Source organism: Sinohyriopsis cumingii, unplaced genomic scaffold (assembly GCF_028554795.1).
Source record: "Sinohyriopsis cumingii isolate HCF-2022 unplaced genomic scaffold, ASM2855479v2 utg000160l, whole genome shotgun sequence".
Taxonomy (NCBI): Eukaryota; Metazoa; Mollusca; class Bivalvia; order Unionida; family Unionidae; genus Sinohyriopsis; species Sinohyriopsis cumingii.
The window spans coordinates 3,913,082-4,057,260 of NW_028315873.1; the positions used below are offsets into that span (position 1 = coordinate 3,913,082).

The 144,179-nt window shown below is 38.1% G+C and overlaps 3 protein-coding genes across 4 annotated transcripts; all 3 read left to right on the forward strand.

The window, feature by feature from the left end:
• The first annotated feature begins 650 nt into the window (after window positions 1-650).
• LOC149774649 (PAS domain-containing serine/threonine-protein kinase-like) lies at window positions 651-89,608 on the forward strand. Of its 2 annotated transcripts, none has more exons than XR_016416780.1 (19): window positions 651-724; window positions 21,981-22,110; window positions 28,472-28,742; window positions 29,872-30,077; window positions 34,879-35,046; window positions 35,973-36,122; window positions 41,670-41,804; window positions 44,063-44,332; window positions 45,024-45,159; window positions 47,117-47,303; window positions 53,495-54,648; window positions 57,415-57,590; window positions 59,043-59,240; window positions 63,694-63,819; window positions 66,959-67,093; window positions 68,325-68,524; window positions 71,712-71,845; window positions 73,879-74,028; window positions 77,131-77,269. XR_016416780.1 is itself a non-coding variant. In XM_089945010.1 (19 exons), the coding sequence occupies exons 1-19, from the start codon at window positions 705-707 to the stop codon at window positions 83,914-83,916; spliced, it is 4,110 nt and encodes a 1,369-aa protein (XP_089801136.1). In that variant the 5' UTR covers window positions 651-704; the 3' UTR covers window positions 83,917-89,608. The 2 variants fall into 2 exon arrangements, 1 of the variants encoding a protein (XP_089801136.1); XM_089945010.1 differs by lacking the exon at window positions 73,879-74,028 and adding an exon at window positions 83,744-89,608 and having other exon boundaries at window positions 77,131-77,271.
• A 28,850-nt stretch (window positions 89,609-118,458) lies between these two features.
• Window positions 118,459-119,857, forward strand: LOC149774650 (uncharacterized). The gene has a single exon (XM_089944750.1). It carries the CDS (start codon window positions 118,559-118,561, stop codon window positions 119,603-119,605), a length of 1,047 nt encoding a protein of 348 aa, XP_089800876.1. The 5' UTR covers window positions 118,459-118,558; the 3' UTR covers window positions 119,606-119,857.
• Window positions 119,858-125,397: 5,540 nt separating this feature from the next.
• LOC149774651 (uncharacterized) lies at window positions 125,398-128,831 on the forward strand. The gene has a single exon (XM_089944768.1). It carries the CDS (start codon window positions 125,428-125,430, stop codon window positions 127,462-127,464), a length of 2,037 nt encoding a protein of 678 aa, XP_089800894.1. The 5' UTR covers window positions 125,398-125,427; the 3' UTR covers window positions 127,465-128,831.
• The last annotated feature ends 15,348 nt before the right edge of the window (window positions 128,832-144,179 follow it).

The following is a 144,179-nucleotide window of genomic DNA, read 5'->3' on the forward strand; positions in this document are numbered from 1 at the left end:
AACGTCAGTGGGTAGCTATGTTAGCTGTACGCTGGCGGAGTTAAAACTGGTTTCGTACGGTGATTGGAAATTAAAATGAATGATCTGGAGCTCAGTAAATTATATGAAAACACATAAATAAAGAACACGACACAAACGTACTGTCATTATCTTTCTGCGTGTTAGCAAACCCCCCCCCCCCCATTTGATGTGCTAATTCTTTCTCATTATGTCTTGTTGAAGAGGTATGTTTTGTAAGCCTAATACATGAATGTAGGTGCAATCATTAACCTACAATTGCTGATAGTATCGATTATTTACCACCCAAGGTTTATTCATTTTCATATGATAGGTGTGCACATACATTTGTTCAGATATGCCGTTTATTTTTCATTTAGTAAATCATTATGAGCATTCTTACAATAGTCAAATATAGGTTTTGTATCTTGCTCTATTGTTGGTCAAATATACATTTTGTTCCTTGCTCTATTGTTAGTCAAACGTTACGTTTTATTCATCGATCGTGCTGAGAAGATAACACAACACGATAAGAATAAATAGACCCAAAACTTCAATCGTGTTGTTTTGGAAAATGAACTAGCAAAGAATATAAAATGATTGCTCCCTTTATACTTGGTATACTTCTATCTTTTTCGATGCTGCAGGTTATGATTGGTCGGCGTTTACCAAAGGTCACAGCTATTTGAAACTTACGTTGCTCGGGAATGGCGGATGAATTGAACAGGTGATTAACGTACCTAGGATTTAAAATTCAAACGATGAGCAATTTAAAATAGATATATTTTTTTGTGGATTGCGTAAACTTACAGTGCTTCTGAACAGACATTGTCGAGACACATTTTACTTTTGAGTTCTCACTTTCGATCCGGTGATTTTTAATATTTATAAGCGTGGAAAAGATGCAGATACAACACTCCGGGTGGGCAACGCTGACATTTCTGGACACTTAAAACTTAAGCGATAGCATTTTAAGTTTTAAGTATACGGTATTTAATTTTCATATCTGTTAAAATTTCTCGACGATTTTCTTATACGTAATACATCAAAGGAGCATCCACAACAGCTCCCCATTTTCGATCATATGATGTATAGGACAGGTTGGTTATGAAGTTTTTGTTCTACACCCTTGACACCGGTTTGATGCATTTAAAAATGTAGTTTTGAATTGACTCTTATTATTGTTTGTCGAACTCTACCATAGTTCCGCCACAAGGGGTTGTATCGTTGCTTACAATTAAGCTGTCATACAGGGGCCCTGAGTGGCCGAGTGGTATAAAGCGCTTTCCGTTACGGATCACTGCCATCAAACGTCTGTCTGCGTGGGTTCGAGTCTAGGATTCAGCCAATATGGGTATGTGAGAAAGATAGCCAGTAACTTCTCGTGGGTCGGTGGTTCTTCCTGGGGTTTTTCCGGGTTCTTTCTCCACCATTAATACTGGCCGCCATGCATAGCCTATCATGTGCTGAAAAATGGCGTTAAACCCCCACAGCAACAACAACAACCTGTCATACATGTACTATATAATAGCTACAAAGGAGGACACTCGTCCCCTTGCTTGGGCGACCTCTTTAAGAATAAACGCTGATATTTCAAGCTATGCTTTTGCATAGCTTAATAAATTTGGTACCGATATTTCGTTCAGTCATTCATCTGTATCCCTATCAAAAGTTTGACTTAATATCATACCTTTAAGGAATGCCAAATTATTTTCCCATGCTACCGCTCAACATGGCCCTGATCGCGCACACTTACCATGCAAGTGAAATCCTGCTGAATGGAATACTGTCCTGTTATTGGTTAAACGGAAATGGCGTCCTGTCTTTATTTATAACTTATTTTCATTTGGCCAATGAGAAGGTAGTATTCCATTCAGCGCGTTGTTTCTTGCGTATTAAGCGGGCATGATCAGGGCCATTTCGAGTGATAGTGTGGGAAAATGATTTGGCATTTCTTAAAGGTATGATATTAAATCAAACGTTTGATAGGGATACACAGTCGTATGCCGGAGCTAAATATCAGCGTTTATTCTTAAATAGGTCATGTGAGCAAGGAGACATGTGTCCTTCTTGTAGTTATTGTATAGTACGTGTATGACAGGTCAGTTGTAAGTAACGATGCGAGAAACATTTTTAATTTGGAGCATTTAATTATGTCAGCATATTTCTGGTACCTATTAAGTTACATATTATAAACTAAGCTCTCAGGACAAGTAATGGATGTTGCATGAAATAATAATCTTTGCTGAATGTGAGAACATTTTTATAAATGGTTCTGACCTGACTTTAGATCAGTGACTTTGTTATTTGAGCTATGGTTTAAGGCATGATAGCATACTTGCATGTGAGGACTCAACCTACCATCTTCTGTGTGTCTGTTGTAGCAGCAGGAAATAGTAAACATTAAAAATGCAACGTATCTCCAAAGATATGAATGAAATTTCCAGTTCATTAAAATTGTACTCTGATTCCTGTTTTGTGCAAAAAGTTCAGATAACTGTTCGATTCCCTTCTGCTCGTTAATGAATACATAAATGAAGAAAAAATATAGATTCAGAATATGAGTGTATATAATCATTTGTATCAGAATATACATAAATGAAACAGTCATTGGTCACCATGTTAAATGACTAAGATATACAAAAGTACATCCAAATTCTTTTGTTTTTGGTCTTTCACTGATCACTAAGGATGTGTGATGTATCATAACACTAAATTTAGATGAAGCAGTTTTGATTCATTATATATATATATCACATGTTCACATGCAATATATATCACATGTTCACATGCAATATTTACATGAGTAAAGATGCCAGCGGTTTTTTGGGTACCCGCCTGTTTATAAGCCTGGTAATAAAATGAACAACCGGGTACCAGTTAAAAAATGTATTCCAAGTTAAGATTGAGACACAGACTAACGATTAGAGTTTGAGGCACATGGTGTGTTCGCATTTATTCATCATCACAAGAGCTCGTATGGCTGCTTACAATTTACTTATCATACATGTACTACATAACAATATGGGGGTTACCTCTCTCCTTTCTCGCTCGACCTTTTTAAGAATCAACGCTGATGCGAGAAACATTTTTAATTTGGAGCATTTAATTATGTCAGCATATTTCTGGTACCTATTAAGTTACATATTATAAACTAAGCTCTCAGGACAAGTAATGGATGTTGCATGAAATCATAATCTTTGCTGAATGTGAGAACATTTTTATAAATGGTTCTGACCTGACTTTAGATCAGTGACTTTGTTATTTGAGCTATGGTTTAAGGCATGATAGCATACTTGCATGTGAGGACTCAACCTACCATCTTCTGTGTGTCTGTTGTAGCAGCAGGAAATAGTAAACATTAAAAATGCAACGTATCTCCAAAGATATGAATGAAATATCCAGTTCATTAAAATTGTACTCTGATTCCTGTTTTCTCGCTCGACCTTTTTAAGAATCAACGCTGATATTTAAAGCTAGACTGTCCTAACTTTGTGCCTGTCCATGGTTCGTGCGCCATTTATCTCATGGCTTAATTACGCTTGTTTTGAGATACTGATGACATTAAGCAGCAGAGGGGGCGAACAGACCAAAAGCTTTTTGCACAATAAGCCCTCCCCACGGAAACTATTCGATAGAGGGCTTATTTCGACGAAATAACCCTTCTATTCAGAATACAGGACAAAAAAAAATGTGTATTTCCGCTGATATAACGCGAGTTACTTCAATAAATCCGACTCGTATCCGACATAATTTCCACGGTGAGGTATCATCGAAAAATCAGGTGTAGTTTGCGCCCCCTCTGCTGCTCTACGAAATGAGTTTCCAAGAAAACATTTTTATGTCGCAAATAGTGTATCAAGGCCGACGCGGTATCGTGTCCGCGGGTCGTGTAAATTTATTGTCACAAATCCGTGCTGGTTTCTTTGAGCGCGACTAAAGAAATTCTTAAACTTATTAATATCCATATCGCCGCTACACCAGGTTTGATGAATATTTCTCAGCGTGTGAACATCAACTCCATTAAACACCGCAAGAAGATTACAGTTATCCCTGATTACTTTTGGTATTTGTGTGTAACGTTGAGTAACATAAATCACATCGGTGTTTTTATGACGACCCCGGGAAAATATTCTTGCAGGATTTTTTTGCTTGTCCAGCATCACATCATCATACACTACTAGGTTATTTTTTTCACCGTCGAGGTCTTCAACGGATGGCGCTTCTTCGATATCAGTGATAAATTCAACTACATCCTCGTCACTCAGCGCTTTTGCACTCTCATTAAAATCTTTTATAACATTATAGCATCGCTGATCGTCTACAGATGGTGCTACCAAATATAGCTTATCCCACTTCATCCACTTCATAATCAGGTTCAGCAACAACTGCGTTTTACCCGATCCTGACGGTCCAATGATAATCATTCTGATAGAATTTGGCAACACCGAATTATGCTTGATTGGCTCCCTTCGCCGCGTCGCAGAAAAGTCTGTAATTTCCATTTGTATACAAAGAATAATAATTATGGATCTATATTGTGTGAAGTGTCGGGCACGAACCCCTACGAATGATCTAACAACGGTTACAACAAAAAATAACAGACTAGCAACTTCAGGTACGTGTACGCGATGTGGCACAAAAAAATTTAAATTTCAAAAAAAAAACAAGGTGGTGACATTGCAGCCGCCCTCGGACGACTTCCAGGTACCCCTTGGGGAAAGTATCCCGGAGAAAAACATCTCCCAGGATACAATTACTGCGGTCCGGGAACACGACTAGATATCAGGCTTGACAGCAACGATCAGCCCAAACCCGGCGAGTATCCGATAAACGCTATCGACGCAGCGTGTCACATACATGATATTGCTTATCGAAGTAAAGATCTACAAGACAGGCATATCGCGGATGTGAAATTAATTCATGCCCTAAGCGCCATAAAAAATAAATCACTTAAAGAGTCGCTCGCTAATTGGTTAATAAGATCAGCGATGAAATCTAAATTAGTAATCGGGGCTGGATAATTAATAACCATGGAAGCGATTTATTATTCCCCAATCGGATATTGGAGAGGTAACTCAGCAATTAATAAACTCGCCAACGCGGCATCAGTAACACGCGAGGCTGCCAAAAATTGGCTATCAAAACAAGCAATATGGCAAATCTACTTACCGCCGCCGAGACAAATCAACTTTGCACATTTTGATGTTAGTATCCCCAATGAAGTTCATCAGGCTGACATACTATTCCTGCCTCATGATACTGTCCGTAGAAAAACGTACAAATACGCGCTAACAGTAGTTGATGTTGCTAGTAGATACAAAGAAGCAGAACCATTAATGACAAAAACAGCGTCCGAAGTCGCCTTTGCGTTTTCGCGAATTTATCAGCGAGGGCCTCTAAACTGGCCACGATTATTACAAGTTGATCCTGGCAAGGAATTTCAGGGCGCGGTGTCATCGTTGACAAAGCAGCATAACGTTACCATACGACGAGGACATACTGAAATTCATCGCGATCAGGCAATTGTTGAGCGATTTAATAGAACACTCGCTGAGAGATTATTCGGATACCAGTACGCGAGGGAATTTATTTACGATACACGATCTCGTGAATGGGTTGCAAGACTGCCAAACGTGATCCACGCACTGAATAATGAAATTACCAGAACAACAAACATGAAACCTGTAAATGCAATCACAAAAAAATATATACCCCCGATCACTAAAGTGATTCACGGACATGTTTCAACGCTAGCGTCCCCGTTGCTGGGTAATGTCACCGTTAGGTATTTATACGAACCCGGCGAACTCGAAGGAGGAAAAAAAAGGGCAACTGATCCTATATGGAGTGTTACCACACACAAGATATCCAGCATAACCAGATCAACTGGGAGAAACGCAATCTACAGATTAGATTCGACTGCTCCTCAACGCGGATTTAAACGCGAGCAACTTCAGGTGATTCCCACGGATACACAATTACCGCCTCGATCACTAAAGTGATTCGCACTAAAGTGATCCGCACCCTCTGCGTCGGTTACACTCAAGACAGGTCAACATCACATTTTCACGCGTATGACCGCGACTGCTATCTATTCTATCTACGGTGAATTGCCTTGGGTCGTTTTTCGAATACTGCCACAGCAATAAACAATTACAACTCGCACAGTGATTATTCTGCTGTTGTTGTAATTGTATTACAAATTCAACATCCAAACTTGGATCAAACTCTCTACCATTTTTTTTGTCGCTCTGTTTGTAACCGGCTAATTTCTTTCTTATTGTATCATCAGCGATTGAGCTGTCGTTGATAGCACTACCTAATACAATTCTTCGTAACTGACCCATCCTTGTTACTCTAGACACGGCCAAATAAACTAAATTTGACCACTCGATGCGATCATCAACAATCCAAACTGTTGTATCTGAAATGGTTAATCCTTGCGAACTGTGGATGGTCATAGCGTATCCTAGCGTCCACGGGGATTTGCTCATTTTCAGTGCCTGTTCAACAACATCGATGTCAACTGTGATAATATCATTTAATACTAAATTCTGTTTTTCTGATGTTCCAGGTATATCAACGTCGGTGTTCTGCAATCGTGTATCAGCTGGTCTATAACACAATGGCACTTTCACCATTGGAAATTTCTTCTGATGTAACTGAAATAACCGCTGCTGAAGTGTGTCCCTGACTATTTTTCTACTTACCACTATGAGATCATTCGGGTTCCACATTTCTTCGAAGTCACTCATGATCGTCTCTGGAATTATTTCGCGCATTATCTCACACTGAACTTTATCAGGTTGTAGTCTGATCAGCGCCTTAAACGTTCTTAGTGTTTCATCACGTGCTCGTATATCAGTGGTTATCTCCTCGTAATAGTCTACAAAAGTTTTCAGCCATGTGTGTGGTGATTCACCGACAAACGGTGGTGGTTGACCATGATCGCCGCACATAACAACTGCGGTATTTTTCTTTAACAACCAGTCCAAGAACTGTTTTAATGTTTCCAACGGGACAGTGTCTATCTCATCCCAGATGATTACCACAGGGATATACTTCGTTCCCATTCGTTCAGGTGTCCATGTGCCACCGCTGTATTTGAAAAAACTATGATACGTACACGCGTTAACACCCCGTTGTCGCATCTCCCTGGCAAGTCTATGTGTGGGAGTCAACACAATCATGTCAGAGTTTCTAAATAATTCTATAGCGCGAGTTGTTTTACCGGAACCACCAGCCCCGTTGAGATAAACTGTTCTATGTCGTACAACAGGATCGTACACAGACGGGAGCAACTTTGTTGCCGACGAAGTTGTCGTAGAAATTGAAAATTTCCCAGATATTTCTGCACCGCGATACTCATCCTCGATTTCAACATCAGCTGATTCACAATATCCATGCAACATTTCATTTTTTATTCTCCATGAACCCCATGATGAATTACCCGGTATAACTTTATTCAGCTCCGCTAAGTGTTTTTTGTCGATGTAGAATGAATCCGTTGCAACTCTCACTGCCGCAGTGGGGAATCTATTAATCATCGACAACAAATTTATGCTCACATAAGCGAGCATCGAAGATCTCAAATGTGTATACTGAGATGATTCTCCGTCGATGTAACTAACAACAGTTCCTAATTTTTTCCCGTTTGACAGAAACACGTCTTCGCGGGTACAAAACGTATTATTCGTGGCGGCATCAGCGACAATAAGATCCAATTCGGCCTCGTCCATGATTAATCGACTATGATGTAGTTTATGATCATACGCTCCACCTTGAGTAAATTTTCCTATTATTCTTCGTCCTAGATCTTTTGCGGCGCTTTCATCAGTTTGGGAAATTTTATTTCCAGGAGCTCTTTCGATGATAGTGTCGATAAACGATTCTGGATATTCTCGGAAATTTTCAATTTCTGGTGCGCTAGCGCACTCAACGGTGACTTGCGGAGTTGGCAACCAAACTTCGGTTTGACGATCATAACATATAATCGCGTTACTAACCGTCAACGACAGAAGTATTTGACTGTCAAGCATGTATCGTAATAACACTATCGGTGCCCATCGCTTCTCAACGAAATGTTTACCAAACCAAGCATAACACACAGGATGTAAACCTGTAGCGAATTTAAACGATGATACACAAGCAACCCCGGTCAGGTCAAAATCAGGTAATGGTCCGTTCACGGATACTCTTGTCATCGAGCTTGTAGGATGACCAAACCGCGCAAAATACTCACTGCATTCTCCACGCCCAAGAAAACTTCCTGGATAACATGCCGTCATATCCACGGATATCATATCGCGGTGATCATACTTGGTATTCCACAAACCACCGTGTCCGTATTCGACACAACTCTGCTGAATATCCTCGAGAAAACTTTTCGGAGTTGGTTTCCATGAATTTCGTTCTCGGGCTATATGAGTGACAACACCTGGAACAGTAAAACACTTTGTCAGTAGCGTATCAGTGTCCCGCGCATGATATTTTTCTGCGAGTTTTTTCATTTTGTAATGTAATTCCGCTGTTCTGAATACCTCCCCGCTGGGTCTCACAAACTGATCATACTCACCTTCGAGGTCACTTCGGAATAACCACAACGACACTGGATCGGTTTTACTTATCTGATAAATAAAATCAAACATAGAAATCCGAGGACTTTCACTTCGAGTTTCACCATTATCGACTTCCAACTCGGAAACTCTTTGAGTTTCATAATACCTTACAACACGGTCTCGAGGAAATATCCTAACCGAATCAGTCCAGGCGTGACTGTTATGATCGATAATAGTTATTGGTGCTCCACGTGACTCGTATTTACTCTTGTATAATACCTCACCGGTCAATGATAAAACCGTTATAGGAAATTTTAGTGATCGTTCGAGATCGGCAACATCACTTATTGACGCTCCATCGCGTGCTACTTTTGCCGCCCATGCTGCTATTTTAGCCTGTCTTAGCGGTGTTAGGCCATTCCCTCGTGCTGCATTTTTAAAATGTTCCGTTACTCGCTCGGCTACACAATTCAACCCTGAGGATTTTATCCCGGGAAACGCAAGCGTTTCTGACTCTGTCAGCGACGATGCCAACTCTGACATTTTCATCGGCGAGAGTTTATCAACACGTGGTTTCTTCATCGAATAAATTCCATAAACGACTGCCGTCACAGGATACGCTCTAGCATAATACGGTGCATCAACACCAACAAGTACTCCCGGGTTTGAGTCTTTGGTTAACAGAATGGTTTTCCTACGGGAATCAAGAACAGGGTCTAGTTTGTCTTTGATAATCCACGTTATTTCATCTGTTTCATCGTCTTCGACACCAACGATAAATTTTATCTGAATGAAATATTTTTTATCATCGAGATAACCAATTATGTTACGCGCGATTGTGTCGTTGATGGTACCATCAATGATTGTGTTTTCAGAACCGTCGTCGTTTTCAGAAATGATTTTATATGTCGACCACACATGTGCGGCACCATCACGACGAAATTCTTCCTTGGCGTTCTTGATAACACCAAGTACTGCTCCGAGTTTTCGTCGTCGTCGATCAAAAGTTAACCGGTCAAGATCGAATCGACCCCGACCGAATTGGAAACTTCTAGGTTTTATCCTAGATAGTTTTGAGAAGCTCATTATTATAATTAAGACAAGTATTTAAATAGGCAAAAGTGTTATATATAATGAACCAGTGCAAATGGATCAGACTAAAATCGACCACACCGTGTAACAAATCATGTAGAGGTGAATACTGCGGAATACATGCTCAGCAAGTTCGTCGTGGAAGTTCAGGACCAACTCCGTGTATTCGATGTGGTGCTGGAACACGAGGAAAAACACAATTGTGTTCACCATGTGGTGGAAAACGCTATCGAGAACTAAAACGTTATTACGATAAAAAAAACTGTGATAACTCACTGAATTTTTCCGAGCATGATTACATAAATAAGTTTTCAGACAAATTATGAATTAGACAAATGATTTGCTTGTAATATAATGAATCAAGAATTCGTCGCACAACAAAAATTTGTTGCACAACAGGAATTTGTTGCACATCCAACTATTAAAAATTATGAAGCATCACGCGATGGCACGGTACGACACCGCCGACTAAAGAAACCAGTCGGTTATGTAACCAATACTGGTTATCGTCTATTTACTGGCCCCGCAAAAGAGAAGTATTTATGTCACCGTTTCATCTATGAATGTTTCCATGGACTGATCAAGGATGGTTTTGTCATTGATCACATTAACGGTAACCCTCTTGATAACTCCGTAGACAATCTTCGCATGGTCACCCAGAGCAAGAACTGCTTGCTGGGTAAAACAGGGCGTTGTAAAAAAACTGTAAGACCGGTCCGGGGTCGTAATACACAGACCGGTGACGAAATAGTATTCCGGTCGACATGCGCCGCCGCGAAGTATTACGATATTTGTTCACCTTCTGTACAGAATGTCGCAGCTGGGATTAGCAAAACAGCATTTTCAAAACGACTAAAACAGAAGATCACATTTTGTTACGTCGACAACTCGGAAGTCAAAGAAGTAGAAAGTTAATGACTTCCATGGCAATCTTCGATTGCTCAGAAATGTGAAACATTTCCATATTAGATAAAAAAAATAGTATAATATATATGAATTACGAAAACATAAGAATCGTAATTGATGAAATTCAAAAATTGAAACAGCGGGGTTTTAATATTTTAACAGACCCGGCCACAGTTATGTCGGATTTTGAATCCTTGAATGAGCTATCAACGAAGAAGAATACTCTTCCTTCCCGATACAGGTTCATTAAAATGCTGCAAAATTGCATTTATAGATCACTTGCCGAGATCACCAATGAACAAATATCCGAATTTATTCCACTGACGCGTGCAGTTGAAAGTATTCGTCGCACACTATCACACGAGTATGAGACTCGAAAATTAATTAATTCCCGAGTACGACTGCTAAAAAATCAAATAAAGAATTCCGACGCGGCAATCTCAGAAATCAGAGATTTCCACGATTGCTCTGAAATGCAAGCATTTCCAGAAATGCAAGGACTTCTGGATACATTAAGCATTTCTGGAAATGCTTGCATTTCTGAGAAGTCAGAGACTTCCCTGGAAGTCTAACGTGAAACGCTAGCGTGAGAAATGTTTCACATTTCCGCGGAAACACCATTGTGAGTTTACAAGGGTAAAAAAAAAGTATTATTTTTTTTTGTCTTTGAAATTCTACTATGGAAATGCAAGCATTTCTGGAAATGTGAAACATTTCTCACGCTAGCGTTTCTGGGGAACCCCATTGGGGTTCTCATGCAAGCATTTCTCAGGAAGTCCAAGGGACTTCTCAAGTCCTTAGATTTCTCAGAACTCTTTGAGTTCCCGAAAACGCTAGCGTTTCAGGATTTGCTTGAGTGTTTCTGCGGAAATACATGAATGAGAATAGTTCATGATGTGTTCTTGGTCACAAAAAACTGTGATCGTGTGATACTTCTGTAACTGTTCCTGTTGCGGCCGTGTCAACAAGAAGTCTTCGTTGCCGTGGTCGTCAACGACTTGGTCGTCAACGACTATTTCGACATCCGAGTACTGTTCCGGGAAATCAAATGCGGTCCTGATTGCCGCGTTGAGAATTTGTTTGTCATGTATGCGAACTCGGACATGGATATACTCGCGCATTATACACAACTGCAATTTTTTTAAATGAGAAGTCTTAAGACGAAAATCCATTAGGATTTCACCAGCAGGTTTATACTCACAGTCTCGCCACGCAGGTCCAGCAGATTCCCGCGTTGGTCGACGAGTTTGAAATTTATCGTTGACAACCACGGATTGGCACACCGCAGATAGACCACATTGATTGGTTCTTGCACAATCAGAAAACCAGGAGGGTCTCTTGGTGTGAACGTATACAGGATAAACCCCTGCGTGGCCGTCGTTGTGTCAGCGCTAGCGCTGCCAGCGCTGTAGCTACCGTCGATGACGTCACATACAAGATTGACCGCGACCACATCTGTGATCGAAACGATCCCGGGTGAGATGTGTCTGCCATCGGATGCTGTACTGTTGTCGTGTCTTAAAATAACAGGTTGTGGTTTTGTTCGCGCGTACGCGTCAGTGATATCCTTGTAGGATTCCTCGATGAGATCTTGGACTGATTTTCGTAGCGCAGGTGCGTTATATCCCGGAAAATTAAAAGTTGGAATATCCTCCACGCGGATATTATGCAACGTCGCAAATTGTAATCTGGCATCGCCCCCCTCCACATCCAGTAAAACCTGAATTATTCTTATTCTTATAATTTCCATCGCGGATGCAAGTTTGTTTAGTTTTTCTATGGTGGTGATAATTTTATCGCGAGAACTGCTTGTGGAAACGCTAGCGTTTCTAGTTCCAGGACTTGTTAAATCATGAGTATAATCTTGGAAATATCCTCGCAGCAGCTGTAGGTGTTGTTGGTGTGCTAGTTTGATCGGAGTAAATAAATGAGATTCTATATAATCTAGATTGTGACCGCGGGTACCCCCATCACGGGTAGGTACTTCTATCCACCTCCCCCCCCTTAAATAAAGATTCTTTCCTGCCAGTAACTGATCTGCAAGGAATAAATAATCGCCGTACTCGAGGTCGTGTAGTGCTTCTTTGTCTGTCATAAAATCCGATTTTTTAGGCTGACGTGGAGGCGTTTTAACCTCGACAACGGGTCGTTCTTGTGGCCATCCTAATACTGTTCGAAGAGAGCTGTTATAAATATCCACGGCGTATCCCGGTGTTGAGATTTCAATGACCGCAGACAGCGTTGGTTCGTGCGCGGCTATAGATATTTTGGCTTCCTTGCCGGTGATTCGTTTTATTTGGCGTTGTATCTCATTGTTGATTTCTTCGATCTGATAACTCCCAGTGGGTAGCGTAATTGTATCCCATTCAAGTTCACGTTGTTGTGGGTCCGCGCTGGGTCTCCCGAACACAAACGAATTATTCGGCTGCTGACCGGAAAATGATTCCGACCTGACATTAGGCCAGCTGTGATACACACTGAGCTTTGCTAATGCGATTTCGTTCACGGCAATTGGAGTTCGAAAATTAATGCTGAATTCTGGTGTCGTCGAGGACACTGAGATCATTGTGGTCCTTACCGGTGTTGTGTTTGTGACTATTTGCTGAAGCAGTTCCTGTGGCGTTGCCGTTGACATTATTTATTTGTTTAGTTTTCAAATAGTCATTGTACACATCTGACATTAGTTTGAATTCAGAATCTGATATCGACGTAGCGTCGCTGGATTGCACGTCTAACGATGATGATATCAGCGATGATAATTTCTGATATGCTGTCGTGGCTGTATTTAATTTTGTCGTGTAATCGTGTAATTTTGTGACCGCGCACGAGGATATTTTTTTTGCTATGATGCCGAAAACTCCTGCTGTTGCTGTAGCAGCGGAAACAGAAATCGTGGCAGCGACTACTGCAGTCACTGGAGTGACCGCTGATAGTATTACTCCCGCGGATGCAACAACGGCGGATACTGAATAAACCATAACGTCTAACACTGTTATGCGTCTGCGGTATTTTTTTACTTTTTGACTGGTTACTTCGATGACAGTTTTTAACTCAGATTGCCACTCACGGACTTGATTATATCGATATTGTTGAGCATCTGGAAATGTTTCGGATTTCAACGTTGACATTATTATTTAAAAATCGCTGCCGATTTTCAATTACGCGGTGACCAATTGAGGCGTTTCTGCGACGAATTCCAAACACCACCAGTAAGATGTTGCGGTTAATTTCTTGTCTGCGGCTTCAAGTATAAATATTTCTTCGGTTCCGCTGTTTAGTATTATAGTTACAACCCCGGAATACTTATCGGTGGAATGTCTCCAAGGATATGTTGTGAAGATTTCAAATTTAGCGGCTGAAAACACAGACAACCTGTACACGCCAGTGACCGTTGCTGTGTATTTGATAGTGTTGTTTTGTTGTGACCATGTTGCGAATCCCGATGATACCGTGAATACGATGTTGGTGATATGCCCGGGAGTAACTCCAGTGGGAACTTTAATCAAACTGGTTTTGTTAACGATCTCAGGAATACCCAATACGATATCCTGCTGTGTTTGTTTGATCGTGTTAATGTTATTTTCTATTATCTGAATTTGATCTGAAAAACTTTTTTCCGTTCTGACTACACCTAACCGGGTATTAATCTTATTGATATCGTTGGCGTTATTAGTAACATTTGGTATGATTTCAGAAAGTTTTACGTCGACGACTGGAGGATCCCCAAAGAACTTATCCACGGTCTCATCAGTTTTTGAGAAGTTTCTTCGAAGTCTTGTAAACGCGCCCACGTGAACATCATACTCTGCACGCAGCGTATTTAGTTTACCGTTGACGATGTCCACGTATTGTTTGTTTGACGCATCCTGGTCGGATTCGGGATTCGCTAACGCGGTTATTTTGTTGCCGCTCATGCTGAGTTCACCGGTCATTACGTCGCCGGATTTTGTTACTTTGTCGCTGACTAGGTCAACAACGAGTTTGTACTGCGCGTCGACGTATTGTTTGTTTGCTGCATCGTCGTTCGAGGCTGGATCTCTGAGTACGGTTATTTTGTTTCCATTCATGCTGAGTTCGCCTGTCATCGTGTCACCGGCTTTTTTCACACATTTATCAACGCCGCTATCAATACTGTCTTTGATGCTTGCGATTGATATGTTCGAGTCCTTGATCCGGCCGCCATCACTAAATGCAACGAAGTTATCCTTGGTAGCTCCAAGAACTCTGCGAATTATATCATTCCACTTAATGTTGCTCGTTCTTAGTTTTCCCTGCTTGTCCTGAAAAATAGCAACTTCATCTGGGTCAACTCCAGCTATATTCAAAAGATTATCGACTTCATCTCGGGTCGCATATTTTGAGAGATCAACACCTGTGCTTGGTTTACCTCCTCGTGTGAAAGGTCTTCCGTAAATATCCACCATTATTCTTATTGCTGTTTTTCAAATGCGTGAGAAGTCCTCAGAAATCGGAGATTTCCAGGGACTTCCGGAAATGCTAAGCATTTCTCGATGCGGTATATTCATACACTACTCGATGCGGAGACGTTGCTGGATTTCTTGAGATTGCATCAAGAACATTTAAAACCTCGTTCCCACAAATGGGCGGATCAATTAGTGTTTGCGTTGGTAACGTCGACTGCCACACTGGAATTGAAAATCCTTTGGATTTCTTAGAAAATCTGCTGACATACTTGAGAAACTCAACTGGCGGTGCTAATCCGTACGAATCAAAATAGATAATTCCACGAGGATCGATCGCGTAAGCAACCCAGTGAGTTCCCGGACCATCTTTGTTGTCGAGATTAATAATTCCAGTTTCCGGATTCCGCGGCCGCGTCGGTAATTGATCTCGCATAAATACACCCCGGAAATGTTTTATACGCAATTTTTTAACAGCATCGAGTAAATCAAAATTGGACGCTGGGCGCGTCAACGCTGGAAGCGTTTTTAAACCCGTTTTGGATACCATGATGCGGGAGTTCCTGGTAGTCTTAGTCCGCGTCCCTTTTTTTTCTTGTATCCGCTCCCGGTTGACTTCTTTAGTGCCGCCATTCCCAGAGCTAACATAGGCAATTTTGCCATATTGGGGATAGGTAAAGACATAATCCTCTTCATGCTGGGAGATGATGCAGAGAACAGCGCTGGAAGGCCCTCAAGTGGGATATTACCACCCGTGGTGCCCCGGTTGCGGTATCCATTTCCAGTTGCTTTCTTTAGTGCGAGTCCAGCTGCGGTTCCAACTGCACCTAACGCTGCTGCCTTTGCCGCTGCGCCAAGTAATCCTGGAATTGCAGCGGCGAGTATTGGGATAAGCGGAAATATTCCACCGGTTTTAGTCATGTCTTTGATAGCCGCAACAGAAAAATCGAGTCGTACACCGGTTTTTGCTGCTAACGCCTTATTAAAATGTTTAAGCTGAGTGGCCGTCAATGACAATTTGTTTGGACCACTACCGAGTTGATCTCGTTTCAGTGTTATTGATGTCCCGCACGTGATTGCGTGTTTCGATTGCAATTTCTTTGTCTGACCGGAAGTCAAGGTGACGTTAACGTGGCTGTATGACATTATATTTCAAAGACTGAATTTAATTAGGTTACATATTCTCGACTGGAGCGTCAATGACCCTCATTCGTCCGCCAACACCTTCAAGCAGCATTGCTTTATCGGAGAGTATAACCGCGACAGCTCTAAAACCACCAGGAATTGCAGGTGGACCAGCAACTGCAGCGGGAAACTCACCAACGTTAGCCTTGAAGTGTATATCAACGACAGATTGTTTTGTTAGATCAAGATGTTCCAACGAAAAGTAATAAATCGGATACAGCGTTGTAAAATCCAACTGTGATATCTGCAAACCCGTGTCAATATTTTGATCGCGTCCCATAAATGTCATTAGACGATGATACGCACACGCAACTTGATTATTTTCAAAATTTATCACTATATCCTCGGATGGTTCTTGATGTCCGTTTATTCGCAGCGAAACCTCAGAAACAGCGAGTTTATCAAATATCATATGCGATCGGGTTTGATTATTTACTCTCGAGTTAGCCTGAAGTGCTATGAAAATATGTCGCGGTGCTGACACACCCTGCTGTGATGAGATATGCCACGTGAATTGTCCAACACCAGCACCTTGAATAGAATCTGTTGTTGTTGTTAACCATGATATCAGTGATTTACCGCCTGTGTCCATAAAAGAGAGTAACCGTTGCTCTTCAGCGAGTGATGGAGACATTACTGGCATCCACAACGCAAGCTTTGATAATATTACTTTACCGGCAGCGACAGCGGGATCATCGTCTCGCCAGATAGCGTCGTTGTCGTCACCTTTTCGCACAAATACAACTGTGTGCTTGGCTCCAAAAATAACCTTTCTGACATTTCTGCAGAACCCAAAGATGTGAGACAATGGAATTGCGCATGAGAATCTCCTACGTACATCCAATAACATTAATTGACGTGTTTTAAATCCTAAATTATAATTATGGTTGGGAAATGGTAAATCTTCAACAGCAGCAGCAACAGGAGGAACAGCACGGTCAACTGGTGTTCTCACAATGCTAGGTCTACCATCTGGTTCATCGTAATTATCCTTAGCAAACATCATAGTCGGACCAGCCGATCTGGTGTAATCATCTGAGTATCGTGCTAATCCGACGATTGTTGTGGCAACGTCAACATTATCCTGAATCGTTTCAATTTCCTTTCCATCGATGCTATATGAAGCACTTCTGAATAGCGCCATGATGCCGTTATTAACAAAACCAACTTGGATATTAGCGTCGTATGGTGTATCAATAGGGACATCTGTTACAATTTCCCCCGTGACTTCAAGAAATGCTTCAGCGGGCAAGAAATATCTACTTGTATCATGTACTTGTAATTCAATTCGCCCCCGTTGATTGGCTGATCTTGCTTCGTAAGAATAATACTGATAATCGCGAACAGATTCATCTTTGAGCGTTGGTGCTTCCATATCAAATGCTGGATCAGATACGCGTTTAAACATTTTATATAAAATTATTGTCGTCTAAAACGAAGACCACTTCGGGAAATTCCACTTCCTGATATCAGGCTCGTATTTATTTGTTCGGGTATTTGGGTTACAAGCTCTGCAAGCTTTTGATTGGCAGCCTGATTTATTACTTTACTGACGTCCGCGGGCATAAGTTCAGTACTGGCCAGTTTCACCGGTGGTGGTTTTTTTGATCTGCGAATTAACCGTGACAGTCTGTCCTTGATTGACGCGAATGCTTTCCCGGCGAGATCACCAACAGATCCAAGGGCTTTATCCTTGATAACATCAATAGCTTTCATCGACAATTGTTTTGCAATCGGTAATGCCTTAGGGGCTATTCTTGAAAACAAACCAGTAATTGTATCACCGAGACCATCTCCGTAGGTTGCTCTGTAGACTGGTAATCGCGAGTTCACTACGCGGACTTGTAACACACGAGCGTGTCCGGGTTGAGAATTGTGCACGATCATTTTATTTAATTATTGTTTCTCTAACTAAATTTACTAGTCGCTGTGGTAACCGTCTGCGAGTTCATCAATGAGTCCCCGGTAAGTACCAATATCCATAATTTTGCGCTGAAATAATCTTTGACAGATATTCGCGGCTTCGTTTATGATTTCGCGAGAGTTGTTTCCGGCACGTCTCCCCCCGATGAGAACTTCCAATCGTGATACATCATCGATGATATTATTAGGGCAGGCAATAAAACCGGATCCTAAACCGGACCCGGATATTTCTCCAGGGTCAGAATAAAATTCCTCCTGAGTGTCTCCCTCATCGGGGGATAATTGTGGTTGTGGTTTTTGTTGTCGTTCCTTTATTAACTCTGTCACTTTCTCATTAAATTTTATATAATCAGGATTGTCTGCATCAATGGGTAAATCATGGCTACCGAAATATACCGCTTCTGCCCAATCATCGAAGGTGTCAATTTTTTGTTTACGTTTTTTTCTTAAAAAGTCTTCTCTGTTATTAAAATTATTTAAAACAAAAGTGGGAAGATCCCACTTCCTTACTTCTATTTTATCAAGACCGATTTTCGTAAACAACCCCCGAGGAGTTTCTTGTTGAGTCTGCTGCAACGGAGGAGGAAGTTGATACTCTCTCTCTGGTTCCTTTGTTGTTGTCGTTGTGCCGGCTTGTGGTTTAGCCACCTTTTTCAGCGTTGGTTTCTTATGCCGTTTTGTCTGTCGCATTTGGATATCATATCGATCTGTTCCTGACATGTACTCTCGATAAAATGCATCACTGGTATCTAACCGTTCGACGTTCCGTTTTATTTTATAAATCCCATCGAGAAATTGTTGTTTAGATACCTTTTGATTAGGATCTTTTATAAACTTTTCTCGAGAGTGATAAGCCCTAGCAGCGTCAGTGCCAAAAGCAATTACTTCATCTCTATTTCTGACTGGACGATTTTTAATTTCATCCACAAACTCTTCAACGAAATCCGTTTTATAATTAAATCCCTTGATCGGTTTCGGTTGAGCCTTCTTAAGTTCTTCTATTGCCTGAAGAAGACTTTGTTGCGGTTTATCAGGATCAGGTTTTCCTACGATAGCTGTTGTAACCGCCTTGGTAGCTGCTGTCACAGGTTTGAATAATTCCTCCGCGGATTCTGCAAAGCCTTCCCGGGTTTGCTGTCTTAGTTGTAATTTTTGTCTGACACTATCACGAACAGGGAGAAATTTCTGAATTGCTTCGAGGCGTTCTCGAGCTAATCTAGTCGTACGTGCTTCTCCGATATTTGCCATTATTTATCTGTCAATGATTTAATTTCCCGTGTGACAATAAACCTACATGATCCGCGAACACGATATCGCGTCGGCCTCGACACAATTTTTGCAGCATAAAAATAATTTCGATGTGTTTTATGTAGGGCCACGTTGGGAATCTCCGATTCCTTGAAGTAGTTTATTTCATCAAAATAGGGTTCTATCGAGGAATAATTCCCGTGGAATAGTTATTTTTAAATTTAGTTTCGGTCTGTTCCCCCCCTCTGCTGCTCATTAACTAGGTCAGTACCTTTCGTTGACAGCGTCAGTAAATACTGATTAAGAAATATTCAACGAAATAAAATTTACATGTGTACTACAATTGAAATAAAAGAAAGCACACTATAAATGTCCAGTTTAACTAATGCCATTCTTGCCTCAAGCTTGTGGCCATGGAGCAAGGATTAGCTGTTCAAGTCAGTGCCGCTGTTCACATGTTTGTTTACTGGATTTTTTTCATTAGCAGGAAACCCAAGACATATTTTTGTCACACCAAAGGCAGCACAAAAAGCTTGGTTCCCATAACATTTACTTATTTTTATCATGTTAGGAAAAAATGAATGAAATGGACAACTATACAGAATGAAATTTTTCACTAAAATATTTAAATATTAGGGAAATCTTTGTTATTTAATAACACTGAATAAAATCTAATAAAAATTGACCACATGTGTAAATATGGTAATTTTTGCGTTAATTTTACATGGAACAGTTTCAAGAGATCAGATGGAATTCTTGAATGTGAAACCACTTGTCACAGATTTATTCTATTTTGATACTACATACTTATTGGACCAGTCTAAATTGAAAATAAATGGCGCCAGATATCATTTGAAAAAAGAACACCAAAAAAGGGCTGTATCGATGTAACTGTTGGATATATATGACTGAAAAATGTTAGATGAGAGAGATTTTGTTAAACTTAAAAACATGTTGCACCAGATCATCATTAAGGGATGAATCAAGTCAGGTTGAGGATAATACAACAGTCATCATTTGTGGATTTTATGACTATTCACGAAAGTTACTGTAGACATGTAGCCTAGTTAAAATGAGTGTTATACAAAAATAATTTATCAGTTTCTTTTGTGTCTGTACTCTTGTATTAACTACTAATCCACATGGATTTTGCTGATTTGTGGCAAAAAATTTAAATGTAGATCCAGGAAAGTAGCAAAAACAAATGCATGTTAAATAAAATAAATTCGTACATTTTTCTAACATTTTCTGTAATTATGGCTCTTTATGCTCAGATAATGCATTTTTGCCACTTATATTAGTAATAAATTAGGCTTATACCTCTCTTGTGAGTTGGAATGTGTAAACCTACAACAAAGCAGTTCAGGTTGACATTTAATAGTTTCCCTTGATCGGGTACCCAGGTACAGATCATTAGGATTGACGGGTACCCAGTAGAAATTTCCCAATATTTTGACATGTACCATTAAGTATAATCACATAATCTGGAAAATAATGCTAATATGACCCATTTTTACATCAGTGTTTAATTATGGTGACAGGTGATTATTGTAACAACATAAAAATTGGTGATTACCTTCAAGATCAAATATTACTAATTGTCATTTAAGAAAAGCTTTTATAGTTACATGCTAGAGTTAATGCTTAGGGCAGATATTAACATATGGAGGGATTCAGACCTGCCAACCCTTATGATCTTGCTGTAAGTCTTATACAAAATTCTCTTAAACATGGTCTTACAGAATAAAAAACAAATTACAGATAAGCACCACATTCCACACAGAAATTATTTAGCATAAATTCGTTATTTTTAGGTACATTTAATGATGCTGACCTAAAAATTTACTGAGTTACAGATGGGATAAAATTTTAGATGTTGTGTGGAACACTGTAATATAATCCCATTCCATTCTTGGCCACCAGTTTAATTCGTACACATGAATCATTTATAAAGTAAATAGTTAAAGTATTTCAATGCTTGGTGTGAATTAATGCATTCAACGTAAGCATGGCTAGATCACATGACTTACAGTCATCTATAAATAGAAACTGGCAAAATCTGGACCAAGCCGGTTCTCCAGCAAAGAAACACTTGGTTATTAGTTTCTTTTGAACAAGAGTAAATAAAAGCAGCAATGGTGTGCACAAAAATAAATTCCATAATGCCCAGTACTTTTAAATGATTACAGATTCTTCAACACAAACGGAATGAAGCAGAAAGTGACTGCTTGGATTAATGTATTTGAAACAGAAAGAGGATTACTTTAATTGGTATTGATTCATCTTGAATTTTGTATTAAACCCATGTAATCCATCAAAGAGGTACGCCTACTCTTCTGGTGCTGTGTTCTTGCCAATGATCACTAATCAAAGTCGGCACAGATGTGGGACTATAACTGTATGAATTGAATAAGTCAGCTTCTTATAGACTTTGACGATAAGACATGTAACTTTTAATTTTTAATACTTAAAACACATTTTAGTTTGATGGTACACAAATATTGACAGCCACATATTTTTTCAGTACAGGGGCAAATTTTATTGGTAAAAATGGCACATACCAGTGTAATGGAATCTTTGATCAGAATTCTTGTTTGCAGACTTTATCAGTGATATTTAATGAGGAAATTTGTTAAATTTTTTGTAGATGCCGACATGCCAGAGTTGGCGTGTCCCCAATGATGCATGACAGACGAAGCTTTCCCATGGAATCCTCACGATGGTCACCAGTCATATCTCATTATCCAAGTCAGCATTCAACACCAAATCTCAAGTGGGTAAGTAGGAATAGAATTGGTCCCTTGCTGTAATACAAATTTGTCAAACAGGGAAAATAGTTATCTTTTATAAAAGTGACTGGGAATGCAACCAGGAGCTTTTTTGTTTTTTGAGGAGATAAAATAGTGATGTAATGTGAGCACAATGGTTTAGAGTACTTCAGAATACTCCAAACTTGTGAAACTATGACTTTGAAATATTTCTCCTTATCATCCGCAGAAACATCTTACTTCCACTACCACCACCACCTAAAAAAATTACAAAAACAGGATTCAGAGTTACTGTTAGAGAGCGTTGGCCCTAGTGACTCCCGTAACAGGACTGCTATTGATTGATAGTCCTTACAGGACTGCTATTGATTGATGGTCCTTACTGGACTGCTATTGATTGATGGTCCTTACAGGACTGCTATTGATTGATGGTCCTTACAGGACTGCTATTGATTGATGGTCCTTACCGGACTGCTATTGATTGATGGTCCTTACAGGACTACTCCGATTTATGGTCCTTACTGGACTGCTATTGATTGATGGTCCTTACAGGACTGCTATTGATTGATAGTCCTTACAGGACTGCTATTGATTGATGGTCCTTACTGGACTGCTATTGATTGGTGGTCCTTACATGACTACTATTGATTGATGGTCCTTACTGGACTGCTAATGATTGATGGTCCTTACTGGACTGCTATTGATTGATGGTCCTTACAGGACTACTATTGATTTATGGTCCTTACTGGACTGCTATTGATTGATGGTCCTTACAGGACTGCTACTGAGTTATGGTCCTTACAGGACTACTATTGATTTATTATCTGACGCTAGTTCCTAAAGGCAGATCTAGTCCTAATAAAAGAAGCCTTTCAAGGTAATTATGAAGATGGCATTAATTATTTATGTCGTATAAAATGGCTGAGTAGCAGCAATTGATTGTTAAGGTTTTTTTTTACATGGACACGATAAATTTCCTCAGAATGTTTCACTTAGGACCTGAGAGTAAAAATAGCACTCTTGTCTTTGCTGTGAGTTATGATGCTTGGTCTAGACCTCTAGATATTGTTGCTATATATGAGAAAAAAGATCAATACAAAGATCTCAACTTTTTGAATTAGACGTGAAGTCTGGTTAATTACTTAAGGTGGCAAAACTGTCAAAGTAAATTATTATCTTTGCCCCTTTAAAACTTTTGTGTATCCCTCAAATTATAAGGACAGGAGGATATAGATCCATGTCTTTGAGATCATATGTAAAGCACGATGGTATCCTGCAAAGGCCTTGCATCCATGATAGGAGTAGGTAATATATATTGGTATCATGTAAAGGGCATTTGACCAATTATTTGAGTAGATGATATCCAATTATCAGGGCTTGAGTTTTGTAAATGCAGGAAAGCTGCCAACATCTCCCCTGGTAGTGTTGAGGAGAGGTATTCATTTACCTCAAATATTGACGATATCGTTTGTGGCACATCACATTACATCATACATAAAAATGATGGAACCTGCAGAAATGGCACTAGCTTTAAATAAGTTGTTGCCCAAAAAATTGCCAACCTCAATATTTTGTCCCCAATTTTCAAATTAAATGTTGCATTTTCATAATACAGTTTTGTCTGTTTATCTCAACATCCTAGAAACCAAGGTAATATTGTTGTCATCAGCGAATGTTTAGGTTGGTGGTGGGGGGGCTGAAAACAAATTGAAATTTCACATACAAGTGAAAATTTTTAAGAGATGACTAGGATTTACATAGAGAAATTAAATGGAAATTTTGATTAAATGAAGACAACTAGTGTAAAATACACTTGTATATTGACAACTTATATTTGTGTAGTACACTTTCCACAATATGTTTAATATACATGTATATGAAAATCCATGAATTCGAGATCATATGTTAGAAAGTTCATGTATCAGTCAAATCCCGTTAGAAAACACCACTAAAATGTATATATTTAAAAAACAGTAGTCCTCCTTTGATCAAGATCCCATTGTCAACAAACACTTGTCCTGAAACAATTCACACGGATATTTATTATCCTAGCACCATGTGGCTGTATAGTTCTTTATATTCTACATGTACTTGTACAGTGGAACCCCGATATAACATGATATAAAGGTATGATATTAAATCAAACTTTTGATAGGGATACACAGTCGTATGCCGGAGCTAAATATCAGCGTTTATTCTTAAATAGGTCATGCTAGCAAGGAGACGTGTCCTCCTTGTAGTTATTATATAGTATGTGTATGACAGGTCAGTTGTAAGTAACGATGCGAGCCCCTGTGAGTTCAGCAGCCTATTTTACCTATCTATTTTGACCAAAAATGCATCATACGTTCTCTGAATGCAATCACGCTGCAAAAAACATTTTTAATTTGGAGCATTTAATTTTGTCAGCATATTTCTGGTGCCTATTAAGTTACATATTATAAACTAAGCTCTCAGGACAAGTACTGGATGTTGCATGAAATCATAATCTTTGCTGAATGTGAGAACATTTTTATAAATGGTTCTGACCTGACTTTAGATCAGTCACTTTGTTATTTGAGCTATGGTTTAAGGCATGATAGCATACTTGCATGTGAGGACTCAACCTGCCATTTTGGGTCCAAAAAATTAGATTGCGTTAATAGTGGGGTCACATTAATGCAGGATTTTACAGTATTTTACTTTTTTTCAGAGAACAATTCATTGGCACATACACATGTATTCATGTCTAATGTATATGCTGAACAGGGCATAAACACCGTTTACTATTGTGCCATTGTGGCATGAAGTTCATCCACAATGCATGTAATTTCATTGAAAAATTGCACACAGATTTACAGTATTCAGTAACTTTGTCCCAGATTATTGCGTCTGAATTCAACCTCTAATATATAGCATGAACAGAGTATTAACACCATTTGATATAGTACTGTTGGGGCTTGCAGTTAATCCATAATACATGTGATTCCATTGCAAAAATTGCATACATATTTAAACTATTCAATAATTTTGTCACAGATAATTATGTGTCTGAATTCAGTGGGGAAAAATTAACAGCAGAATTAAGTTAAGAAAGACGAAGCACATGTACGGTTCATTATGTTCCAGCGACCATGAACGGTGTCTGTACAAATTTCATACTGCTAAAATTTTCTCATGTGTTTCCGTGTACATTTATCCATTGTAAATTTCCAAGAATTAACTCTTGTATACCTATTCATTTGAACGACTACAGCAAAAATAATTAACAATCAGCACGTGCTTTCAGCGTGCATATAACTTTTGCTTCAGATTTTGGGAATATCGAAAGAAACGTGTGAAAACTAATATTAAAGTAATCATTGCGCAAAGTGCAGACCTCTCTGGTGGCCTAGTGGTTAGAGCGTCCGCCTCAGATGCGGGAGGTCGTGGGTTCGATCCCTGGCCGAGTCATACCAGAGACTTAAAAAATGGTACTAACAGCTGCCTCACTTGGCGTTCAGCATTAAGAGGTTAGTGTTAGGACTGGTCGGCCTGGTGTCAGGATAATGTGACTGGGTAGGACATCATGCTACATGTCTGCATCATGATGCCCCAGTGCTAGACATCACTATAAACTGCCACATTGCAGACATCGTAGCGATATGACTGAAAAATTGTTAAAGCTGCGTTAAAAATCCAAATCACATCACATCACATCGCAAAGTGCAGAGAATGACTTGCATTTATGAACTTGCTTTTTCATAACAGTAAAATATTTTTATAACAAATAGGAAATTAATAACAAGTTTATAAGCAAACACTGTACACATATAAAACGCGAGAATTAAGTGCAGTAGGCCAGCAATGGTCACGAGTCACTTCTGTTAATTTTTTTAAGCTGAACAATTTCATACCCTTTTATTCTCCAGTAATTAAAGCGGACATTATTTACTGGTCAACTGATTGCATCTTAAAAACACCACCAAGCCCAGTAAACATGCTGGCATCTTTCGTTTTTTGACGTTTATTAAATTGTGAGAATCTTTTATCAACCACCGCATCCTCTGCTGCTTGGTTGTGTATGCAGTTAAAGAAGAAACACATGTCGGCTATTGTGTGAGCAATGATTGTATACAGAATTAATTGAAAACAATCACAAAGACGACTTACTGGCTTTACTCATGGATCAGTAATAAGTAACATTTCCAATGTTTATTTTAGCACAACACTTCAAACACCTGGTGAAATTGTTAAATTTCAGAAGATATGCCGTGATTGTATTATATTCTAATTCATACGTGAACTCTTCCCCAAAATGATAATAAATATTTTGCACACTATTTCTCATACTTTAAAAAAAAAAATTTCTCCAGGTACGAGAAAAATACATGTACATGTATTTAAAATTTCAGGAACCACACCATGATCATATTATTTTTTAATTCATATGAGATCTCTTCCCTATAATACATTTTTTATACACTATTTCATGTAATTTGAACAAAAATATATTTTTTCAAGTGTGAATGAATATACGAAATTTTGTGCGCCATGCCACGACTGCATTATATCTGAATTTGCATTATCACAGATTGTATTATGGCGGGGTCGCATTGTACTTAAATTGGCCTATATTTAGGTCAGAGAGAGACAACTACCATGATGCTGAGGCTACCAAGGGGATGAGGCTATTCATAGGGAAATGAAAAAATGAATAAATTAAAAAGTTTCACATTCTTGCGAGATGTCTCATCTTCAGTTAACTCAATGGTCAGATATCTGTTGTTTCAAAATATCGGAACTTTAATTGAAATTTTAAATTGTCTTTGGTAGCGATCTTAAGCATACACTTTTTTTGTTGCAAACAGGAAACTTTCATGGCACAATAAATATGTTCCAATCATTATAAAAGAAACAAAAAAAATGCTTTTATTTAGGTTTGTTGCCAACTTTCTTTGATCAAAGGTCTTTGGCTTGCACTGATGATGGTTCATGTGTTATTGTCGGCACCAGTAATGGTGCACTTTGAAGGACTAAACAAATGCCCGTTTGTTATTGCTGCAGCAAAATCAAATGTAAAACATTGATGGAGACATTTGTTTTCTTCATTTGCTTAGTATATATATATATATATATATATATATATATATATATATATATACAGAACGATCAATGCTTCAGAGGTAATCTTTTTTTTTTTAAGTTTCAGCAAAACTATTTTTTTCTGGTACATTTTGCAAAAAGGAAAAAAATTGACATCGTCTCGTAGATTGTAGTAATTCCCTTTCCCAATTTCAGAGGTGGTTGACTGTAGCTAGTCAAGTAGCATGACTATTTATGTGATATTGCAGCTCAGAGTACTAAGTCCAGAGATCAACATAAGTGGATTATGATATAACAAAGCCATGTTTGAATGGTTTGTCAGTATGAACAAAGGATTTGTTTATATAGTAATAGATTCCAGTGCAATTTTATATCAAGGTTTGCAGCTTCCTGTCACAGTGCCTTTGAATTTCTACAAACCCAAGACTTTTACAATTTTAGCAGCCAAAAATGTTGTCACCAAAAAGATCACCAGATGTTATATTTTGTCGCCAATAGGTGAAAAAAGTCACAATTTATGACATTGGCAAAGCCCAGCACAATCCCTGAACCTGCAAAATGTACCAGTATTTGTGAAAGGCAACTTCCATTAAATCTGGGAATAAAAATTGAGAAGTAACTCAGAAAACATCTGGAAATCTTTGTGCTTGTAATCATATTAATGCGATGTTTTGATTAAGCATGTTTATTGAAACTATTGAAATCATTTAGGTTCCCTTGTAAACTGTGATGTACCTATAATCTTGTGTGTAATCTTGTATGCAGAAAATTCTTTCCTACCAGTCAGCATGGTCTGTAAAATTGAATGTAGTGGGTTAAGATTTTAAACTGAAGTTCAGGGGTATAGGGCGATTAGTTTGTTTGTTGTTTTGGGGTTTAACACCATTCTTTAGCACATGATAGTCTATACATGGTGCCAGTACAACTGGTGGAGGAACAACTCAAAACCCAGAACCACAGACCCAAGGGCAGCTACTGGCAAGTTTTTCTCATGCCTACATGTCATGGGTGGAGGGGGGGGGCATCAAAAAATGACCAGTTTATCTGACAGATATTGGCTAATAAATTACTAAACTTCATGAGCTTAAGGAATACTCTGAGTATTAATAGATTATACTGTGCCCTCACTTAAACTCATATGTCTAGTTTTAGACCATGAGTTGGTCCTAAAATTGTACCATGTCCTGTTCCTGGTTGTTCATAAGAGCATGTCTCTTGTTTTAAAAGTCAGGATTGCATGTGCTGATTTTTTTTTTTTTAAAATAAGTCATTTCTAAATAATTATTCTAAAAATATTATATTTTAGAAGACAGATACCTTCCAAGAACAAAATCGCCATAGCTCACCGATAACTAGATCATACCATCTGCCAAGCCATGTAGGAATGGCATTTGGAACTCCCTCATACCCATCCCCTCTGGATCGGATCAGGCTGGGATTCCAGGACCTTTCCATTCAGCTAGAACACAGCCCCACAGGAGAGGCATCATTTGAAACAAATCAGTCTTTTCCAAAAGTCTCTAAGTCAAGGCAGGACGATAAAGCTAATCCAAAGACCAGTCTTCAAAATTTTAGAGGTTAGTCGATTAGAAAATCTGCAAAGTTCTAGTGAATCAAATATTTTGGATCCACAATGCTTGTGGTTATAACGATGTTTGTTATGTCTGTGCTGGAATTGTTCAATGAAGATTATTACAGGGGTCTTATTTGTAGTCCTCCGATTTCTATTGGAATAGTTTCAAGTATAGGGTACTTGAATTAAAACAAGAAAATCTTTGGTAAAATAGTTTAGTGGCAAATATATGTTTCATTATCTCACAGATTGTTTGAAAAGAACTTATTTTCTTCCATAATCAGACTAGGTATCATCTTGTTAAGACAGATATATATTTTGTTCTCGTTAAAAATATATCCATATATTCTAAAATACATGTGAAATTATACACGATCTCATGTCATTCCATGCAACACTTGAATATAAGTTCATACAGGAGTTATCATGCAGCATTGAGCTTTTTGTGACCTAGATATCTACATCGTTCTTAAAACTAAACCTAGTAAAAACCTTGATTTTTGGGAAAAACTGAAGTCTGATCAAAACTCATTGAATATAACCGAGGGAATACCAATTTTTAAAACAACCAAATATGTTACTTTTCAAATATCACATTTCACCAAAATAAATGAAATGGGATCAAATGACACAAGACACCATTAGCTACTTGGCAACAGTCTAAATATTTTTTCATAATTAGAAAGGTTTCTGCATGGTAGATTTTAAAAGTAAAAGATTTTTGCATCCTTTATAATTTCTCTGCCTGTGTCAGGAATATTGATAATATCTGAAGTAATTTGAGGACAAGTTTTTCAGAATTTTGGTGGAAGTGTGTCCAGATGGGATAGTGTCTGTTCTTGTAGCTGCATTTAAATCGCACTTGCAGATGGATGACTAATTCAGAAAGGAACATCACCTGACTAGGAATGGGCTGTAATAATGATTTCAGGGCAAGGTGTGGCAGTTCATACATTTGCATAAATGCATCCAAGGGAGACAAACACAAAGTGATGTCCAAGAGTTATGATAAAGTTATTATATGTTTTGCATGTTTATAATGAGAAGGCTGTTACCAATACATGAATTTGGTATAAACATTTATGTTCTGTTATATCTCATATTTACATAATTTGTTGATCTTCATAATGCAGGTACTGGACTAAATGATGTCAGCTTTAGCCCAGGCCATAGTAAAGGGTCTTTTGCTCCTTCTGCCGAGACCAGCCTTAACAAATCCCTTGCAGACAGCTGGTCCTTCTACAACTATATTGGGGGAGGAGATACAGGAATGGTTTTTCCTTCTACAGTCAGGAACCCTAACAAAGCCATTTGTACTATTAATAGCAGGACTTCAGAGGTAATGGGCAAATGGCATCCACTGGGATATCTTGTGCAAGTCTAAACACTAATTATTTTATCTCATACATATATCCTAATTGTACAAATAATATGAAGTACTTCTGTTGTACTTCTGCCTCTCCATTGTATCCATTTATGTTTATATTTTGCTTCAAGAAATAGATATAAAAAAATGTTACTTTTGTTTGAACTTTTAAGGAACTTGAGAGCAAAGATGGTGTTTTTTATTTCGACTTGTTTTTCTTGTCTGAGTGATTTCGATTATTTTGACTTGTTTTTCTTCTCTGAGTGACTTCAATTATTTCGACTTGTTTTTCTTCTCTGAGTGACTTTGATTACTTCATTACTTTGAACAAGGATGGATGTTTATACAGAAATCTGATGTGTGTATTGCATAATGATGAGATTGATTAACATAGAGGTACCTCAGATTATATTTGCAGATTTGACCAGAAAAAGAGAAAAATAAAAAAATAAAATGGATTTGTAACATGTAATTGGCTATGTCTAATCACATACCATTAAGCATACAATTAATTGTAATTGGATATGTCTAATCACTTACCATTAAGCATGCAATTAGTTGTAACTTTCTATGTCTAATCACTTACCATTAATCATACAGTTAGTTAATTGGCTATGTCTAATCACTTACCATGAAGCATACAGTTAGTTGTAATTGCACTAGGGCATAATCGATTAGCATTTTTCTACTGATTTCCGATTCCGGATTTTGGGCATGAAATTTTTCCGATTCCGGATACGATTCAATTAATCAGAAATGCTAAATTAAAAGGTTTTTCAAATTAACTTTTTAAACCGTGTTACACACGTTTTGCATATCACACCGATGTCACAAGGGGAAGGATATGGCAGGACTATAGCAAAATGCAACGAAGTTCAAAGCCACAAAGAATCCATGAAATTTTTTATTTTTGTAAAATGCACTGAAACATTATAAACGTTTTTTCTACGATCACATTGTTATACATAATAATTATAAAAACTTACGATTTTACAAATAAAACTCGCAAACTGAAATCCACGTGTTATGGCGCCCTAAGTATTTATTTTCCTGTGATATTGTTCTTGTTTTTTGGCAAAGATATTATAATATAATAAATTTAGAAATGCGAGTTAAAGAGTCTTGAATATTGATATATTTATGTAGCGCATAATATAATATAATATAACATAACATAACATTAAAGTTAAGCAGTTTAATTCTGCCATGTTTCATCTACCTAAGTAAAAACACGCAGTTTAATAGATAATAAAGAAATTTAATAATCAAAATTTATAACTTCCAAGTTCTTTGCAAGAAATAGTAGCATCTCCGTTTTTTCAGCGGACATGCTCGATCGTTTGTCGCTGCAAATAACACCTGCGGTGCTAAAACTTCTTTCACTATCGACGCTAGAGGGCGGTAATGAACAAAAACGTTTAGCGACAGCTGCCAGAAGCTGGAACGTTTTTTCCCGGGATTTCCAGTATATAACTGGGTCTGTTGGTGGTGAAGTCCTCGGCTGATTTTTCTCAGCTAGATACGAATCCAGTTCGCGCTGGCACGTGAATTCAGATGACAGGGATGCAGAGGCGAGATTTTGGTCGGATGTGCTAGAGGCAAATAACTCCTGGTAGTAGGAATCTAGTCCAGTCGAAGTTGAAGGTCCTGGATCCACTTCTGTTGAGGCTGGAATGTTGACAGCGGTGATTGTTTTTTCATACTCGATCTGTAGTTCGTCCATTAACATGCGCTTTACAGCATCATGCCCATGCGCATTAAAAACCAACAATTTGTAAGTGGGATCCAAAACCGTTGCAAGTGCACACAACTTGTTTGTCTCCACTTCCTCATAACGTGTACGCAAATCTTTCAGCATGTCAGCCCGCATGGTCTGTATTCCGATGTCATCTCCGACTCTTGCAGGTTTTGTTAAAGTTGCCATGAGAACGCGAACACTGGGGATGATCATGCTTGCTGTTGCAGTAGACATACTGGCATTCCTGGTTTCCTGTTCGAATGGTCGAAGCGTAATCAAAACCTGTTCCATCAAATTCCACTCATGTGCCGTTAGATTTGTAACCCCATCATTTTCCTGACAATAGAGGGCAATAGCTTTCTTTTGTTCTATGAGGCGCTCAAGCATGTAGAACGTAGAATTCCAGCGGGTTGTAACATCCTGGATAAGACGGTGTGTCGGGTATGGCGTGCCGTCCTCGCATGTCAAAGACTTCTGGATTCTGAGCAATTGTTCTGTGGCTTGAGTTGAATGCCGAAAACGCCCAACGATTGCACGAGCAGTGACAATAGCATCCATAACGGATCTTTGACTTAAAAGTCCAACCTTGACAACTAGCTGGATCGTGTGGGTGAAACATTCCAAGTGATCCAATCCAGATAACTCTGCCGCTTTTTTCATGCTCGCACCATTATCCTGCACGAGAACTCCATGTTTTTCATCTGGAATAGACCATGCTGCCAACATTGCAAGGATGTTATCTGAAATAACTTGGCCCGTGTGTCGGTCTTCAAGATTTCGTAGTGACAGAACAATGGACATCCTGTTCCACTTGCTGTCAATCCAATGAGCGGTAAATGAAATGAAAGCATTCAAATTATTTGTGCTCGTCCACACGTCACTTGTAAAACTTATGTAGGCTGCTGGTTCTAGTAAAATAACAATTTTACTCTTCACAGCAGAATATAAGTCCGGAATAAGCGTTCTTGACAAATGGACTTCGGATGGAATAACGTAACGAGGTTCAAGTTCATTCAGAAAGCGAGTGAAGCCTACGTTATTAATCATGCTGAAAGGCATAGCATCAGCCGCAATCATTTCTATGATCTTCTTAGTTATGATTAACTGGCATGGGTTGTTAGCCTCAAACGGTTTTTTCTTTTCTAGCAGGAACTCTATTGTCTGTACTCTGTGTTTCTTTCCAGGCTGCATTACTTCTTCGGCTTTTCGTTTCTTTTCGATGTCACAGATTCCGGTATACTTTTTATATTCATCCGGATGTTTTGCACGCAGGTGATTGATAAGTCCACTGGTTCCATATGAACGTGGATCATTACCTCCTCGTTTTAATTTATCCTTGCACTGTGGAACCAAACAATCTGCCTTTGACTCATCTATGGCATTTATCTCAAAATAATCCCATATTTTGCTTCGTTGTTTTTGCGACATTTTAAAATAAAATTATTTGTTTTACTTTTATCAGATTTTCATTTAATTTTATTGTCTGTAAAGGCTTAGAAATATTTTGTTATTGTGGCCAATACAACAAATTCTGTATCTAAATAGTGCATGAGAGGGATGTATGTCTAGAAACAAAGTGACAGTTTATGGAAAGTCGTATATCAAAACTCAAGATTATCTACAACATAGCATCGCAGTATCTGTCAGAACTGTAATGTGAGATTAATGATGGATGCAGCCGTAGAGTCTCAACAGTTCAGCACAATTTTTTCACACTGTATGCTAATATAAATTTCATTTACATTATCATACAGTTCCAATGCATCCACGCAGAATATACGCTTTAATTTTCCCGCCTAATCATTTATGTCGACCAGCTGCCAGTTCCGACCCATTCTTTGTTCAACAATTAGTTGATCTTGCCACCAGGCTTTAATTTTCCCGCCTTAATCATTTATGTCGGCAAGCGGCCAGTTCCATCCTGTACTTTATTCAACAATTAGTTGATCTTGCCGCCATGCTTTAATGTCGCGGTCAAATAAAAATAAAACAGGCTTTTGTTTGGTCCTATAAAGTTGGCCTCTTGCGGCGACTTAAATAAAAGCAATGAAATCTGATCGATTCTTGCATTTTCCAAAGTGATCGGTGATTGAAACAAGTTTATTGTGCTGTTAAAGTTTCCTTATTAACTTTATTTATATTTACGATTGTAAGAATCATTTTCTTTTAATACCTCATTAGCATGTGTCAATGTATTTAATATTATGCCTTCATTATTGAGGATGTTGACATAAACGGGTAGGACTGTATTATATATTTTAATAAATTTAAATCTTTCGGTCTAACTCAAGTATTATCGTTTCACCCCGTTGTGTTGACCATATTGGACTTTTCTGACTTCTTATTTAACTTTATTAACGCACTATCGAATGACACGCAGTGTTAGACACGGTGCTATAGAAATTCAACTTTATTATTTTTATTATCCGAATCAGTCATTCCTGCCTTGTCCGACTCCGATTAATCGGAAGTTCATACTATCCGGTGGAATCCGATTTCCGGATCAAAAGTCGGTTATGCCCTAAATTGCACTAACTGTATATTCCCGTGATATCTTTTTGCAGATCCTTGTGGCTAATTAGTTGTAATTGGCTATGTCAAATCACTCACCATTAAGTATACAATTAATTGTAACTGGATATGTCTAATCACTTACCATTAAGCATACAATTAATTGTAACTGGCTGTGTCTAATCGCTTACCATTAAGCATACAATTAATTGTAACTGGCTATGTCTAATCACTTACCATTAAGCATACAATTAATTGTAACTGGCTATGTCTAATCGCTTACCATTAAGCATACAATTAATTGTAACTAGATATGTCTAATCGCTTACCATTAAGCATACAGTTAATTGTAACTGGATGTGTCTAACCACTTACCATAAAGCATACAATTAATTGTAATTGGATATGTCTAATCGCTTACCATTAAGCATACAATTAATTGTAACTAGATATGTCTAATCGCTTACCATTAAGCATACAGTTGTAATTGCACTAACTGTATATTCCCGTGATATCTTTTTGCAGATCCTTGTGGCTAATGATATGGCATGTGAGCTGTTTGGGTATGAGGAGTTTGAACTTATTGGAATGGAGCTGCGAAAGCTGATCAAACTCAAGCCCAAAAAACAGGCTACTATCTGTGAGACTCACTTGGAACCCAGTGGTGATTTGGTAGAGATAGCAGGGAAAGTGGTCAGTAATTAATTGTTCAACTTCATGCACATAGTTATCATTCATTGTTCTCTCTTGCAATAATTCATTATAACATAGAAGCTTGTTAAACCTCTGTTCTCCAAAACTTAGAGACAACCCCATCTCCAACAAGGAGGCTCAGTGTTGTGTTTTTTTTGTCCATTTAAAAGTTTATATGCAGATATTCCAGTAGTTGATAGGTATTGTTATAATCACAATTTTTCTCTCTTTCTCACTGATGGTTGTAGCTATTTCAAACATGCCAACCATTACGCTTTAGGCATAAATCATTATGCTTTTTTTCTCACTAAATTATGGCTTATGCATAACCATACATGGATTATGCGGTTTCAGTATATCCCCCTTAAAAAGAATCAATAATTTGTTTTCTCGTTTTTATTAACATCCCATTAATCCCACAGAGCGTATTCTAGAAAAGACAGTTTTTACATAACTATGATATAGGAGTACGCTTGTGCGTAATTTGCATACATTTTCCTAACAGTATTATATTCTATTTATTGCAGCTGAAAAAAATCATTTTGTACATATGCTTTTTGAATTTCACTCATGTTATATGTAGATTACTCTTTTTCTTCTCAGATTACACTTTTTGTCCACTTGGATTACACATTTTTCTTCACCATGGGTTGGCATATATGCTGTTCACAGAAATTAAGTATATTTATTTGTAAATAAATACACAGAGTGCTTCTGAGCTTTTGTAATATGTAGAGAACCAGAATGCTAGGCAACCTAATACTGTCTTAATAATGACACGATTGTCTTTTTCATTTGAAGTTTGAACATTTTTCAGATCTTGATATAAAAAACACAGTTGGAGGGATTAACTTTGATTAAAAATCAGTTTAAAATGTTGCCGGATGCTGTTAATTTTGGATAATAGAACAGATATTTTATTCTAGGTGGATGCCATAGACAAAAATGGACTGGCCTTGCCAGTGTCCGTATGGGTAAAGAGGTTAGACTATGAAATACATGTAAACCAGCCTAGATGTCTGGTTGTCATGGAACCAGTTGAAAGGACTGTTGCTCTTGTTAAATTTGACTCAAAGGTATGTATCCAAAATGTCAGCTAATATATACATAGTAGTAAGCTTTCTCTAGTGTCAAACCTATACAGACTTTTGCTGGCATCAGATTTAGGAGAAAACTTGACCCCAGGGCTTGTGTTTTGTAAAAAGGAGGATAGCTGCGAACAGCTCTCCTTATAGCATTGAGAGTTATTCACTCTTCGCAAATATTGACTTTATCATTATGGTGCATCATTGTTTACAGCACATGATGTCATATATCACAATGGTGGAAAGCATACCAGTATTTGTGAAAGACAACTGCCATGAAATCTGGGACAGAAATTGAGAAGTTTGTTCAGAAATCATCTGGAAATGTCATTTTTCAGCATGAGATAGGCTATATATTGCAGCCAGTATAAATCATGGAGGAAGAACCTGGGGAAAACCCTGGAAAGAACCAGTGACCCACGAGAAGATACTGGCAAGCTTTCTCACATACCCAGATTGGCCAACCCAAGACTCAAATCCATGCAGACAGAGGTGAGATGGCAGTGATCCGTAATGGTGAGCGTTTTAGACCACTCAGCCACTTGGGGCACCATATGGAAATGTTTGTTTTGAACAGTAAGATTGGGGAGAGCGAAGGTACACACTTCTTGGAAGAAAATTAATTAGTGCAATGGCATGTGAGAGTGATCGTGATCCTCAAAACACAAGCTCTGTGACCCCTACATCTACTTTAGCAAGCACTGGAATACATCTATAAATCTCAATTTTAAAAAATTTCTATACCTTTATATCTACTCATGATCACCTCTGATAATTATTTTAATATACACTAGACAGGGTATATTGCTACCAGTTTTGTACTGCCAGGTTTACTTCACTTAAATTACTTTCCCCGACACCCATGATGGGTTTCTTTTGCACAGTCCTAAAACCAGAGTGGGCCAGGTGACTTGGGCTTTATAGTCTCTAAATTGGTGGATCATTTTTAATTTATTAAAGCACTACTCTAAGAAGCTGACCAAGCCCTATAATAATGGTGTTGAGAATATGTCTGGCTATCCTTCTCTACCTCATTTCATCTGTTAAAAGTTGTTTCTGAAATATAACTTTACTGGGAATTATTGGACTTGTACCAAATTTAACATTCAAGTTAGTATTAAAGAGACTTAGAAAGAGTTCAGTTTTCAGTTTAAAGCATGTAGCTTTATTGACCAGACCTTGAATGAATTTAATTACAAGCATTCCACAACATCATCTCCAGGAGTTATGCCCCCTGATTGTTTGTACTGCTGACTTGGTTGCATAACCTTATTAAAGCTTGTTGAATTTCAACCAGGTTTGGCTTGCAGCTTTAGAGTACAAGACATTTAATGTATTTGGACAGTAATTTCATTTACAGCAGTTATACCGCCTGATTGACAATTCTCTTGATTTATAGTGATTATACCTTAAAAGAGTTTTGAGTGTTTCCATGATAACATTTACAGGAGTATGCTCCCTCATTGCCCATCATCGTGTCATTAGTTTCCATTGATTTACTTTACCAATGACAGTTGGATTTTCAGTTACTTAGCTTTGATTTATCAAAATATATATATTAAATTCTACTGTATGTTTTGAAAACTAAGAATGATTTCTTTTCTACTGAGTTGCCAAATGTCCATTAGACATTTGTATTTCATGCTTTGGTTCATCTTGCTAGAAGAAAAGACTGAAGTCAGAAGATTGAATCCTCGATATAGGTCCCTCTGATTTTAGGGAACTTTTTTTAATTGTTAGCTCTAGCACATTTTGCAAGAACATCTACATACATCATCATTTGCATTTTTATTTTTCTATGCCAGTAAAATTAACAAGTTAATTGTAGAAAAAGAATATAAATCAAATAATCAATTTGACACATTGTTCTTCACCTATGTATTCCTTACTGATATCACCTAGCTCTGTATGCAGGGACCAAATAATTATGGTCAATTGGAACCTCTATGTGCAGGGACCATATAATTTTGGTCAGTTGGAACCTCTGTATGCAGGGACCATATAATTATGGTCAGTTGGAACCTCTGTATGCAGGGACCATAAAAATTTGGACTAGATCAATGACATCTATTGGTGTCAGATCACTGCTAACCAATAAGCATTTGTTAATATTGGGGATTTACTGTTCGTCTGGTCCAATTGATTGCTGTCTACTAGTACAAATAATGCTTATTTTGGAAAGATGATCATCATGTGTATGAATGGGATAGTCATTGCTGGAATAAAGTTGATTAGGGCTTTGATTGGAAATTTGGAGATATCAGTGTTGGGATGAATTTTGCCAACTCTGAACAGATACTTTGCAGTATTTTGTTGTTTGCTTTTCATGTGGGTTGTTATTCAAGTGCTGTCACAGACATTCCCTCAAGTAAAGAAATTGTACTGATTAATGAGTCTTTCCTATGTACAGATTAATGAGCCTGTCCTGTGTACAGATTATGAGTCTGTCCTATGTTCGGATTGTAAGTATGTCCTATGTACAGATTATGAGTCTGTGCTATGTAGTTTAATAAGTCTCCTGTGTACAGACTAATGAGTCTGCCCTATGTACAGATTAATGAGTCTTTCCATTGTACATGGGCCCCAAGTGTCCGAGTGGTCTAAAGTACTTTCCTTTACGGATCACTGCCATCTCACCTCTGTCTGCGTGCAATGTGGGTATGTGAGAAAGCTTGCCAGTAGCTTCTCGAGGGTCAGTGGTTCTTTCCGGGGATTTTCTGAGTTCTTCCTCCACCATTATTACTGGCCTCCATGTATATCCTATGGCGTGCAACCCTACAACAGCTCCTATGTACAGATTAATGAGTCTGTTCTATATTCAGATTACTGAGTCTTATGTAAAGATTGAGTCTGTCATATGTACAGATTAATGAGTCTGTCCTGTGTATAGATTAAGGAGTCCATCCTATGTACAGATTAATAAGTCTGTCCTATGTACAGATTAATGAGTTAGTCATATGTACAGATTAAAGAGTCTGTCAGTACAGAGCTTTTTCTTATATTAGAAGATACTGTACCACCAAAATTCAGAATTTTGTGATGGATTTTGAAGGAAACAGTTTAACGTTTGGGGTTCATAGAATGATTACTTTGATGTACTCATTACCATTGAAGGGAGAAAAAAATAATGACAGAGAACTAGAGTCTTGTCCTATAAAATTGGTTTTGTGCTACTTGACACATTTAGTCCATTTACTTCTGTTATAAAGGAGATTTACCACCAGTTAACCTATCCATTTTATTGACAGCAACAGGAAAATTGATTTTTGGTCACAGATCTTATTAATCCTGTAATCCTTTGTTTAACTATTTGTGGTCGCCATGGCAATTAAAGTAATTGGTAGAAATGCAGGTTCACAGTCTCACCCAAAGTACTAGTTTTGCAGAATTTATATGGATTTGGCCAGAAAAGTCCATGTTCTGAAATGTACATCTAGGGCAGTTAGAAATAAATTTGCACATGTTGCAAGGTCTTGCAAACACAACTCAGGAACCCAGAACTATCAGGGTTAACATGTAAATTATTTGCTTCTCTAATTTGAGAGCAAGCATAATATTTGTTAAGCTTACATTAGTGTGAAGTGAAGCAGTCCATTTTGTGTCATCATTATTGGCAACAGTTACTGTTTCAGTTTTTCCTAAACCTTTGATAGATCTCAGTATACTTGGCATGAATGATTATGAAGTTAAGTTTATTCCACAAGACACTTGCCCCTATGACTATTAGCTTAGGGTCACAGTGACAGAACATTTCTTAAGGCTAGTATTAAAAGTGTATTCATTGATTTATATTTCTGAAACACATTTGATTCATACATGGGATACCATATTATTAAGCAGAGGTCATTCATTCTGTTACATGTGATTATGCCTTGTTAATTGTGGAGTCAAGGTCACAGTCCTAGAAAATTTACTTACATATTTTATCATTTCCAATTATTTTCTAAACTTGGTGCTGCCTTGTGTTAATATGTTGCAGGAATCATTATTAGGTCATGACAATTCATACTGAGATGTGCTATCTCTTCCATTTTGATTTTGGTTCCTTCTTGTTTCATCAGTTTTTTTACAGTCAATCTTTAAAGTATAAATATGAAATCACAGAGCAAATAAATAAATGGTTGTATCAGCTTATGTGTGCAATAGGGAATTAGGGATACAGATGTTTACGACAATGTTTCATGTTTCTGGTCCATATTATTTGTGTGATACAGAATTAGGGATACAAATAAATATTTATGGCAATGTATCATGTATCTGGTACATATTATGTGTGATACAGAATTAGGGATACAAATAAATGTTTATGGCAATGTATCATGTATCTGGTACATATTGTGTGTGATACAGAATTAGGGATACAAATAAATGTTTATGGCAATGTATCATGAATCTGGTACATATTATGTGTGATACAGAATTAGGGATACAAATGTGTATGGCAATGTATCATGTATCTGGTGCATATTATTTGTGTGATACAGAATTAGGGATACAAATAAATGTTTATGACTGTATCATGTTTCTGGTCCATATTATTTGTGTGATACAGAATTAGGGATACAAATAAATGTTTAGGACTGTATCATGTTTCTGGTCCATATTATTTGTGTGATACAGAATTAGGGATACAAATAAATGTTTATGACTATCATGTTTCTGGTCCATATTATTTGTGTGATACAGAATTAGGGATACAAATAAATGTTTATGAGTATCATGTTTCTGGTCCATATTATTTGTGTGATACAGAATTAGGGATACAAATAAATATTTATGGCAATGTATCGTGTATCTGGTACATATTATGTGTGATACAGAATTAGGGATACAAATAAATGTTTATCATGTTTCTGGTCCATGTAATGGATCTCTTTTTTTAATTGATAAATTGCAATGACCTTCAGTTCTAAATTTTTAAAACAAAATTGCTGTATGGGGGTTGTAATATTTTATTAAAAGGACAATGTCCTCTGTTTTGGACCAAGCAGGCTGTATGGAAAACTATCCTCTGTTTTGAACAAAGCCAGTTGTATGGAAAAATTTGCTCTGTTTTGGACAAAGCAGGTTGTATGGAAAAATGTCCTCTGTTTTGGACCAAGCAGGCTATATGGAAAACTATCCTCGTTTTTGAACAAAGCCGGTTGATTGGGAAAATTTTCTCTGTTTCGGGCAAAGTGGGTTGTATGGAAAAATGTCCTCTTTTTTGAACTAAGCTGGTTGTATGGAAAATGTCATCTGTTTTGAATGAAGCAGGTTGTATAGGAAAATCTCCTTTGTTTTGAACAAAGCAGGTTGTATAGGAAAAATGTCATCTGTTTTGAATGAAGCAGGTTGTATAGGAAAATCTCCTTTGTTTTGAACAAAGCAGGTTGTATGGGAAAATGTCCTATCTTTTGAACAAAGCAGGTTGTATGGAAAATGTTCTCTCTTTTGAACAAAGCAGGTTGTATGGAAAATGTCCTCTCTTTTGAACAAAGCAGGTTGTCACTCTGATTCATGGTTTAATGACTATCAGTACATTTTTTCAACGTATAGGGGACCATTTTATCATGTGATGAGAAGATGGCATATCTCCATGGATACCTGACTCCTGCAGAACTTAAGGGTACAGATATTAAACAGCTCATTCCAGCTTTTAGATTACCTGAGAGGGGAAAGTCACTTACAAAAGTAAGTATGGGTTGATCACTAGTCAATTACATATTACCTGAGAGGGGAAAGTCACTTACAAAAGTAAGTATGGGTTGATCACTAGTCAATTACATATTAGCTGAGAGGGGAAAGTCAATTACAAAAGTAAGTATGGGTTGATCACTAGTCAATTACGTATTAGCTGAGAGGGGAAAGTCAATTACAAAAGTAAGTATGGGTTGATCACTAGTCAATTACATATTACCTGAGAGGGGAAAGTCACTTGCAAAAGTAAGTATGGGTTGATCACTAGTCAGTTACATATTAGCTGAGAGGGGAAAGTCACTTACAAAAGTAAGTATGGGTTGATCACTAGTCAATTACATATTAGCTGAGAGGGGAAAGTCAATTACAAAAGTAAGTATGGGTTGATCACTAGTCAATTACATATTAGCTGAGAGGGGAAAGTCACTTACAAAAGTAAGTATGGGTTGATCACTAGTCAATTGCATATTACCTGAGAGGGAAAGGTCACTTACAGAGAGGGAACATTAACTTGGAAAAGTAATCATGGGTAGGTCGCTAGTAAATAATAGAAGATTATTATTTAAGTTGAGTTTCAGTGGGAGATTTGGGTATCCTTTAGATTCAGTTAATCGTAACAAGCCTTAAGCTTATGTTTAAGTGTAACAGTTCAAATTATTACTCTGTATTATAGAACTATTACAAGGTATATATTAAACTACTACCTAATACAAATAGAACTATTACAAGGTATATATTAAACTACTACCTAATACAAATAGAACTATTACAAGGTATATATTAAACTACTACCTAATACAAATAGAACTATTACAAGGTATATATTAAACTACTACCTAATACAAATAGAACTATTACAAGGTATATATTAAACTACTACAAAATAGGTATAAAACTATTACAAGGTATATATTAAACTACTACCTAATACAAATAGAACTATTACAAGGTATATATTAAACTACTACCTAATACAAATAGAACTATTACAAGGTATATATTAAACTACTACCTAATACAAATAGAACTATTACAAGGTATATATATTAAACTACTACAAAATAGGTATAAAACTATTACAAGGTATATATTAAACTACTACCTAATACAAATAGAACTATTACAAGGTATATATTAAACTACTACCTAATACAAATAGAACTATTACAAGGTATATATATTAAACTACTACAAAATAGGTATAAAACTATTACAAGGTATATATTAAACTACTACCTAATACAAATAGAACTATTACAAGGTATATATTAAACTACTACAAAATAGGTATAAAACTATTACAAGGTATATATATTAAACTACTACAAAATAGGTATAAAACTATTACAAGGTATATATTAAACTACTACCTAATACAAATAGAACTATTACAATGTATATATATTAAACTACTACCTAATACAAATAGAACTATTACAAGGTATATATTAAACTATTACAAAATAGGTATAAAACTATTACAAGGTATATATATTAAACTACTACAAAATAGGTATAAAACTATTACAAGGTATATATTAAACTACTACCTAATACAAATAGAACTATTACAAGGTATATATTAAACTACTACAAAATAGGTATAAAACTATTACAAGGTATATATATTAAACTACTACAAAATAGGTATAAAACTATTACAAGGTATATATTAAACTACTACCTAATACAAATAGAACTATTACAATGTATATATATTAAACTACTACCTAATACAAATAGAACTATTACAAGGTATATATTAAACTACTACAAAATAGGTATAAAACTATTACAGGGTATGTGTTAAACTATGATTTGGATAATTACAGCTTGTACTATTGATTTATATTTGGCAATACAGAATATGGTCCCAGATTACAGATTTTTGGATTGGTGATAATTTTTTCATGATTGAAGGTTGGCATCTGTAAGTTTTCTGCAGTGATACATTCAATGTCTGTTTTGTGAAGTGTTGCATACCAAATATGCAGAAGGATAGCACTTGTCATTATTGCATTTATTATTGTATTGTTGTTAGTTTATTTATGCAAACAATGCTGTCTTGATACATATTGTTATTGAAGACAATTATTGATACATACATTACCAATTCTGATTAAATGCCAAGTATTTCACAAGATTAAACAATATTTGAAATGTAACTTGTATTTTGTTCTGCTGAAAATAACATCATTTGGTATTACTGGTGCATTGTGTTCTTGAAATAAAATGTGGCTGTCTTCCTACAGGATATACGCAAGCAACGTGCCACTGGCCGGACAAGAGATGGTGCAACTTTCCCTCTCAGTATAGCAGTTAAACTCGATGAGGATGATGAGGATGATTCACGACTTGTTCCACCGTCATTTGAAGACAGTACTGTATACTTTGGTGTTATCTGGGTCTTTGCTAACATCAGTGGCATGATCACGTTTTTACCTGATGGATGTATTCACAGTATTAATGACAATTTTGCACTAATGCTTTTTGGATATGCCGCAGTGGAGGTCATTGGTAAGGTATGTAAATTGAAGCATCTCCTCCATTTGTTATTTTCTCCTTTCTTTAAATCAAATGTGTAGAGCTTGATTTATCTAGAATGAAAATGGGCTGTTAATTAAATTTGTGTAGGTTGTAGTACTTAAGAATTATCGTATAACATATGTACCACTTCTCTGGTAATAGTGGCAGTATCAGCATCAGAGCTGAAATTTTGTGTTAATGTCTCTGCATGTGAGGTACAGGGAGACACTCTGGAATAAAGCACTACCTCATTATAAGGCCAGTTATACCTCATTATAAGGCAAGTTATTCGGTGGGTAAGGTCATGTATCATGTTTCATTATGTAGTGAAATTATACGTGTGTATGTGTGTGTGTGTATATATATATATATTCATTAAACTTAAACGGCAGTCTCACTAATGGGCAGTATACCCTTTGACTTCCATGAATAGCATTGCAAACAGGGAATAATGTCCTTGTTTGTATTTTTGTTTTATTGATGGAAGTAAGACCCAAACTGGTCTCTTGAATGAACTAAGAACTAAACCATCACAGGATGGCATGTATACACATTTATTAAGGCATAACTGTTGGGTATATGTCCTGGTTTTCACATTAAATTAATATCGGCTTTAAATGCTGCCCAGCTTTATAGATCAAGGAAATGCTTCTTGAATTGTTATATTTCTTATTCTGTGAATTTTAGAATATCACGTCCCTGATCCCTGATTTTTATGACATTCTGGACACAACAGAAGACAGTTACTGCTTGCCATCCCATGATGAGGAGGGAGACCGTAGGGATTGTAAAAGTGAGGACTCTGGGAGACATTCTGGAAGAGGTGAGAAGTAACTTGGGGATTTTAATTTGAAGAATATTGTTTTACAAAGTACTTGATCCTTTTTAGAAATAAAGATGCTCTCACCTGTTTTCATCCCTTGCCAGACATTTTAAATGTATTACACTTATGTGAACTTACTGTTATTTGTGTTATTAATGCTATCCTTTTTGGTTGAAAACAAGTAATTGGAAAATTGAAAATGGCAGTCACCTTTTCTACTAGCATCACTAGTAGCAACAACTAATAATATTCATGTCTAATATTCACAAAAGACCATGTGACTAAGGCTAGCTATAACCGAGATGCTAACTCCTCCAATTTGGTAAGAGCAATTCCGATAATTAGGCCATCCTTCTTAGAAAAATCAGAGCTCCGAACAAAACAAGAAAAGCTCCTGAAGCAGACGTCTTTTCTTCGTAACGAGTTCATCGATTAAGGAAACATCAGTCATGGACCAAACAGAAAGCTTTCGTTTCTCTTTGTTCATTATTAATTAATGCATTTTCATTTGCCAAATGTAAATCTTGGTTTTAGCTTGTATTGTTTTGTTCAGTTCTTTGTTTGAGTAAAGTAGTTGTCTTTTGACCGTTAACTCTTGGGTTTTCTCAAAATGCCATGTCTTGAGTTGGATCAGCATCAGAATGAAAAAAGAAAAAGCACTAATAAGATTCTGACAAGTATGCTGAAGATTTTCCTGGAATTGCAAAATGTAGACAGGTGATATTTGTGCATTTTGCAAATAGGGTAGGACTGATGTTAAGATAGCTTGGGATGGACAAACAAATTTTGAGAGACACACTAGAACGTCAAGCACAAGAACTGTACACTTTCTCAAGAGAGTCATGGATGTATTTGGAAGCTCAAAAGTTATTTTCATCTGAAAACAACCTATAAGTTGTAAATGCAAAAACAGTTTTTACAAACTTTTTTCTCAAAAAAATCTATCACTTGCCATTTCTGACAAAGTCTGCCTGTGTTTTGCGTGATGGTTCCATATTTGGCTATTGACAAGAAATACAGTTGTGCCAGAATAAAAACCAGTATAATTATTAAAGTATTGGCAAATGGAAGAATTGTCTCGCATGGCCAGATATCATTGTTATGACCCTTTTTTGGAGTCCGGCTCCATCACACAGCTGTCTGGTGCAGTGCTAATGAAAGCCAGAAGTGCCACATACCAAGCACTAAATGCATTGCCATAAAGATTAATATATGAAGGACAAAGACGTTGATGGGATTTCTAGTGTTTTATTTAGTGGACAGTATATTTATTTTATTCTTCATGGATGTGCTTTAGTATTATAATAAAGGTAGATATTTCCTTGTATTTTGAGAGTTTATTTATTTTTATTTTTTTTTTTAATTTTTATAAAGCTCAGTTGTTAAACAAAAGTGTTTGAGGGTAAGTAAAAATAAAATGTCTAAAACATGCATTTGCATTAAGGACTTTCATATCCCTAAATATAAGCAAATACAACAGGTTGCACTATTTTCTGACCCACCCAGCTTGAGTACCGTTGCACTTGTGTTGCTTAGCTATGCTCCAATTTGATATTCTCAGATGTTAGCATTGCTGCTAAAAGCACTGTTTATGTCAAATACGAGGCATCATAAGTATCGCCAACAGTGTATGTCACTGACAGCAGTGTATGTCAATATTCACTGATCCAACTAAAGTAACATTGATTCCATTGTAATATACATGGTACCAAGGGAAAGCGTGTAAAAAAATGTATGCCAGGGTACTTTTATTCATTGCAGAGTTCATATATAAAAAGTTTTTAAGAAACCTAAATGGCATCATGACTAATCCACATTGAAAGTGCCTTTCCAGGGTCCCAGCTATGTTTTGCTTTAACAGCCCAATGCACTGAAAACTATACAACTAGGGTAGGCAAGACTTGTTTCAGTAAAAGACTAAATATAACCAATAACAACTACTGTCGGATATTTTCAGGCCCGAGTTCATTAAGTTCGGAAGACCATGCGACTAAAACAGGCAAGAACATGGTTTCTGTTAAACACCAGTCATCAGCAGTATTGACAACTAACAGTGTTGAGTGTAGACTAGAGGAGTTTAAACCCACATATCAGGGGCTGACCTCAACACCAAATAAACAAGCTAGTGAAGGATTACTTAGCAGGTTTGTTTAATTGTACATCACTTTAACTGGGTCAGTTTGTCAGTGTCTGTTTTAATCAGTGTTAGTTATACAGCAAAGGTCTCACTAGGATTTTAAAACTAGGAGTCCAGGACTCCCATTTTGGCAAAAATAGGAGTGCCACCAACAAAAGGTGCAGTGTATTCTGTCATGCAGAATCAACTAAGACCTGAGCGCATCTATTTTTAGATGGAGAGGTTTTCATAATGTAATCACATCAGTCCATTGACGGGATTGCAAATTTATGGTGTATTTATTTGTCTACCAACTTGTAGTAATTTTAGGCAATGGTTAAATAGTATATGAGTTGCTATTTCTTGTGAATTCCACAACATAGTATTGTCCCAATATGTTTCTGACCTATATAATTTGCATTTTAAAGTTAAATCTTTAATAAAATAATACCTAGGCTTTGCTTTCAATGATTTGTATATTTTTCTGAATATATTTGCCTGATGATTTATGAAAATTGACAATCTAATAAATTGGTGCATCCCAGACTTAGCGAAGTCTGCCATTATTTCTTGTTAGGCCTACTGGTTAACTTACAGTTTCTAATTTTTTGACGAAATAGTGTACAAGAGGCAGTTAATGTATATCCAGATAACCGATTCTGATCTTAAAACACAAGTTTGTATGTTTTATCATCAAAGGATATCATGCAGGAAATTGAGAGTTTCTACCTTACTCAGAAAAGGGTCAGTCAGCTATCAAAACATATGCTTGTGAATGTGCAAGAGTTTGTTTGTCAATGTAATTGATATCAAAACTAGGCTTAGCTACTGATGCTTTGATGAATACATTTCGCTACAACACTAGAACTAACCGGACTAAGGCGAGGGGCATTTAATAAAAAGTATGATCAATGTACCTCTTAAATAATCACAGGGCGAAGTTGTTTTCACTTTCCTAACAGAAGAAGGTGAAGTTTACATTTTTAGGCAACTTAGTCACCCACCTCACCTGGTAGTGTGACCCCTGGCCCTCCCCCAAAAAACTATGAAACATAGCAAAACTTTTGGTTGCTACTGAGTTTAATTTCGACGTTCTTTATAACAGAAGGCGTAGCTCTTGTTCATCCGTCAGAGTGCGACTGAATTTTGTCAATCAAAGTAAGGAGTTTTTCCAAACACTAAGCTCGGCATGTGTCAAATATAAAACAGAGCTCAGAATATTGCCAGTTCTATAGGGACCTGGGTAGCATAGCATTAAGAGGTTAATGTTATAACTAGAAATAATGTGACTGTGTGGGACATTATGCCTTAATGCTTGACATCACTATAAACTGCCACACTGGTAAAATAGTTTCAAAGTTTGAGGCTCATCTAGGTGTATTAGACTGGTTGTAGCATCTTATTGCAACACCTGAGTGATTAAGAGTATGACAGAAACACCTACATCATTATGAGTATCACCCAAACACCGCCTTCATTGAGAGTATGACAGAAGCACCTCAGTCATTAGGAGTTTCACCCAAACACCATTATTGAGAGTATGACCCCAACCCCAATGTCATTGAGAGTGTGACAGAAACACCTCAGTCATTAGGAGTATCACCCAAACACCTCCATCATTAAGAGTATGACAGAAACACCTCCATCATTAAGAGTATCACCCAAACACCTCCGTCATTGAGAGTATGACCCCAACCCCTTTGTCATTGAGAGTGTGACAGAAACACCTGTCATTAGGAGTATCACCCAAACACCTCCATCATTGAGAGTATGACAGAAACACCGCCGTCATTAAGAGTATGACAGAAACACCTCCGTCATTAAGAGTATCACCCAAACACCTCCGTCATTAAGAGTATGACAGAAACACTTCCGTCATTAAGAGTATCACCCAAACACTGCTGTCATTGAGAGTATGACCCCAACCCCTTCGTCATTGAGAGTGTGACAGAAACACCTCAGTCATTAGGAGTATCACCCAAACACCTCCATCATTGAGAGTATGACAGAAACACCTACACCTCCGTCATTGAGAGTATGACAGAAACACATGTCATTAAGAGTGTGATAGAAACACCTCCGTCATTAAGAGTATCACCCAAACACCTCCATCATTAAGAGTATGACAGAAACACCTCCGTCATTAAGAGTATCACCCAAACACTGCTGTCATTGAGAATATGACCCCAACCCCTCCGTCAGTGAGTGTGACAGAAACACCTCAGTCATAAGGAGTATCACCCAAACACCTCCGTCATTGAGAGTGTGACAGAAACATCTCCGTCATTAAGAGTATGACAGAAACACCTCCATCATTAAGAGTATGACAGAAACACCTCAGTCATTAGGAGTATCACCCAAACACCTCCATAATTGAGAGTATGACAGAACCACCTCCGCCATTAAGAGTATCACTCAAACAACTGTCATTGAGAGTATGACAGAAACACCTCCATCATTAAGAGTATCACCCAAACACCTCCGTCATTGAGAGTATGACAGAAACACCTCCGTCATTAAGAGTATGACAGGAACACCTCCGTCCTTAAGAGTATCACCCAAACACTGCTGTCATTGAGAGTATGACCCCAACCCCTCCGTCAATGAGTGTGACAGAAACACCTCAGTCATTAGGAGTATCACCCAAACACCTCCGTCATTGAGAATATGACAGAAACATCTCCGTCATTAGGAGTATGACAGAAACACCTCAGTCATTAAGACAGAAACTCCAGTCACTGAGAGTGTGACAGAAACACCTCAGTCATTAAGAGTATCACCCAAACACCTCAGTCTTTAAGAGTATCACCCAAACACCTCAGCCATTAACCCTTTACCTCATACAAGCGTCTTTGGACGCCTCTACTCCATTCGCATGGAAGCGCCTTTTGATGCCTCTACAAGATTCGCATGGAAGAGTCTTTTGACGCCTGCTGTAAACATCAGCCATTTTGAACTACTTTTCGTAGCGCCACCTTCGGGGGAAAACCCACCTATTAGATACTACATTCATTTCTGCGAATGACAATTACGTCAGATCACGTGGTCGCTATTCATGCACTGGTCGATATCAGCTATTTAAAGTAACTGGGTCGTAATCTCCAGTCTCCAAAATGGCAGCTGTGGATTTCATTCAGTACGTATGAAGTTTTCACGATTAGGTAAAGTCTCTGATATTGATGTAGACAGTAATTAGTTTTTATAAATTATCAAATTCAGATGACTTAGTGATGTAGACGCACATGAAAACCTTGTAAATTCCGAGTATCGGAAATGGCAGCTACGGTTGGTCACGCAGCCTCACTGACATGACGGTGAATGAGTTCTCTCTCGATTTTGAAGCACATAAAAAAATTATTCTGTGAAAAATAATTACAGAGCTATAACAATCGGACTTTACTCTTAAATTTTTCCACATATATATGTGTACGAAAAATGTAAAATACTTCAAATTGATGTTAAACGTAACATACACTACATTGCTTAACAGTTCACAGGCAGGATTTCATTCAGTACTTACTAAGTTTTCATGATTAGAATCACAACCACGAAAGATTCAATAACTTTGGTAAAGGCTCTGATATTTGTGTAAGCAGCAATTAGTTTTTATTGATTATCAAATTCAGATGACTTAGTGATGTAGACGCAGACGAAAAACATGTAAATTTTGAGTATGGGAAATGGCAATTATGGTCGGTCACGTGGCCTCACTGACATTACGGTGAACGAGTTCTCTCTCGATTTTAAAGCACATAAAATATTCTCCCATGAAAAATAATTACACAGCTATAACAATCAGACTTTACTCTTAAATTTTTCCACATATAATAGCTGTCTCTAAAACGTAAAATGGTTAAAACTGCTGTTAAATGTAACACCACTACATTGCTTAACAAATCACAGGCATGCCTATGAGTATGCGGTCGGCTAGGTAACAGGTGTTCTATTTATAGCGTGCTGCACTTTGTCACTATGCTTTATGAGGTAAAGGGTTAAGAGTGTTAACCCAACATCATTCATTACAAATATGACCCCAACACAGGGCTTGAATTTAACACAAATTTCTTTTTTGTATCCAGAAGGCCTAGTATATTGAGAAATTTACTAGTCCTGCTAAATCTTTACTAGTCCTGTTCACGAAACAATGTCACACAGCTTTCATGTACGTCTACTGATTCAAATTTAAAGTTCTAACAACCCGCAACAAAACTGGATGTTTTCTGTGTGTTTGTTTTTTGTGAATTGCTTACACCAGTTACACCACATAATGTTCCTTTCCTTGTCATAATCCATCCATCCCCCGTCTTTTGTCCATTTCTTCTGAAATTTTCCATTATGCTTTTCCCATCATAAGAATTATTCCTCATCATTCTCATTCAACTTTTGCTTTTTTCTGGTGGCTGAACACCTTCTATCAAATGCCACAATTTGCCGGTCTTTTAAGGAGGGAATTGTGCCTTGTTTTGAAATAGAACATGTTATAGTATAGCTGAAGCGAATTATTTAAAGCAAGAAAAGGAATGGCACAGTCTTTTATAAGAAAGTCAGAGCATGAAACACGCTTCAAAACACATGCCTTTGCCCCCCTCCCACAATTAAATGGCTTCTCCCTAACAAAGACTTAACTTCAGCGGATGTTCTGCATGATCAAAGCTGTGGCTATTGTAAACACTGTTATAAAATATTAGCATCAGAAGATAGTGTTAGTTTCAGCTTGGAAAAGGTGTGTTCCCATCAAACGAAGCCATCTGACACTCAACGTGTTGTATTTAACAGCTCCAATTACAGTATCATAAGTCGTAAGTTTGGTAACTGTTTCTAATTAATCGAACATCAATGTGTTGTTGAAATTAATAAGGCGGAAAATTTTCAGATCTTAGATGCCTATGCTCAGAAATTTTAATTGCCAACAAATGTACAGCATTCTGCTTGGATATCTCCACGAGTATTTAATTGTTTGTTCATTCTTGTAAGGGAAAAATATAAAAACTATTCTTATCATCATATAAAAAGTAGTTGTATGGAATAACGTAATTTAATCATAATAAATTGATCTAATTCTTACAGTTATTTCAATGGAAATGTGCATATGCTGTTTCCTGTTTGTGACTTGGAGCGTTTGGGTTGTGAGCTAAAAAAAAAGAAAAGGACTTTGAACAAAAAAACGTGCTAACTAATTTCTTAGAACAGTTTTTGCCGTGTCCTTTTGTGTGGTATGCAGCTTTGTTGTTTGTTACTGTGGTCGAGTGAATAAAGTGTGATACCACATCATTTTTTCATTTAATTTGTTATCAGATTAATAAGGATCAATTCCAAACTTCCATTGTTAATGATGGGACCAGAATTTGCGCTATTAAGTGATATGCACAAAATCGGATGGATCCTTTTTTATAGAAACCCACCTTTCCAAGGCAGACTTCATCTTCTCATGCTAATATTTTATGACTGTGTTTGCAATGGCCAATACTTTAATTCTACAGAACATCTGCTAAGTCAAGTCTTTATTAGGGAATGGCGTAAAAAAAACCCACTCACTATTGATAAGTGAAACTTACTAGCCCATCAGACTATTAACATTATGAAAGTTACTAGTCCAACAGAAAATCTGCTAGCCTCAGGCTAACAGACTACCGCTAATTTCGAGCCCTGCCCCAACACCTGAGACGTTGAATAACACTGGAGTTATTAAGAATGTAATTCCAACACCTAAATTGTTAAGACTATGACCCCAATACTGTAGATAATAAGGATACACCCCCAGCATTAGAGTCATTAATAACGCCTGCAATTCCTATGTCTTTGGGTGTGCGACCATAATCATTATGTGTATGACCCCAATGGTATGTTAGAAATGTTAGAACTTATGCAGTTGATGTGAAGTATAAAAAAAGCATAAACTTAAAACATATTTTGATCAGATTTTTGAAATCGTTCTATGTACAGTTATGCATTATTGTATTCTATCACCAAATGTCAAAATATGAGATGCACTGGTTGGATATCTCAATGAGTTGTTGCATTTGCCAGTGACAAATTTGGTTTGCATAAATTTCACAACTCTACAAAGATTAATAAAGTAAAGTTAGGAAAGAAAAGTAAAGGTAGGAAAGAATCAAGTTAAAGATTTGTTGGCAAGATTAATGCAGTTATGTCATCAGTAATTCATTTATTGAATGAATAAATTTCTGCTCATTCAAGGTTTACATCTTCCTGTTTCAGATTGTCAGCTGTTAGTAAACTTTATGAAGACTTGGAGATTGATGAGGGTATTGAGGCAGTGGAGGAGTTTTTACCTCCTTTCCAGCCTAATCTAAAACTAGACCTCCTCATGTTAGAAGAAGAGTTGCCTCACCTTGATACTCCCGCCAGCAATACATCACTAGAAACAATCCCAACAGCCATAAAAGTGGAAAAACAAGTGAAAAATGAGGATTTCGCAGGAAAGGAGAACAGTTGTAAAACAGACTTAAAGATGAAAAATGCCGGAAGTACTAAAGCCAGTTATGGTGAAAACTCCAGAAACAGTCAGAAAGTGAAATTACCAGAACAAAATACAGAAACAAAAAGTTCTGGAAATGCTGAAATTCTTAAAAGTGAGTTGAAGATTTTTGTGAACAGTGGTCCGAATATTCAAGAGAGTTCAGCAGCAGATGGAGACGATGAACAAGAAAGTGATCCTTGTGATATCTCATCAGAGCTTAATACAACTGATGATTTGCTGGCAGCCAGTGTCATTGTAACAAGCATGGAGACATCAAAATATGACCAGCTAGATAGTTCAGGCCAAGGTCATGTTGCTGATATTAGCTCCAATGGAGAGGCAGTGCCAGATTGTGTTCCAAGTCAGAAAAATAAGCGAAAAAGTCATTCACGGTATGATGCAGGCTCAAAGATTGTGCCAAGAGATTACATACCCAGAAATTCTCCACATTCTGAAAACACGGAGAGTTCAACCTCGACAGACTATGTCACACACAATTCAGACTACCATAGGACCAGTATTCAACAGTTTCTTAGTTTTCATAATAATGATGGTCATGCAAAGTCGCACAATACAATCCCGTTTCCGGATAGTTCAGTCCGTTTGTCTTCCAGTACTAAAAGTAATAGGAACAGAAATCTTAATAAAATTGGCAGTGATTTATTGATCGCTGGAGTGGATTCTAATCAGATGCATGAAAACGTCCCCAGCAGTTTTGAGGCCAGCCTGAGAAGTTTTGAGATGCATGAGAGAGAAAACTACAGTTCTGTAATAGGTCTTGATAAGTCAAGAAATGGTTCAAAATCTTCGGATTACAGTTCACAGGGGTCAACAATATTTCCAGAGGGAAATTTCACTGGTCAGTGCAGGCACAAAGATGAGTCAAAATTAGGTGAGTCACGCGGATTGTGCTTATCGATAGAGTTTAATGATGTGACAGGGTGTGTATGGTCTTTGAAGGTCTTTAACAGTTTGGGAAAAATTAGGTAGCATTTTCAAGGCTTTGAAGGTTTGAGAAAATCAAGCAGTTTGCCCTGAGGTTTTTAAAAGTCTTTGAAAATTGAAATAAACCCAAACATTTTAATTTCTTTCCATAATCACAAATAAAATTGTCCAAAGTTGTTAGATTAGGATGTAGTCGAATTTTCCTGGATTCTTTCTTTTGATAACTCATTCAGTCATATTCCTGCCGCAATAACAAATGAGCATTTGTTTGACCATCCAAAGATGGCCTTAGCGGCGACTTCAGTAATACATGCACTTTTCAGAGCAAGCCGGCTACAATCTTCAATAAAAGTAATGCACCCTTCATCAAAGGAAGTCAGCACCATATCTATTTTCAGCACGTTTTATATTGTTTTCTAATTTCTTGGTGTTTGTTTTTTGTAATCATATCATATGTTTTTAGGTGTTATCTAATGTTGTAAAACTCTTAGAGCTTCTAAAGATTAGGCGCGATACAAAGTCCTCATTTTTATTCTTATCTTTCTTATTATTGTTATTATTAATATTATAATCACAAATAAAATTGCCTAAGGTCTTTACATTTGGATGTAGTCGGTATTCCTGGCTTTTTTTTTGTTGATGAATTGTTTAATTTGATTGGATGAGTCCATCAGCTTTGGCCAATCGAAATGTTCATTACACTAATTCACAATTTTTATTTAACAAGACTGTTCAGCCAATTGAATTTTGGTTACATTGAACAAGCGCTCTCTATATATAGAAAGTTTGTGAAAGTAATACATGTTTGAGGATTCAACATTTGTTCAGTCGATTTATGTCTTCAGTTTTTTTCCACCTCATGTTTAAAAATGCCAGGTCTTTGTTCTTTCAACAATATCTGGCTTGAAAAAGAGAAATACAAGGAATGGCTGAAAAAGGAAAAAACATGTAAATGAGAGGCATTTTTTACATTGTGTAAAAGGACGATTGAATTATTCGGTTTCTCTGGGTAATTAAATATAGTTTGAATTTCAACATTAAACAATATTGTAGTATTTTGTTTTGGTTGTTTTCTCATATAACATAACTTGTATCCAAAATGTTTGGTCTTGGAAATCTATGTTTATGGTCTTTGAAAGTTTGGGAAAAGTCTTTGAATTTATCATTCAGAATTCTTTATGAACCCTGTGTAATTTGAAAAGACAGAGACAACTTGTCACATTGTGTGCTGTCTTGCATGAAAGTCCAGAATGTAAAAAATAAAAAGAATGGCTGCATTACAATGATATTCCTATCAGCTTTTGTGTCCAGTTTCATGCATGATGTCATTTTTTTTTTAACTTGGATCTCTTACATGGCAAAGTGGTTTAACATTGAATCAATCAATATAATTCTGTCTGAAAAAGCCCTAAACTAGTCATTGATTTTTATTTTGTTTGCTTTTAAGTAATTTACTTATGGTAACTAATATGATGCTAGTATTTTTCACTGCCATACTTATTTCCAGAATATGAAAGATTGATACTCACAGAAGTAGATGAGTTAATAGAGCATTAAATGAAAATTCAGAGCAAAGTTCTCAGATTTTAACTGCCTTTGTATCGATTGGTTAATAACAGATTTTGATTGCCTTAGTATTAGTTGATTTATAACAGGAATAAAGTTTGTTTAAAATAAATTATTAAACTTCGTCTAATGTTATTAATCATGTCAATTTGTGATTGTTTTGAAAACAACCATCTATGAACGAATGCAGTAACCAGGCTGCTGCAGAGAGTAGAAATACATTAATTTTAATTCTTACAGACAAATCACAGTAGTTGTTAGCAAAAGTAACATGTAAGACTTTATTTTTAACCGGCTTGGCAAGTTTTGTATTTATCTTAATCCCTGGTTCCTGGACTTTTTAACCAAATTTAGGCTGGGTCTGGTCATATGGTACTTGGGTGCCAATATTCACTGGCATCAAACAAGGCGTATAATAAATAAATATAGTACATATTGTTCTATCCAATACTTGGTTACAAAAGTAAATATATCTTTATCTTGGACTCCATGGTTTAATTTCTCCTTTATGCTTACATCTTTAATTACATAACTCAATATGGTTGTTATGATTTAAATGAAACAGTGTCTGCTGGACTTGTTTGGGGTAATAATAGCTGGATCCAAAGATAACAACGTAGGTCCCAGCCATCAGGTTTAAAGATTGTTTTGGCACTTGCCATACAGACAAGGGTAGGGGCACAGGAAAACTGAAATCCACGGATGAGAGATTTTCAGAGATTAGTTACTCAGTATTTGTATAGACTCTCCCCTGCACATATGCACACAACATTTTTATCGGTGGTTGAGCCACTCTTGTTTCATGAAATTCATTGATATTACATGCCTACTGGGGCTTTTGGTGACTGTGTGGTTTAAAGCCGTCATCTTCACTGACCACTTCCATCTCACCTCTGTCTATGTGGGTTCAAGTCTTTGGCTTGGCCATTGTGGACATTTAAGAAAGTTTGGCAGTATCTTCATGTGGCATGTTGGTTCTTACTGGGGTTCTCCTATGTTCTTCATCCATTAGTTCTACTAGCCAACATATTTAGCCCACCATGTACTGAAAAATGGCATTAAAGCCACATCAATATCAACAACAACATCAAGCCCACTACATAGTTCCTGGTTAGTGTACTATACTAATTTTATTTTCATCCTGCAGGAATTATCTTCCAAATCAAACGGGTGGAGCTGGAATGTGGCAGTCACATTTACTGTATGTGGGTTTCCCGTGACCCAGAGGATCCCGGTGAGGGAACACGATCCTATGCAAACTTGACTCTGGCTTCCAGTCTTAACAGCACCAAGGATTGCTCCATGAATTTTAGTCTTGGAGAAGTAAAGTTACCTCCTATCTGTTCTCTGTAGGACAAATCAATTTTTATTGTTAATTACCATCTCCTAGAACACAGAATTGCATAATTTAATGCAGTACTGACCATTAAAGTGGATGGAGTTAGTATCATGGTATAATTTTTCACTACTTGCATTCAGAATTCACTAATTTTTATCTCACGTTTCTCTAATTGCGAGTCTGGAGGGTTGGCAGCTCTGGAGCTCCATACATGAGTGGAGTTATACCCATGCACCAGTTGATCTCTTGAAAAAATTAATATGTGAAAAGTTTCCCATTATTTGTTTGTATACAATACATTTTAAAGCCATTCACACTCCTTCCTGGTGATAGTCATTGCATTATCTTCCTGTATCAATGTCAACTTAAGATTGACAAGCGTTACTGTTGTCAAAATGATGGTCAAATAGAATATTAACCACACCTGCACACCAAAACAGCTTTTTTTGTCTTTTTGCTGGATCTCTCTCTCTGTCTCTTTCTGTCTCACACACACCACACACACATGCATTAGTAATGGAATAGTGTTTTAATTTTTTAATATGTGGAAGTTTGAAATAAAATCAAAATGACATGCAAAAAAATCAAGCAAAACTTTTAAAAAGGGATGTGTATAAATCCATCGCGTGAAAAATGATAGTGTATCAGTTACATAAATCTGTTTACTTTAAAAGCATATAATTGCAATGCCAGTAGCTGGTACAGGAAAGTAACATTTCCATTGGTCAGAATGTTATCATGTGATCAAAACGAATTGCGTTCATTTCTGTATGAACAGTAAGGAGAACTACTTTTCCACTTCTATAAATAGAGTCACGTGTACAGCATAAGATAAACACCGCCAGTTAAGGCAGACATGAAGTAAGCATTAATGAAAAACAACATTCTAACAAACAAGCAAAAAATAATTGATAAAAATTGGCTTCCATTGGTTGAAGGACTGGTATTATGATGACCTTATTGCGATCAAGCTGGACATCCCAAGTGCTATAAATAGCTACGTAACAGAAAAACCACAAACATGTATTACTATGCTCAATTAAGATTTCTGTTTTTTAATGATGCAAACAAAATAACATAACAAATAATTTAAATTTCAATTATAAGAGTTTAACGTTGTTTTTTCTGAGTTCATCGTGGTATAAACTGTCAGTTGCCGACTCACACAGCTTACATAACGCCCTTCGGGCGTTATTTGCCATGTGAGTCGGCAACTGACAGTTTATACCACGATGAACTCAGAAAAAACAACATTAAACTCTTACATAAACGGTACAAGTAAATAGTGTCATACATGTACATGGAACATTTTAGGTAACATAAAAAATTTACAAAAAGAATAATAATAATGTTGATGATGATAATGACAATAATGATTAAGAAATGGTAATAATGATTAAGAAATGACAATAATGACTGCAGAAATAATTTTTCAGGTCCTTATGGAGAGAGCCCAGTCAGATTCTAAAGACCCCCTTAAGGACCCCCAAGAACCTCTGGACCCTGAGGAGACTGAGGAAGAGAGGATTGCCAGTGAGGGTCCGTACAGGGAGTATTACAGGACCCTACATTCCATAGGAAAAGGGGCCTTTGGGTTTGTCAAGTTAGCATTGAGGAAGACAGATGGTCAGGAGGTACTATTCATAGAGACATTTTGCTAATATAGCCCAAACGGTGGGCACAGGAGTAGAAAAGAATGTTCACATACTTGAATGTGTTTTGAAAAGAAGCAGGAATGGCTACAGTTAAATTTATTGAACATAATGTGATGTCAATGTGAGTAATGGCCACAACAGTTAAATTTATTGAACATAATGTGATGTCAATGTGAGTAATGGCCACAACAGTTAAATTTATTGAATGTAATGTGATGTCAGTGTGAGTAATGGCCACAACAGAAGAGATGATTGATACTGCCAAAATGAATTAAGTCGAGAGACATATTAAAAGTCTTTGACTTTTTTAAACTTAACTTGTTGAAACCTTAGATGACTTGTTAAGACATTAGATGACTTGTTAAGACATTAGATGACTTGTTAAGACTTCGATGACTTGTTAAGACATTAGATGACATGTTAAGACCTTAGATGACTTGTTAAGACAGACATTAGATGACTTGTTAAGACCTTAGATGACTTGTTAAGACCTTAGATGGCTCATATTTATGTCAAGAGACTATTAATTATGACTATACCTTTGGAAGAAATTTTTATCAGATGTAGTAAAATAGGTCAAATCAAGTAGACACTGAGCTCAGGAGATGGTTTGCATTTGTTGTGTTCTTACAGTACTTCTTAAGACTACTTAGTGAAATGGTCAACTAAGGTATGAAAACTAGGTTATTAATGAAATGGTCAACTAATGTATGCCAACTAGGTTATTAGTGAAATGGTCAACAAGGTATGTAAACTAGGTTATTATTGAAATAGTCAACAAGGTATGTAAACTAGGTTGTTAGTGAAATGGTCAACAAGGTATGTAAACTAGGTTATTATTGAAATAGTCAACAAGGTATGTAAACTAGGTTATTAGTGAAATGGTCAACAAGGTATGTAAACTAGGTTATTATTGAAATAGTCAACAAGATATGTAAACTAGGTTGTTAGTGAAATGCTCAACAAGGTATGTAAACTAGGTTATTATTGAAATAGTCAACAAGGTATATAAACTAGGTTATTAGTGAAATGGTCAACAAGGTATGTAAACTAGGTTATTATTGAAATAGTCAACAAAGTATGTAAACTAGGTTATTAGTGAAATGGTCAACAAGGTATGTAAACTAGGTTATTATTGAAATAGTCAACAAGGTATGTAAACTAGGTTGTTAGTGAAATGCTCAACAAGGTATGTAAACTAGGTTATTATTGAAATAGTCAACAAGGTATGTAAACTAGGTTATTAGTGAAATGGTCAACAAGATATGTAAACTAGGTTATTATTGAAATAGTCAACCAGGTATGTAAACTAAGTTATTAGTGAAATGGTCAACAAGGTATGTAAACTAGGTTGTTATTGAAATAGTCAACAAGGTATGTAAACTAGATTAGTGAAATGGTCAACAAGGTATGTAAACTAGGTTATTAGTGAAATGGTCAACAAGGTATGTAAACTAAGTTATTAGTGAAATGGTCAACAAGGTATGTAAACTAGGTTGTTATTGAAATAGTCAACAAGGTATGTAAACTAGATTAGTGAAATGGTCAACAAGGTATGTAAACTAGGTTATTATTGAAATAGTCAACAAGGTATGTAAACTAGGTTATTAGTGAAATGGTCAACAAGATATGTAAACTAGGTTTTTATTGAAATAGTCAACCAGGTATGTAAACTAGGTTATTAGTGAAATGGTCAACAAGGTATGTAAACTAGGTTGTTATTGAAATAGTCAACAAGGTATGTAAACTAGATTAGTGAAATGGTCAACAAGATATGTAAACTCGGTTATTAGTGAAATAGTCAACAAGGTATGTAAACTAGGTTATTATTGAAATAATCAACAAGGTATGTAAACTAGGTTATTAGTGAAATGGTCAACAAAGGATGCAAACTAGGTTATTAGTGAAATGGTCAGCTGAGATATGTAAACTTGCCTGCCAAGTCATGTGGTCAACTAAGGTCACATGCGGTATGTAAACTTGGTGTACTATATCAGGCTTGACTATGCCTTGTTTTGTTTTTCTGTCATGTAGCATTGTTAATCTTGTGGTTATAATGCCATTTTGAGCACATGCCAGACTATACAAAGTACATCTAATAGAGGAGCAGCCTGGAATGAATTACACTGCAGCACTAAGCTGTTACATTATTTGGAATTCCTTTCAGTTCTTGCAGTATCTTTTCCCTTGATCCCTTAATTTATAGATACATCAAGGCTGAGCAAATCCCATAGCCCGACATCCCAGACTAGTCATTTTTGAAGTCGGGCATGTCCGGGACAAGTGCTTTTTAAAAAAGTCGGGCTAGTCCTTATTTTCGGCCTTAAATCACTATATCTATCTTTATTTGGCCAATCATGCCATCCGGGCATACTGAATACTTGAATCTACCCCTCTTCGTTATACATTTACATCATGTTACAGCTTGACTGCATATTGGGCTAAGCGACCAAATTATCGGCAAATCAAAACACTTTGAACAAAAGAAAGCCAGTATGATCAGTTAGCAGTGTTGTAAGCGGTTTGTTGCAATGAGTTCACTCAATCTAGATCATAACGAGCGGCTCACTATGATTTTAATCCAGCGAGTAAGTTTAATTAAATTAATGAAAGGTACTTTACCAACATCAGTGTTGGTTTTTTTATGAACTGATTAAATGACAGTAATGATTCTTTAATTTATAATTGATTATACAGATGATTAACTTCCACGTGCGATATTGTATTTGAACCGAAACAATTATGCTAATTAATGAGCTGTTTCATTTCGTATTTAAGAGAGAAAATTGATGTTAGGATCACTTTAGAAGTAGTTGTCAAGCAAGCTGGTAGTTTACTCTGTGGATAAAATGAGTTTGCTAAATTGTTTTCACAAGGAAGATAATATCGGCTGTTTGGAGAAGGTAAATTTGTTTGAAAATGGAGGGATAAAATGTATACTGAGTGTTCGGTAGCTATTTCTCCAAAGAGTCATAAGCAACAATCCGTGATGGAAAAAATGTCAAATATGACACTACTAAGAGACAGAGAAATTTGCAGCTGCATTGGGTTGATTATGATCCCTGGCTTGAATATATTGACTCGGAAGGAAAGATGTTTTGCATTTACTGCAGACAATATCCCAAACTGGCACACTCTTAGTAAATACTCCTGCCTAGCCTCAGTCAATTATGCAAACTATTAGAAATCAGGTTTGTAATAAGCCCATCCACTGCTGAGTGTGAACGAGGATTTAGTTAAATGAACTTAATCAAGACTTCTTTAAGGAATTCCTTAAACCAAGAGAGTTTACAAATGCTAATGAACATTTCTGCAAATGGAACAGAGTTTGAAGACTTTAACCCAGATACAGCTGTCAACTGCTGGCTTAGTGCTGGTGCATGTGGCAGACATATACATGGACATATTTTCAAATCCATCAGCTAAAAACATATATACATGAACCTGAAGAGGCCAAATGTATAACAACCAATGTTTTGGAAAAATTAAATTCTTTTAAGAAATAATTATGTTGTATATTATTTTTTTTTTTCTTCTATGGATTAAGTACATATGTCTCATCAAATCTCAACAAGTGATTACCATTTTGGGAGCTGTGAAAAGTAAGGTGGAACTAGTGAAGAGTAAGGTGGGACTAGTGAAGAGAAAGATGGGACTAGTGAATTTTCTGAAACCACTTGTCCTGGACTAGTGGTTAAAAGAAAAATTTGCTCAGCCCTGTACATCCTCAGCTTTCCCATTATCTTTTGATGTAACTGGCACAATATTCAAAGTACAGGGTCAAGTCAGTGCTACAGTACAACAATGTACAGGATCAAGTCACTGCTACAGTACAACAATGTACAGGGTCAAGTCACTGCTATAGTACAACAATGTACAGGGTCAAGTCAGTGCTATAGTACAACAATGTTCAGGGTCAAGTCAGTGCTACAGTACAACAATATACAGGGTCAGGTCAGTGCTACAGTACAACAATGTACAGGGTCAAGTCAGTGCTACAGTACAACAATGTACAGGGTCAAGTCAGTGCTACAGTACAACAATGTACAGGGTCAAGTCACTGCTATAGTACAACAATGTACAGGATCAAGTCACTGCTACAGTACAACAATGTACAGGGTCAAGTCAGTGCTATGGTACAACAATGTACAGGGTCAAGTCAGTGCTACAGTACAACAATGTACAGGGTCAAGTCAGTGCTACAGTACAACAATGTACAGGGTCAAGTCAGTGCTACAGTACAACAATGTACAGGGTCAAGTCATTGCTATAGTACAACAAAATTGATACAGTTTTGTAAAAAAGATGGTTAGATAGTAAAATACTAAAAAGGTTTAAAAGGACAAGGTGTTAGAGCTGTCATCTAATGAGGAGGTTGCATATGTACATAATACATATATAAGATTTTATATAAATACATTTTTTGCTGTAGGTTGTGGTAAAATTTATAAAGCGTGCAAAAGTGTTAAAGGAGTGCTGGGTTCGTGATCCTGACTATGGAAAGACACCATTAGAGGTCAGCCTTCTGACCATGTTGGACCATACCAATATTGTCAAGGTAGGAATGCTATCTTGCTCTACTCTCTGCAGAACTTCTTAAATGTAAAATTTCTTTCTTTTTTGTATTCATACAATCATTCCTGATTTTCTTTAGCACCATTTTCTGTATTTCCAATGAAATACTTTCATCAACAAGAAAAAAATGATTTGCAGGTCTCACATTTTTAGCAATTTATCATTTCACCTTTCTCAACAATGGTATTAGCCATTCTCGAGATTCTTGATGTCTGCTTGAGAATAGAAATCATTCATCTGCTTCATCATTTCGTAAAGCTTTCAGCACATATATGATAAGAATTGATTATGCTTTGTTTTAGTCAGAAATCGTTTTTCTCTTTCTTTTACTTCTAAATATCGTTTTACACACAAAAACTGTCATGTGGTTGTGATATGTGAAAAGCATGGATTAGTCATCAGACCAATTTGATTGCCTTTCATTGCTGAATTTTAATGTTGGAATCTTGTGTTTTAACTCATGGCCCATATACATATATTTTCATTTTTTACAAATTGTATTTTAAATATCATGGTCTTTTTGTTCTGCGTTTTTGGATTTTTCATTGATGCCACAGTTTATTTTGGGTACTGATCCAGTGTACTAGTATGGCATTTAGAAGGCACTTCAGTCATTGCCTAAAAATTGAACAGAATAGCAGTCTAAAAGCCTGGATCTATTTCAGTCATTTGCCTAAAAATTGAACAGTGTTGCAGTCTGAAAGCTGGATCTATTTCAATCATTGCCTAAAAATTGAACAGAGTAGCAGTCTAAAAGCCTGGATCAACAGGTGTAATGTGATACCTGTCTGGTCAGTTTTATGCCAAAGATTTGCTTTTAATTAGTGGAAGGCATTTTTCTCACAATACACAATTGCCCTGATTTTATTTTGCAACTGGCATTGACATTTGAATATGACATGATTGCATGAGTTGGAATATTCAATAGCCAGTGTTAAAAAAGGACTGGAATGGATGACTTGGAATATGAGTACATGTATTTGTCAGTAGCCAGTGTTAGAAAAGAACTCAAATGGATGACTTGGAATATGAGTACATGTATTTGTCAATAGCCAGTGTTAAAAAAGAACTCGAATGGATGACTTGGAATATGAATACATGTATTTGTCAATAGTCAAATTAGAAAAGGACTCGAATGGATGACTTGGAATATGAGTACATGTATTTGTCAGTAGCCAGTGTTAGAAAAGAACTCGAATGGATGACTTGGAATATGAGTACATGTATTTGTCAATAGCCAGTGTTAGAAAAGAACTCGAATGGATGACTTGGAATATGAATACATGTATTTGTCAATAGTCAAATTAGAAAAGGACTCGAATGGATCACTTGGAATATGAATGCATGTATTTGTCAATAGTCAAGTTAGAAAAGAGCTCGATTGGATGACTTGGAATATGAGTACATGTATTTCTCAGTAGTCAGATTAGAAAAGGATTTGATTGGATGACTTGGAATATGAGTACATGTATTTCTCAATAGTCAGATTAGAAAAGGATTCGATTGGATGACTTGGAATATGAGTACATGTATTTCTCAATAGTCAAATTAGAAAAGGACTGGAATGGATGACTTGGAATATGAGTACATGTATTTGTCAATAGCCAGTGTTAGAAAAAGACTCAAATGGATGACTTGGAATATGAGTACATGTATTTGTCAATAGCCAGTGTTAGAAAAGGACTTGACTGGATGACTAGGAATATGAATACATTTATTTGTCAATAGTCAAATTAGAAAAGAACTCGAATGGATGACTTTGAATATGAGTACATGTATTTGTCAATAGTCAAATTAGAAAAGGACTCGAATGGATGACTTTGAATATGAGTACATGTATTTGTCAATAGTCAAATTAGAAAAGGACTTGAACAGATGACTTGAACTATGAGTATATGTATTTGTCAGTTGTCAAGTGTCAAGTTAGAAAAAGACTTGTATGAAAGGACTTAAATGCACGAGTTGGAATATGAGTACATGTATTTGTCAGTAGTCAAATTAGAAAAGTACTTGTATGAATGACTTCAAAAATGAAAAATATATTTGTCAATTGTCAAGTTAGAAAAGGACTTGTATGGATGACTTGGAATATGAGTACATGTATTTGTCAAGTGTCAAGTTAGAAAAGGACTTGTTAGGATGACTTGGAATATGAGTACATGTATTTGTCAATTGTCAAGTTAGATAAGGACTTGTATAAAAAATGTGAAATATGAGTACATGCATTTGTCAGTAACCAGTTGAGAATCATGTCATAAAACAGTGTTTCATTTAATTCTAATATTTGAAAGTATTATACTCTCCAGATGTAATCTTGTTCTAGTGATCATTGTAGATGTCACTGCAGGCAGGTATTTTCTGTGGTTGTAGTGACCACTGTAGATGTCACTGCAGGCAGGTATTTTCTGTGGTTGTAGTGACCATTGTAGATGTCACTGCAGGCAGGTACTTTCTGTGGTTCTAGTGACCATTGTAGATGTCACTGCAGGCAGGTATTTTCTGTGGTTGTAGTGACCATTGTAGATGTCACTGCAGGCAGGTATTTTCTGTGGTTCTAGTGACCATTGTAGATGTCACTGCAGGCAGGTACTTTCTGTGGTTCTAGTGACCATTGTAGATGTCACTGCAGGCAGGTATTTTCTGTGGTTTTAGTGACCATTGTAGATGTCACTGCAGGCAGGTGTTTTCTGTGGTTCTAGTGACCATTGTAGATGTCACTGCAGGCAGGTATTTTCTGTGGTTTTAGTGACCATTGTAGATGTCACTGCAGGCAGGTATTTTCTTTGGTTCTAGTGACCATTGTAGATGTCACTGCAGGTAGGTATTTTCTGTGGTTCTAGTGACCATTGTAGATGTCACTGCAGGCAGGTATTTTCTGTGGTTTTAGTGACCATTGTAGATGTCACTGCAGGCAGGTATTGTCTCTGGTTCTAGTGATTATGTAGATGTCACTGCATGCAGGTATTGTCTATGTTGAATATAGTGGTAATGATGCAGAGAACAATAATAGTTACAGTGGTGATGATAATGATGAATGTAATAATGACAGTGATGATTATGATGAATTAATGAGTTTGGTTTATTTGTATATATTTAAGATATGAATAAATTATGTTTGGCAGGTGCTGGATGTTTATGAAAATGACCACTTCCTGCAGATGGTGATGGAAAAACATGGCAGTGGTATGGATCTATTTGAATTCATTGACCGCAGTCCAAACTTGGATGAACCACTAACCAGCCATATATTTAGACAGGTATTATGTACATCAACAAATTGCAGCTTCTTTTGCATTCTATCAGTGTATCTCCTCGGGTGCAAGACTGAGAGTCAAAACTCTCCTTGGTGTCAAAACTGGGGGTCAGACTGAGTAAAAAATGAACTTTGGTATCACAACTGAGGGTATAAATTCTACAGTACAATGCTACAGTACAATCCTAAGTACAATCCTACAGTACAATTCTACAGTACAATGCTACAGTACAATCCTAAGTACAGTCCTACAGTACAATCATACAGTACAATGCTACAGTACAATTCTACAGTACAATCCTAAGTACAATCCTACAGTACAATGCTACAGTACAATCCTAAGTACAATCCTACAGTACAATGCTACAGTACAATCCTAAGTACAATCCTACAGTACAATCCTACAGTACAATGCTACAGTACAATTCTACAGTACAATCCTAAGTACAATCCTACAGTACAATCCTACAGTACAATGCTACAGTACAATCCTAAGTACAATCCTACAGTACAATGCTACAGTACAATCCTAAGTACAATCCTACAGTACAATCCTACAGTACAATGCTACAGTACAATTCTACAGTACAATCCTAAGTACAATCCTAAGTACAATCCTACAGTACAATGCTACAGTACAATCCTAAGTACAATCCTACAGTACAATCCTACAGTACAATGCTACAGTACAATTCTACAGTACAGTGCTACAGTAACTGTAACTAACCCTGCTGATTGTTAAATTGTTTCAAGGTCATTGATATTCTTTATCATTTAAAATAATTGATATAAGTGTCTGACGTTTCCTGACAGGTCTAGTTTCACCCCAAACTGTCCAATGTGAGAAGAGTGATGAAAAATCACATTTTTAATGCTGATAACCATTTCAAATGATTTCGAGTACAAGTGGAACATCCAGCAGGTGCTTCAAAAATTGTTACTAGTGTATCACAAGCATGTGCCAAAAAAGCATAAATATTGCTTAGGTTTCTTCATTCCCCCAACCCTGCTTTAAAATGGCTTAGATGTCCGAATGCCCCCAAACCCACTCTAAAAGAAATACTTAGATTCAAATTTTTTCAGTCAGGTTCCAAGAAAATCTTCCATGTATGCTTTATATCAGATAATTGTTTCTGGTTTTTTTTTTTTTACATTCAGAAGTCTGTGCCATGCGGGTCGGAAAGATGGTAGTGTTGATAATCTTAACTGATTTTTGTGGTTGTGTTGTTTTACAGATGGTTTCAGCAGTGTCCTATCTACATAAGAAGAACATCTTGCATCGAGACATTAAGGATGAGAATGTGATCCTCAATGAACAGTTCCAGATTAAACTCATTGACTTTGGTGCTGCTGCCTTCATGGAGCCTGGGAAGATGTTTGGGACATTCTGTGGGACATTGGAGTATTGCAGTCCAGAAGTGCTGAAGGGAAACAAGTAAATACACAAGCATATATCCGTTTAGAGGAAACAAACAAATAGACATGCATATTTTGGTTGAGGGGAAACAAGTACATAGAAAGGTGTATTTCAGTTGAAAAAAGGTTTCTTACAAGAGGCATGTTTAGATGAGAAATGAGTATGTTTTTAAAGTATAATTTATAAATATGAACAGATTTTTAAGGAGATAAACATTTAGAAAGATGGAGTAAAGAGTGAACAGTTGACAGGTAAACATTTAGGGAAATGGGGTAACGAGTGAATGGACAAATAAACATTTAGAGAAGAGGGGGTTATGAGTGAATGGACAGATAAACATTTAGAAATTAAGGAGATGGGGTAATGAATATATGAACAGAGGAAGGGTCTAAGTAATGCTGTTTCTTTAAAGCATGGGTAACGAATACTTGTGCAAATAATGTTAGCAAAGGAAAATAAGCAAATGTAGATGGAAAACATCTGACTGATAGTCAGTATATGGTTGTACGTGACTTTCCAGGCCTTATCCACACCCCTATCCACATCATTGACTAATTATGGATGATTTTCCGGGCCTCATTCACACCCTTATGCATATGATTGGTCTAATTATATCTGATCTTTCAGGCCTCTTTCAAACCCCTATCCACATTATTGTCTAATTATACCTGACCTTTCAGGCCTCTTTCAAACCCCTATCCACATTATTGTCTAATTATAGCTGACCTTTCAGGCCTCTTTCAAACCCTGTCCACATTATTGTCTAATTATATCTGACCTTTCAGGCCTCTTTCAAACCACTATCCACATTATTGTCTAATTATAGCTGACATTTCAGGCCTCTTTCAAACCCCTATCCACATTATTGTCTAATTATAGCTGACCTTTCAGGCCTCTTTCAAACCCCTATCCACATTATTGTCTAATTATAGCTGACCTTTCAGGCCTCTTTCAAACCCTATCCACATTATTGTCGAATTATAGCTGACCTTTCAGGCCTCTTTAAAAACCCTATCCACATCCGTATTTAGTTATACTTGGCTTTCCAGGCTTTTTTCACACCCCTATCCTCATTGTTACCTAATTATAGCTGAATTTCCAGGTTGCAGTCACTGCAACCTATGCGCAATCAGTATTACAATGTGCATGACTTGAAAGAACTTTCTGATACAATAAACGTCACTTGTATTATAGAATTCCTGAAAGCAGTGAATATGTACTGTAACTTTTATGGCATCACATGGAGCAGTTTTATGTAATATATGCCGTCCCTTTTTTCAATACATTTTCATTTGTCTTCATTAACACACACCATTTACATCCCCCGTTGATCGGGAAGTTTATTTTTCACCGCTACCATCCTATCATTTTAATTTCAACTATTTGGTTTTGATATCGCTGGTTGATATGAGACTTTGTATAATTTTTAAACGATTACATAAAACATTTTGTATGGTGCTAAATAGCTTAATCATGCTGGTGTACCGTTAAAATACAATCAGTCAGTCAATCAATCAAGATTGCATTCACATCCATATCCACATTATTGTCTAATTATAGCTGATTTTTCAGATCTTTCACACTCCTATCCACATTAGTATCTAGTTATACTTGGGTTTCCAGGCTTTTCACACCCCCAAAAATCAAATCACACACACACACACACTTTTCACACTCCTATCCACACCACTGTCTAAGTATACGTGACTTTCCAGGCCTTTTTCACATTCCTATCCACAAGACTTCATGCCTAAAATAAAGCCAGTAATGTAGACAGCAATGACAGTCCAAACTGAAGTCTTTAGTGTAGATAGTGATGACAGCCCAAAATGAAGTCAGTAATGTAGATAGTGATGACAGTCCAAAATGAAGCCAGTAATGTAGATAGTGATGACAGCCCAAAATGAAGCCAGTAATATAGATAGTGATGACAGCCCAAAATGAAGCCAGTAATGTAGATAGTGATGAGAGTCCAAAATGAAGCCTGTAATGTAGATAGTGGTGACAGTCCAAAATGAAGCCTGTAATGTAGAAAGTGATGACAGCCCAAATTGAAGCCACTAATGAGACAGCAATGACAGTCCAAACTGAAGTCTTTAATGTAGATAGAGATGACAGCCCAAAATGAAGCCAGTAATGTAGATAGTGATGACAGCCCAAAATGAAGCCAGTAATGTAGATAGTAATGACAGTCCAGAACGCAATCAATAATGTAGACAACATTGAATGTTCAGAGACAGATTAAATGTAATGTATTTATGATGGAGTTAATTATCCCTTATGAAGAATATTTTAAGCAAATCGTGGGTAAATTTTACATTTTCTAAACATTTTACATTTAGTTAAAACGGTTTATCAAAAGCAGTTTGCTTTCCTTTACAAACAGGTTTGTAAGAAATATTGGTTTTTGTTGTTTCACTTTGTGTCATCAACATGGTGAGATGTAGGTATCACTTTTCCTGAAGCAATTAAAGTGATGGTGTATGCATTATGAATCATTCTACAAGATGCATACATTTTACTTTATTGTATCAATTCATGATAAACGTGTAAGACATCATGGTGAGGAACCCTTGATATATTCAGGTAAGACACCATGGTATGGGATCATTGTTATATTCAAATAAGACACCATTGTACGGAACCCTTTGTTATATTCAGGTGCCTTGCTAACAATCAGTGGACATTGATGATATATCTAATTGTATTCAATATTTCTAGGTACCATGGTCCAGAGCTAGATGTGTAGCCAATGGGAGTGACATTATGTACATTGTATTCAACATTTATAGGCACCATGGTCCAGTGACCTTATATACATTGTATTCAGTATTTCTAGGTACCATTGTCCACAGCTAGAAGTGTGGTCAGTGGGAGTGACATATGTATTATATTCAGTATATTTAGGTACCATGGTCCAGAGCTAGAAGTGTGGTCAGTGGGAGGGACATTATATGCATTGTATTCAGTATTTCTTGGTACCATGGTCCAGTGACTTTATATACATTTTATTCAGTATTTCTAGATACCATTGTCCACAGCTAGAAGTGTGGTCAGTGGGAATAACATGTGTACAATAGATAGCTTGGACCATGGTACCTAAAAATACTGAATACAATATTCAGTATTTTTAGGTACCATGGTCCAGAGCTAGAAGTGTGGTCAATGACAGTGACATTATATACATTGTATTCAATATTTCTAGGTACCGTGGTCCAGAGCTAGAAGTGTGGTCAATGGGAGTGACATTATATACATTGGTGTTTGGAGAAAATCCTTTCTTTGATGTGGATGAAACCATCAAGTGTGAATTGAAGCCTCCATTTGAAGTTTCCAGCGGTAAATTTTAACATGAAATGCATTAGTGAAGACCTTTAAAAAAAACTTATTTAGCATTGAAACTTGCAAAAATGTTTGTTGATATTGTTGTTGTGTTAGGGTGTAATGACATTTTTCAGCACATGATAGGCTATGCATGGTGGCCAGTATTAATGGTGGAGGAAGAACCCGGGAAGAACCACCGACCCATGAGAAGCTACTGGCAAGCTTTCTCACATACCCACATTATCCGAATCCTAGACTTGAACCCACACAGACAGAGGTGAGATGGCAGTGATCCGTAACAGGGAGCGCTTTAGACCACTCGGGCACGTGGGGACCATCTGCAGTGTGGTGTGGGCCCCCGCACAAATGTATGTTAAAGATAAATCTATTCTTAATAGATCATTAGATTCTTGAGAAAGTGAAAAAACCCACCTTGTATTTCTAAGGTGAAAAAAAACCACCTTGTATTTCTAAGGTGAAAAAACACATTGTATTTCTTAGGTAAAAAAACCCACCTTGTATTTCTAAGGTAAAATCACCTTGTATTTCTAAGGTGAAAAAAACCACCTTGTATTTCTAAGGTCAAATAAACACCTTGTATTTCTGAGGTAAAAAACACCTTGTATTTCTAAGGTGAAAAAAGCACCTTGTATTTCTAAGGTGAAAAAACCCACCTTGTATTTCTAAGGTGAAAATCCACCTTGTGTTGCTAAGGTGAAAAACCACCTTGAATTTCTAAGGTAAAAAACACCTTGTATTTCTAAGGTAAAAAAACACCTTGCATTTCTGAGGTGAACAAACACCTTGTATTTCTAAGGTGAAAAAAACCACCTTGTATTTCTAAGGTGAAAAAACATCTTGTATTTCTAAGGTAAAAAACACCTTGTATTTCTAAGATTAAAAAAAAACCTTGTATTTCTAAGGTGAGAAAACCCACCTTGTATTTCTAAGGTAAAAAAACACCTTGTATTTCTAAGGTAAAAAACATCTTGTACTTCTAAGGTAAAAAAACATCTTGTATTTCTAAGGTGAAAAAAACACCTTGTATTTCTAAGGTGAAAAAACCCACCTTGTAATTCTAAGGTAAAAAACCACCTTGTATTTCTAAGGTGAAAAAAACACCTTGTATTTCTAAGGTGAAAAAACACCTTGTATTTCTAAGGTGAAAAAACCCACCTTGTATTTCTAAGGTGAAAAACCACCTTGTATTTCTAAGGTTAAAAACACCTTGTATTTCTAAGGTGAAAAACCACCTTGTATTTCTAAGGTAAAAAACACCTTGTATTTCTAAGGTGAAAAAAAACACCTTGTATTTCTAAGGTGAAAAATACCACCTTGTATTTCTAAGGTAAAAAACACCTTGTATTTCTAAGGTGAAAAAACACCTTGTATTTCAAAGGTGAAAACAAACCACCTTGTATTTCTAAGGTGAAAAAACCACCTTGTATTTCAAAGGCTTTCTCATTTAAGTCCACCTTATCTGTGGACAGAGGATATACTGGGAGGTGAACTAATTTTTAACTTGACTTAGTATAAAATATTTTGAATTTGATATTTTGTTTTGTTTTTTTCTCATGTTGCACATAAAATCTTAAACATCTTACCTCCATCTGAATCCTCCACTCAATAGTTAATTATGCAGAAAAGCCCTTTATTCAGAATTTGTGTTGGTTTTCACATCACATACAAAACACTGACTATACAATAAACCTGTCTTGTGAGACCACTGTTAACAAAGAGCTGTCTCTCAAGACAGGTAGTCTGTCAAAGCAGGTTTTTGCAATATTACCAGCTTACAATGTCAAAATGCAGCAGGCTTAAGAAGGAAAAATATCCAACATTGATGTACATGCATTTTATTCATTTCGCATAGTTCCTGTCAAAATATTGCAATAATTTCAGGTCAAAAATAATTTTGTGTAGCAGTAAGAAGCATTTTAGTTATATTTGAAGAGCTTGTGTACATGTAGGTTATGAATTGCCAAATTAGTAAATTAATAAATATTTATGTTGTCCATAAGTTACCCTGACATGTCCTTAAATTTCAGATACACTCATAATGTAGCATAAGAACTGCACAGTTACCTGTGATAACACTTACGGCATCCTGTGATAACACTTACGACATCCTGTGATAACACTTACGGCATCCTGTGATAACACTTACGGCATCCTGTGCGTGAAGTAGGAAATTTGATGTAAATATTGAATATATGAACCAGTGATTGAAATCAAAAGGCCTAATTAACCCATCTGGAAAAAAAATAACTTTATTTAAAGACAAAACCAAAATGCCAGATTTCTTTGATGACACAAAGAGATAAAGAAAGGGTGTAAAAAGCCTGTGACAGCTGACGACTTGGAGTGAGTTTTGATAGCAGTAGCTTCACACAATTAACAAACAGCATGAACTTTTTATAATGAAAATCAAATCTGGATAATGATAATCGCTTAGGCATCGACTATTGACCTATTGTACTACCACAATAAGGACTATTGACCTATTGTACTACTACAATGAAGACTATTGACCTATTGTACCTCCAAAATGAAGACTATTGACCTATTGTACTACTACAATGAAGACTATTGACCTATTGTACTACTACAATGAAGACTATTGACCTATTGTACCTCCAAAATGAAGACTATTGACCTATTGTACTACTACAATGAAGACTACTGACTTATTGTACCTCCAAAATGAAGACTATTGACCTATTGTGCTACTACAATGAAGACTACTGACTTATTGTACCTCCAAAATGAAGACTATTGACCTATTGTACTACTACAATGAAGACTACTGACTTATTGTACCTCCAAAATGAAGACTATTGACCTATTGTACTACTACAATGAAGACTACTGACTTATTGTACCTCCAAAATGAAGACTATTGACCTATTGTACTACTACAATGAAGACTACTGACTTATTGTACCTCCAAAGTGAAGACTATTGACCTATTGTACTACCAGTTTTCACAAAAGGTAAATGAACATGGACATGTATACTAGTGATGGATCCATTTAAAGACACAATGGTTAATCATAATTGGGATTTACTGGACTTTGGCACTACAGTGGCAGTTAATGACATGGTCTTTAGTCTGGATTATGGCCTGTAGCAAATACCAGCCAGTCCAGGCAATTCTTTTGTTGTTTTGTTTGTTTGTTTTTTTTTTGTTTTATTAGCACAAATATTATTATAAATGGTCATGATTTCAAAGGATTAATGAAAGATCATTGGTATTTATCTGTTATTGCAATGCGGGTATGCACGGCAGTCCTGTTTGTACCAGTCTGAACTTTACATATACACCTAAGCAGTTAAATAATAGATTAAATAAATATTAGCAGTGTTCATTTGTTTTTGCAAAACGGTTGTTCATAGCAGTGTTCATAGCAGTGTCAAAATACATTTTTTGCCAGAAAATCATGGTCACTGGTTGCATTCTGTGTGCAGGTGTTGGCTTACTACAGTGCTTTTAGATAATAAAAATGATTCCTGCATGACAGTTGTAGTCATAATGTATGGTTCTTGCGGTTTTTGAAGGTCAGTTTGGGGAAAAAATGAGGTAGCATTTTCAAGGTCTTGAAAGTTTGGGAAAATTGAGCAGATTACCCCGAGGTCTTTAAAATTCTTTGAAAATTGAAATAAACCCAAAAATTTAAAAACAGCAATTATAATAATGCATTTACAGCAGTACTTATGTCTGTTAAGAGAATAGTTTATTTTGTTTTAAATTTGATACATATGTTAGATATTTCTGAAATAACAATGAATGTTAACGTATCTTTCAGATCATTATAAAGCAATTTTATGAAACTAATTATAGTTTGAATTTCATCATTAAACAGTATTTTAGTATTTTGCTTTGGTTGTTTTCTCATATAACATAACTTTTATATAGAAAATGTTAGATCTTAGAAATTTACGTTTGTGGTCTTTGAAAGTTTGGGAAAAGCCTTTGAATTTATCATTCAGAATTCTCTATGAACCCTGTATTGACAGGTGGTTGCTCATGGCATGTTTTATTGTATCATGCTGTGGAAATGACAGCCATGTGCCTTTTCTAAAGGACACACCAAGGCAGTCGGCCTGAATTAGCCTGGGCATATTACGAGTCAATTATTCTGGGCATATTACGAGTCCAATTAGCCTGGGCATATTATGAGTCCAACAAGTCTGGGCATATTACGAGTCCAACAAGTCTGGGCATATTACGAGTCCAACAAGTCTGGGCATATTGCAAGTGCAATGCTAGATGAACTACTGCTACTCTTTTTATTGAGAATAAAACCCGATAGCTGTCATATTTATAGTGTAATGAAGCAATGGACAATATAATAAGAGTGAGTAGGAGACAATACTTGTATCACTATTGCAAGTTAACCATGGGGTAGGCAGTTTCCTGCAAATTTTGCCCACATGTCTTGACCCCTGTCCACTTTTTTTACCATTACAGGATGCAACACCAGTGAGTAAAATCTGATAGTTTCAATAGAATCGCCATTTTCATAAGAAATATAATTTGGAAGTTTTTAAAAAAAATTAGATTTGTAAGATTTCAAAAGTGAACTTTTGATTAAAAAGTAATGAGAGGACATGGTTCAGAAAACAAATGTCCCTACAACTTATAATAAATATCCATTGTATTGGTAAAGAAGTAAAGTTTAAAACAATTTGAATTTCTTTGAAGATTTGGTTTTCATTTGGATAAGAATTTCATGATTATGGTTTCTGCTTTAGGATTAAATACTTTTAAAAGATGCTGCTCTTGGAGGATACATCAAAATCCTTAGTCTGAAGCAAGAAATATTTTTATTAAAATCGAAATGGCCCTTAGGAGAAACGAGAAATACATTATTGAAAATCAGGATGGTCCTTAGGGGAAGCTAAAAATTTTTTTATGAAAAGCAAGATGATAATTAGTGGAATCTAGAGATGTTTTTTATGAAAACGAAAGGGTCAGCAGTGACCTGAAGGCAAAGCCTTACAGGACGTCATATTGAAGGATATACAGGGTTAACATTATTTCACTTCCACAATTGTGGCATCAAACTTACTCTTTATACATCTGGTTGAGCGCTAAACAACATCTGAGATTGTAAATGACACAATCATATTAAAAATAATGAACAAAGTTCTCCATTCAGTACAAGATCTCATTTGACCAGTACTAAAGGAAACAAATTATTTTACATTAAGTAGGAAATTTAGAATATTCTGAACGATTCTTTCATTTGCCTTATACAATTTAATGATTTCAAATTGTTATTATTGTTTCTTTGCAGAGTTGATGTTGTTACTTCTTTGGTTGCTTCATGAGGACCCCAAGAAGAGGGCAACAATATCGGGGCTTGAGAGAAACCCATGGGTAAAGCAGCCTGTGGATATTTCCCAGTACAAGTGGTCTGAAGTCCTGCCTAACTCAGGTCTAGAAACATACTTCTTCTCATCAAGTCTCACTTCTTCTACTTTAGCCTCAGCATGATTGTATCCAAGATTTAGAAAGTTACTGCTGATAATTATATTATATTATATTATTGGTACTAATTCAAGTTCCTGTATAATCTTTCATGGTTAATCTTTATGACCTGTGAAATTTGTTAATTTAAAACTAAACTTCATTAGAACCTTTCATCAATATATTGGAACTTTACAGTAAATCACCTGTTCCATCTGTCTACCAGGCAGTGTCCATAAATCCATGTCTATCAGTCTGTCCTTCTGTCTACCAGTCTGTCTCCATCTGTATGCCTGTCCATCTACCTACCAGTCTGCCTTCATCTGTCCATCTGTCTACCAGTCTGCCTTCATCTGTCCATCTATCTATCAGTCTGCCTTCATCTGTCCATGTATGTCCATCTGTCTACCAGTCTGTGTCCATCAGTCCATATGTATATCAGTATGTCTGTCCATCTGTCTTCCAGTCTGTGTCCATCTGTATGCCTGTGCATCTATGTACCAGTCTGCCTTCATCTGTCCAACAGTCTGTGTCCATCAGTCCATATGTAAATCAGTACATCTGTCCATCTGTCTTCCAATCTGTGTCCATCAGTTCATGTGTCTGTCAGTGTCTGAGTCCATCTGTCTACCAGTCAGTCTGTTCATCAGTTACTCTTCTTGTAACCAGTACAGTTCTGCAACCCTTACACATAATAGGATAATGTTTGGTAGGTGAAATACCCATTACTATTAAGGTGTCCTTTAGGGTGTCATTTTTTAGGTCTAATTTTGGTGTAGTTATTTTCCTTTCTCCATAATGTTACATGCCCACTGAATCAAATGCATGCCCACTGTATCAGATACATGCCCACTGTATCAAATACATGCCCACTGTATCAAATACATGCCCACTGAATCAAATACATGCCCACTGTATCAAATACATGCCCACTGAATCAGATACATGCCCACTGTATGAAATGCATGCCCACTGTATCAAATACATGCCCACTGTATCAAATATGTGCCCACTGAATCAAATGCATGCCCACTGTATCAAATACACGCCCACTGTATCAAATACACGCCCACTGAATCAAATGCATGCCCACTGTATCAAATATGTGCCAACTGTATCAAATACATGCCCATTATAGCAGATTCTTGTGACCAACATAGTTCAGGAATATTCTGCATAATTTGACGCAATTTAGTATGCCATTTTCTCAGACACAGGTGTGCCATTTATGGACTTTGTCATTGCCATGTTTTCATAAATATTACATTACCTCTGCATTTGATCTTTGTAACCAGTATAGCCCAGGAACTTGCAGCATGTTTTGGCATACAATTGTTTTTATTTATAGATTGGCACTTAGCCCTTGATATAGCTTCCATCATCATGTCTGGTCAGCTCTGTTTTGAATAGTTTTGGGTCTTGATAATTTACTTCATATCTTCCCATGTGACATTGTTTATATCTCAGAAACCATACAGCAAATGCAGTCATGTATTAACTTTGTTTCATAGAGTTAGATTAGCCTTTTAGATGGCATTATTCTTGTGTTGAAGAGTTATGGCCCCTTAATGGTCTCCTGACAATGATTTCCACAAAATGACTTCACCAAAAATTGTTACATTTCGTTCAGATTTTTTATGTGGTTTCAGATAGAGTAAAAAGTATTGAGTGGTTTCCAGCATACCATGAGATCACTACAAGAGTTGTAGCCTCTGCTTGATTATTGGCAATGTTTTAAATCTGGCATGCAGCATACCATGACATAATTACAAGAGTTGTAGCCCCTGATTGAATATATGGCACCATTTTATTTGAAACAGATCTAGCATGCATCATAGCATGGCATCATTACAAGAATTGAAGCCCCTGATTGACTATTGGCAGCTTTATTTCAACCAAATCTGGCATGCAGCATTCCATGGCATCATTACAAGAGTTATAGCCCCTGATTGAATAGTGGCAGTTTTATTTCAACCAAATCAGGCATGCGGCTTTATACTGATGCAACCTTGAATGAGTGTAATTTTAAATATTCCTAAGTTTTGCTTGGTAGAGTTATGTCCCCCTAAATGCCTTCTTTTAACTTTTTTATTGCAGGATTGCTTTACCATGGACTATTACTTGAGCCATATTTTGTTACCTTTTCTTTCATGAGACACTGAGTGAGTTAGATTTTCAGCATTCCATGTCATCAGTTGGAATAGTTGTGGCCCCTGATTACTCATGGCTAGTCTTAATGCCATCATATGAAGTACAGTAAAGCTATCTTCAGTCAGCACTGATGGAGGAATTGGAGGCCAGATTTTCAAGAACATCTCACTAGTTGGTGGCCCATATTAACATTGTTGCACTGTTTGATTTATTTGTATTTGTACTATATGTTGATGCCCTTATCCTAATTAAAGTAAATCCAGGCAGAATCGAGTGGGTGCAATTTTCAACGTTGTTGACCACCATTTCATATTGATGAAGGGCAGTGGAATTTGGACCGTACCACCTGGTTGAAATAGCAGTTGAATTTCTTTAGCAAAACATATATATACAGTGGTGTCCCTCTAGAATGTACATCTTCCAATCTATTTTAGATAGCTAGAATCCCACGTAACTGACAAGTATATTTTCAAAAGTACCACTCATTGAGAGCCAACCCTGGTAATATGGCCAGGACCTGGTATATTAATAGTCAAAAATCTCTTAATTTTACCTATCATGAGTGGTTGTTTACTGCTAGAAATCTTGCTAATATTTGTTAATTTCCTAACACATTGAGTTTGTTTCAATATGCCAATAAAGAATCTTAAAGACATAGAAAGAGGTAAATAATCAGATTATTCTTATTCCTTTTAGATTTTGTCACTATGATAATTACTGGCTATTACTGATAATTACTGGCTATTACCGATAATTACTGGCTATTACTGATAATTAATGACTATTACTGATAATTACTGGCTATTACCAATAATTACTGGCTATTACTGATAATTACTGGCTATTACCGATAATTACTGGCTATTACCGATAATTACTGGCTATTACTGATAATTACTGGCTATTACTGATAATTACTGGCTATTACTGATAATTACTGACTTACTGATAATTACTGGCTATTACCAATAATTACTGGCTATTACTGATAATTACTGACTATTACCGATAATTACTGGCTATTACCAATAATTACTGGCTATTACTGATAATTACTGGCTATTACTGATAATTACTGACTATTACTGATAATTACTGGCTATTACCAATAATTACTGGCTATTACTGATAATTACTGGCTATTACTGATAATTACTGGCTATTACCAATAATTACTGGCTATTACTGATAATTACTGATAATTACTGGCTATTACTGATAATTACTGGCTATTACTGATAATTACTGGCTATTAATGATAATTATCATGATGACAAAAGCTAACTACTCCAAAGAACGATTCAGTTTAAATCATTGTGACATCAAGTTGTGACATCAAGTTATGACATCAAGTCACCTGATAGTAAAGTGATATGTGAACTTTGGTGGTTCTCCCTCATAGATTACATAAATGAGTACCAGAAAAACGGGTTTGATCACCTGATAAGCTGACTTTGTAAACACTGAGCATCATGTACAATAACTACAAATTGCCATTGAAGAAATTATTTGCTGCAAGAAGTGCAAAATGTTTTCAGACATATTTGAGTTTAGAATGAAATGTGACAGTAATATTCAACCACATGAAATGAGGTAGATTTTTTGTATCACTACCGAAAATATCAAATGCATTCAACTGCAGTGAACAGAAAATCAGAATTGTGGGACAGGGATAGTTTCAGCACAGATTTTACTGATGAGGGTTTTGTCTGCACCACAATTGATAATTATTTGAAATACAATTGGTACAAGTTTTATCATATTAAGTCCATAACTTGATGTCATTCCTATCATTTTTAAATGAAAATATTAAATACTTAAAAATTAGTTCCACCATTCATACTTAGTTATTACTTATAGCCATATAATCCATTCATTCACCATGCCAGCTACAAGATCATGTTCCTGCTGTAGAAGCTTTGAAGATGAGTTTTTAAGTGAAAACAATGCATCTAACCAAATCTGGTATTCATCTGCTATCATTGCTCTTCGACCAAGATAGGAATCAAATAGTGTTTGTTTCTGTTGAAGAACTTGTGAAGGACTTAAGTGATTGAAATCAGATTTCATATGAAAGTTTTCATTAAAAAGCAAGCAACTTTTTGATATGATGCTTGATTTTAATAACACATAGGTCAACAAATTGTTTGATATGATGCCTTATTTTAATAACACATAGGTCAACAAACTGTTTGATATGATGCCTTATTTTAATAACGCATAGGTCAACTAATTGTTTGATATGATGCCTTATTTTAATAACACATAGGTCAACAAACTGTTTGATATGATGCCTTATTTTAATAACGCATAGGTCAACTAATTGTTTGATATGATGCCTTATTTTAATAACACATAGGTCAACAAACTGTTTGATATGATGCCTTATTTTAATAACGCATAGGTCAACTAATTGTTTGATATGATGCCTTATTTTAATAACACATAGGTCAACTAATTGATTGATATGATGCCTTATTTTAATAACACATAGGTCAACAAACTGTTTGATATGATGCCTTATTTTAATAACACATAGGTCAACAAACTGTTTGATATGATGCCTTATTTTAATAACACATAGGTCAACTAATTGTTTGATATGATGCCTTATTTTTATAACACATAGGTCAACAAACTGTTTGATATGATGCCTTATTTTAATAACACATAGGTCAACAAACTGTTTGATATGATGCCTTATTTTAATAACGCATAGGTCAACTAATTGTTTGATATGATGCCTTATTTTAATAACGCATAGGTCAACTAATTGTTTGATATGATGCCTTATTTTAATAACACATAGGTCAACTAATTGTTTGATATGATGCCTTATTTTAATAACACATAGGTCAACTAATTGTTTGATATGATGCCTTATTTTAATAACACATAGGTCAACTAATTGTTTGATATGATGCCTTATTTTAATAACACATAGGTCAACTAATTGTTTGATATGATGCCTTATTTTAATAACACATAGGTCAACTAATTGTTTGATATGATGCCTTATTTTAATAACACATAGGTCAACTAATTGTTTGATATGATGCCTTATTTTAATAACACATAGGTCAACTAATTGTTTGATATGATGCCTTATTTTAATAACACATAGGTCAACTAATTGTTTGATATGATGCCTTATTTTAATAACACATAGGTCAACTAATTGTTTGATATGATGCCTTATTTTAATAACACATAGGTCAACAAATTGTTTGATATGATGCCTTATTTTAATAACACATAGGTCAACTAATTGTTTGATATGATGCCTTATTTTAATAACGCATAGGTCAACTAATTGTTTGATATGATGCCTTATTTTAATAACACATAGGTCAACTAATTGTTTGATATGATGCCTTATTTTAATAACGCATAGGTCAACTAACTGTTTGATATGATGCCTTATTTTAATAACGCATAGGTCAACTAATTGTTTGATATGATGCCTTATTTTAATAACACATAGGTCAACAAATTGATTGATATGAGACTTGAACTCAAGGACACAAAGGTCAACTGATATAATGCTTTATCTTAAGAACACATAGCTCATGTAACTTTAATTTTTTGATGTCTTGATGGTGTTATGGTCCCTTTTTGACTTGAGGTTGGTGTGAGTGTGTGATTTGGATTTTTAATGTAACTTTAACAATTTTTCAGTCATATCGCTATGATGTCATCAGTGTGACAGTTTATTGTGATGTATAGCACTGGGGCATCATGCTGCTGACATGTAGCATGATGTCCCACCCAGTCACATTATCCTGAAACCAGGCCGACCAGTCCTAACACTAACCTCTTAGTGCTGAGCGCCAAGCGAGGTAGCTGTTAATACCCTTTTTATAAGTCTTTGGCACGGATCAAACCCACAACCTCCCTTCTTGACTTGAAATGAGACCAATTTATTGCATCACATTGGTCGGGGCATACATTTTATGTAGATAAGGAAATTTAGAAGATAGTGTTGCATGTACATTTAGATGACCCAATCAATGTTACTGTTACAGATATATGGTCAGGGTTTGAACACAGCTTTTTACTCTATAAATTTAGAGCATTTTGACAGATGTGACCACGATTAAGCTAAAACATTAGATAGACAAATGTGACTATGATTATGCTAAAACAACACGATGTAGACAAAAGTGACTACTATTAAGCTAAAGCAACACGAGGTAGACAAATGAAATTTGGTAAGCATGAAAGTTTACATATGTAGATAACCTGATTAGATTTTCAGTTGTTCATGTTGCTTCAATTTATATCTATAGAGTTTCATGGAAACACAGCATCTGACAACCGAGCAGATACCCCAGATGATCATGACGAGGATGTTAAAGTCAAGTCATACACAGGCCTGGAGGCAGAGTTAGACCAGCTGAAATCTGATCTTCTACACCAACTGAAAATTTCTGCAGACATAAAGAAGTCCACAGCTTATTGACTTTAATTAGATCTTGTTTAACTACAACGAATCTCAAACATGTATTAAGTTATGTTTTTAAGCTACTTTAACAGAATCCCAAAATCAAGTCTGTGATCTTCTGTACTTGTTAAGAAACTTTTGACAGACACAAAACAATCAAATAAATATATTTGTCTGACTGTATATTTAAAATGATGTGATTTTAATTACAACTGAAACAGATGTATTAAGCCAGGAGCTGTAAATTATCAAATGGATTTATCAAGACAAGTATGTGAGAGTTAGTGGATTCATCAAGACAAGTATGTGAGAGTTAGTGGATTCATCAAGACAAGTATGTGAGAGTTAGTAGATTTAACAAGACAAGTATGTGAGAGTTAGTGGATTCATCAAGACAAGTATGTGAGAGTTAGTGAATTTAACAAGACAAGTATGTGAGAGTTAGTGGATTTATCAAGACAAGTATGTGAGAGTTAGTGGATTTATCAAGACAAGTATGTGAGAGTTAGTGGATTTAACAAGTATGTGAGAGTGGATTTATCAAGACAAGTATGTGAGAGTGGATTTATCAAGACAAGTATGTGAGAGTTAGTGGATTTAACAAGACAAGTATGTGAGAGTTAGTGGATTCATCAAGACAAGTATGTGAGAGTTAGTGAATTTAACAAGACAAGTATGTGAGAGTTAGTGAATTTAACAAGACAAGTATGTGAGAGTTAGTGGATTTATCAAGACAAGTATGTGAGAGTTGGTGGATTCATCGAGACAAGTATGTGAGAGTTAGTGGATTTAACAAGACAAGTATGTGAGAGTTGGTGGATTCTTCAAGACAAGTATGTGAGAGTTAGTGGATTTATCAAGACAAGTATGTGAGAGTTAGTGGGTTTAACAAGACAAGTATGTGAGAGTTAGTGGATTTAACAAGACAAGTATGTGAGAGTTAGTGGATTTATCAAGACCGGTATGTGAGAGTGGATTTATCAAGACAAGTATGTGAGAGTTAGTGGATTCATCAAGACAAGTATGTGAGAGTTAGTGGGTTTAACAAGACAAGTATGTGAGAGTTAGTGGGTTTAACAAGACAAGTATGTGAGAGTTAGTGGATTTATCAAGACAAGTATGTGAGAGTTGGTGGATTCATCAAGACAAGTATGTGAGAGTTAGTGGATTTAACAAGACAAGTATGTGAGAGTTAGTGGATTTATCAAGACCGGTATGTGAGAGTGGATTTATCAAGACAAGTATGTGAGAGTTAGTAGATTCATCAAGACAAGTATGTGAGAGTTAGTGGGTTTAACAAGACAAGTATGTGAGAGTTAGTGGGTTTAACAAGACAAGTATGTGAGAGTTAGTGGATTTATCAAGACAAGTATGTGAGAGTTGGTGGATTCATCAAGACAAGTATGTGAGAGTGGATTCATCAAGACAAGTATGTGAGAGTTAGTGGATTTAACAAGACAAGTATGTGAGAGTGGATTTATCAAGACAAGTATGTGAGAGTTAGTGGATTTAACAAGTATGTGAGAGTGGATTTATCAAGACAAGTATGTGAGAGTGGATTTATCAAGACAAGTATGTGAGAGTTAGTGGATTTAACAAGACAAGTATGTGAGAGTTAGTGGATTCATCAAGACAAGTATGTGAGAGTTAGTGAATTTAACAAGACAAGTATGTGAGAGTTAGTGAATTTAACAAGACAAGTATGTGAGAGTTAGTGGATTTATCAAGACAAGTATGTGAGAGTTAGTGGATTCATCAAGACGAGTATGTGAGAGTTAGTGGATTTATCAAGACAAGTATGTGAGAGTTAATGGATTTATCAAGACAAGTGTGTTAGAATTAGTGGTACTGAATCCACAGTCAGAAAAGCCAAACTTGAATCAGCCCTGGGGTCAAATTTGTATACTCACTTGAGTGGAAAACTGAGATGACTGTGTAGTGAAGAGGTATATTTACTGTGCAATTTTACATAGTCAAGATTACATAAAATATATTCACATTATGTTGCATGATTGCTTATAGTTTAAAGAAAGACATTGTCAATCTTCCGGAAACAATTCGTGGTGACTGGATAAATAAATTGTAGTCAGACTCGATAAATAGATTGCAGTCAGACTCAATATATATCTTGTAATCAGGCTGGATGAATAAATTTAGTCAGACTAGATAGACTGTAGACAGACTGGATAAATAGATTGTAGTCAGACTAAATAAATAGGCTGTAGACAGACTGGATAAATAGACTGCAGTAAGGCTGGTTAAATATTTAGTAGTCCAACTGGATAAATGGATTGCACTCAGGCTGGATAAATATATTGTACTCAGACTGGATAGATTTAGTCAGACTGGATAAATAGACTGTAGTCAACCTGTTAGTTTTATTCTAGTCTTAAGCAATAAGTGTTACTCATGGTTTTGCTTCAGGGGTGACATATTCAGGATAGGTATCTGGAACTTGTGACAATGTGCTTTATGGGCATTTTATCAGCAGATTTTATTTACCAATATACATTATACCAGCCATGCCAACGGTATACCTTGCAACAAAATATTTATATATACAGTATACTGGTCATGCCAATGGTATAACTTGCAACAAGATATTTATATATACATTATACTGGTCATGCCAAAAAATATACCTTGCTAGATATTTATATCTTTTTTTACAGTGTAATTTCATATATGCAGGTATAGAAAAGTGATCATTTACACAGATTAAAGGACATAAAGCGTACATATATGTATACAAGATGAATTATCTGTTGTAGCCATGATTTAGTTATTTATATTTTTATCTTTCTGAACATATTAAAATTGTTATTGTGCATGTTGTAAAGATGATAGTCGTTGAAAATACTGGCTGATGCAAAAATATGTAGTTTCTTTTCATCTAGGGTCCTTTTTATTTCCATACACAAATCAACAACAATTGTTAAAAATTCTATGAAAGTTATAAATGCATTTTAGGGATGCTGCATAATTGATTTCTTCTTCAAATATGTTTCCTGATAACATTAATGTTAGGGATACAAGTCTGCTACTCCCCTTAAATTTAAGATTTTGCCAAATATAGTGTTTTCTTTCTTGGCTTATAGTGCCCAATAAACAGCAGTGCCGTTATATGGGTATATAATGTTACCCTTGACTGATAGTGTCCAATAAACAGCATTGCCGTTATAGGGGCATATAATGTTACCCTTGACTGTTAGTTTTGAATGAACAGCATTGTCGTTATAGGGGCATATGATGTTACCCTTGAATGATAGTGTTCAATAAATAGTATTGCTGTTATAGAACATATGATGTTACCCATGACTGTCCTTCTGCCCATCCATTACATCCTGGTTAAGTTTTGTGTTTCAGTCATTTTAGTCAGTGTGTGGGGACATCTATATTCCAGGAACACATTTCAGGCAGTGTGTGGGGACATCTGTATTCCATGAACACATTTCAGGCAGTGTGTCTGGGCATCCATGTTCCAAGAACATATTTCAGGCAGTGTGTTTGGACATCTGTATTCCATGAACACATTTCAGGCAGTGTGTCCAGGCATCCATGTTCCAAGAACATATTTCAGGCAGTTTGTGGGGACATCTGTTTTCCAAGAACACATTTCAGGCAGTGTGTTGGAACATCTGTATTCCAAGAACACTTTTCAGGCAGTGTGTTTGGACATCTGTATTCCATGAACACATTTCAGGCACTGCATGGGGACATCTGTATTCCAAGAACACATTTCAGGCAGTATGTCAGGGCATCCATGTTCCATGAACACATTTCAGGCAGTATGTCGGGGCATCCATGTTCCATGAACACATTTCAAGCAGTGTGTTTGGACATCTGTATTCCATGAACACATTTCAGGCACTGCGTGGGGACATCTGTATTCCAAGAACACATTTCAGGCAGTATGTCAGGGCATCCGTGTTCCATGAACACATTTCAGGCAGTATGTCGGGGCATCCATGTTCCATGAACACATTTCAAGCAGTGTGTGTGGACATCCGTATTCCATGAACACATTTCAAGCAGTGTGTTTGGACATCTGTATTCCATGAACACATTTCAGGCACTGCGTGGGGACATCTGTATTCCAAGAACACATTTCAGGCAGTATGTCGGGGCATCCATGTTCCATGAACACATTTCAGGCAGTATGTCGGGGCATCCATGTTCCATGAACACATTTCAGGCAGTATGTCGGGACATCCATGTTCCATGAATACATTTCAAGCAGCATGTGAGGGCATCCATGTTCCATGAACACATTTCAGGCAGTATGTCGGGGCATCCATGTTCCATGAACACATTTCAGGCAGTATGTCGGGGCATCCGTGTTCCATGAACACATTTCAGGGAGTATGTCGGGGCATCCATGTTCCATGAACACATTTCAGGCAGTATGTCGGGGCATCCTTGTTCCATGAACACATTTCATGCAGCATGTGAGGGCATCCATGTTCCATGAACACATTTCAAGCAATGTATGTGGATGTCTGTATTCCACTGATACATTTCAGGGCATGTGTTGGGACATCTGTATTCCATGAACACAATTCATGCATTGTGTGTGGACATCTGTGTTCAACAAACATATTTCTGTCAGTGTGTGTTTGGACATTTGTGTTCCACAAACACATTTCAGGCAGTGTGTGGGAACATATGTATTCCAAGAACACATTTCAGGCAGTGTGTCGGGGCATCCATGTTCCATGAACACATTTCAGGCAGTGTGTGGGGACATCTGTATTCCATGAACACATTTCAAGCAGTGTGTGTGGACATCCATGCTCCATGAATACATTTCAGGCAGTGTTTGTGGACATCAGTGTTCCATTAATGCATTTCAGGCAGAGTGTGCATGGACATCCATGTTCTGTGAACACATTTGAGGAAGTGCCTGTGTTCATCTATGTTCTGTGAACACATTTGAGGAAGTGCCTGTGTTCATCCATGTTCTGTGAATACATTTCAGGCAGTATGCATGTGGACATTGATGTTCCTTGAACACGTACATATTTCTTGTTTAACATGACTGTATTGGGATGGACAGTTTGATTCCATCAGTCTTAATAGTCATTCTGAAAGTTAATGTTTTTCATGGATATCTTACAACTGTATATAAGGGGCCCCGAGTGGCCGAGTGGTCTAAAGCGCTGTCCGTTACAGATCATTGCCATCTCACCTCTTTCTGCATGGGTTCGAGTCTCCGATTCAGCCAATGTGGGTATGTGAGAAAGCTTGCCAGTAGCTTCTCATGGGTTGGTGGTTCCTCCTGGGGTTTTCCTGGGTTCTTCCTCCACCATTAAAACTGGCCGCCATGTATAGCCTATCATGTGCTGAAAAATGGCGTTAAACCCTACAACAACAACTACAACTGTATAGACTTCTTTATTATAATGAATATCTTTCATCCTTTGGATAGAATAACTTTTGGAATAATATACAGCCTCGAAGTGAATTTTATTACATGTTTAACTTAAAGCCGCCTATATATTTTCTTCATTAAAAGAAATGTTTTGTTGGAGTGTCTCAGTATAATATGCATGCTCAAAGTCAGTGTTATTGCATGTTTAACTTAAAGCCAAATATGATATTTTCTTAATTGTAATAAATGTTTTGATGGAATAGCTTATGATATTTTTTGTATTAGCTTTTTGTCCATCATAGCACAATGAGTTAAGAATAAACTCCTGTACACATGAAATTTTGTTTTCATTCTAACCTTTACAAATAAATGACATGATGGCATACAAGATGATAGAAATATGGCTGTTTTGATATTCCTGTCATTAGATACATCATGTTAAGTTATGTTGTTCATTTGTCAGTCCATCTATTTCTTGTTGCTTTTGACCGCTCCGGTGGCCTAGTGGTTAGAGCGTCCGCCTCGGATGCGGGAGGTCGTGGGTTCGATCCCAGGTTGAGTCATACCAGAGACTTTAAAAATGGTACTAACAGCTGCCTCGCTTGGCGTTCAGCATTAGGAGGTTAGTGTTAGGACTGGTCGGCCTGGTGTCAGGATAATGTGACTGGGTGGGACATCATGCTACATGTCTGCGGCATTGATGCCCCAGTGCTAGACATCACTATAAACTGCCACATTGCAGACATCGTAGCGATATGACTGAAAAATTGTTAAAGCTACGTTAAAAATCAAAATCACATCACATCACATCTTGTTGCTTTTGTTTTAGCACAATAACCAGATTTGTTCACCACCTATGGTTACCAGACTTTTTGGATGGCTTGTAAATATGACAAGGGGAAAAAAACCTATTCCTTTTGAGGTCAAATGCCAAGATTACTATGAAAGAATACAATGGTTTCAACACAGTAAATGGGATCTACATCGCAGACTTGAAGAAACGTTATGGATGGCTTGTACTTTTGCTGGGGAAGATTATTTTTGATTTTGTAGTTAATATGTTAAAAGTCAGTTTCGCTGACTGAAAGAAGAAAATTTGTTTCTTCACAAATACATTGTATTTCATCTATCAACAAATATGCCTTAGCAAGAGTTTGATGATAATGTAAATCTCAGGTCAGGAAGGAGTCAATTGATTTGTAGATAACTGACATCTTGGGTGAGGCAGGAGTCAATTGGTTTGTAGATAACTGACATCTTGGGTGAGGCAGGAGTCAATTGATTTGTAGATAACACATCTTGGGTGAGGCAGGAGTCAGTTGCTTTGTAGATAACTGACATCTTGGGTGAGGCAGGAGTCAATTGATCTGTGGATGACTTAAATGGGATAATGGCACTAAGTAACTGAAGAAACAATGCTTAATGATTTTTTCAAGTGTGATAGTGGATATCTTTATACATTTAGGCACATTATTCTGGATTTATTCATATATTTATGTCAGTGTGAACACGGTATACTTGATTTTATGTGTACTTGAGGTAGATCAATGAAACACAGTTTGCTTGATTTTATGCATACTTGAGGTAGACCAATGAGCATACTTGAGGTATGCAAATGAAACAGTATTCTTGATTTTATGCATACTTGATGTAAACCAATGAAAGACATTATGCTTGATTTTGTGCATAGTTGAGGTAGAACAGTGAAAGACATTATGCTTGATTTTATGCATACTTGATGTAAACCAATGAAAGACAGTATGCTTGATTTTGTGCATAGTTGAGGTAGAAGAGTGAAAGACAATATGCTTGATTTTGTGCATAGTTGATGTAAACCAATGAAAGACGGTATGCTTGATTTTGTGCATAGTTGAGGTAGAAGAGTGAAAGACATTATGCTTGATTTTGTGCGTAGTTGAGGTAGAAGAGTGAAAGACATTATGCTTGATTTTGTGCATAGTTGAGGTAGAACAGTGAAAGACAGTATGCTTGATTTTGTGCATAGTTGAGGTAGAACAGTGAAAGACAGTATGCTTGATTTTGTGCATACTTGATGTGAACCAATGAAAGACAGTATGCTTGATTTTGTGCATAGTTGAGGTAGAACAGTGAAAGATAGTATGCTTGATTTTATGCATAGTTGATGTTAACCAATGAAAGACAGTATGCTTGATTTTGTGCATAGTTGAGGTAGAACAGTGAAAGACAGTATGCTTGATTTTGTGCATAGTTGAGGTAGAATAGTGAAAGACAGTATGTTTGATTTTGTGCATAGTTGAGGTAGAACAGTGAAAGACATTATGCTTGATTTTGTGCATAGTTGAGGTAGAACAGTGAAAGACAGTATGCTTGATTTTGTGCATACTTGATGTAAACCAATGAAAGACAGTATGCTTGATTTTGTGCATAGTTGAGGTAGAACAGTGAAAGACATTATGCTTGATTTTGTGCATAGTTGAGGTAGAAGAGTGAAAGACATTATGCTTGATTTTGCGCATAGTTGAGGTAGAACAGTGAAAGACAGTATGCTTGATTTTGTGCATAGTTGAGGTAGAACAGTGAAAGACAGTATGCTTGATTTTGTGCATACTTGATGTAAACCAGTGAAAGACATTATGCTTGATTTTGTGCATAGTTGAGGTAGAACAGTGAAAGACATTATGCTTGATTTTGTGCATAGTTGAGGTAGAACAGTGAAAGACAGTATGCTTGATTTTGTGCATAGTTGAGGTAGAACAGTGAAAGACATTATGCTTGATTTTGTGCATAGTTGAGGTAGAACAGTGAAAGACAGTATGCTTGATTTTGTGCATACTTGATGTAAACCAATGAAAGACAGTATGCTTGATTTTGTGCATAGTTGAGGTAGAACAGTGAAAGATAGTATGCTTGATTTTGTGCATAGTTGAGGTAGAACAGTGAAAGACATTATGCTTGATTTTGTGCATAGTTGAGGTAGAACAGTGAAAGACAGTATGCTTGATTTTGTGCATAGTTGAGGTAGAACAGTGAAAGACAGTATGCTTGATTTTGTGCATACTTGATGTAAACCAATGAAAGACAGTATGCTTGATTTTGTGCATAGTTGAGGTAGAACAGTGAAAGATAGTATGCTTGATTTTATGCATAGTTGATGTAAACCAATGAAAGACAGTATGCTTGATTTTGTGCATAGTTGAGGTAGAACAGTGAAAGACAGTATGCTTGATTTTGTGCATAGTTGAGGTAGAAGAGTGAAAGACATTATGCTTAATTTTGTGCATAGTTGAGGTAGAACAGTGAAAGACATTATGCTTGATTTTGTGCATAGTTGAGGTAGAACAGTGAAAGACAGTATGCTTGATTTTGTGCATAGTTGAGGTAGAACAGTGAAAGACGGTATGCTTGATTTTGTGCATACTTGATGTAAACCAATGAAAGACAGTATGCTTGATTTTGTGCATAGTTGAGGTAGAACAGTGAAAGATAGTATGCTTGATTTTATGCATAGTTGATGTAAACCAATGAAAGACAGTATGCTTGATTTTGTGCATAGTTGAGGTAGAACAGTGAAAGACAGTATGCTTGATTTTGTGCATAGTTGAGGTAGAATAGTGAAAGACAGTATGCTTGATTTTGTGCATAGTTGAGGTAGAACAGTGAAAGACAGTATGCTTGATTTTGTGCATAGTTGAGGTAGAACAGTGAAAGACAGTATGCTTGATTTTGTGCATACTTGATGTAAACCAGTGAAAGACATTATGCTTGATTTTGTGCATAGTTGAGGTAGAACAGTGAAAGACATTATGCTTGATTTTGTGCATAGTTGAGGTAGAACAGTGAAAGACATTATGCTTGATTTTGTGCATAGTTGAGGTAGAACAGTGAAAGACAGTATGCTTGATTTTGTGCATAGTTGAGGTAGAACAGTGAAAGACAGTATGCTTGATTTTGTGCATACTTGATGTAAACCAATGAAAGACAGTATGCTTGATTTTGTGCATAGTTGAGGTAGAACAGTGAAAGATAGTATGCTTGATTTTATGCATAGTTGATGTAAACCAATGAAAGACAGTATGCTTGATTTTGTGCATAGTTGAGGTAGAACAGTGAAAGACAGTATGCTTGATTTTGTGCATAGTTGAGGTAGAATAGTGAAAGACAGTATGCTTGATTTTGTGCATAGTTGAGGTAGAACAGTGAAAGACATTATGCTTGATTTTGTGCATAGTTGAGGTAGAACAGTGAAAGACAGTATGCTTGATTTTGTGCATACTTGATGTAAACCAATGAAAGACAGTATGCTTGATTTTGTGCATAGTTGAGGTAGAACAGTGAAAGATAGTATGCTTGATTTTGTGCATAGTTGAGGTAGAACAGTGAAAGACATTATGCTTGATTTTGTGCATAGTTGAGGTAGAACAGTGAAAGACAGTATGCTTGATTTTGTGCATAGTTGAGGTAGAACAGTGAAAGACAGTATGCTTGATTTTGTGCATACTTGATGTAAACCAATGAAAGACAGTATGCTTGATTTTGTGCATAGTTGAGGTAGAACAGTGAAAGATAGTATGCTTGATTTTATGCATAGTTGATGTAAACCAATGAAAGACAGTATGCTTGATTTTGTGCATAGTTGAGGTAGAACAGTGAAAGACAGTATGCTTGATTTTGTGCATAGTTGAGGTAGAAGAGTGAAAGACATTATGCTTAATTTTGTGCATGGTTGAGGTAGAACAGTGAAAGACATTATGCTTGATTTTGTGCATAGTTGAGGTAGAACAGTGAAAGACAGTATGCTTGATTTTGTGCATACTTGATGTAAACCAATGAAAGTCAGTATGCTTGATTTTGTGCATAGTTGAGGTAGAACAGTGAAAGACATTATGCTTGATTTTATGCATAGTTGATGTAAACCAGTGAAAGACAGTATGCTGGATTTTGTGCATAGTTGAGGTAGAACAGTGAAAGACAGTATGCTTGATTTTGTGCATAGTTGAGGTAGAATAGTGAAAGACAGTATGCTTGTTTTTGTGCATAGTGGAGGTAGAACAGTGAAAGACATTATGCTTGATTTTGTGCATAGTTGAGGTAGAACTTTGAAAGACAGTATGCTTGATTTTGTGCATAGTTGAAGTAGAACAGTGAAAGACAGTATGCTTGATTTTGTGCATAGTTGAGGTAGAACAGTGAAAGACAGTATGCTTAATTTTGTGCATAGTTGAGGTAGAACAGTGAAAGACATGCTTGATTTTGTGCATAGTTGAGGTAGAACAGTGAAAGACAGTATGCTTGATTTTGTGCATACTTGATGTAAACCAATGAAAGACAGTATGCTTGATTTTGTGCATAGTTGAGGTAGAACAGTGAAAGATAGTATGCTTGATTTGTGCATAGTTGAGGTGGAACAGTGAAAGACAGTATGCTTGATTTTGTGCATACTTGATGTAAACCAATGAAAGACAGTATGCTTGATTTTGTGCATAGTTGACGTAGAACAGTGAAAGACAGTATGCTTGATTTGTGCATAGTTGAGGTGGAACAGTGAAAGACAGTATGCTTGATTTTGTGCATAGTTGAGGTAGAATAGTGAAAGACAGTATGCTTGATTTTGTGCATTGTTGAGGTAGAACAGTGAAAGACATTATGCTTGATTTTGTGCATAGTTGAGGTAGAATAGTGAAAGACATTATGCTTGATTTTGTGCATAGTTGAGGTAGAACAGTGAAAGACAGTATGCTTGATTTTGTGCATACTTGATGTAAACCAATGAAAGACAGTATGCTTGATTTTGTGCATAGTTGAGATAGAACAGTGAAAGATAGTATGCTTGATTTTGTGCATAGTTGAGGTAGAACAGTGAAAGACATTATGCTTGATTTTATGCATAGTTGAGGTAGAACAGTGAAAGACAGTATGCTTGATTTTGTGCATAGTTGAGGTAGAACAGTGAAAGACATTATGCTTGATTTTGTGCATAGTTGATGTAAACCAATGAAAGACAGTATGCTTGATTTTGTGCATAGTTGAGGTAGGACAGTGAAAGACAGTATGCTTGATTTTGTGCATAGTTGAGATAGAACAGTGAAAGACAGTATGCTTGATTTTATGCATAGTTGAGGTAGGTAGACCAATGAAATATAGTATGATTTACTTACAGGGCTCAGTAAAACCAATCAAGTCCTCATGACCCGGTAAGAATTGGACTATTGTTTCTAGGCAGTGTAGTTGCAAATTTGTACTGTGAGAATGGCTAGGTAAGAATTGGTTGGGTAAAATTTGATTATTGTTCCCGTGCAGGGTAGCCGCTAATTTGAACTGTGAGAATGGCCAGGTAAGAATTTGCTATGCTGGGTAAAATTGGATTATTTTTCCTGGGCAGGGTAGTTGCAAATTTGTACTGTGACAATAAATTTGTGTGCATTTAACTATTTCCAGAGTTCAGTATTGCATAATATCTTGTGTCCAAATACAAATAACTTTTTCCAGTTGATCTTTTTGGACATGTTAGAAAGAAAGATTACTTCTTTTTTGTACAGTTATGTGATGTAAATTTTATACTAATATTGATCAAAATCATGAAAATATTATGTTCGTAGTAAAGACGGCAGTTTTAAAATCCTTTTGTTATGTGGCTTGAAGATTTATAATTATATATGAGAAAATATTTGTCTGGGAAGCTAAGAAATTGAAGTTTTACACATAGTTTTACATTTTTCAACGCTGTATATGACTGCAGCTTTTTTGATACATTTACACTCTGAAGTGAGGAAGACAGCAGATATGTCTATACTTATATAGCTAATTAGCTAAATGTAACTGTCTCCACCAATTCCCAGCAACTTTCACACAATATCCAAGCATTGTAATATATTTATAAATGACACATTAAATAAATGTAACCGTCTCCACCAATTCCCAGCAACTTTCGCACAATATCCAAGCATTGTAATATATTTATAAATGACACATTAAATAAATGTAATCGTCTCCACCAATTCCCAGCAACTTTTGTACAATATCCAAGCATTGTAATATATTTATAAATGACACATTAAATAAATGTAACCGTCTCCACCAATTCCCAGCAACTTTCGCACAATATCCAAGCCATTGTAATATATTTATAAATGACACATTAAAAACAACAGGTGGTCATTATAACTTAATTGAGGTTATTACATAATATGCCATTGTTGGAGGTGCCAATCACAGTCTTCCCATTTTCTAGGTACATGTTAATAGCTGTCTAGACATGAGAGTATAAATTAATTAGATTACTTGGTATTAAAATTGGTTCAAATTGTGGAATACTTGGCATTTTTCTTTTCAAAAGCAAGGTATAATTTTTAGTCTTCCTGGTGATAGACGAGAAGAAATTTATAGGAACCGTTTTTCATCCATTAATACATGGTTATTATTGCCACTCCTCCTCAACATGAAGGATTGCATGGTCATACATGCAAATGATGTCACTGATGGCTACTGTAGGAGCTACCTTGAAAATCTTATTAGTGCTACTTCTCTCAAATATATGGTCATATCAACATTGAGTTTTCACGAATGTGCTTCCTACGTTGTCTAGTTGATTAAGAATGGAAATGGTGTCAACATGATGTTTAGTGTGTCTATCGCAGTGGCCATCTTGAAAAGTTGCTTATCACGTCTTGTGGTGTCTAGTTGGTGCTAAATGAAAATGGTGCTGATCTGAAATGGAATACTGTGTAGCCAATATGGCACCAATCTTGAACCTCTTGTTACTGCTTCTATTCCTGACAGAAAGTCATACTGATATAGGGGTTCCATCAGAAGACTTTTATGGTTTCTAGTTGGTTTAAGTGAAAATGATGCCACTCTGATATCTAAAATGGCCGTTACATCCGTCTTAAGAATCTAGTTATTGCAACTTCGCCAGAATGAATTGTTGTACCAGCATAGAGATTTCACTTGCAGACTTTTTATGATGATTTGTTGATTCCAAATGAAAATGGGGATGATCCGATGTCTCGCCAGAATGAACTGTTGTACCAGCATAGAGATTTCACTTACAGACTTTTTATGATGATTTGTTGATTTCAAATGAAAATGGGGATGATCCAATCTCCAAGATGGCCATCATAGAAGGCACCTTCAAAATCCTGAAAAGTCATATTGACAGAGTTTTTTTTTTTACCAGAAGTTTCTGGTTGGTGCTAAATGTATCCCTGCAACAGCAACCCCCGTCTTAATAATCTCTGCTTTTGCTTATCTTCTTGCCAATGAAAGCAAAGTGGATGTGATCACTAAATGCTATAATGGGAGAAGGACCTGAGCTAATTTCAATGACAAATATTCCCTCTCAATTCTAATTTATTTTCTCTGGTTCTTATTTAAGTTCTTCAAAAAGAACTTGCATCAACAGACATTTTAAATTAAATTTGGACCCGAAATAACTGCTGTACTCTTAAGTATGACCGTTTACTTATCAAAGCATCCTGGCAATTTTCAGACCAACGAAACCTCTTTTACTTACTCAGTATATTGGTCAGCAAATTATGACAAAATAGGGGCAAAATTTCCGACAAAATTCTGCCATACCAAAAAGTCGTATCGGATGCTTTTTACTGAAATGGAAATATAATACAGAGATAGCTTTAATGTTAGCATCTATAGATATAAGTTGTCCGTTTCACACAATATGTCCAAAAGGTGTAATAAAAGCTCTGCGAAACCAGGTTTTACTTAAATTGATTGTCAAATTTGCATGAGTGAGTCCGTCAAAGAATATATGAATCGTCTTCACATGAATTTCTCATGTGCTGTTGTAGATGATGACGGCATTGATTTAGGAGCACAATTATGTAAATCACGTCATGTTCATGAAATTTTAAAAAGTACAATGTGAAACTTTAATCCCAAACGGCATTACTTTATATTCATAAAGTCCATTTGGAATTGCAAATGCTGTAATACGTCATGGGAATCTGCCAGAATCCTTTCTAAAAGGTCAAACTTTATGACATTTTGCATTTCCAATTCTCCAGTGCAGCTATCGATTCTTGACAATCTGTTTTGGTCACACTTTTCACCTTTCTATAGTCTATGTACATGCGGAAAGTATTATCAGGTTTCGGTACACGAGTACACGGTGAACTCCAGTTAATTTTACTCGAGTCTATAAAACGGTTCTCCTGCAAACACTAAATTTCTTTATTCAAACATTCCTGTTCGAGGGGATTCATCCAATACGGATGCTGTTTGACTAGATTATATTTATTCGTGTTGGAACATCTGGAAACAAGAGCTCATAATAAAAATTGTTGTTTTGGCTCACTCTTTTCTTGGGGCTTTAGATGTGCATGATTAGCGTGATGTTTTCTATCAACATACTCCTTTAACATGTGTATATGGTAAAGTTGTTTTTGTTTTCGTCTTCCAGGAGTCGAGTTTCTTTCCAAGTATATAAGGACCATATTACTTAGCATGAAGAGGATTTTGAGGTAAGGGCAAGAGAGACAGAACTTTATCACCAGGCTGAAAACTCCTTTAGCTTTGTATTTATTCATACCTTAATTTCATGTCTGACTAAGTAGAGTGAACATTAGTTTCTGCAACTTCACAAGGCTTTGACCACTTATATTTGAAATCAGAAACATAGTCAAGACGATTAATTCATAATCTTCATTTGAGAGAAGTTTTTCTTATAAGAACTTCAATGGTCCAAGGCCATTATGTGCTAAAAGTAGTTCAAAGGCACTCGATGGTAACGATTCTTGAACTGATTCCTTAACATCAAGCATCAGTAACTGAACACCTTTGTCCCAATCATTTCCGGTATCAAAACAATATGACCGATTCATATTGTTCAAAGCTTGATAAAGCTCATTGGCTCTCAGTTTGATAGGTAAAAGAATTAAATTGTCTAACGCCTAGTACATGTATTACCTGTTGGAAACTTTCCGATATAAAATTTTACCCCTGATTAGATTGGACAGATTTGGAAAGGACAAATTGTGTTGAAAACTTGATCAAATCATATACTATGGTTTAAGTTTTAATATTCCTCAAAGGAACTGCCTCTGGAAATCTTGTAGATGCAAACACTTTGGTCAGCAATTATTGGTTGCCTGACTTGGTCTTAGGTAAGAGACCGACACAATCTACCATTATGGTGCTTAATTGTTTGTCCTAATGCAGGGATGGATTGCAGATGAGCATTGGGTATCTTCTGATTGCGTTTTTCTGAAACGTGCGACAAGATCTACATTATTCACAAAAAATACTTTTAATTTTCGGCCAGTACAAATCATTCAAGATCATGTGATAAGTGTTTGCGACCTCTAAATGTCCAGCCAAAAGAGTTTCGTGGGTTAAACTAAGACTTTCCAGTTGCCCTTTGGATGTAAGATTATCGCACTCGTATAGGATATGCATGTAGCCAGAAGTTGCCCTTTGGATGTAAGATTATCGCACTCGTATAGGATATGCATGAAGCCAGAAGTTGCCCTTTGGATGTAAGATTATTGCACTCGTATAGGATATGCATGTAGCCGGAACAGTTGCCCTTTGGATGTAAAATTATCGCATTCTTATAGAATATGCATGTAGCCAGAAAAGTTGCCCTTTGGATGTAAAATTATCGCATTCTTATAGGATATGCATGTAGCCAGAACAGTTGTCCTTTGGATGTAAACTTATCGCATTCTTATAGAATATGCATGTAGCCAGAACAGTTGCCCTTTGGATGTAAAATTATCGCATTCTTATAGGATATGCATGTAGCCAGAACAGTTGCCCTTTGGATGTAAAATTATCGCATTCTTATAGGATATGCATGTAGCCGGAATAGTTAACCTTTGGATGTAAAATTATCGCATTCGTATAGGATATGCATGTAGCCAGAACAGTTGCCCTTTGGATGTAAAATTATCGCATTCTTATAGGATATGCATGTAGCCAGAACAGTTGCCCTTTGGATGTAAAATTATCGCATTCGTATATGATATGCATGTAGCCAGAACAGCAAGCAGTACTGTCCGTGAACGTTTCGACAGTAGAATTTATTGGGGTGGTGGGGTGGTGGTGGTGGCATATTTGAAAATTGTCATATGCCATACTAATACTGCTGCTTGCTAATTAAAATGATGGTAATGATAGTTATGTCGATGATGACGACGATGACGATGATGATTATTACATCGATGTACTCAGCAGGATAAAGAGCTAGAGAGCAGTAATTAGTTTCAATACGGGATTGAACTTGCGTCGTTAGTTTCTGTTGCTATCAGTTACATTCCCTGCACGAATGCCCTTACCCAATCTGCCACTATTAGAGGTGAACACGAATATCAAAGATTATTTTTCTAATGTTCATTGAATGTATTCAAATGAAAGCACCATGAACTGAATTCGAATATTCGTCTTTATAAGTATTAGATCCATCTTCATATGCATTAAGTCTGTCGTATTTCCTATTCAACTCTGGTATTTATTGGACGATAGCCTCTTCCTTCCAGGTCGAATGAAAGCACCGTGAAGGCAGTCATCAAATAGATGAGATTTTGGAGGTCATGATGATTATTATTTCGAAGATTCAGACTAAAAAATATATTTGAAGAGGTTTCCTCAAGCAGCAGAGAGGGCGAACAACCTCTAATTGGTTCACTATCCATTTCGCATATCAAAGTTTCTTTTTTTAATGTTCATTGAATGTATTCGAATGAAAGCACCGTGAACGCAGTCATCAAATAGATGACACTTTGGGGGTCATGATGATTATTATTTCGAAGATCAGACTAAAAAATTATATTGGAAGACGTTTCCTCACACTCCAAATCACACGGACATGTGGAAAGTGAAAATTAATTAAACTTGGATACATGCATTGCATGTGTCAGATATATCCGTCATGACTGATTTATAGAGCGACAAAGTAATGCCCAAATCGGACATTGGGAATGTCTTTTTAGACACAGGAAAGTCCAGATTAGATCGGATAAATAATTGTTTTAAATGACACTCATACGCGAATACTGTGGCATATCTGTGTAATAGTATCATTTAAACTCTACCGGTTACTGGTAACTCAGTAAGTTCCCTGTTTCTGTTTCTTGAAATAGCAAAATCCTGGACCCGTATAAAATTAAATTGTTCAATTCCAAAAGAGCTGTAACCGCATATGAGCATTTTGGTGATGCAAAGGTTAAATCCGCATCACTGAATTTAAAAATAAAAGTATCATTTTTATACATTTGGTAATTATAGTTTTGTAATGTGCTACCTTTTAGTTTTATGAAAACTATCCAGCTAAACTCTTTGTTCTCGTATAAATATTGCACGAATTAAATTATATGCCGAGCATTATGTTTTTTTATTGATGCAAAGAAAAGCATAGTATACCAAGATTTCTTGTAATAGCAATTTTCTCCAATCCTACAGGATTTAACAGTTCCGTTCCAAAGTACCGGCAGATCCTGGAGATACGAATCTGAAATCTCTATCACTGACTTTTAAAGAAAATAAAGGAAAGAAAGCGTCATATTATAAGTATTTTGGTAATTTTGGTAATTCCACTGTAATGATTTTCAAACCTGGATTTAAAAAAGAAACACCAGCCGTTGAAATAGGTTGAATTGAACTTTCCTACGTAATGATGTTCCGGTAATCGTAATAACTTGACAGCAGCTGTTCCAGGCGGAATCAGCAGTCTGACAGTAGTAATAAATTGACAGCAGTCTGACGGTAGTAATAAATTGGCAGCAGTATGACAGTAGTAATAAATTGGCAAGCAGCAGGGAGGGCGAATCCGACATTTTGTCCAATCGTCATTTGGCTTAATTAATACTTTCTGCACTCAGCGGATCCGGTGTCGTCAGCGCCTGGTAAAAAAAAAAACGACGTCGTCGTCGGGGGATCGTCCAATCGTCATTTGGTTTAATTAATACCTTCTGCGCGCCGATCCCAGCGTCGTCAGCGTCCGGTAAAAAAGCGCGACGACCGCGTCGATGTCATCGCCCTCCCTGCTGCTAAGTGGCTACTTACAATTTAACCGAATATTTGGTCAAGTCCGATACGATATCGTGTCCGAGGATCATGTAAATTTATCGTTACAAATCCATGTGGGGTCGACTGAGCATGACTAAAAAAGTTTCGAAAAACATTAAAGTCCATGTCACCGCCGCACCATGTCTGCCAAATATTTCGTAGCGTGTGTGTATCAACGCCGTTGAATACAGCGAGAATATTACAGTTGTCTCTGATTACTTTTGGAATCTGAGTGTATCGTTGAGTGACATATATCACGTCGGTGTTTTTATGCCTGCCTCTGGAAAATATCCTAGCTGGGGTTTTTTGATTGTCTAACATAACATCATCGTACACGACTAGATTGTTAACGTCGCCATCAATATCATCAATACCTGGTGCATCATTGATATCTGTAATAAACTCAATAACATTTTTTTCAGCGATCGCTGATGCATTCTCGTTGAAATCTTTCAACACCTCGTAGCATCGTTGATCATCTACGCTAGGGGCGATTAAATACAACTTATCCCACTTCATCCATCTCATTATTAAATTAAGTAACAATTGCGTCTTGCCGGATCCAGATGGTCCGATGATAATCATCCGGATCGAGTTTGGTAACGCTGCAACATGCTTAACTGGTTCTCTTGTTTTAGTCGCCGAAAAATCAATTATATTCATATCTCTATACATAAATTATGGATCTATATTGTGTGAAGTGTAGAGTGCGTACTGGCACAAATGATATGACAACCGTTACAACAAGAAATAACAGATCGGCGCTTACTGGTAAGTGTGTACAATGCGGTATAAAGAAATTTACATTTATTTCTATTAGACCCGGAGATGTTTTAAAAAAAAGCGAGGAGGTGATATTGCAGCCAAGTTATCAAAACTCCCCGGAACACCGTGGGCAAAGTATCCAGGAGAAAAACACCTCCCAGGATATAGCTACTGTGGCCCCGGAACACGATTAGATATCAGACTCGATGATCAAAATCAGCCCAAACCCGGTGAGTATCCAATAAACGCTATCGATAAGGCGTGTCATGCTCATGATGTTGCTTACTACAAAAGTAGCGATCTGCAACAACGTCATATCGCGGACGTAAAATTAATTCACGCGTTAAATGCTATTCCTGATAAATCCTTCAAAGAAAAATTGGCTTCATGGTTGGTAAAATCGGCTATGAAAGGTAAATTAATGATTGGAAGCGGAGCTTCTCGCGTTGGTAATTGAAAACGCTAGCGTTTATAATAACAACATGGAATCCATCTATTATTCTCCGAGAGGATACTGGAAGGGAAAGGCCGCAATTGATAAACTCGCAAGCGCTGCAAAAGTAACGAGGGCCACTGCGGCTAATTGGTTATCCAAACAGGTTATATGGCAAATCTATCTACCACCGCCTAAACAAATCAACTTCTCGCGCTTTGATGTCAGCGTACCTAATGAAGTTCATCAGGCTGATATACTATTTCTGCCGCATGACAACGGTTACAAATACGCGCTAACCGTAGTTGATGTTGCGAGTCGATACAAACAAGCTGAGCCGTTAAAAACAAAGTCAGCAACTGAAGTAGCCGATGCGTTTGAGCGGATTTATCGAAAAGGTCCTCTGCGCTGGCCAAATCTATTACAAGTTGATCCTGGTAGTGAATTTCGCGGCGCTGTTTTATCAACGCTGAAACATCATAGCGTCGCGGTAAGACGAGGTCATACTGCGCTACATCGTGATCAGGCAATTGTTGAACGATTCAATCGGACTCTTGCTGAACGGTTATTTGGATATCAATACGCGAAGGAATTCATCCAAGAAAAACGATCTCGTGAATGGGTCAAAAGGTTTCCAGGCGTAATTGCGGCGTTAAATAACGAGATTACCCGAGCAATCAACATGAAGCCCAGCGACGCGATTAAAAAAAAGTATATACCCGGAAGATCAAAAATAGATAGCGTTTCCAAGCCGATTCTCGGCGATGTCACCGTGAGATATCTATATGAACCAGGAGAGCTTGAAGGCGGTAAAAAAAGAGCTACTGATCCTATCTGGAGTGTTACCACGCATAACATATCAACGATAACACGATCAACTGGTAGACCACCGATCTATAGATTGGATTCAACTGCCCCACAGCGCGGATTTACACGCGAGCAACTACAAGTGATACCTGACGATACTCAATTACCCCCGCGTGGTCTTAACTAGCGCCGTTGCGTCTATTGCACTCAAGACAGGTCAATCTCACATTGTTTTTGACATGACCGAGACTGTTATCGATCCTGTCCACGGTAAATTGGCGAGCGTCTTTATCCGAATAACGCCAACGCATTACACAATTACAACTCGCGCAGTGATTATTCTGTTGTTGTCGTAACGCAATTATTAATTCGGCATCAATATCAAAACGCCGCTGTTTTTTTTGTCCTGTTGGCGGTAACCCGAGAGTTTTCTATCAATGACGCTTGCATCGATGATGTCGTTGTCGTTGGTGACTCCGTCACTGACTCCGTCAATAACAATTCTTCGAAGCTGATTTATCCTCCGTACTCTGGACACTGCAAGATAGACTAGATTTGACTATTCGATGCGATTATCAACCATCCAAACAATTGTGTCCGTGATAGTCAGTCCCTGCGAGGAATGTATTGTCGTTGCGTATCCTAGCGTCCACGGGGATTTATCAGCACGTAGCGCGTCCTCGACGACGCTGATATCAACGAGCATGATATCATTCAGCACGAGAATTTGTTTTTTTGTCCCTGACGCTGTCGGGGCCGGGATTTCAACTTCAATGTTCTGCCGCCGTGTATCCGCGGGTCTATAACATAACGGCACTGGACGCGTTGGAAACTTTTCCTTATGCAACGTAAACAACTTCCGCTGAAGTGTGTCTCTGACTATCTTTCTACTCGCTACAATCATATCGTTTGGTCTCCATGTTTCCCAGAATTCATTTAACGGCGTTTCCGGAATCACCTCGCGGATTATTTCACATTGAACTCTATCCGGCTGTAATCTGATTAATTTTTTAACCTCGCGCAGTTGTTCATCAAGTGCTCGGTAATCAGTGTCGGTTTCTTCATAATAGTCCACAAAACCCTTTAACCAATCATGTGGGCCCTCGCCGACAAATGGTGGTGGTTGACCATGATCTCCGCACATTATCACCGCTGTATTCGCGAGCAGCAACCAATCAAGAAACATTTGTAAAACATCTAACGAAACAGTACATATCTCATCCCAGATGATAACCTCAGGAATAAATTTTTCCCCCATTCGATCAGGAGTCCACTCACCACCGCTGTATCGAAAAAAGCTGTGATAAGTAACGGCGTCAACATTTCGTTGTTTTATCTCTCGCGCTAGTCTATGGGTTGGTGTAAGCACGATTATACTTGCCCGCGTTCGAAATAATTCAATTGCCCGGGTCGTCTTTCCTGACCCGCCACAGCCGCTTAAATAAACTGTTTTGTGTCTACAAATTGGATCAGAACACGGTGATGCATTAGACCATTCTGATAGATTATCACCGCGTAAGTAGTTGTTCTCAACGGTGACATCTGCTGACGGGGAATAATCGCGTCGTATTTCATTTTTAATTCTCCATGTGCCCCAACTCTCGTCCGGACTAGTAAACTCGGCTACGTTTTCCTTATACTTTACGTCTATGTAGAATGAATCAATCGCAACTCTAACCGCGGTGTCGGGAAATCTATTTATCATCGAGAATAAATTGATAGCGGCGTAACCCAGCATAGATGCCCTCAAATGTGGATATGCTGGGCTGTCTCCATCGCTGTAAGTAACAACTGTACCCAACCTTGTTCCATTGGACAAGAAAGCTGTTTTACAGTTCACGTATTTATTTTTCGCCACTGCGTCCTTGATTACGAAATCATATTCTGCGTCATCTATAATCAGCCGTGAGCAATATCGTTTGTAATCGCAGTTTTTTCCACCTTGTGTGAACTTACCAATTATTTTTCTACCGAGATCTTTTGCCTCGCGGTTTCGTTGGTTAAATATCTTTTTGGACCATTCGACGATATATTCCTCGTCGGCATCAATGTGTTTTCTGGACTCGTCAATTATGCTATCTAGACGCTCCGGTTCTGGTAACCAGACTTCAGTCTGCGCCCGGTATGATATAATTGCGTCACTGACAATCAACGAAACTAGCATTTTACAATCAATCATATACCGTAGCAGCGCTATTGGCAACCACTTCTTTTCATTCATGTGTCTACCGATCCAAATATAGCAACAGCGATGAAGTCCTGCCGCGAATTCAAATGATACTATGCGAGCGAATCCGGTTAAATCAAAATCAGGCAGTGGTCCATTAATAGCAACACGAGTCATTTCATGTCTGGGGTGTCCAAATCGTTTAAAGTACCCAGCGGCGGATCCATACCCGAGAAAACTCGCTGGATAACAGGCAATCATATCAACGGCAATCATAGCGTCGCGGTTGTATCCAGTGTTCCACAGCCCACCGTGATAGTATTCCAAACAACTGGATTGTACATCCGGTAGAAATTCCTTGCGTGTTGGACTCCACGCATTTTTCCTTGCTGCAACATGAGCCGCAACCGATGGAATCGTAAAACAATTTGTTAGCAGTTGTTCATCATGCTCTTCAAATTCCATGGCGGCTTTTTTCATCTTGTTGTGAAACGCTTCAGTGCGATATAATTCACCGTTTGGTCTTACAAACTGATCAAAGGTATCCGCATCGTTTTCAGCGCTGCGAAGTAACCACACTGATACAGGGTCGTTTTTACACAAACAAGCAATAGCATCAAATAGTTTCCTCTCCGCGAGAAAACCATCCCGGGAGAATTCTTCTCCCAAAAATTTTTCAGTTATATACTTTACTGTTCTATCCCGTGGAAACACTGTGATCGCGGGCGTCCACGCGTGTTCGTTATGATCAATAATTTTGATTGGGGCTCCATTTGATTTATACTTCGATTCGTATAATACTTCACCGGTTATCGTTGTAACGGTTATTGGAAATCTCAACGACGTTTCTAATCTCGCTATGTCGCTGATGGTTGCTCCACGCTCGCGCACTGTCTCCTCCCACTGGTTGATTTTGCTACGTCGTAAATCAGTCAGTTTGTTTCCTCGACGCGCATTTGTAAAATGCTCTATTACTCGTTCTGCTACACAATTTATCCCCGTTGACTGTTTCATCGGCGCTAGTTTTCCGATATCAGGTTTCTTATTTAACGGGTATATTCCATAAACAACTGCTGTTTCAGGATACGCTCGTTCATAGTATGGTCTGTCAATTCGGGTTAACAACCCCGGCTTGGAGTCGCGGCTAACAATGACTGTTTTCTTGTCGCTGAGAACTGGTTCAAATTTATCACGTATGATCCAATTACCTGATTCCACCCGGACAATGAATTTTACTCTGAAGAAATACTTTTTACCGTCAAGTTGTGATATTATCGTTGCTGCGCGGTTGTCGTTCATGGTAGCATCAACAACGCCATCAATTCGAAATGTTGACCAACTATGAGATGCACCATCACGCTTGAATTCATTGATACAATCGCGTATTTTATTCAACAGGGTTCTATCGTTTATTAACGCTTTTGGTGCGTCCTTGAGGACTCTGTCGAGATTAAACCTAATATTTTTCCAGGGCTTAATTGCTGCTAATCTCTCGAACTCCTCCATATAATTAAAACAAGTATTTAAATGAAAGAATATAGTTCAATGAATCACTGCAAATGGTTGATGATTGGGTCGACAACCCCGTGCAATAAATCATGTAGAGGTGAATTCTGCGGGTATCATTTACAAAGCGTTCGTAATGGTTCTCTTGGCCCCCTCCCGTGCTTGGTTTGCCACGTTGGTGTAAGAGGAAAATCGCAGTTGTGTATCAATTGTGGCGGAAAGCGATACAGAGAGTTAAAGCGTTATTACGATAAACGAATAAAAAACGCCGTCATTGACCCCACCGCTGACTCCGTCAAGGACAAAATCATCAAAACTCCTCAAGACTACATTGAAAGGTTTATAATTAAACCAAATAATGAATTAGACAAGTAGTATTATTATACAAATGGACCAAGAATTTCAGCCGCATCCTGTGCTCGTTAATTACGAGGCATCTCGCGACGGTGTTGTTAGAAATTGTAGACTAAAAAAACCAGTTGGATGGAAAAATAATCAGGGGTATTTGATATTTAATGCTGGAGGGAAAAACCATCTCTGTCACAGAATTATCTATGAATGCTTCCACGGATTGATCAAGGATGGTCTCGTTATTGATCACATTAATTCTAATTATCGAGATAACAGACTGTGTAATTTGCAAGCTATCTCTCAGAGCGAAAATATTAAAAAAGGCCAAACTGGTAAGTGCTCAAAGCAAGCAAAGGGTGTCAAATCGTTTAATACATCAACGCACGAGGAAAAAATATTTCAGTCGATGAATGAGGCAGGAAAATATTTCGACATTTGTATCGCCTCAGTACGATTTGTTGCAGAACGAGTATATCAAACAGCGATCTCAAAAAGGACCGGACACAGAATTCGATTTTCGTATATAAATATCAGCGAGTGACAAGGTCACCATGACGAATTGTCTGTAATACTTCATACTAAATAACACACTGCGCGGGGGTTCATTTTGTAAAATAATTTTTTTTTAATTTAAAAATAAGATGTTTTATAAGAATATGAATATCGAAGACATCAATAATATATTAACCGAGATTTCAAAATTAAAAAATCAAGGAATTGAATTATCTGATGGTCTCAACAGCGAAAAAATATTATCCGATTATGAGATTATTAACGAACAATCGAAACGGGGGCGTTTTACCCTGGCCCGCGAGTACTTTTTTATAAAACGATTACAACATACGATTAATGAGAACCTGTACCACAATGACGTAAATGCATTCATTGGACTATTCACTGCCGTTGAAATAATACGAAAAAACTCGGACGTGTTTATGAACGACGCCGGGAGATTTCTAGTAAGATCAAAAACATTAGAAGGATTATAGACGAAAACTCCGTGGAGCCCCCGATGGCACATTAAATGTATACATATCCCCCCGCCACACTCGGCGGGAAATTAGAAATTGCGGAGCAATTGTAATAATGGTAGGCGAATCACTTACTACTCGGCTAGCCAGAGAGCGGCTAGCGGCGCTTAAAAAGTTTATACCGTTACGAGACAGGGTCCGAGAACAACTTCAAACGCGGCAGCAACTACAAACTGATTTTACTGTTGGAAGCGTACAACTCTTTGCTCCGATAACGAGTGCAACCAAGGATGTGAAAACAGCGATATACGGGGATATTCCCGACGAAGAAAGAAAGAAAAAGGCGCCACTGCTTGGCGTACTTGAAAAGATAGCGGCTCAGACCGAACAAACAAAAAGGTCTTTAGAAACACCTCCTGCGGAAATAGCGGTTGCTACAACACGGAGGCCACCACCACTCGCTATAACGGACCCACAAGAACCCTATGTTACAATGGCCGACGAAGAAGAACTAGGTGCTACTGCGAAAGAACCAGAAGAAGAAATACCGGAAGAAATACCGGAAGAAATACCGGAAAAAAAAGAGAAAGGGGAGAATATACCCCGTAATGTACTTAAAAAGGACACAATAGATAAAATTAGAGGCTTCGGCAGCGGGGAAGAATTAGTTAATTTTACTGTCACAAATTTTGCTAAGAGCACACGAGATAAGAAGCATATCAATAGCGGTTACGAGGAAAATGTAAAGGAGTTAAAGGATTGGGCAAGAATGGTGTATTTAGCGAGTAAACATAGAGATGCGGTACCACGTGGTGATCCCGATTACAAAGCATTCCTCGATAAGGTTAAAAGTACAAAACCAAAAAAAGGAAAAGGATACAGCGGTGTGGTTGAAAACGCTTGTCCTGGTAGTGTTCTCAGTGATATATCACGGCTGGAAGTACTAATCGGAGGAAAACGAGCCGGAAATAACTCTCCGGAAATAATCAATGAGGCCGCTGATATTTGCAGGCGGTTATTTGCAGGCGGTATCATGGACATTAATGCATATCGAACGCTCATAGACGAGCTCGTGGATGATTAATTGGAAAACTGGTGTTTTTATAATAAAGATGATCATACACTACAACCATGATAAACCAGTACTCGTCTACGTGGTAAACTCGCGATTGCCTGTTTACCGCGCGTACTATGGAGATGGTCTCGGTAGCACCATTGCGGGGTTATTTACAAGAATGGCTCCAAAAGTAGCGCCGTTAGCCAAACAATTAGGAATGAAGGCTATTGATGTTATTCGTGATAGGGGTATTAGTGCTATTGGAGATGTTGCCGGAAAGGCGTTTTCTGCAGCAAAGGACAAACTAATGTCGTTGGTGAGAAAAAGAAAACAGAAACCACCGGTGATGCCATCAACGACAGTGATGCCTGCAAATGTCAGCAGGGTAATAAATAACGCCGTGGAAGAAAAACTAGAGTCGTTGGCGGCTCAGTCATCCACCGATGCAACAACCAACGCGCTCATGAACGCGATAGCGGGAAGTGGCCTTAAACAGAATTCAAAAAATTTACGACGAAAGCGACGTTGATGGATTTCAATTGAAAACATCAACATGAATAATAATAAAAATGTTTGCGCGAACCGCTGACCCCGCGTTTGATATATATGCCCCAGTGCGCAGGGATGATTCTGTCCGTGATTATCAATTTTATTCCTATCAACCACCACAAGCCGACCTACGATCGCGAATTGAACTTCAAGTCCAAGATACCAGTAAATACTTTTTGCCGTGTGAAGCGTTTATCGAAATTGAGGGAGAACTCGTGACAAATGTTGCCGCTAATACACCGTACGCAAATGACGATCGTGTTCGAGTTGGTTTCGTCAACAACGGTATCATGGCGTTATTTGAGAGTGCCAGATATCTTATTGACGGGCGAGAAATTGAATCAATAGAACGCGAGGTTGATGTTGCAACAACGATAATTGGGTTAGCGAGATACTCGGATGATTATACAAGATCGGCGGGCCCATCTATGATGTTCGCAAAGGACACCACTAATAACGCTGATCATCTTCAGTACATTAACGTGCTGACACCACAAGATACTTCAGTTGCTAATCAAGCTGAAGCGGCTAACCCAGACCGCAGGGCAAGACCAGGCGCTGATTTCACTGTTATAAAAAGTATTAACGATAATTACAATCTAGGATTCGCAACACGAGTAGGGATGTTGCAAGGACAACGCCGACAGTTTTCATGCGCGATTCCACTCCATCACATATTCGGATTTTGCAGAAATGTCAGAAAAGTTATCTATGGGGCTAAGCATACAATCGCGCTAACGCGAAGGGGCGATGATAACAATGCAATATGGCGTGCTGCTGGCGTCGATGACGGTAAAGTCGTTTTAACTAAAATAGCATTGTGGATGCCGCTGTTGACTCCATCAGTTACCACGGAAGCACGATTGTTATCATTTATGGAACAGGGGGGAAAATCGTTGTTGAGTTGGCTAGCGGTAACAACTGATGCTAAAGAGGATAATGTTGCTGATACATTTACATGGCACATGGCATCAAAACAAGGCGTTTCAGCCCCGCGTCACATATTTATAGCGCTACAGAATATGAATCGATTGGGTAATCAAGAACGCAGCCATATGATATTTGATCAATTAGGAGTCAGGGATGTTTCGCTGAGAATAAACGGACAACAGGAACCATCCGAGGATATACAGCTTAATTACGGCGACAATCATGTCGCACGTGTGTACCATCGATTGCTGTCATATATGGGTCGTGATCAAAACGTCGACACTGGTTTGCAAATATCACAACTTGATTTTAAAAACCTGTATCCGATTTATTATTTTTCGTTGGAACATCTTGATTTAACGAGACAATCCGTCGTTGATATACACTTCCGAGCTCGTATAGCCCCGGGTGGTGCCGATTATAGAGCGGTTGCTGTCATTCTCAGTGATAAATCAATGCTGCTAGAAGGTGTTGGTGGACGAATGAGAATCGTTGATGCGCCAGTGGAAAACATGTAATTGAAAACACAAACGCGTTTACAATAAAATGTCGTATAGTGTTGTCAGTGTAGAGTTGACCGATGGTCAAGTCAAGAAATTACGATCAAAGTCGGCTAAACAATGCGGGACCACAATAACGCTGAAGCCGTCGCAGATGGCGGGTGGTAATCATAAGATATCGTTGACGGCGCGTCAAATAAAACATTTCAATGATGCAATGAAGAATAAAAAGGGTATTCAAATAGATTTTTCGGCCGCAGCGATTAAAAACATGGAAAAGACCGGTGGGATATTTCCGCTGTTAGCTGCGATTCCAGCGTTGATTGCCGTGGCCGCACCAGCAGTGGCTAAGGCGGCGGCGTTGGGGGCCGTTGGAACCGCGGCGGGGATGGCATTGAAGAAGGCAACCGGGAAAGGCTATAAAAAAAAGAAACAAGGACGATCCGTGGCCGGAAATGGTCTAAGACTACCGGGAACCCTGTATTCATGGTACTCGGGAAAGGGTCTAAGACTACCGGGAACCGTTTATTAACGCAAGAGTCAATGACTCCTATGTCTAATTTTGATTTAATAGATGCCGCCGACGCGTTAGCGATAAAAAACTTCAGAGGTGTTTTTATGAGGGATCAATTACCGGCGGCACCAAGGAATATTGAAACCGGCATAATTAATCTCGATGGGTCCTCCGGAGCGGGAACTCATTGGGTTGCATACGCGATTGATCCGCGTGCGATCGTCTATTTTGATTCATACGGGTTAGCCCCGCCGAACGAGTTCATGCGGTATATCCGGGCGTGTTCAGCCCGGGCGTGTTCAGCCCGGGTTTTTTATTCCACGCTGCCAACACAGCGATTAAGTGACCCACCGATATGTGGCCGTGAGGTATTGAACGTACTCGCGGCGATTTCATCATCGCGGAAACCACCTCATGTGGTTGTAAACGAATACACTAGTGGGGTCGTAGAGGCCCGGCGGGTTAATTAAAAACACTGTTTTTTTTACAATAACGATGATTGATATTTGGGGACGACCTATCTCGGCGCTGAAAGAATCCACGGAAACGCACGCCAAAGATGACATAAAAAAACTAATCGAGGATGAAATCGCTGAAACGTTAAACCTAACCAGTGTTGACCCGGGCGAAATAGTTGTATTTCAAGACCGCCAGGGTAAATTAAAATCCAGTAATGTGTCGCTGGATGACGTTTTAACACGACAGCGTGATGCCGCCGAGAACGCTATCGCGCTGTATACCAGCGACGGACGACTCAAACCGGGTGAACATCTATCGACGATAACGAATAGGGTAACATTAATCCAAGACGGTTTTATAAGGTTGGATAGATCGGTGACCGAACTTGACGCGCAGGTGAATAAATCTGTCACCGAGGTGAAAAAATCTGTCACCGATATACAACTCACTACCGCTAGTTTTTTTGGGACCCCGACGGTAACCTAACCGAATATTACAACAATAAAAAATACTATTTCGGAGTTTACAACGCTGTCGGGCCAATTTTACACGTTACGAAAAAATGTTAACAGGATCGATGACAACTTTGATAAATTCTTTGGTAAAAAAAATACCAAGCTGGATGAGATTACAACAACTATAAATGATATCACTGCGTATGGACAGGAAATAAAAACAATCAAAGCTGATGTTGCAGCGAACAAGAATAATGTAGACGCGAATGGACAGGAAATAAAAACAATCAAAACTGATGTTGAAGCGAACAAAAAAAATGTAGACGCGAATGGACAGAAAATAGTAACGCTCAAAACTGATGTTGAAGCGAACAAAAAAAAGATGTAGACGCGTATGGAGGGGAAATAAGAACAATCAAAACTGATGTTGCAGCGAACAAAAAAAGTATGGACGCGTATGGAGGGGAAACAAGAACAATCAAAACTGATGTTGCAGCGAACAAAAAAAGTATAGACGTGTATGGAGGGGAAATAGTAACGCTCAAAACTGATGTTGCAGCGAACAAAAAAAGTATAGACGCAAATACAGGGGAAATAGTAACGCTCAAAACTGATGTTGCAGCGAACAAAAAAAGTATAGACGCAAATACAGGGGAAATAGTAACGCTCAAAACTGATGTTTCAGCGATCAGAACTAGTATAGACGTGCATGAACGGAGAATAGGAACAGTCAAAACTGATGTTGCAGCGAACAAGAATAATATAGTCGCGCATGAATGGAGAATAGGAGCAATCAGAACTGATGTTGAAGCGAACAAAGGAAATATAGACGCGCATACAGGGGAAATAAAAACAATCAGAACTGATGTTGAAGCGAACAAAGGAAATATAGACGCGCATACAGGGGAAATAAAAACAATCAAAACTGATGTTGCAGCGAACAAAAAAGTATAGACGCGCATACAGGGGAAATAAAAACAATCAAAACTGATGTTGCAGCGAACAAAAAAAGTATAGACGCGCATACAGGGGAAATAAAAACAATCAAAACTGATGTTGCAGCGAACAAAAAAAGTATAGACGCGCATACAGGGGAATTAAAAGCAGTCGACAATAATATTGCAGCGATCAGAACTAATATAGACGTGCATGAACGGGGGATAAAAGCGGTCAAAACTGATATTACAGAGATTAAGGACAGACTACCTAGAATGACAGAGCAACTCGAAAAAATGAAAACACCTGATGGGAGCATCGGCAATAGCGTATACACGGTTCAACACGGATCATTCGATTGGACTCCTACGCATAATGTAGTAAATATCACCGCAATTGTTAAGGGCATTTATCGATTGACATTGATTTCGACGATGCAGTTTAATATATCATCGCCGAGTTCATCCGGGTTTAACAATACAATATCAACAATCATCGACAAGAATGCAACCGAACGGTTTATAATTAAAGCCGTTGATAGCAATCTATTTAGGACAAACATCACATGGTGTGTAGAATTTGTAGTGGATCTAAGTGAGTAATTGAAAACACTAGCTCTTTTAAAATAAAATGACCACCAGGGTAATTGAATCAGAGGTATCACCGACGTCACATCAATATCGATTCGATACCGCAAAAGAATTCTCCGCGAGCTTGAAAACGCTTTCCGAACAATACCGCGCAAAAATAAAAAAATACCGTCATAAAATAACCGCCATCGACGTGGCCGTGTACTCGGTGTCCGGTATAGTAGCCGGTACCGGTGTCATTTTATCCACGGTGACCATGATAGCCCCGATTGCCGTTCCAATCGCTATCTCCGCGGCGACAACAATTGCTGGAGTTGCCAACGCAATCACCAGAAAGATATCATCGTGTTCTCAGAAAAAACTCAACGAGTATACAGTAAAACATCAAATAGTATCCGACGCGTACTCGAAATTATCCGGGTTGATCTCGTTGTCGATTGATAATTCGTTCATATCCGATGTTGAATTCTCCACGATGGTCCAGTTGTATGGCTCCGCGATGTCAAAAATCGAAAATTTTCAACTGGAAGCCGGAAACCACGTCGCTGAAACCACTTCAATGGGCTTAAAACATTCTTCTGAAAACAAGCAGGTTGTTGATATTCGGTGTTGAAATTAAACACTAAAAACAACGAATAATAATAATGTCGCTGAACCCCGAAGGGTTTCAATTACTTCAACGGATCGCGGAGAACACCACTCCGGTACAAACAAGTATGATATCGATAACGTCAACGAAACCCGAATTCAGTGTGAACTTCCCATCACCGGTTCCAGTAAAGGAAATAGCACTGGCAAAATTGCGAGTATATCACAGTTGGCCTAATATCCGAGCGGACGCATTTAACGGACAACAACCTAATAACTCGCTGGTTTTTGCATGGACAAATAAACCCGATGGAACCCCAGACTGGAAGGAGGTTACAATACCAACTGGGTCATACCAAATAGAACAAATCAATAAAGAATTTCAACGCAGGATAAAATCGATCACAGGAAAAGAATCAAAAATCGCTATTACGGTTCAAGAACCGACGTTATCGTCGACGATTGAAATAAGCACACCGGGGTATATGGTTGATATTTATAACAGTTCAATAAGAACCATACTAGGATGGCCTGAGAATCCACCTCATGGAATCCCCGAGGACTTGCACACGAATGCGCAATCGTATCATGAGATTACCCCCCGGTATCGAGATGATTTGTCTATTATAAAAAACACGTTATTACCCAGCAGGTTTATATTTCAAAACAGGAATACCATGCAATGGTATTTTCCGTATAAGAAAACTCCTGAATCATCCGCCGTGGCCACAGTTAGTTTAAATGATATCACTGTTGCGTTTGCCGAGATTAATCGTAATTACCGATCACAACTAGAACAGCTACGGAAAACAAAAGCACAAAAACACGTTGAGGTGTTAAATCAACTTATATCAGACATGGAATATATTAATGAACGAATCGTTAAGACAATATCTGCTAACAGCGATGATAATAAACAAAAATTCCTAACCGAGTATAATATCACAGAAGCCAATTTACCCGATTTCAAGTTTCCAGGATACAACGCACCAGAACTAAGAAAATCTCTTAATGATTTTCTCGCCCCATCAACTATCCTCAGACACGATAACGGATAGGATGGTAGGCATATTGCTCCATACAACGTAAATATTACGTCTGTGATAGCAATCAATCTAGTGTGTGATGTTATCGAAGGGAGTTACCAGGTGAATACCAAGCAATCAAATCAGGCTCAACAGGGGTATATCCTTTATTCATTTTCACCAACAGCCCCTCCGGGATTTTTAATCGTTGAGAGTCCGATTAATCCCGTCTATATGCGATGCCATAATCGGTTTTTAACAAGAATTAATTTTAAACTTACCGATCAGTCAAATAACCTAATTGATCTACAAGAGGAGGAGTTAGTGATCACTCTGTTTGTAAAATCATTGTAAGTAGCCACTTAGCAGCAGGGAGGGCGATGACATCGACGCGGTCGTCGCGCTTTTTTACCGGACGCTGACGACGCTGGGATCGGCGCGCAGAAGGTATTAATTAAACCAAATGACGATTGGACGATCCCCCGACGACGACGTCGCTTTTTTTTTACCAGGCGCTGACGACACCGGATCCGCTGAGTGCAGAAAGTATTAATTAAGCCAAATGACGATTGGACAAAATGTCGGATTCGCCCTCCCTGCTGCTTGGCAGCAGTCTGACAGTAGTAATAAATTGACAGCAGTCTAACAGAAGTAATAAATTGACAGCAGTCTAACAGTAGTAATAAATTGGCAACAGTCTGATAGTAGTTCCAAAATGTTTCCAACTCCCAATGATTGATATATAAATGCTTTGTTAATTTTGACATGACTCCTATTTTATACCTCGTCCCTCATTGACGTCTTATACTGAACAAAATCTTCTCAAGATTGTCTGAATACTCATGGACATGATTAACGATATGGTGCGCAGAAAACTATGATAATATCATTATCTTGAGAGTCGCAATATTGATTCATGTTGATTGAACAGTGTAAACGTTCTTTTGTAACATCATTCAGTATTGTGTAGTTTACATTTCACCCTGTTTGTTTTATTTGCGAGAAGCTACCAGACTTAAGGGGAACAAATATTTGAATTCCTTTCTTTATTCGATCATCGGTAAAAAAAAATAATTTGGATGTTCAATTAATCGTTTTGGTTCTATATTGTTTGATTATTCCTTTCAGTTCCAGTCATTATCTTATATAAAAATGCATGGCTTCTATTTATACGTGAAATCAGTTTTCATTCTAGGTTAGTGGTAAAAAACAGACATGAAAACATTGGTACCAGTTTTTCTGGTAGGTTTCGAACAGTTTCCAAGAATAAGCACACGTCAGAAGCATCAACTACCGTCACTTGGTCTTAAAGGTTCCTACACAGAAACGGTTACTCGGTCATCAAAGTTCGTACCAAGTTTTCGTTGTTTGTCTCATCAGAAGAATCTTTCTACATCTAATAGGTGTAAATCAACGATTTAGATGTTATTTATGTTCTTTATTCTACAAAGTGTAGCATTGCATTCCGTTGTTTTAGTAATATATCCATACGGCTCTTTCGGGACTAAAAAAGAGCTCTATCTTCTCCCGAATGATATCACTTCTCAAATCTGACTGGCAACGTTCCCAGCATTCTCAGCCCTACTAAGCCTAAACTTACTGACTGAGATTAGAACATGCGATGATAGTATATAATCTTACCTCATAGAAGCAGGTCTCTGAATTATTCTGGGTATGCATAATCATGCAGAATATGGCTGGAATTGGATATCTGAAAATTTGCGTTTCCATATTTGTCATTATTATGGGAGTTATTGTCGTCCTCGGTATTGGATTTGTTCATCAAAAGGTACAGCGGGTAGAAAGAATGATAACTGCTAAGCGGAATGATGAAGATAGTAATGGAAATACTGAAATGAGGAATAGTAATTCGGGAAGTAGATCTGGCTTAGGACACGTAATACCTGCCAGTGATACACTGGTCAACGGTATGAAGAACATGATTGGATTAGAAGACGGTGATAGGATCACAGTACTTGAGGATATTGTAAAAACATTACTGAAAGAACAGGCAAAATGGTTGAAAGTGGTCGATATGAAATCCAAAGAAGATGGGAAGTCTGCTCGAGATATGAGAGTTAAACGGGCAGTGGATGACAGTGAACAGGATGACCGCAACAAGACCAAGGAGACAAACGCAAATGGAGACCATCTACACACTGACATTGGTAGTGCAGTGTATATTCGCTGGGGAAGGAGCTTGTGTCCTGAGGAGACCGAGGTAGTGTATGATGGTGTGACAGCAGGATCACACTATGACCTGCAAGGTACAGCAGCTAACACACTTTGTCTTCCAAAAGATCCTGTATGGGGAAAGTATATTGAATACACCAGTAATTACTCGTTGATATTTGGAACAGAATACAGACTTTGGAGTGGCGAGCACCAGTCTTTGTTTAAACTTCAAAATGCAGAAAAACTCCACATGCACAATGTCCCTTGCTCTTTATGTAGGAGCCAGACTCGAACAAGCGTGTTCATGCTCCCTGGACGTAACATTTGTTACAAAGGATGGCACACAGAATATCATGGATATTTGATGGGTACTCACCACGGTCATAAGAGTCCATCTGAGTATATATGCGTCGATGAAGCTCCAGAGGCAGACCCTGCGGGCTATAGAGACGAAGGTGGAAAATGTTTATTTCCTGTAGAAGCAGTATGTGGTTCTCTACCATGTCCACCATATGTTGCTGGCCGGGAAGTTACCTGTGCTGTATGCAGTAAATAGTTTGCATAACTGTCAACCAGTTTAACGTTATCTACAAAGGTCAAGTGCTGTGTTGTATGTAGATGTAGATGCATGTATTTGAAATATATTTGTTTCATATGTAATTTAAGGAATGGCAATCATTTGAGGAGGCTAGTGGTCATTACACTGTTTTAAATTGCCCGGATTAAAGTGTTATATCAGATATTTCCATGGCATAGTGCACAATAATTTACTGCTGATCTGCATATAAATAAAGCTTTTTACAAAAGGTTTTGGATTCATCGTGATCATTATTAACTTGTACTATTTTTCCCATAAATGCAGATTTAGAATGGTTAATATTGTAAATACAAATAAGTAAACGCCCGTAGTTTGTAATGTTTTACGCAGGCAATTTCGTGCGTTAGTGAAAATATGGAGAACTGAACACACATTGACTTAAATCGTACAGGATTTTAATTCTATTGATTATACAAAGTGACTAATTCAGTTTGGTTCCCATACAGTCAATGGTTTCTTCCTTGTTTACTGCATATATTCAGAAGGTACATATCTCAGGGTAAATGCTACTCATTACGTTTATAAATTATGCCACTAAACTCTCTTCTTTTATAGATTTAAGAAAACCTTGAGTTTTATAATCATTTCCAAAAATGCACTTTGAAGAGGTAAACATAAATTAAAACCGTAGATGGTTCGTTGGGATATAATCAATAATAAAGAACACGAGTTAGGACAAGTGTTAGCCCATATAGTTTTAAAGATGGTAATGATAAATACTATTAACAGTCTTTTTGGTTATATTGTTTTTGATGATTTGACGCATTTGATTTTATACAGTGAACCTTACTTAAAAAATACAATTCCAAGAACAAGTGTTTGTTTTCTTCTCTCTCTCTCTCTCTCTCTCTCTCTCTCTCTCTCTCTCTCTCTCTCTCTCTCTCTCTCTATATATATATATATATATATATATATATATATATATATATATATATATATATATATATATGATGTGTGTATCACTGGTTAACTAAACAGATAGAAAGTAGAAAGATAAATTATAAGACCGACAGAAAAGAGAAGAATCATAAAGGAGGCAAGGAACGCACCAATATTTACATATTTCGCGGTTGGAAAAATATTTTAGAATAATTGTTATATTTTCATTGTCTTCGAAAGAGTATTTTTACATTGTACTGGAAAGATAGACAATGACATCATTGTAAACGTTGAGACTCGCTGTATAGCTAGCTTCATTGAAAATTATTTCCTTATTAACACTATTTACGATGATGGTTGTTCTCTTCTTATTAGCAAACATCCGTGCAAGAGAGACGATGGTGTAGCTCCAGAGTAGGATATTGTTGCGCCTTCTTCCTTGCTCTCTTTTCAGCGTGTTTTATTTGTCTGTCTTCCTCGGCATTTTGAACGCCCTGTCGGACTGCTGAGCGCCAAGTCGTTAGCACAGCTCATTCAGTCGTTGACATTGATGTTGGTCGTCTTCATGTCCTTTTTGCAGATATCTTTGTAACGCAGATGTGGCCGTCCAGTTGGTCGTGCGCCTTCTGCTAGCTCCCTGTATAGCAGGCCCTTAGGAAAGCGGTCTGAGTCCATTTTCCTGACGTGGCAGAGCCAGCGAAGGCGCCTCGCACTGAGAATGGAGAACATGATGTTCATGTTGGCGCGTCCCAGAACTTCTGTGTTTTGTACTTTGTCCTGTCACTGGATGTGCAGTATGCTCCTCATGCATCTCAGGCGGAAGCTGTTGAGTTTCCTCTCGTGTCTCGTATAGGTGGTCCATGTCTCGCTAATGTAGAGGAGTTTGCTGACCACGCACTCCTGGTAGACGCGCAGTTTGGTCTTCTCACTGACGTTGGGGTTGTTCCAGACCATCTGGTTCAGTCTGGGCATTACTGCTGCTGCCTTTGCAATCCTGCCGTTCACCTAAGAATTAATGAAGAGTGAGCTGGAGATGGTGGACCCGATGTATGTGAAGTTCTCGACAACTTCCAAGTTGTACTCATCGATGGTGACGGAGAGAGGGGAGTCTGAGTCCTGCGCCATGACGTTCGTTTTCCTCAAACTTGTGGTCAGTCCAAACTCCTTAAAGGCGTCTCAGAGACGGAATAACAGCTGTTGAAGTCCATCTTCCGTGTGTGATGTCAAGGCTGAATCGTCGACGAAGAGCAATTCATGGATGAGGACTTCTGTGACTTTAGTCAAAGCACGGAGACGGGCGATATTGAACCGCTTGTCGTCATCCTGAAATGGATGTACTCTCCCTCGGTGAAGTCCTTGGAGGCGTACTGGAGAAGCATGGAGAAGAAGATGGCAAAGAGCGTCCGCGCAAGGAAGCATCCATGCTTCACTCCGCTGACACATGGGAAGGCCTCCGATAGTGTGCCATTGCATTGAAGCACACTGTGCTGTGCATGTTCTCGTGTAACGACGTGATGACAGCTAGCAGTCGTGTTTGTGTGTGTGTGTGTGTGTGGGGGGAGAGCAGCCTTTGTCAGATCTGTGAAGGCGATGTATAGGGGCATCTGATACTCGCGACACTTCTACTGAAACTGGCGTAGTGAGAAGATCATGTCTACAGTTGACTTGCTGGTTCGGAAGCCACACTGGGACTCTGGGTAGACGCGAGAGGCTATGATCTGCAGACGCGTAAAGGCGACAATGGCAAAAGCCTTTCAGACGATGCTAAGGAGGAATATCTCCCGGAAGTTGTTGCAGTCGCTAAGGTCTCCTTTGTTCTTGTACAAAGTGACGATGTTGGCGTCACACATGTCTTGGGGGATGTGTCCCTGTTCCAAGCAGAGACAGAGGAGTACTCGCAAGGGCTGGTGTAGTGTTGATTTTTCAGTACTCGAGGAGTTCAGGCGAAATATCGTCGCTTCTAAGAGCCTTAGAACAGGCGAGGCAATCGATGGCTTTTCCGACCTTTTTCCAGGGTGGGCGGCGTGTCTAGTTCCTCCATGACTGGCAGGTCTGTTGTGGCATCCAGGGCGGTGTCGGTGAGGATGTTTTGGGTTGAATGCAGCTCGAGATAGAGCTCAACCCCTCGCTGAAGCTATTTCCGCTGGTCAGTGATGACTTCTCTCGTCTTGGACTTGATGGGGGCGGTCTTGGAGGTGGGGGGCGTGTAGCCTTCTTGGTACCCTCATACATGCCTCTTGCATACCCGGTGTCGGCTGCTGTCTTTATACTGTGGCAGATGTGCAGCCAGTAGGTGTTGACGGAGCGGCGGGCGGTCTGTTGTGCGTTGTTCATGACCATTCTCGTTGATCTTGGCCCTTTCGTGAGAGCAGCCAGGTGGACCAGGCTTCTTGGTCAGCTCCCACTCTAGGACTGATTTCTCTTAGTAGCTAGAGGCCTTAATGTTGGGGATACTTAATATTGCCTGATCAAGAGCCTCATAGAACTTGTCTTTCTCCTCGTGGGTGGAGCAAAGGGTGGGGGCGTACATGCTGAAGATGTTAACAGGGCCTGAGGATGTTGACAAGCTGATGGCCAGGATTCTCTCAGTACCTGATGGAGGAGGTTCAATGAAGGTGACCAGTTTATTCTTTACAGTGAAGCCAACATCGTGCTGCCTTGGTTCATCCGAGGGCTTCCCCTGCCAAAAGAAGATGTAGTTGACTTCCCTTATGGTGCCGCTCTTGGCCAGTTGGGTCTCTTGGAGGAAGGCAAAGTCGACGTTCAGTGGGAAGGGTTCTCAGTCATTGAGGACAGTCTTATGTGCGTCGTCGATCTGCTGAAAATTAGCGGTGAATCCAGGAAACATGGTCCTGATGTTCCAGCTTGCGAAAAGAAGAGCTGAAGTCTTCTTATTTCATCATTGAGTCTTCCCTGGTGCAAAGTTTGTAGTCCACTTGTCGAGATGGTTCTCTATGCTCCACGCACCCAGTGAAGCAGGCAGGTCATGACGGGCAGCACCTTACTGACTTGGGGCTGTCCAGCATGAGGCGGGCAGGATCTGTCCAGTGAGACTTGGTGATCTCTTCCACAGTCGTGTGCAACCCCTAGCGCCAAGCTCTGCGCTAATCGAGCTTTGACTTAGAACCGGTAAACTCCTACTTCCCGTGTTGTGCCGACGCCTTACGACGATGCTGGAGTGTCTTCTCCAGTGGAGATACGAAGCCTGGGCAGGGTGGTTATAATGTTTGCAATAGCTGGATAACCATGCGTTAAAGGAAACAACTTAAGATGTGACTGATGCCAATATACAAAAACAAGTTGTCCCCTTTTCCGTATAGCCTGATGTTTGAAATATGAATGCGAGCTGGAGACGTTCTCCTGACGAATTCACAGACGTTTAGGTCATTGAGAGCTTTAGTCATGGAAACACTGACATAGTAAGAGAATTAGACTTATGCAATGATCAAGTGTACATGTATTGAATGAAGTTAGCGTGTATTGAATGATCACATTTAGCAACGATCACGTGTACATGTATTGAACGTTGTTAGCATAATATGTTATTAGAAATATTTCCATCCAATATCCACATATAATTTAAGAAAAGAAATACATGGAATGTGAACTATATTATAATGATGCATCAAAAGATTGTTCAATATCACCACAGTACAAGACACTGGGAAATTAGCACTTTCTAGATAACAAGTACATCAACCTATTCAATGCTATAATTTAATTGGACTCCACTTGAATTCATTTGGAACTTTATACAATTGGACTTGTTATAAAACTTTTAAGACTACTTGGACTTTAATTTGCATTACTGTAATTTTTATTTTAAAACTTTCACTTTCTATTCTAGGAAAACATTATTTATTGAATTTTACAAAACTTGTTGGCTTCCTCTCTTTCCTGTTACTTAGTTTAAAACTATATATATATATATATATATATATATATATATATATATATATATATATATATATATATATATATATATATATATATATAGATAGATAGATAGAGAGAGAGAGAGAGAGAGAGAGAGAGAGAGAGAGAAAATATAGATCATGTGGCGAATTGCAGTCCTTTCCAGAGCAAGGGATCCTACAAGGGATTGCTTTTCTCAGAGGCTGATTATGTTAAATGCCAAAAAGTGAAAACGAACAGTTCATAAAAGCGGGTTGGATAACTTCAATAGCGTAAAGTGTTCAGTATTCAACTCCTTCATTCTATGTTATCACCTGTCTTTTTTGTTTGTATTTTCTACCTGATAGTTTCCTTGATTCTACAATCGAATGATTTGAAAGAAACAAATCTATACTTTTAACTTTCTACCATTAATCTATCGTTGTACTCTAAATTGCACGATAAAATAATTTTATCCTTTGAATAGTAGTTAATCAAGAGAAATGTGGGAACTTGTTTGTTTTATCTTTAGGTTACACTTAACGTGATATATGCGTTCATGTATGTAGATAGGTGTATACATACATACATACATATATATATATATATATATATATATATATATATATATATATATATATATATATATATATATATATATATATATATGTATGTATGTATGTATGTGCGTGCGTGTGTGTGTGTGTGTGAATTAAAAGGAATGAGTAAGGAAATAACACTGGAAAAGAAAGATATATTAAAAGATAGATTTCACACGTTTTGAGAGATGAATATATTTGTTTTTATTTGATAGCATTACCGCGTATTGACATGTAATGCAATGGACGTTTGTCTACCTTACCGCTGGCAATGAATACACATGGTTAGGTGAATATATTTGCATGAGCTATTTATAGTATTATAACGTCACGTCAACTAGATAATACCTGGAAGGAACGCTCATATCTTTACCTGGAAATAATTAGGTCGTGAATAAAGTGGAACAAATGGCGACTACTTCACCGACAGAGGGACGATATGCTCAAGTCTTACAGTGTCCCATTTGCCTAGAAAGGCTTAGAAGACCGAAAGTACTGCCATGCGGTCATACATATTGTGCTTCATGTCTTCAGTCACATATCAACAGTAAGGTGATCAACAGGGTGGCTCCTCAGGCATGCTTTCCATGTCTGGTATGTAGGGTCGACACAACATTACCTGATACCACAGCGAGTGTAGAACAGTGGGCTGAGTTATTTCCAGTAAACAGTATTGTATCATATGTATTGGACGTATCAGTGGAAACGTTTGGTGAGAAATTCTGTGATATGTGTCTCAGGTGGAATAGAGAAACTTCAGCAACATCATTTTGTAAAGACTGTAGAAGATTCATGTGCAAAATATGTAAAGAACACCACAATGAAACCCTTTCACCAATGTCACACGATGTTGTCGATTTGAGCACAGAAAATGATCCTAGCATTAGGATTCCCAGCCTATCCAGTATAGAAAAATGTCTTAGACATCTCAATGAAAGCATCAAATTCTTTTGTATGGATCATAATTCGCTTTGTTGTAATACATGTGGATTTCTTGAACACAGAAAATGCGAAAGAGTCATTCCGATTGATGACATGCCAAAGACTTTTGATGCGAACGCAAAATCAAAAGATTTGGAGGCCAACATACGCAATATTGGAGACCACATGAAAGAAATAACAAACAAGGTAAAGGAAAATTCCGATAATATTCAAAATGACAAATCTGCCATCTTACAGCAAATCCGGAGTCTCAGAGCAGTACTAAATTCCAAACTACAGAAACTCGAGGAAGATTTAATTGCTTCTCTTGAAGTAACTCATAAAACTGAAGATTTGACCCTACATAATCAAGAGGCTAGGGGACAGAGTTTGATATCTGCGATTGGCAGTGACCTGACTCAACTTGACCTTGTGATGAACCACGGGTCAGAAGTTCAGAAGTTCATAATGCTCCACAACATGGAGAAGAATCAAAACATATATCTTAAAGCCATATCGGAATATGAAGAAGATTTGAAAGATATAAAAATTGGGTTAGAAATTAATAGGAACCTAAAGGGTTTGATTAATGACATAAATATATTTGGACAAATTACGGTGACCCGATCTAAAACAAAACTGTCCCCATGTCCTGCAGTAACAACATTGCAGCCGAAAGTGGAGACTTTTAGTGGATCCGGTGGAATCCAGTTAAAGGACAGCAAAGCAATGAAAGTATTTGAGTTCAGTGTGAATGAATCGGGAGATAATTCATTATGTTATATATCGGATGTTCTAAGTCTGCAAAGAGCGAAGCATATTTTTGTCGATTGGATGAATTGCAAGATCAAAGTGTATGGAGAAAATTATCAGTTGCAAGACAGTATGAAACTCCAGGGAAATCCTCGGAATGGATGCATACTTCCTGACAACAACATCGCCGTGACTTTGCCCCTTGATAAGACCATTCTTGTCATTGGCATAGAGGACAAGATGCAAAATGTCAGAGAGATCAAAACAAGGCTGCAGTGTTGGGGTATAGCAGTAATGAAAAATCAATTTGTGATCACCACAGGAGGTGATGAACACAGTGTCCTGATATTAGCTATAAATGGTTCAGAGATCAGAACTGTGCGACTGGACAATTATCAAAGTGAGAAACTACTATACCCATGTTATGTCAAAATAAACAAACCTGAAACAATCATATACATATCATATAATGGTGGGAATAAAATGGTTGCCTACAACACATCCTGGAATGTATTATTTACATACACGGATCAAGACATGAATAGACCACGCGGCATTGATACTGATAGAGAGGGTAACATTTGTCTGTGTGGTTACGGTTCGTTCAATGTCCAACAGATATCAGCGGACGGCAAGCTGATCAAGGCACTGATAACAAAGAAGGAAGATAAGAAGAAACCACTCACAATAAAATTCTACAAAGACATGGACAGATTCTTTGTAACATACCCTGACCATGATGTTGTTGATGTGTTTGACATGTGTGACTAAATGTGTTAGAATTAGAAAAACGATTCCACAGTAAGTATATTGGTGGAATCTACGGATGACAGTGCATACACTGACGATGGCCTTATATATTCTTTACAGCCACAAGTCCTGTGAAAACAACATCGAGAGTTCATAATTTTCTGTGACGTAAAGCTGCTTGGTATAGTCTAAGAAAATAATTTGTTGTATTTCTTTCTCATATTCTTATTTTCGTTACAATATTGACTGCATAAAACTAGAATGAAAAACACAGTGAATTTCAATTGGATTATATATATATATATATATATATATATATATATATATATATATATATATATATATATATATATATATATATATATATATATATATATATATATATTCACATGTTATATATCTATGCACTTAAATACAAGTCCGAAAGAGCCTCTCCATATTTATAGGTGGTTATGTTTTATTATTTTATAGATTGATACACTCCGTAATGGATTGACCGGAACTAGTCTAGATTTTATTTAAGAAGTATATCTGAGTCATGAGATTTTATTCTTACGTAAATTTTATGCGTGCATGTTGTTTCTATTCGGTATCGAGATATTTGTTGTTTGATTGCATTGCGCTTGGTACGTTTCTCATTTCCTTGAAAATTGCTAAACCATGTATAAACTGACCATATATACAGACACGCACACACGTGTGTGTGTGTGTGTGTGTGTGTGTGCTTGCTTGACAGCAAATTCCTACGCATCGGTGTCAGAGAGCATAATCTTACACGAGGATGAGCATTTCAGTCAGACATAAAACGTTTATCCCGATTGTAATGTTGTATAATGAAATATTTTTCTCACATTTGGGATCTAAAATAGATGTTCTAAGCCAAAATGGTACATGTTGAAAACTGATACAAATTTAATGGCGTTTGTGTGCAATGTTTACAACAACGGCGTTTTCTACTAGTAACCGGACAAGAAAATCGGAACCAATATATAAATCAATCAATACAAAATGTGCTGTTTTAAGCCATACATTCGCTGAAGCCAGACCACAGACTCAATGCCAGCCGCTAAATCGATAATTACAGAACAACTAATTGACTGTATTTCAAAATGGATCGATCTCACCCAGCAAATGTTTTCATAACAAGGGGAGTTTTATTCACCGTCAAACTGTATACAAAATAGATCCCAACTACAAATGTTTTCGTCACAAAGGGAGTTTTACTTACCGGGTAAAACTGTATTTCAAAATCGATCTGACTCAAGTTTTTGTAAGGGACACCGAGCTGATGATATTTTTAATTCTAAGATCCATTGAATGAGTTGTATACTTTTAGGGACGAGTCATATAATGCATACGTCGATTTCATTAGTAAATTTCAAGGTTGATGAATGTAGTTTAAGGCAAGCAATTTAGAGAGTATAAAATTGGTGTGTTGTGGAGAACTCACGTATTTGTCCGGACGCAACATATGGAACAGACAGATTGACTTTCGTCCATAGTGATGGAAACATCATACGATGATACGATACGCGTTATAGTGAGGGTGTGTTGTGGAATAGACAGCTAAAATACTTTCTGATTATCATTAGAAGTTACTGTACGAAACAGTAAGTTCATTAAGAGTTTTATTTTGATTTAACTAATTATTTTTTTTAAAATCTCCATTCTGCTAATCGGTTTGTTCATAATATTTATATTATGTAAGGCACAAACATATTTTCATGGTTCTTAGCCCTCTTCGATCCACTGGAATATATCCCTAATCGCATAACCTTTCATAGTATCCGTTGTTAAATGTGTGGAAGTAGTGAAGTGGGCCACCGTAGGGACAATAGGACTTACCATTACAAACAGGGTTGGGCCACTCTGGGGACTATGTAAATTTAACATGGGAGATATTGTTGGGCCACCCTAGGGACAATGGGAATTTAACATGGGAATAGAGTTTGGGCTTGTCTAGGGACAAGGGGAATTTAGCATGGGAATAGAGTTTGGGCTTGTCTAGGGACAAGGGGAATTTAACATGGGAATAGAGTTTGGGCCTGTCTAGGGACAAGGGGAAATGGAACAGGGTCGGGACCCTATTTTAATACGGTCCCGACCTGATGGGTCTATGGAAAGGGAACAGGCAAAAACTGAAACAGGGAGGGGTCTCTATTTTTTTTTAAATAAAAAAAATAAAACAATGGGGTAGGCAATTGAAAGTCTATCTCTTTTCGAGAGATTGGAGTGGCCCAGAAAAGGGCCTTTGGGTTTATGTTAATATGCCCTTAACATAAAGGGCATCTGCGACATCTTCTTCTTCTTAAACTTCGCCTAATGGTAGGTCCATAGATTAGCACTCTTTTGAGGCATCCTTGCCTCTCCACGTAAATCCTACGTATCCATAGGCTTGTGGCGGTCCTATGGACAACTGTCCACTCGGATCATCATCGTTGACACAAGCGTAGAAGATTGCACATCGGTCCACATCTTGAGGCGCCGAGTAACAGGTGAATGAATGCAGTGAACCGCACTTATTTATAGGAAGAGAAAGTATTGAAACGGATTGAGTTCGTTGACCAATCCAAACACGCGTTACAAAATTCAGTCAGCCCACGTCCAATCCGAAGACAGCAGTCTGTGACGTCACGTAGTCTATATAGATTCGCTATCGCCTGTGCACAGTCAATCCATGCGATAGTTTTTCAACATGACGGAAATTCAGAAAACGATCAATTGGGGTGCACCAGCGGTGGAGACTACCCAAGGGAAGCGGGACTTACTTTCAGAAGAGGTAAATTGGGATTATGTGGATTTTCTTACCTCGCAAGTATTTGTTCCAGAACCTTCGTCATCTTCATTACCTCACGTGGAGAATTTTAGACAGAGACAGAAAGAAGAATTGGAGAAATTTATACAGCAGCAAAAGGAAGCAGAATAAGCTTTTCTCCTACAGCAACAGCAGCAAGAAGAGGTAAGAAAAAAAAACAAGAAGAAGCAGCAGCAAAGAAACAAGAGGGTGAAAGTCAAACGGTCACTGTACTGTTAGACATTTTAGAGGAGTTAAGAAGTCTGAAACAAATGTATCAGACTTCTTTATCACGACCGAAGAGAATACGGTCTTCCCGAGCTAAACACGCCAACCCTGTGACTAAGCCTACCGTACCACCCTTAGTGATTTCAACCAAATCATCATCATCATCAACAGTACGCAGTCCAGAAGTAGGCCTTGGCCGTGGCAAAGGCTTAAGGCAGTTAAAGGTGATTGCTTAAACTCACCCCTGCACCAAAAAAGGCCCTTTTCAGGGCCACCCACGTCTCTCGAAAAGAGATAGACTTTCAACTGCCAATAACTAAAAAAAAACATTTTACCCCTATAGTACGTGTGTGTGTGTGTGTGTGTGTGTGTGTGTGTGTGTGTGTGTGTGTGTGTGCATGAGTGTGCGTGAGTGTAGGTTCTTATTTTAAAATCAAAACCCAAAGACACTTACCTTTTATAATTAATTTATTCTTTTATCAATATTTACAATCCAATTCACAATTCACAACATAGCACTTTAAAAAGTTCATAGACTTCTTCTGTTTCTTTGTTTACTCTCTCTGTTTTTTCAATTTCTTCACCGTCACAGTCTTTTCCTCCTCTTTATCCTCACCTTCTTCCCTTCTTCTTTTCTACACCTATTTCTTTTTCTTCACCTGTCTACTTTCTTCCTCTTTTTCTTCCTCTCCAGAATTCCTCTCTTCTTGCTCCTCTTGTTTCTTAGGGCAATCTGAAGACCAATGTCCTTTTTCTTGACAATAATAACAGGTATCTTGACTTTTGTCTTTTCTAACCCCTTTTTTTCTTTTCTGACGGTCTGGACACTCTGAAGACCAATGCCCTTTCTTCTGACAGATATAGCAAGTATCTTCACTTTTATCTCGAAAGGAAGGAGAGTAGTCCGTCGGCTGGTCTGAAGAAACTTTTCTAATGACCCCTAGCAACGCTCTGATGAAACGTTCGATCTGGATAGTCTCTTCCATCGTTGTGCTCGGTTTGAGAGTGAAATGAATAGTGAAAGGTCAAGACACATACCCTTTATATACGCTGGTCTGCCATGACTATTAATTAGTCGATGGTGTTTAAATTTTAGTCATTTGACTTTTTGCTATCAAGATGAAACGATCCAATTCATTTGAGAAGAAAGAAGAAGAAAGTAAGAGGCAGAAACGTGATCTATCGCCTCGTACCAGAGCTGAAGTCTTGGCACAAATTCATGCCAGTGATTTTGAAGAGGACATGAGTGAACCAGAATCCGAACCCTCTAAACAAAGTTCACCACCCTTAGTTAACCCTGAAAAATACTATTCCATTCGAGAGACAGAAAAGCGCTCCTCTAGAAAATGTAGAACCACGGCTTACAAATACACGGTGAAGTTTAAAGATTTCAAGTCCGACGTACCCTTAAAGAAAGCAGAAGGGTTCATCACCGCAGTGTGGGATTCTTTGCTTACCACACTCAAGCGACAATGTCAACCCAAAGAATAAGATCGCTTGAGACTTTCCATACAACACGACGGTTTGAAATCCCCTGTTTGGATCGAGTTTAGCAACCCTGTAGAATTGACCGCTTCCAAAGTCATGGACAAGATTCAACACGTACAACAATCCAATGTCCAGTTTGACATCACCGATGGAAAAGCCACACTGGACATGACCCACGTCTCTCCTCCTCAAGGGACTGGCCACAAAAAGGTCTTATTGGTGGACGGCCTTTGTAACACCAAAACAAGCCTCGTCCGAATTAACAATCCTCAAGACCAAATGTGTTTAGCCAGGGCTATCCTGGTGGAACGAACCTATGCCAATAAGAACGACACGGTAGAATGGAAAAGAGACTGGGAGAACATTCGAAAATCGAACCGAGCCAAACAACGAAACGATGCAGAACTTCTGTTACAACAAACAGGCCTGTCCAAAGATTCAACCTGCGGCATTCCTGAGCTGCAAAAATTGCAAGATATCCTAGCTACACAATACACCTTGAAAGTGCACCCTCAAGGAGTGCGCGGACCTCTGTTGTTTCGAGGCCAAGATTTTAAGGATGCAAAATACATTGACCTTTATCATCACAATGACCATTTCGACACCATTACCAGTATCACCGGATTCCTGGGATACATATATTACTGTGAGAAATGTGACTATGGCTATAACAATCGAGAGCAACACAAGCATTGTGGATCGAAATGCTCAGGATGTTTGGCCTCTCCACCCTGTCTGAGCGAAGGACAAGAAAGAGTGCATTGTTCAACTTGTCTGCGCACGTTTGTCAGCCGTGCCTGTTACCAACAACATCTGAAGACGCAAGGCTCACAGCAGAAATGCGCTTGTCAACTGCTGAGATTGTGCCTCACGTGTGGACAAGGCATACTTACCAATAATGCCAAGGCACACGTATGTCGAGGAAAGAAACAATGTCACATTTGTCACCACATCGTGGACTTGGAACACCAATGTTACGTGCAAAAATACCAAGCCCAACCAGAGAAAGAGGACGGTCACAAGAAGAAAGACAATTTCATCTTTTTCGATTTCGAATGCATGCAAGAGACTGGCATTCACAATTCTAATTTCTGCGTGGCTCATCGAGCGTGCGAGAAGTGCATTCAAGAATCTTCAGTCATTGCCCTCACTGCAGCAAGATTCCTGGAGGGCGTGAAAAAATCTTTCGAGGACCGAACACGCTAGCCGACTTCGCTCGATGGGTCTTAGACCCCATCGACAAGACGTGGAGCCAAGAGGACATCGAACGTTATGGTAATTGTCATCGTCATGTTACGGTGATGGCTCACAATTTCTCCGGATACGATGGACAGTTTCTTCTCAGATACTATACGGAACATGGCACCGAGCGTCCTAAAGTCACTTTGAACGGAGCCAAAATCATTTTCATGCAAGTGGGACAAGTACAGATTAAAGATTCGATGAGCTACTTGGCCATGCCTTTGAGTCGAATGCCTAAAACGTTTGGAATGACAGAAATGGCTAAAGGGTACTTTCCACACTTTTTCAATACGGAAGCCAATCAACACGCCGTTCTACCCCATTTGCCTGAGTCTCACTATTACGACCCTGACAACATGCGTACCGAACAACGAGATGCTGTGGAAAATTTCGAGAACTGTTCATGGAACACAGAGGGGTCGATCCTTTGAAAGAAGCTTGCACCATTGCCACAGCGTGTTCCTTAGTGTACCGGCAACGATTCATACCTGAAAACACCGTGGCTGTCATCAGTCCTCAAACGACCAACTATGTCAAACGTCAATAGTAGTTAAGTGGGATACCTTAGCGACAATGGGAATTAGCATTACAGACCCCCCCCCCACCGGACTGTTTAGCGACTATGTAAATTTAACATGGAGAAAAACCCTGGGACTGTTTAGCGACAAGGGAAATTAACATGGAGAAAAACCCTGGGACTGTTTAGCGACTATGTAAATTTAACATGGGAAGAACTCGTGGGACTGTATAGCGTCAAGGGAATTTAAACAGGGTGGGACTGTATAGCGTCAAGGGAAATTTAACATAGGATTTTTTTTTTTAAAAATAAAAAAAAATAAAATAAGGGTAGGCAATTGAAAGTCGATCTCTTTTCGAGAGATGTGGGTGGCCCTGAAAAGGGCCTTTTGGTTTTCTTCTTCTAATTTCTTCTATTTCTCCACCAGCTTCTTATTTTCTGTCCTACACTCTTTCTCTTCTTTTCTTTCTTTTCTTCCTTCTTTTTCTCTTGTTTCTGCTTCTCATCCTCTTCTTTCTTCTCATTTTCTTCTTCCTTTTCAATTTTCTCGTTCCATACTCTCATCCTTATCCTTTCCTCTTCATCCTACTTCTCCTCCTTTATTTCTTTCATCAGAGCACTGATCATTTCCTTTACTTTTCTTAAATTGTTGATCTCCATCGATGGGAATTATAAGAATAGGGATCCTCGTTTATGTTAACCAACATTTGCTCCATCATACCCAAATTGTCCAGGACGTCTTGCAATGTTTTCATTTTATCAAGTTGGTTTGAAGCCATCTTCTTTTATGTTCTTTGTAGAATGGTTTGAACGACGAATACTGTGGGTTCTTATAGTGAAAGCGCGGACGTGATGGAAAACATCCCCCAAAGCATAAAATTGATCTTACTTAGATCATAACCAAACAACGCGCGGACGTGAAGGAAAACATCACCCTACTTTTCTAATTTCATATGATCTACTATCCACATACGTGAAGCAGCAATAAACAAACCCCAAATCTACTATTCACACAAGCAAAGCATTAAAATGAAACCCCTAATCTACTATCCACACAAACGTACGTCAGCGCTTACAAACAAACACACACACACACACACACACACACAAGAAAAAAGAGTCAGTGTTTATATTCACACTACTCTACATACACACACAGGCAAATCGATTACTATTTCTTTTCTAGAGATTGGGGTAGCCCTGAAAAGGGCTGTTTGTTTTGAACTTCAGAGGCACCTGGTTAATGGCGACACCTTCCGGGTCTGGCACCACAGACACAACGTCTACTCCAATCATTTGTCCAATTGACTGGAGTGGTTGGAAGAGCTGACGGGGGTTGAGTGGCTTCACTATCCCACTCCTCCGTTTGCGGAATAGTGAACACTTCTTGTTCCCTCTGTCTTCTATTCCACAGTCGAGGATGGACAACTGGCCTCCTTGCTTCCTGTGGGTCCTGTACTGGTTCTTGTTGTTGTTGTAACTGTGGTGCATCCATTGCCTGTGGAGGTTCCATCACCCAGGGCTTCACATCACAACTTGGTCTCATGAACAGGTGACACCTGATCTCTCTCTTTCCTCCTCTTCTTTCATTTTTCTCTCTTCCTCCTCCTGTTCTATCCTGGCTTCTTCCACAAGGGCCTTCGCAGCCAGCTCGTTCAGAAAGGCATCTGGCATACTCCAGATGCATCTGAAGTTCCATTAATTTATTCAGTCTGCTGCTCATTCTACTCATTTTTACTGTTGATCAATCAACAAGGTAGCTAGACTTTCGAGCGATTTTTAATTTATAGTGAAAGCGCGGACGTGATGGAAACATCCCCTAAAACAAAATTGATCTTACCTAGATCATGACCAAACAACGCGCGGACCTAAAAGAAACACTCACTCACTTTTTATACTACCCATTACTATTCTAAAAAATTTTATTAAATCAATAATATACTATCCACATTTGCAAAGCAATCCAATCAAACCCCAAATCTACTCTCCACGCACGTCAAACAGCAAGAAAAAAACATGATCATTATACTATCCACACAAACACATACACTCACACCACAAAAGAGTCAGTGTTTATATTCACACTACTCTACCTACACACATTGGCAAATCTATTGTTATTTCTTTTCTAGAGTATTGGGTAGCCCTGAAAAGGGCTGTTTTTTTTTGTTTGCTATGGCAATCTTTTAGTTTCTAAGAATGCGACGTCCTCTGAGGATAGACTTTCTGACGATAGGTCTGCTTCTTCGGAAAGAGAAGAACTCTTTGGTGTCGATACGACAATCGACAAAGCCTCTGTCAGGTTCAGGTTGCTGCTGCTGCTGCTGTTGTTGTTGCTGTTGCTGCTTTCTCTGAAGTCTGTACTTCTCTGTCCATTCTTCTTTCTCCCTGTTCACTTCTTCTCTGAAGAGCTCTTCTATCAGATCTTCAGTGACTTTTAGCATTCTCACATTCTCTATCTCTTCAGGCTTCGGTATCAGACTGTGTCTGACCCTATGCAAATTCACGTAGGCTTCGTTTAGCTTAGCTAGTTTGGAGCACATCTTCGTAGGAGGATGAGTCGACAATGGATGGTTAGACTGCAAACTACCCCGGTTCTTAAAGTCAAAGCGCGGACGTGAAGGAAAACATCCCTCTACGGTTTTCGAGCCGGAACGTTCAATGAGTGCCATGAGAGGGATAGTAAGAAGTCAAAGAGCATGAATCAACATTTCTATAGTCAAACAAAAGACAAAGGCATTTTTTTCAAAACACAACATTTTTTAATTCAAAATCACTTAACACTAACCACCAACTCTAACATTTTTAACAATAATCTAACAATATAAAATCTAACATTTTTTTCAAATCACAAATATTTTTTTTCAATTTACACATTATTTTGGACAGGGCTGACAACGTTGTGAATTAAATTGTGATTTCAACTGTTGGAAGTCATTAGGCCATTGATGGACACTACGTTTCCTAGCTTGAGACAAAAGATAAGCATAATGGTCACAAAACCGTTGATCTACTTTCACATCGTTTCTTGAAGAAGAACGAGGATCAAAATGAGTCACTAAATGTTCTAAAGAATAACCCAGGCTGCGATGATGCAGAAAATACACACAGTACTGTCCACACACCAAGGAATCTGTGCCTTGTAATTTCACATTATTGAATCGGGTGGTCTGAGCATTTCTTCTCATAAAGTCAATGATATCGTCTTCCAAAGGGGGCAATCCATACGAATCGAAATATTCCACACATCCTTCTTGAGGAAAGTAGACGGCTACCCAGTGGGTTCCTGGGAGATGACTGTCGTCCGTGTTGATCACATAAGCTAGATGGTCTTGAGGTTTGCGATGAGGGAGTTCATCTTTAGCACAGACGACAGGATTCCAAGAAGCCGTATACGAAGTGTGGTTCAAAAGGTAATAAAGTTCCCAGGCATCCATGTTTTTTTCTTCTTCACAGGTAATGATAAGTCATCAATTCGATCCTGATCTTTTGCTTCAAAATGTCTGACAAGTAAAAGGCGTTTGGCTCCGACTTCTTATTCTGGTCAAAGAGAGATTCGATGCGACGACGCTCCAGAGACGAATGGAGGAGAAGAATGTTTATCCAAGCCTTTATACCACTCGTTCAACACGAATTCTATATCGATGACACCCCAAGCTTTGTCCAGATATTCGTCCAATTTTTCTTCTTGGCTCAACATCAGACATTTGTCGTGTTGAATTTGACTGGGATGATCGTTGTGACATCCATAGCATTCTTCCTTGATCAATTCTTTCATTACATCTTTCAGGAATGAAGCAAAACAAGAGACTAAATGGGCTTCTTGTTCTGGCCATCTCGACTTCATCATCATAACTTCTTCGTCTTGGGATTCTTCTTCTTCTTCCACGGTCTCCTCACATTCCATCTTCAAAGTTTCTCCACTAGGTAAAGAAGGATAACAGTCTTCCATGGCTTCTAATAGTCCACAATGACTTCTCTCAAACTGTTGATTTCTATGGTATTGTCAAATTATGCATACAAGATGACGTTCACCGTCTCAGTTAGAGCTTCTGCAAACTGAAGTTCCACACGAATCTGTCCAGATTTTATTATGTGGAAATGTCCCTCATCGCTGCCTTGGTCTGGAGTGAAATCAAAAGCCCACAAGGCATAGCCTCCTGCATAATCCTCGTACGTAATACCGTGACTGGTGTTGGTTCCTAACTGTCCCGTGGCTTCGTACAGGGACAAGTACGACCTCAAGTAATTCTTCTTCTCAAAGTCAGGTTCGAAAGGTCGGGTACACAAGGTTTTGCCATCGCGACTGACTTCAATCTTGGACACTTTGTAATGTTTAAACTCAAAAGGATTTTGATCGTGGTATCCGTTGAAGGCTCTATTCTCGACCATACCAAGGATTAAACGTTTAGGTAACTGCCCTTGGAACAGATGATCTTCGATCATGGATCGCTGTCCAGCAGGAATGGTGAAGGTTTTCACTTCCACGCGACGTATGGGATACTTGGCGGTCGTTCTGCTCAACGTCTGACTAATGTCGTTTCCCACTTTAGGTAACACTTCCACACGTCGTATGTAGAGTCTGGCTTCTTGGATGATGGCTTTGTAATTGTCACTAGCAGCCACTAAATGAAAAGCGACGCTGCTACGATTCAGTCTCAGGCGAACATTCACCCCATTCAGCAAATACTTTTCTTGTAACCACATGTCCAAATGCAAACGATCCATCAGTTCTAAACTCTGTCCATTTATGATTTTGTCTCTTCGTTCTACAAAGCCCTCATTGTGGTCTTTTTTTGCATCAATTTCGGTTTGGTCAAACTTGTCTGCATCGTCAGCTTCCCATACCACACAAGCATTGAGATGAGTGTTCTTGGCGTCTATTCCGTACGTCAAGAGATTTTCCAGGTACGCTCGATAAGGGTAAGTATCCATGCTGCTACTGACCAGTTTGTTATTCAAGTACAAATCCACTCCGCTAAACAAGGAATGCATGAAATTGTTGACGGGAGCTACTGGCTCGTCATCTATAACACCTCCTGTTTTATCAAGAACTTTGACTTTTAGGTACAAGTAACTGCTATTCAAATCGATGTAATCTTCGGGCTGTCCTTTGATTTCAAACTCGATGGGAGCGGAATCCGTCAAAGAGGAGACAGGGTGAAATTCCACCCATTGGGATTCTTGCATGGTCATCGTAGTGGGTGGCATGGCAAACAGATCCAGTTCCGACTTGGAACAGGCGCAAGACTCTCGGTGCATCATTTTTCTTGTGTCTCAATAATCGAAAACGTCTAAGTCTCGAACGGTTTTTCTTTTCTTTGCCTTTCTAGCTTTAGACGTGTGAAGTCTGGTGAATGGGTGTTTTCTTCGTCGTCTCTTTCTGCCTTGTCCTTGCTGAATGCCTGACTCGGTAGCGTGCAGGGCATTTATAGGTGTTTCTCGTCGGCTCAAAAGGTCTTTGCCGGTTTGCAACAAGACATTTTTGCCTGCCCTCGAGAAGGCTTCTTTGGGGTTTTGTTTGTCGATGATGACATTTTGGAGAAATTCTTTGCCGTGTGTCAATGCCGCATCTTTCAAGGCGTGCAATCCGCGTGTCACCATCGGTTTCAAGACTGGGGCCACCGAACGAAAGGCTGATTTTAACATATCTCCTAAACCGTGTCCTCGCTGTCGAGCAACGCCTCGGTACACTGGATACATGACTTACGAGTCGTGAGAGAATCGTTTTCGAAAATGGAGTTTCACTGTGACTTTCCCTTTGGTGAATGGAATATTTTGTCCCAGATCTCCTTTTATAGCAATGTTGACCGTGTCCAAATAAGATTTGCTGACGCGCAAATAGTGAGGATGTACAAATTCGCGGTGGACGTGATAAGTGTTTCCATCTTCCTCGTCAGCGAGCGTGGCAGAATCCACTTTGAAAGGAATGACACGCAGTAACGGCACGGTGGTGTGTCCCACCACGTTGTACTCCACCACATCGGAGTACACAAAAATCAAATTCAGTCCTTGGTTCAGTTCTACTGGGGTACGAAAGAACTTGCGAAAAGAATCGTTGTCGGAAATGACTGGCAATTCGTTTTTCTTCATCATGGCCATCCTCATGTCCATGTCCCCGCCCAACATGTCAAACAATTCAGGACAAAATAAGAAAGACAACATTGTGTGCCCCTCAGGAAATTTCATCAGGAAGCGACGAGCTACTTTGTGGTACTCCAGGGTGACACTTTTTCTGACACTCTCCAAAGCTTTCAGAAACACGACATTAAACCTAGAGCTTATGGTGCTGACCAAATGTTGATCACTAAAATAATAGCATGGGGGAATGATCGAGCGATAGGTCGTCTTTTGTGTTTCTGGGTTATATATTTTGTGATCATATTTGACGTGGGTATTCAAGTACTGTTGCATTTGCTCGTCATGAACTTCCACTGAAAAAAAAATTTTGATTGGGAAGGACATTGAGGACTTGAGGAGGGTGAATGATTTCTACCAAAGCCACTTCCCAATGGGCTTCGTGATTTAATGGGATGGCCTGAGGTAACTTGGCCGTGTAACAGCACAACGTGTTCTTGGGAAACACCTCCATGGAACTGTCACTGGGTAAGGTTAAGTAAAATTGGCTAGTGAGACTCATAATTCCAGAGTTCTGTGGCTGTCCGAGGGGTTACTGGACGTCAGAGGCGTGTCTCCGCCCAAATTGGGGTTGTTGTTGTTGTTGTTGTTGGAGTGGTGACTGGCACTGGCACTGGACACAAGGTTCCCGTGGTTCCCGTTCGAGGAGAATTTCAGGGAGGGATTAGGAAGCAGGTAACCGATGTAACTGCTCAATAAAATGGTCCACAATTGTTTGTCTCCTTGTTGCAAACTCAAATTGGCAATGGCTGCCCCGATGACACAATACACCACGAAGATTTGGCAGAAAAAGACGATTTGCGTTTTAGGCACACGTTCTCCACACCACACCCACAAGGGTTGCTTTTGTAAATCTTGCAGAGACGACCTAGGTGAAGGAGTGGTCGACGTAGCTGCGTCTGTGTGAAAGGGCATGATGGTCACTTCTTTTTATAGTCGATGACTTGCGAAGCGTCGATCCAAGAATCAAAACTGGGTGGATATCCTTTCCAATGTGCTTGGACTTCTTTGACACGTCGTTTGCCCACTTTACGGGTTCTGCGTTCGAGAATGCTTTCGATGTCGTATACGTCGTCTTCTTTTTTGGTGACACGTTGTAACTCGGGCAAATAAAACGTTCCTTTGAGCACTTCTCCGTTCATGTCTTCCAATTTATAGACGACAGGATGACGGCCATGCACTCGTCCAGTGACACGAAACAATTCGGTCGTCCAGTTAGGTAAGTAACCTTTGTCGAAAGTGCGTTTGGTTTTGCCAATGCGCACCCAATCTCCTACGGTCAACTCTCCACTTTCTTGGGGATAGCACTCGTCGGGGACGTACCAAACAGGCGCTCAAACACCAGTACTTCGTTGTCGGGAGTCACTTCTTGCGGGGCACGTCCAATGCTTCGATGGTAAGATTGGTTGTACGCTTGCACCAGGTGCGGTAAGATGTCGATGTACTTCAGGTTGTGGTGATGCGTAAAATATTTCCACATGCGTTCTTTCAAAGTGCGTTGAAAACGTTCCACGATGCTGGCTTTGGTTTCGGGATTCTCCGTGGTAAAAAAATGAATGTCATGTTTCTTTAATTCTTTTTGGAAAGCTTGGTTCAGAAATTCGGTGCCTTTGTCCGTTTGCCATCGAAGAGGGTGACGACCGCTTTGTTTCAACACTCGTTGCAGGGCTCGCACTAACTCGCTCCTCGATTTGGAAGTCAAGGGTACGACCCAGGCAAATTTGGAAAAGACGTCGACGACACAAAACAAATATTTGTAGCCACGATTGTAGCTGGCCAAATGAGAGACATCGGCTAAATCGGCTTGCCATTGATGATCGACACCTTCCACTCGGGTGCGACTTCTGGAAAACTTGCGTCGAATGGGTTTGTGAAAAGTGTAGGTAGCTTGTTCTTGTAACCATCGTTGCACTTGAGGTAAACGGAGACTTTTCAGTCGAGTTTTGGCAGCACGATACAATTTTTGAACTCCTGCGTAACCTGCAGGATGGGAGGGATCGTAGTAAATGCTGGCTAACACTTTTTCCATTTTTTTGGTTTGTGTGTTAATAAGACACCCACTCTTGGAAGATGCTACTCTTTTTCTCTTGGGGTATTTTCTTGGATTGTAATGCTTTGCGTGTGCGACCGGCAATAGGTGTCGAGGAGCAGGAGAATGCCTGAACAGGGGATATTTTTTCTTGTTTCACTTCTGTCTTCACCTTCTTTTTCTCTTCTGATGAAGAACGGGTGGTCATCATCTTTTTAGTCCATCCAATTCTGGAGGTAGGTGGTGTTGTTAACTTGCGTACTTTTTCTGGTGGAGTTTGAAACCCTTCCTCTTCTTCTTCTCTTTTTTCTGTCTTGGTCACTGGTAGTAGTAGTGGTGGTGGTGGGGGTAGTGATGGTGCTGGACTTTTCATCAAGGTCTTAAAATCTTTCAGAGTGGGAAGAGCTGTTTCGTCTAAAGCTTTTTGGTGAAAGAGTTGCAGTCGTTGCAAGAGTTGACCGTACTTTTGCGATTTTTCTGTTTCGGACAAATCTTGACGATCCATCAAGGTTTGCAATTCGTGTTGTAACTGGGACATTTCGCTCAAATGGGGATTGGGAGGTAAATGCGGGGTGCGTTGTTCTTGCCAACGATGGTATTCCATCCATCGTTTGTAAGGCACTAAAGCTAGTTTTCGTCCTTCCATGGGTTGTCAAGTGTCGATTCTGAGATCTTGGGACTCCAGAGGGCCTTTTTATCTTGCTCCCATCAGTCCTCCCAACATGGTTCCCAAGACTCCTTTCAGTAAGGGGCCTAGCAAGAGGGGTAAAATTCCTCTACGTTGGACCAACATCTTCTTTTGTCGGAGGGGGATTTTCTTTTGAACCATTTGACGGAGAACGTGACGATGTTTGCCTAAGCATTGTTTCTGGTGTTTGGACAAACGAATCGTGCCTTTCAAGACGTTCAAACAACATTCGCACACGGTATCGATGACCTCTTTGGAGGCTGATTGAATGAGTTTTTTTCGTAGGGGTGGAGAAGCTTTGGACAGGACAGATAACATGTCCCCATGTTTGACTAAACGAGGAGGCAGTCCTTTCCTTTTCTTTCCTTGGGGTTGTTTAGAAGAGGGATGTTTTCTGGAGGGTGACATCTTTGAGTCTTCAACACCAAAAACACTGATACCCGACTTGGTCACAGGCCTTTTTTATACTGGAACGCGTCGCCACTGATTGTCTTGACGTCGTATCAACTTGAGGACAGGCATGACACGTCGTGCAGGGGTACGTAACGGACTAAATCGAGTCAGTTCTTGCTTGGACAAATCCAGTAAACTTTGTAACATTCCCGATCTTTCTTGAACTTTGATTTTGGGAGAAGGTACTTTGTGAGCAGCAGCCACTGCCACTAAATTGGAGGGTCCTGCCACTGGGGAAGTTCTTCTTGGGGTCATCAACGGAGAAGTTCTTGGTGTGATCAACGTCTCCAAGTACTCTTCAGTTCTTGGTGACATCAACGGAGAAGTGAATGAACCTGGGGCTGCCGGAGACGCGGTCACCGCCTTTGCAGGTCGTGGTTTGCGAGTGTAAGGTTGCGTCCTGGTCGAAGTGCCTCTCTTGCGACTAGTTTTCTTTTTCTGGGGACTTTTTCTCTGTTTCTTTTTCTGGGGGCTTCTTTTCTTTTACCGGGGTGGTGTCTGGTAAGAGGAGGGTCCCGCAACTGGAGATGTTCTTGGACACACGGGTCTCCTTGGGGACTTGGTCTTTTTCTTCTTCTTGGAGCTTCGTTTGAGTTTTTCTTGGGGAGAACATTGGGGGCATTAGGATCCCATCTTAAGAGAGAGCGAATGATGACCCCTCCTAGAGTACCGCTCCCTCCAGGTTTCAAAATGATTTGTTTTTTGGTTTGAGTGTCGATGCGGGGATCGGCCAGTTGGGTCAAAGCGACTTTGTTTCGATCGAAAACACCTTTGGTTTGATGAGGAATCTGAATGATTCCTTGGAGTAATTGACGTGCTGTCACCGTGAACCATCGTAAGACGTCTTTGAGACTAGCTTCTAAGACACGAGCTCGTATTTGTGGATTTTTTTCTCGACTGATGCCATACAAGGCACGAATCAATTTGACGGGGAGATGTGATTGAAGGGACGTCATGTTCACACTGTGTGAGACAGACGAAAAGGGTCTGAGGTTTTTATACATTTTTTTTTGGTGCGGTTAAGTCGAGGACGGAGACGTGTACAGGACAGGCCCTCCGTCTTGACCCCAGTGGTGAAACAAGTGGGTACGAAATCGCAAATCCTCGGGGGTCGTAGGTTTCAAATCGACGAGTAAATAGGCGTGTGGAGTTTGAGTGG

What these genes read in the sequence shown, in the direction of transcription:
- LOC149774649 (XM_089945010.1), top strand. Translation starts at nt 705, where the DNA reads ATGGCGGATGAATTGAACAG. An exon ending in CAAAGATGAGTCAAAATTAG is followed by an intron (nt 54,649 to 57,414) that starts GTGAGTCACGCG and finishes TTCATCCTGCAG; the next exon opens with GAATTATCTTCCAAATCAAA. An exon ending in TGAAGTCCTGCCTAACTCAG is followed by an intron (nt 77,272 to 83,743) that starts GTCTAGAAACAT and finishes TTATATCTATAG; the next exon opens with AGTTTCATGGAAACACAGCA.
- LOC149774650 (XM_089944750.1), top strand. Translation starts at nt 118,559, where the DNA reads ATGCAGAATATGGCTGGAATTGGATATCTGAAAATTTGCGTTTCCATA.
- LOC149774651 (XM_089944768.1), top strand. Translation starts at nt 125,428, where the DNA reads ATGGCGACTACTTCACCGACAGAGGGACGATATGCTCAAGTCTTACAG.